This window comes from Lolium perenne, chromosome 4, assembly GCF_019359855.2.
Source record: "Lolium perenne isolate Kyuss_39 chromosome 4, Kyuss_2.0, whole genome shotgun sequence".
Classification (NCBI taxonomy): domain Eukaryota; kingdom Viridiplantae; phylum Streptophyta; class Magnoliopsida; order Poales; family Poaceae; genus Lolium; species Lolium perenne.
In genome coordinates, this window is record NC_067247.2 from 179390971 (window position 1) to 179535149 (window position 144179).

General features: G+C 45.7%; 2 protein-coding genes and 1 pseudogene across 2 annotated transcripts; 1 reads left to right on the forward strand and 2 right to left on the reverse strand.

The window, feature by feature from the left end:
* Positions 1-7809: 7809 nt before the first annotated feature.
* Positions 7810-18448, reverse strand: LOC127294560 (putative disease resistance protein RGA4; annotated as a pseudogene).
* A 5730-nt stretch (positions 18449-24178) lies between these two features.
* On the forward strand, positions 24179-28752 carry LOC127347385 (uncharacterized). Its single transcript, XM_071829264.1, has 4 exons — positions 24179-26340; positions 26539-26725; positions 26851-27633; positions 28141-28752. Exons 1-4 carry the CDS (start codon positions 24179-24181, stop codon positions 28750-28752), a joined length of 3744 nt encoding a protein of 1247 aa, XP_071685365.1.
* Positions 28753-30014: 1262 nt separating this feature from the next.
* LOC139839213 (uncharacterized) lies at positions 30015-108502 on the reverse strand. Its single transcript, XM_071829265.1, has 5 exons — positions 107878-108502; positions 107385-107469; positions 107253-107306; positions 106902-107165; positions 30015-30019 (listed from the first exon to the last, which is right to left on the reverse strand). Exons 1-5 carry the CDS (start codon positions 108331-108333, stop codon positions 30015-30017), a joined length of 864 nt encoding a protein of 287 aa, XP_071685366.1. The 5' UTR covers positions 108334-108502.
* Positions 108503-144179: the final 35677 nt, after the last annotated feature.

The window sequence follows — 144179 nt, forward strand, 5'->3', positions numbered from 1 at the left end:
GAAGAGGCACCCATGAGCGAAGCGTAGCTATGCATCGGTAGATGACCTGCATAAGAGAGGAAAAAATATTATTGAAAATCTTATCATTTCTACATAGCCAGAGCGACCAAATAATGGCAATCGCTCACATTCTAATAAGACGCTTAAACCTAACAGCCACACCATTGAGCCAATTACCAAATATATTGGCAACACTATGCGGTGGGTATAAGGTAGACCCTATTTGGAGAGTTGACCATATAGACCTAGCAAACTTACACTCGAATAACAAGTGTTTAATAGTCTCGTCTTGGTGACAGAAAAAACACTTTTTACATCCATGCCAGTTGCGTTTGGCAAGATTATCTTTAGTGAGGATGATCCCACGACGAAGAAGATAAGGAATGATATTACGCTGCATGTTGCCAATCTCTTTTTTTTTTGAAAGACATACGTGTTAAACTCAGGAAACAAGAGTACAAGCACCGAACACGTACACACTCGCCAGAACGCACGCGAAGGCCAGCTGGTCTGGTACAACAGCAGAAAACACCTCCAGAAAGAAAGAAAATACAACGAGGCCCCTGGATGCCCCTGCACAGCAACCCAACTCACACCACCTGCCTCGTCCGCCGCCGGGGCAGCAGCAGGAGAGCACCACGGAGCAGAGCAGCCTCCTCGCTTGAAGCTTCACGAACCACAGTAGCCGCCCGCCCAAGAAGACGGGACCGAAGACTGTAGAAAGGTTGCTAGGGTTTGGGGGAAGCCTCTCACGGTAATACGTGGGGTTCCAGGTGTTTATATAATGGGCCAAAGGCCAAGAGTTAGAGTACAATACAATTAGGGTACAAAAGTAAATAGAACTACTATACACGCTAATACATACGCTAACACCCCCCCGCAGTCACAGCGGGAGGTTCTCGAACGCAGAGACTGGACCGAAAGTCAAGAAACAGCTGAGTCGGCAACCCCTTGGTCATCACATCAGCAAACTGAAGCGCAGAGGGAACATGTAGAACACGAACTTCCCCAAGGGACACCTTCTCGCGAACGAAGTGAATATCAATCTCAATATGTTTGGTGCGGCGGTGTTGCACCGGATTAGAGGACATGTAGATAGCAGAGACGTTGTCACAGAAGACAACGGTCGCAGAACTGAGAGGTCGATGAAGCTCCTGCAAGAGCTGGCGGAGCCAACAGCACTCAGCAACCACATGTGCCACGGCTCGGTACTCAGCTTCTGCACTAGAGCGAGAAACGGTGGTCTGCCTCTTGGATGACCAAGAGATCAGGCTATCACCATAGTATACGCAGTATCCCGATGTGGAGCGGCGTGTGTCAGGACACCCAGCCCAGTCAGCATCGGAGTAGGCGGTAAGAGCTGTAGAAGAGGACGCGGACAGATGAAGGCCGAGATCCAAGGTTCCACGAACGTAGCGGAGAACACGCTTCACAAGAGCAAGATGTGGCTGTCTGGGAGCATGCATATGAAGACATATCTGCTGTACCGCGTATGAAAGGTCCGGACGCGTCAGAGTAAGGTACTGAAGAGCACCTGCAAGACTCCGGTAATCCGTAGCATCAGTGACGAGTTCACCTCCAATGTCAGAGAGCTTGGCCTGAGTATCGATCGGCGTGGTACAGGGATGACAGTCAGACATGCCAGCCCGTTGAAGGAGATCAACGGCGTACTGGCGCTGAGACAGAAACAGCCCAGTAGAAGAGCGACGAACAGCAATGCCCAGGAAGAAGTGTAGGTCGCCGAGATCAGTCATAGCAAACTCACTGTGTAATCTGTCTAGAAGATGCTGCAGAAACGCAGATGATGAAGCAGTGACTATGATGTCGTCAACATACAGCAGGAGATAGGCTGTGTCAGCAGCAGACCGAAGAACAAACAATGATGTGTCCGTCACGGAAGCAACAAAGCCAATGGTGGAGAGATAAGCAGCAAATCGTTGGTACCAGGCACGAGGAGCTTGCTTCAAACCATAGAGGGACTTGTGCAGACGGCAAACATGATCGGGATGAGCAGGATCAACAAAGCCAGGTGGCTGCTGACAATAGACAACCTCATCCAGATAGCCATTGAGAAAGGCGTTCTTCACATCAAGCTGGCGAATTGGCCATGAACTGGAAACAGCAATCTGAAGGACCAGACGGATCGTGGCTGGTTTAACAACCGGACTGAAAGTCTCATCGTAGTCCAAACCGGGGCGTTGGGAGAACCCACGCAGAACCCAACGAGCCTTATAGCGAGCCAAGGTACCATCGGAGTGAAACTTATGACGAAAAATCCACTTCCCGGAGACCACATTTGCCTGAGGTGGACGCGGAACAAGAGACCAAGTTTTGTTGTCCAGGAGAGCTTGGTGTTCGTCAGCCATGGCTTGACGCCAGAGGGGATCTTGCATTGCTTGTCGGAATGTCGTGGGCACGGGAGGGGCCACGGAGTCCACAGCAGAAAGATCCAGGCGATGAACAGGACGAGGCACACGACCAGAGCGTGTCGGCTTGGGTGCAGAAGGCTCGGGCCGGGCAGCGGCGCGCGAGCGAGGCGAGACAGGCGCGGGAGCACTGTGTCCTGCCGTGGCAGACGAAGAGGTCGGGGCAGGCTGCCGTGGCTGCCGTTGCTGCCGTGAGGCAGCGACCGGCGATCCCGCTGCCGCGGGTGGAGAAGCAGCCGAGCGTGAGGGAGTGCGGGGTGGCACGGGCGGGGCTGGCTTCCGTATGTCGGTGAAGAGGAAGTCCAGCCGCCGTGGCGTGGGCGTGGCAGTAGACACGCCCGAAGTGGTCGCTGCAAGCTGAAACGGAAATACACCTTCGTCGAAAACAACATGTCGAGAGATTATTATTTTCCCGGAGGATGGATCAAAGCAGCGGTAGCCACGGTGTTGAGACGGATAGCCAAGAAACACGCATGGGACCGATCGGGGGCGAAGTTTGTGTGCAGCCGTAGATGCAACATTGGGATAGCAGAGACATCCGAAGACACGCAACGAGTCATATTTGGGAGAACGACCATAGAGTTGTGTGTACGGAATCATTGACCCAATAGCCTTGCAAGGACGGCGATTAAGGAGAAAGGTCGCGGCAGCAAGAGCTTCAGCCCAAAAACTCTCAGGCATGTGAGCATGAAACATGATGGTGCGCATTGTATCGTTGATGGTACGAATGGCACGCCCAGCCTTGCCATTTTGTTGTGAAGTGTAAGGACACGACAGACGGAGAGTGGTGCCGTGTTGTGCAAGAAGATCATCAACGACAGAGTTAAGGAACTCGGTGCCGTTGTCCGTTTGCATGGAACGGATGGTGGTACCAAACTGAGTGCGTACATAGGCGAAAAATTTAGCAAGAGTGCTGGAGACGCTAGATTTTTGGCGTAGCGGAAATGACCAGTAAAAGTGAGAATAATCATCGACAATAACAAGGTAATATCGAAAACCAGAATTACTAATAATTGGTGATGTCCACAAATCACAATGTATCAACTCAAACTTGGTACTAGACGCAGAAGTAGACGAACTAAACGGAAGGCGCACATGTTTGCCTAGCTGACAGGCATGACAGACATGAGGCCGCCGCAATTTATTACACTTGATAAAAGAAAGACTCTGGAGCGCCGACATAGCATCGTGACCAGGATGACCAAGTCTTTGGTGCCAGAGATCGGCGTTGGTGGAGACAAGCATGGCGGTGGTGGGTGGTGCTCGACGAGGGGTGCCAGGAAACGTGTAGAGATCCCCTTCACTATTGCAGCGAAGGATCACACGACGAGTCTTCAGGTCCTTCACAGAAAAACCAAGAGAGTCAAACTCAACAGAACATGAATTGTCACGAGTAAATTTGCGAATAGATAGGAGATTGCGAATTAAACGTGGGACAAGGAGAACATGGTTGAGTTTAAACACATGACCAGAAGGAGAGCGAAAAGAGGTGGAGCCATAGGAAGAGATTGGTACAGAGGTACCGTTCCCAACAGTGACGAAGTGTGGAGAGGATAGAGGGGCGGAGAACTGGATGTTACCCTCGTCGTTCGTCATGTGAGACGTGGCGCCAGAGTCCATGACCCAGCCACCCTGCTGGTACAGCGAGTTGAGGGCAGCGATGAGGCCGGCGTTGTCCCAGGCGGGCGAAGGCGATGTCGAGGTCGAGGGCGCGGACTGGAACATGGGCGCGTTGATTGTGGTGTAGGCCTGAGGACGGGGGCCGAGGATGCCAGCGCCCGTAGGAGGGCGCCACTGTCCAGCGCCAGGGGAGATGCAGAACCAGGGGCCCGTAGGCGCAGGGGTGGGCGCGCGGTTGGGCGCGGCGGCCTGGGCGGTGGCGGTCTTCTTCTTGCCTTTACGAGACCGGCCAGAGTTGGACGACCCGCCTTGACAGGCTGTGCCCGCGCACGGTGGTGTAGGAGGCGCCGGGCGCATGGCCTGGGCGACGAGGGCAGTGGAGGCGGCGTTAGCAGCCGCGTTGGCCTGTTGCATCTCCTCCATGAGGAGCATGCTCCGAACACGGATGAAAGTGGGCAGAGGGTCCGTCATTGAGATCACGGTGGCCGCGGAGGAGAACCGAGGCCCGAGGCCGCGCAGAGTGTTGAGGACGAGCGCGCGGGCCGAGACCGGGGAGTCGTTGTCGGCGAGGGCGTCGGAGAGTTGCTTCTGGCGGCGGCAGTACTCGGTGATGGAGGACGTGCCCTGGACCAGCTGGCGAAAGTCGTTGTCGAGGTAGATCGCCTTGCTGGCCTTGTTGGCGGAGAAGAGCTCGTAGATGGCCAGCCAGAGCTGGCGGGCGGTCTGGTTGCTGGCGAGGACCATGTCGGCAACGTCCTCGTCGATGGCCGCGTGCAGATGGTTGAGCACGGTGTAGTCCTCCGCCATCCATGCGCCGTTGGTAGGAGCAGCCTGAGTGGTGCCGTCGATGTGGCCGATGAGGCCGGCACGGCCGAGCGAGGCGCGGAGGTAGATCGCCCACTTGGTGTAGTTCCCGGCGTCAAAGGAGAGGACGACGGGCGAGACGGAGCGGGCAGCACCGGCGGGAGACAGAGCGCCCGCGGTGGTGGACACGATGGCTCCGGAGGTGGAGTTGAGGGCCATCGTGGGGTGCAGCGGAAGGTGAGGCTGGCGGCTAGATGGACTAGGGCGGCGGCTAGGGTTTTGGATCGGGAGAGATCAATCTGATACCATGTAGAAAGGTTGCTAGGGTTTGGGGGAAGCCTCTCACGGTAATACGTGGGGTTCCAGGTGTTTATATAATGGGCCAAAGGCCAAGAGTTAGAGTACAATACAATTAGGGTACAAAAGTAAATAGAACTACTATACACGCTAATACATACGCTAACAAAGACGTTGTAGAACATTGGCTGGGGACCCGCCCCAGACTCCTCCGCTCCCGAACCTGGCAACTGGCATCGACATCGAAGCCCACGGCCACCAGATCCGCCTGCCGACGACCAGCCTCCCAGCACCAAACACGCCAACCACCACCACACCCTGGCGCAGCCCCTGTACAGAACCTCCAGACCTCGCCAATGGCGTCGGAGCACCACACCATCGCAGCGGGGAACGAGCCAGAGGACAAAAGCCCAAAGCATGGCCAGCACCACCGCCCCGCCAGCCACACCCACGGGCACCAAAAGCCGGACCAGCTCCTCGACACCGCCACCAAAGACGCCGCCGAGGTGGAGCAGAAGCTGCCGGAAACTTATTCGAAACAGCGGCGCTGCCACCACCAAAGCGCCGCCGCCGGAAGACCTACTCCTACTATCTACACACCGGACCCGCAGATCCGCGGTTCCCCCGCTCTCCCGCCGCCGAGGGGATATTGCTGGGCTGTGCTAACTTCCCATGGCATGGCTTGGCCGCAATTGCTCTCGTTTCTCAACACGCAAGTTAATCAGCCAATTACTCGTCACGACGAATCACTTGGGAGATAATATCTTTCACATTGCATGCATTGACGAACTAAACCGTGCCTAAAAAATAAATAAACGGTAACTTTGTTTTCGCCTTCTCTTACTAGATGAAGGGGCAGAGCTCCCTGTGAATTATTTTCAAGACAAAAAAAATTGGTTATTAATTTCAGACTTTTTTTTTGAAGTGTATTAATTTCAGACTTTCAGTGGCTGTTTAAAGTCTGAACTCTAAAATATTTGACTGCAGAATTGCGTTTAGCCATGATGGTTCTCAACTGGAAGAGGGCGGCCCTCACCAACGAAACAACAGCGCAACATCCTCGAACGGCTTGGTTAACTCTTCGGGGGCGTGTTCCCGTAGATGCAATGCAACTGTTGTCAGCTATGTCCTACAGTTCAGGCACTTGCAAATCGTACCGACAAAGTGTTGAAAGCGCGAAAGACCAAATATATGCATCGACAAGAAACTTCTGCTCTCTCGTTGCCGCTGAGTCGCTGCTGCTGCCCTCCCGCTAGTTCGCCGCCCAGCTCGCCTAGGTCACAGCCCGATCTCTCGTCCCTCTCCCTCGGGGGATTCTTTCCAGGGAAGCGGAGGCGGTTTTATTTTTCCCCGTCGAATGGATGAGATTGGCAGGGTTTGCGCTGGGATTTCAGCTCGGCCCCGGCGGGGTTTACCTCCCCGAAACAACAGAATGAGGCCAAAAGGGGCAAAGCTCCTGCAAATTCTTTTCCAGACTTCCTACTTCCAGTACCCTTTTTAATTCTGAACTCTCAAGAACTATGTTCGGTCCTCATAGTTCTCACCTGGAAGAAGACGACGGGGCAACAGACTTAGGCCTTGTTTACTTCTCTTGTATTTTCACCCCCAAAAGTTCGGGGATAAGAGGGGATTTGGTGTTCACCCAATCCCCTACCATCCCCTCAAATACCCCTCCCAAAAATACACTAGTATGAGGTAGAATTTTAAATCTAGGCAAAAATGAGGGGAATTGTGGGGATATGTAGGAATTATCCTCCCCAAACCTGGAGAAGTAAACATGCTACTTGGGAGATTTCGGGATTGGGTATAATCCCCTCCGATCCCCTAAAATACTCTAGAAGTAAACAAGACCTTACTTGATGAGGCGTGGTCATGTCTGGAGGCACTGAGAGTTTGACAAATGAGGAGCTGGACCATGGCCGCAACATCCTTGGCAGCATGTTCCGGTAGATGCAGTTGTTGTCAGCTCACGCATTTGCAAATAGCAGGCACAAGTGTTGAAATGGTAGAAGACCAGATATATATGCATCGAGAAACTTCTGCTCTCAGTTGTCTTTTTTGGATACAGTATGTGTTGGAACCCCAACAAAATGCGTCAGATTAACTCGAGTTACAGATGTAACAAAGTGTGTATTGCATCTCACTCAATAACTCAGAGATGAAAAGCTTAAGAGTTAAGAACGTGCAGATTTTACCGGAAAGTGTTGTTGGCTCCCGAGCTTCAGTGCTCTTGTATTTTAAAAAAATTAAAAAGTATTTTTACATTTCATTGAAAATCTGAAAATATTTTTGGGGATTTTTAGTGATACATCTCACAACCATGCAAAATCTCAACCCGAAATTCTTTTAATTTTGTGCTAGACAAAAATAATAAAATCTGATATGTTTACTTAAAGCTGATTTTTTAGTAGCTTAGAATATAAAGTATTTGAAGTTGATATTTTACACGCTTGTGAAATACAATATTGTTTATATGCGTAAATTTTAAAAAAATGAAACTAAAAATATAATTTTTATTTTCAAAAGAATGGGATCACTGGTACCCCATGTGCTTCAAATCTCTGCCCCGGATCTTACACTCAATAGAGACAAATAATAGGCAAACAATGTGCCAAATTTAAGATCGAGGGCACCAACCAAACCTTGCTTCACTCTCTGTGTCGTCAGCGCACTCTTGTAATCTTTTAAAATGATGCACCACTTTGCGGGGTGCACCGTCACGCTTTGATAGATAGTACCCTCCTCCTTTCTCCGGGGTTGGAACCGGCTACGCAACATAAGTATAACACTTATCATAACATAGGCGGAGTTACCTACCTACCCTAGCTACCAAAGAGGAAAATAATGAAGAGTCTGGATACAAGTCCATACATGTCATTACAAAACATAACAAAGCATTACAAACTAAATAAAATAATTTTTATATTTTCCCCTTTTCTCATTTTTTTGGAAATTTCGTTTTCATTTTTTTGTGATTTTCCTTTCTTTTATCTTTTTTTGTTTTTTTTGTTTTCCACCCAGAAAAGATGCACCCATGGATCAGTGACCAAATTATAGTTTCAAGAGCTCTTGGAATCAAGTACCTACAAAAGAATAAGCACACAAAATAAGCGTAGTCATGTATATCAGGAAATTTAAGCTATGACCAAATCATATGCAAATAGGAAAACCAGGTTAAAGACTACATTAAAAAAAGGCAAAAGGCCAAAAGTACACTCGACAAACAGTGCAAATTAAACATAACTGAGATTTATCCATATGTAAAAAAGATACCATAAAGGATAGAAGTATGCCGCTTTTCAATCTATTATATGGTGGACAGTGTTTCCCTATCAACCCACCTCTCTACTGTGTGCATTCAGAATTTCAAGTAGGCATATAAAAGCTCAAAACAGGGTGCTACGTGTGCAGACATCCACCATGAGCATATCACGAAAGAATTTTAGTTTAGCACTCATCAAGTAGCCTCTGTTTATGGGAGCACCTAGTTGTGAGTACAAGTAGAACAAGTTTAGGTGCAAATGTTAAGAACTCCTGAGAGGATAATTAAGACAAGCTGAACAACAGTGTGGGGTTTGGTTAGTTCAAGGGTGGAACAGAGAGGCAACAAGTTGAGTAACAATCTGAAGCTACTAAAGTTTACTCCTTCAACCGCTGCTATCTAAATGGGCATGTACTCAAGATATTTTGGGATATGTACAGTTTCTGAAACACATCAGTGTGGTATGGATATCTGTTAGCACATCAGTGCACTATGTAATAGCCGGTGTTGCACGGTTCCCTGTGCATTTCTACTTTAAGAGCGAAAGACCAACTGCGTAGAAACGTTGTCGAGTTCTCTATTTAACCTAAATAGTGCCATCAAATCCTAGTGAAGCAATCGGGACGGGCTAGATAAGAAAAATGTTGCGTGTGGTCATCTAGTCGAGCATAGCATTGGATGCACCACCAGACAAGATCAGAGCAGATAACTAAGATAACATAAATAAATAAATAATTACAGGCTAGTGTTCATACCTCGCCTCTCCGTTTGCCATCAAAGTTGGTGTTTTCTCAGCTTCTAGGCCATGTGTAGACATCCACGTCTTCACCGTGAAGTTTTCGGTGCTGCTCTTGAATCCCCGGCACCCACAACTTAGAGATGTCCTGCATATCCTCGTCCAGCCAAAGCTGCTGCAAACTGCCCAACTCCTCAACGCACCTTAAGTCGGGACAACTAGTTACACGGAGCTCCCCCACTTGAGGAAGGTTCGAGACCCTCTCCAGGCTCTCACACCCCACGATTGCAAGCACCCCAGAGAGGAACGGGAGATCCTCCACCACCTTCAAGGAGCTTGCTCCTCTTATATTGAGCTCTTTCAAGCTGGTGGCCTCCTGTCCTAGCTGTCGTGGGAGAGATCCCAGCTTGGGGCAGCCATAAAGTTCCAATCTCTTCAAGCGCGGCAGCAGCTGCATCCCTGGAGACGGGGCTTCCCCCTTTTGTATCTCAGCAGATCCATCCTCTCCCCCTTCCGCTGCCTCTGCATCTCCCTCTTCAACAAAGGACCACTCCTCCCAGTTGGGCATATCCCTGATGACCAACGTTTCGAGCTTGGGGAAAGCAACAACCGCATCCGTGGATCTGCGATTATCCCCCCTGCAGCCCACGAATTCGGGTCCAATCTTGGTAACTGCTGCTGCTCCATCAATATTCAGATATCTCAGGTTAGGCAGCTGCCCGATTGGTGGAAGGTGCACACATGAATTGCAGTCTATGAGATTCAAGTATATAACTGAAGACACATGGGTGGTACCAAGCCATGTGGGATACCTTCGGCCAAAGAATCTACTGATACATAGATCTTCCAGGTTCTGTGGAGGGATTAGCTGCTGAAAGATTTTCTCAATGTTGCTAACATCTTCCTCTGAATATGGTTCATCTGTATGTTCGGTGCAGGTCAGATTCAAAACTTTGAGATGCTTTTTGTCTGTCAGCAATAAATCTGTACCGTAAGGAGTAGCCCTTTCCAATTTAACCATATCAAGCTGTCTAAGCAGTGAGAGATGTGCCAGCTCCTCCAACTTCCATCCATCTTGTATTTTACCATTGTCACCTCCACCACCAAGAGGAAATCCTTCCAAATCGTTAAGGAATTCTAATCTGCCTATACCTTTTGGAACCTGATTTATGGGTGTATGTTTCAGACCAAGGCGCCTTAAATTGCACAATTGAATGATTGCCAAAGGAAGGCTATGCAGATCTACACACCTTTGCAAGTTCAATATCTGAAGATTTATGAGGGAACCGATGGACTCCGGAAGACAAGATATTTCTGTACCATCAAGATCAAGTAGTCGTAGATGGATCAAACTTCCAATGCAATCTGGAATGGTTTGTGTGGATGAACCAGTCAGATCCAAAACTCGAATGCGCGGAATTATCTTGAAAATTGTATTTCCAACGTTTAGTCTCTTAGCAGACTTATTAAATAGTGTCCTTGCTCTAATCATCTCTTTGTCCGTATTGAGCAGTACTATAAGATCCTTGTCAGTGACGATTGAAACACGTCTCAGTTTGGACAAAGTTTTAGCCCCCAATGATTGTGGGTCTCCGCAAAAACTTTCTTCTCCAGATATATGTTGAGCAAGCTGTCTTAGAAGATCATGCATCTTGAACCTACTATGGTCAGCACGTGTAGGGTCTGGTTGCAAGAGATTCCTATATATCAACTCATAGTAGTACTCTTCTGCTATGTCTTCTAGTAGTTGGCCTTGCTGCTCCTCTATAAAACCTTCTGCGACCCAAAGCCTGATAAGATCATCACGATGAATGTCCAGATCTTCTGGATATAAGGCTAAGATATAAGGCTAAATAGAGAAAACATTGCTTCAGATGCCTTGGTAAGTCATCATAGCTCAAATACAAAGCACCTCTGAGCTCAGTAGGAAGATTTCCCACAGACCAAGCGCTTCTATCAATAAATTTTCTCCACTCATTCTCTGTTTTCTCTTTATTTGCAAGAACACTGGCAGTAACCTTGATTGCAAGGGGAAGTCCACCACATTTGCGAACAATATCATAACCGATATCCTGAAGTTTTTCCACATCTTTTTCTTCATTAACATTCATACTCTTCCAAAGCATCTCCCATCCTACATCTGCTGACATCAGATCAACTCGATGCACATCCTCCATCCCAATTGCATGTGCAATTGTATCGTGTCGAGTGGTAACTAGAATTACTCCAGTTGCAGCAGCATCTAATGGAACTCTCAGCAGATTGGTCCACACCTCAGGCTGCCAAACATCATCTAGCACGAGGAAGAAACTTTTATCTGTAACCGTGGCTGCAAGCTTGCTGCTGAGCTCTCCAACAGTTTCGCCTTGCTCTTGATGCACCCCAAAATTCCGAAGAACTTCTTTCAAAATAGCAACTTCAGAGTACTTCTGAGAAACACAAATCCATGCTTGGTCACTAAAGACTCCTTTTATCTTTTGGTCATTGTATATCTTCTGTGCTAGAGTTGTCTTCCCAATCCCTCCTGTTCCAACAATGCCAACCTTGTATGCCTTCTTCTCTTTGTTTGCAAGAACCAGCCCAACCAATCTTTTGCAAGCATGTAAAGTTTCCTTTCCCACAAGATTAGGCTCCACAAGGCTGATACTTTTCTTCACAGTCGAAACTTCTGCTTTAGGCTGCAAATTCTTAAGCTTTAAAAATTCACTCAACTTTGATATCTTCTCAAGTTCAGCATTAAAGTCTCTGATTTGAACAGCAATCTTGTGACGCTTAAAAACATTAGGAATGCAAGTGAAAAACGAAATGCCGCCACATTTAGTTGACTCTCTTGATGATGAAGGACGTTCTGCTAGTAGCTTCCCCCCTTCGGATCTTGCCATGTCGATAATATCATCAGCATAATACATAGCATCTCTCAGCTCACCAAGCCAATTGTTGACTGCTGATTCTTTTGTGCTCCTTTCTTCAGCATCATTAAGAACGCACTGTATCTGGGTCATTTTTCGCTGTAGTTCTTTGAGTTCTTCTTTTACCCCTAGAATCAGAACTGCCTCTTCTGTAATCATTTCTTGCAATTTTTTTGCACATGATCCAACAAGAGAATCTAGTATGGCTGCCATCAGACAAACTTGCCGAGGTTGATCCACAAGAAATACAAAGCGACTCCTCTGGAAGTTGGGCAAACTTGCAGGCTGGTAATGAATGCAGATCATGTGTTAAGATTGGTTAAAAAACTAGACAGTTTTCACTATACCTGTGTGAATGTTAGAGAAATTCTGACTCAAATAATCTGCTGGGGCGAGAAGTTTCAGTTATAGCTTTAGTGTGCTATGTGCGCTTTGGCATTTAGCACAACCAGGTATGCTGGTGGAATTCCATAATAGTGGGACCAACAAATTAATTCCCCTTTATGTACTGGAGACTAAAGTAGGTATGTAGGTTTGTAAATCATGCATAATGCATTTCCAGGTGGATGACATAGCTAATGCGCCAATACTCGCTTTGCTAATCTGGCTTTAATGAGTTTGAGTCCTAGGCCTTCTGTGTTAAATTTTAGCATGGCGGGTATTAAATTATCAACAAATATATGATGAATGCCTAGTGATTACTCCTCGTAGTATGCTCTGTGCATAGTGTCTAGAAAAGCAATGTAACTGAACACAAGACACTAGGGGCCGTGATAACACAAGTCATGATATTAATAATAACGTCATGGAAACCAACATGCAAGATCTTTAGAATAGCATGATTCTTACCTCAGAAACGAATCTTTCAGAACAAAATAAACATTGGATGACAAGAGTCAATAGCAATCATCTCGCAGAAGCAGGTTGCTCCATTGATCAACCCATCACCACTTAGATCCTGATTAACCCATCGCCACTTCAAGATCACGATGGACCTAGCGAGGGGACTGAAAAGTAACTAGCTGGTGCACAGAATAGGTAACAGCCAGTCAACAAAAGAAAGCCTCACTGCAGGAGAGTGTAAATGGAGAAGTTGACGTGAGTGTTTCCCTTCAAACAAAGCTAGTTCAGCGATTGCAAGGAGATTTCCAACTGAACAGAGCTATAAGAACTAGAGAAAATACCTTAATGCAGGTAGGTTGATTAGAGTGTTGCAGGAGAGTGGGCTATATTCATACAAATTTTTACATCCCAGTAGGATCTCTTTGCTAGGAGGCTAACGAGTAGAGAGAATAAGCACACCGACCACAAAAGCTCAGCTGCATTTGTATCATCAACAGGTGAAAATTAGGTATGAACTAATGAAGGTTAAGATAAGAAAGAGGATGAAATATGTACTCTCTATTGATGAAGGGACACACTTGAGCTTACCAGTTATGAAGGAGAACGGATACAGAAGCCGAGTGTTACACAGCGTTGGAAACCAGTGGATGCAGATCCAGAGGAATGGTTGGAAGTCAAAGAGCAGTCCCTACTGAAGCAACATGTTCTTGCATCTCATCAACAGTTCGGGGGCACCTTGCGCAAAATAATAGTATTGTGATATGGCCACCCTGTTCTGATGTGGCCACTAACTTGCAAGGGATGCTTATTGGTACTGAATGCCAACTGCTAAGCTGCTAGGCTGCTTAGTGGCACCGAGTATTCATCAGGACCCTGCTTACAGGTCTAGTATCTTTATTATGCTAATTAGCTGGCGATGTGATCTGGTTACCTACCTCCTCTAGATATTCCATGAGAACACGCCGGACATGCCGTCCATGTTATTAGTTTAGTCTTGGCTTATCACGTATGCAAGTTGTACAGTTTATAAAGTATTCAGGACTTTGTTAATTGATGGATCTGGAATCTTCCCACGAGGGCAGCAGACCAGCAACTCCTCTCTGTAGCGCGCTAGACAAAAAAAAAATGTAGTTGGCCAGCAATATTCAGGCATGACAAGAAAAACGGGCATGGCAAAACAGAATAATATTCAGGCATGTCCAAAGAAGGTTGTCTTATATGATGCCTTGATGATCTGTATTTACCCACTCGTAAGTCACAATAGTGACGATGATAACTGAGAAAACAAAAGAAAATCGAGTCAGATGAGATAATCACACTCAACGATCGTAGATAAATGTAGCCATGACACTTTCCATCCCAACCCCTCCGTAGTATGTAATGGCGCCCATGTGTATGCAAGTTGCCCATTTTTAAAGCAGCCGAGACAACTAATCAACCTAATAACTAATCGATCTTATCTAACCCGGGAAAAAAACCTACTGAAGTCGATGGTACGGTAAAAAGAGGCGACAACGAACCTACTATGAAGACCCCAGTAATTTCCCCCCATCCTGACACCTGCCCTGAGCAGAGCATGGTTTGCTCCCCGGCAAAAGCAGGAACGAGATCCTCTGACGTACTAGGGAAAACTGCAGAGGGAAGTTAATCATTTTCGTTCGTTTGATTCGCATCCAATGGCAGCTGGATGAACGCCCAGGAAACGATAGCCAAAAGCGCAGCCCAACTAACGGGAGACCAGAAACGGAGACGGCGTCGCCGCAGCTCTGCCTCCCCGGCCGCATCCAACGGGTGGTGCGCGTTCGCGCCTCTGCCTCCACGTCCTCCAATGGTTCCGGCGCCGGCAAGCCGGACCTGTCTTGCCGCCGCCCGTTGCCCGTGACAGCCGCGACCTTGAAGAAGATGACGCCGACGGCTGGCATGCGTCCGCGCCTTCGCCTCCGTGTCGTCCAATGGTTCCGGCGCCGGCGAGCCGAACCTGTCTTGCCGCCGCCGTTGCCCATGCTGACCCTGTCCCGTCCCCCAATAGGATAATGTCAAATCCAGCAACTCCATCTTGTACTGAAGCCGGAACTGAGTCGCTCAGCACAAATAGCAATGCCAAAATTTGCAAAGTGCAGGCAAACATTAGTGCACGAACTGTCACCTATTCACGGTTGTTACCTGAATTTGAAACTGAACTAAATGCCAATTGCTGATTTGAACTAAATAGCACACTTTCAGAACTAGTACAGAATAGCTATCTACATGATGTGAATTTATTCCAACACTGAAGCAAGAAAATAAAGAGCACACACCAACAGAATGTTAGAGGTTTCTCAGAAAATATTCAGAAATGGCTAGTGGTCAGCTTCCACAAGGTTTCTGCATAGCAGTTTTTCAAATTACTTGCCATGAAACACAATTACAAACAGTAGTCTTCTGCAGATCAACTACAGAAATATTAGGAGGCAGACAAACAAATCATCTTATTGATGTGTGCAGCCATCAAATACTAATGGATGCTTAAACAGACACACTGTAGCCTTTTCTCCATACTTACAGAAGTAAGCTGATGTAATTGAAAAAAAAAAGATTAGAATTAATAACCATTTCGTATACCCATTGGAGACTTGACAGACTTACAAACATACTCTCCAATAATGGGAATAGTTATCTGTAAAACTTGGACTGGACATGTGACATGGCCTGATGAGTTGCAGATCTAAAGATCTGCTAGAATAATTATGACAATGTTGAGTAAGTCCTTACTACACCTTGACTGAAGTACATCATACCGTATCTTGACTGAAGTTACCAAATGGTCCAGTTGTGAAAAACTAACTTCGGCGTCACTGGAAAATACATCCAGTCAAGATACTGTTCAAATCCATTTTCAAATCACAAGCCATCACCATACAGGCCATTGCATGTTCTCATATATCCACTCAAGGAAGTAGAAAAGTAGCAGATATATTTATTTGGGCCAGAAGTAGTAGATAGCATACAAAAGTATGGTGACCACCAAACTGAATAAAACAGATCGCATGACACTAAATCTGGAGAAGATTTGGGAGAGAAGTATATCAATCTATTTTTATTTTTTTTTACGAAAGGCAGTAGGCACTGCTTTCATTGATAAAGGAAGAAATAGTAACATAGTACAGACTCTGAACATAGAGGCAGAGACATCCAGCTTAAAACTGAACTAAATAGTATACAGCCTGAACAACCCATACTCTGAACATACAGGCAGAGACACCCGGACGCACATACGTATATCTACTGCACTAGACACTATCTTCTGCAATGACGAAAAGTATGAACCGCAGATGATCGAGGGAACAAAACAATCCGAACTCAACTCATAAGGTCAAAATCTAAAGCTAACGCTATGGTATGCAGGAAAACAGACCACACCAAAACCCTGAACAAAAATGTAAAACAGATCCTACTCACAAGTGATGGTTCAACTGCATCATATCTTTCGTTCTGTGTATCCGTAAAGTGCTGGCTGCCTCCAGCCGCAAAAATCTCAGAAGAGGAACCAGCTATCTATCTACTAAAATCACATGACCTGCAGAAAAGCTTGAAGACGATAAAGCAAATCTATAACTATACCATGCACAGAGGAAACAACATCATGTAGCACATCAGCCTGTCATACATGAACATATCACTGCAAAAGCACATAGTTTTTCCCATCCATGCTGAACAACTAAACCTGACTGCTAAGGCTACTGCAGGCAAGATCGATTCACGACAAAGCAGCCATGAGCCACCGCCACAATACCCAAACAAGCAGCCATACATTTCAAAGACATTCTATTTATGCTTGAGTATACAATGTTAATGTTTTGTATACAATGTAGGTAAACTTAGAGCGGGCAAACTCATTAACTCCTAAAGGATGCAAAATTCACATTGCCAGTTCTATGATTTACCAGATAAGGAAAGAATCTATGTTACAATATCTGATAGCGGATCTAGAGAAGCGAGTTACCAATCTACCAAAATAAATGGCCATACATAATAATTTTGCAAATACATATATATTCAAGCAACCAAGGAAGCATCCCAAAATTGTAGAGAAACACATGAAAATACATTAGATCAGGGCCCTCACACCGGGTCGATAAATAAAATGTGCATAGGCAACGCTCGCGTCTGGTCACTCACATCTGTTTCAAAGCTAAGCCGTTATCATAGCTTTAATCACAACTACGGAAGACAGTAATCTTGATTTATGAGAAGTTGATACCATGGAAATAAAATAAGCACCATACTTATGGAAAACAAATCAGAAACCAGAAACACAAGAATTCCCTACACCTAAATGAACAGCTTTTGTCATGATTAGCAAGTAAGAAACATATAACTGTACTCATTCCCATTGACACACATAATCATGTAGCACATCAAAACCGACTATCAATGTGTCCTAGACCAAATTATCACTGCAAAAACATAAAATTATCGCATCCATGTTGCACAATTAAACATTAATGCTAAGGCTGCAGTAGGAAAAATCGATTCACGATAAAGCAGCCATGAGCCACCGTCGCAATACCCAAACAAGCAGCCATATGAAAAGATTGCTTGGTTGGCCAGGAAACAATTTAAGTACTGATCCGAATCCTGTTGGCCAGGAAACAATTTACTAATCCTAATCAAGCCATATGAAAAACCAAGTGTGTCCAGCTATGTGTCCCACGTGAACTGTTAGGATGATTCAAAGATCTGTTGGTCGTGCGATAAGAGTTATAGTCCAAAGAACTGCAATACATATTTCATGTGTTTTCTAGTAATCTTGTGTGTGACTAAATCAGTTATTATTTGTTCTTTAATAACAGAACTACAGAGTGCGTAGTACTATCTTAAAATCATTCTGAAAGCAGAGAAATGCATATAACAATTTCCCTCAGATCAGTACCAGAACCATGGCTGCAGTTTTGTTCGTGTATTGCAGGAGTTCGACAAGTAAACACCATTTTATTTCACAAACAAATAGCAGCAAAATCGAAAGAGGATTAGAAAGGGAACTAATCAGATCCATGGTGGGCGAGGGGTGGTGACTTGCCTCTAGGAAGAAAGCAGAGAGTGGAGCTGATGCATGCCTCCCGCCCTCCCGGGGGAAGCTCGCGATCAAGTGGGTACGACGTCACCCAGCGGGGGCACGGCGGTTGCGAGCAGAGCCTTTCTGGCCATCCGGTCGTCGTTCCACTGCACCCCCACCTGCTACCGCGGCACCACCCACCATGGACGCCAAGATCGAAGCTTCTACTCCTGCTCCTCTGTATAGCCGGGAGCATGTTCAGGGTTTGTGTTTCGAGGAGCGATTTGGTGATTCCATGCCGTGGTATAGGGACTGAGACCCAGTGACATGCTGTGGACATGTCACCGGTGAACAGAGAGGGGGGACAAGGCAATTCCGATTCGTTGGTGAGCGGGGCAGGAGCTCGCTGGAGGTGACCGGAAGTCGAGTGCTGGCGGCGGAAAGGGATCTCGTGTGGGAATGGGATAAGGACAATGGCCCGTCACCGAAGGTTAGAACGGATCCCACAGTCAGCAGAAAAACGCACACGTAAGCAGCGAGAACGGCGACGCAGCTTGACGTAGGGAAATATTTTCTGCAGTGGGGTCAGCGACACCGACCCGCCGATCGCCATGTCTGCTCCGGAACATTGTTTTTCTTCTCCTTTCAGTTCAATCTATTGTCTGCTCCGAAACAATGTCTACAGGCCATCGGTCGATCCAGGAGCAGCCTAGGCGAGAAGAAACACAGGCTGCAAGAACGATGCTCTCAACAAGGTAGCGACGAGCAGGGGTCCCGTCACCGTCCGCCATGACCGAAGTCGGGGCTGGTTTTCAAACTTGCCGCAGACCGGCCGACCTCCTCCGGCGAAGGAGAAGACCTCCGCTGCCATGCCCGGAATCCCGGATCAGATCCTGGGCATCCACAGTGATGAAGAACAACACGAGAGGCAGCAGGTTCGTCACGGCCTGCCCAGGCCCAGATCGAGACCGACATCTGCGCCAAGCCACTGCGGCCGCTGGCCGATACAGACCCGCCCAGTCGCCGCCACCCGGCTCACCGCCGTTTGAAGAGGATGAGCAGTTGCCGCCACATCTCCCCCAGATCGGCGATAGAGGAAAACCGCCGCCGCGTCACATAGGCTTTGCCCGGTGCACCCCAGGCGGTGGCGGGAGGGGGTCGTGCAAGGGGGGTGGTCGAAGGGAGGGATGAGGGTTGGAGGGGTCGGGGTTGGGCGAGGGTTGGAGGCTGCTTCTTTCTACAAGTTTCTTCCGAAGTTCCCCTGGGTCCTGGCTTCTAAATTGGAGGGTGCACACAACAAACGCCAAATTCCAGAAGGAAAAAAAGGGCCGCGCTGAGCGTCGGTCGCCCGATCCGCGGGCCTAAAATCGGTCGTACACGCGACGTTGATTAGCCATCGTGTGGTAGTGAATCGTTACTTTCTTTCTCATGTGGTGTGGTCCATCCCGGCTTTTGCGCTTTGTCAGGCGAGTGCGGTCACGTCACTTTGATTATCCAAGCTGCAGTGCTATCTGGTCTGGTGAGGGCCGCCTGCTGTTGTTGACCATGCAATAATGAGTGTGAAGCCATGTGCTGATACGCCTCTCTCTCCTATGTCCAAACAAGCTGCCTCTAAATGTAGTACACATCGCTCACATGGGTGGACCCATATGGTGATGCATCATGCAGCATAAAGGCTAGCTCCACATGGAGGCATGCATAGTTGAAAGTTGTCACACTACAACATCTTGTGTCAGGTTTTACAATAAAACACTTATGAGTAAGTTACAATTTTAAATCACTTGTACAACATTAGAAAATCCAGATGAGCACACACTTCTAAAAAAGCCAGAAAACCTTGCAACATCTCTCGTGTGCCTTTACAACAAAACTTGTGCGACTAAATTACATAAATACAACATCATTTTCTGTGCAGAAAACACAACTTGTAGGAAACACCTAGAAAATATTACAACATCTCGTGTCTGCATTTACAACAAAACTAGAATGTGTATGTTACAATTTTAATGCACGTATGCAACATCAATAAATCCGTAAGGAAAAGTAAACTTTTAAAGAGCGCCATAAAACATTACAACATCTCCCGTGTGCCTTTACAACAAGACTCGTGTGACTTAGTTATATTTTGAACCGCTTATGCAATATCAATATTTTTGAGAAAACACAACTTGTAGTAAACACCAGGAAAACATTACAATAGCTAAACTACGCTTTCACAACAAAACTCATATGTGTATGTTACAATTTTAATACACGTATGCAACATCAGTAAAACTAGAAGAGAAAAAATTTCACAAAAAAACACATATGAGTTCGTTAATTTTTTTAATGCGGATATGCACTATCAAAAATTTCACGGAAAAATAAATGTAACATCGTTCATGGCGTGCTTGCAGTTAAATAGTGGCCATGGAAAAACAATCTTAAAATTACTCCAAAAGATTTAACTACTTAACAACTAGCTCTATGTGCACATAGCAAATAATCAACATGCAAGTGGTGCATGCATGAGAGCTGATGAGTAGTAGCTATCGATGGCCCAAAGTTGTCATCGTATGCATTGTCCTTTCATGCAATGGTCCAGTCACTGCCCTGCATGCAAGAGCAGCGGAAAGGTATAGGGCTAGCTTGTGCAAATGACTAGCTCCGCGCCGAGAAAAACAGCTAGGCAGGAAAAGCGCGCGCGCACGCCAGAGAGATGCACGGGAACGAGCAAAGCGAGCACGACCGATCTTTTCCACGCGATCGGTCGGCCGAGCATAAGCGTTTCCCGGAAAAAAAGGTGCTTCAGAATATCAGATACAGTAAGTTGGTTACTCTTTAGTTTGGTGGATTTAAATATCCAGGCTGTTATGAAAGTTGTACAATGCAATAGGTTGTTCGACAAGTGAGATGCTAGAAGTGCAATTTCTGTGTAATCAGTTCTCATCCAGGGTAGTAATAACTAGTTCATAGATATAGATTCTTGGAATCTCAAGACAATTAGTAGTACTTGCTGACGCAAATATTGCAGAGCACAGTGTGAGTCCAAGCAGGTGGATCAGATGTAAACATTCAAGATTCCTTGTTAATGGTCACATACCTTGAGTCAGTCTTCAGATGCCATATAATTGAGCCACTCCTAGTCATATGCTAAATTGCCCGGAACCTTTTTACCCCCAACCCTGGCCTGGACTGGAGTTCCCCGTCCTCGTGGCGAGCTCCCTGGATAGAGAGGCTTTAAGACGGAACCAGCAGAATCTGCAGGGGGGGCTTTGCTCCATTGATGCCGGCCAACACTTAAGAGCAGCGGCGTTGTTTTTTCTTCTTGAGCGGTGGGCAGCGGCGGAGAATGGAGATAGAGGGTGCGCCGTGCGTGCAGTGGAAGAGAGAGGCAGAGGCAGGGCACGGCGCAGGGGTGGAGCAACGGAGATTGAGCCGGGATTCGCAGTGCTGGGCCATAGTTTGCCTTACACACATGGGCTGGTTTGTCTCTAAGATAGACATCAGTCGGTTTCTAAAGGCATCTTAAGCGGGTCGATCTAAATCGGTGATCTAAGGGCGTGTTCAGCAACTCTCCAGCTTCTCGAAAATCCACCGTGGAGCAGTGCCAAACATCCCAACTCCACGAAGCTAGATCTGAGAAGCTGGCCCAATTCTTTGTACAAAACACGGAGAACCACTTTCGGCAATCCGCGGATCGGCAAACCGTGGAGCAGCTTCTATTTACAGGCAATTGCCACCGCGAAGTGAAAAACGGTTCGATCCCGTCTTGTGCTACTCCCTCGTTCGTTCCCTGTATCCTCGGGCTGACGTGCTCCCGTCCCAATCGGTCAACACCCGGCTCCGTCAACAGCCGCCTTCCCACATGAGTCCAAGTTAAATAGCGAAACAAACTATCCGGGAATGTACAAAAGTAAATATTGTTCAAACAAGTTAAATAGCAAAACAAACATGTTGGGGAATAGTACAAAAGTAAATATTGTTCAAACAAGAATAGTTCACAATTACACCACATAGTTTTACAAATAAGACAACCAAGTTAAATAGCGAAACAAACTATCAAGGTTGGTTTCCCACATGAGTCCACATGTGCTCAACCAAATCAGCTTGAAGGCGATCATGGGTGGTTCGATCCGGGAATGAATTATGCATATGCAATAAGTATTCCCAAGAAGATACCCCTGCCTGTGGCTCAACCAATAACTCACCCTGAAATTCCCAATCAACGTCATAGATGCTGTCATCCCGCTCACCCTCAACGATCATATTGTGCATGATGACACATGCTGTCATGACCTCCCACATCCTCTCGGCGCTCCATGTTATGGCAGGGTGCCGAACAATTCCCCAACATGATTGTAGCACACGCGGACAACTTTGGCTACGCGTGATGTGATGGGAGCAGTCGACGACGCCGGGGAGGCAGCTGCCGGCCAGACAAGATGCATTGACGACGTAGTCTGCTCGGCAACCGGAGCTATGACGTGCAACCGACATTCACCACGCCCGCTGGGAACTGCTGGCGCCAACGGCAACCGAGGGCGTAGACGACGATGCTGCCTCGGGGTGGTGGCGGAGAAGGCGGGCAAGGGTTTGAGCAGAGGAGAAGTTGAATTCGTCTCACTAGCAGGAGGGACTGAGTAGGCAAAAGGATGACGTGCTCGCTGTCTGGTCCAACTCAACGCATCGCCGGCCTAAATTTGAGCCGAATTCCTCAATCCGTCTGAGTCGATCTATTTGCGTCGTCCGGCTAGAGCGTGTGCGTATACAACACACGGGCCATGGCTCATGGCTCACGGAAAAAGAAAGGGTTGCCAGTGGGCCCACTTATTCTTTGAGGCGTGTCATCTTCACCTTTGACTCATGGCCACCCAATCACCCATAGCCGCGGCTGATCTCGATTTGACATCACGATTTCAGTTTGTGCATCTCACGGCAAGTCCAAAATGTGAAGAAGAATAATCCAGGGCATGACATCGAACATGAGCAACTCTGCAGACTAGCTTGGTGTTTAATTTAGCAAATGGTAAAAAGGAAAAATGCTATACGCGGAAAAAACAGGTCGTTACCTCCATCTTGCAATTTCCAACTGATTTACGGGTATCATCATCCTGAAGATACACACGGATATATATCTTGATTGTTAAGCATCGACAGTTGCAATGAAAACAATCATTGCTCATTGCTGATACAAAATTCGGTCAAGGCGTGTCATCGCCAATCAGGGAGACCCATAACTCATACGCTAGTCGAGTACTCACTCTCAGTCTCATCCATCCCTGCCTGCTGCCTGAATCAGACGCTCACCAACCATATCAGTGTGCCTGCAGTGTTTCAAAATTCGGGCGCACTGTCAGCGAGAACCACATGTGCTGCCGCATGGTCTCCCCGTCAGCACCAGCCCTACATAGCTACACGCATGAGCATGATATAGAGCTGCTGAATTCCATGGACCGAAGCAACCAATCTAACAATCCAAGCGATCCAGTTCAGTACCAGTTGGGTGATGCGATGCAGGCGGATGGCTACGAATGGGAATTATGTTGCAGGATTTCAGCCTGGGGAAGTGGAGACGTAGAAGGAGAAATGATGAATCATCTCCGCGTTTTGGGGCAGCGATGTTGAGGGAAGGAAGGAAACCTATCCACGTTCAGTTTGATTTAGCTTAAAATTGCATAGATTTCCATAAATACTTCTCAGATTGGCAAGTGAAAAGGATCGTTCATCCTTCAAGTGAAAGGATGCAGGTTCTGCGGTTCATCTACGGTGGCTGTCAGGAACTTCCGGGTGTCTGTAACATCTACTACTTCGCTGTAGTGTTACATAAAGTGCAGGTGATGCATTCGGCCCATGGGCTTGTAAGTGTGGGCCTTACTGTGGTGTGTGCGTGTGCGGTGCTATATAAACACCGACTCGCTGATGTATGAGGATCGAAGAATTGGAAATCAAACTCTGGTTATCGCTCTTGTGCTTCTGTTATCTCATCTTCTGCTTTTCCGATTTCCTCTCCCCCTTCTCAATTTCCTTGAGATCCTCTACCCTCTAGTCGAGGTCATCACAAATTGGTATCCAGAGCCAGAAAATTTTGGGGAATTTTTGCTCGCCGGCGCACTCGTGAGCTCTCGGCGTTGATCCGTAATTCCGAGCAAAAGGTGGGAAACATCTCGGTGCGTTCCCCCAAAATCCTGCGCTCGGTCCGATCCGCTTGGAGGAGTCGCGACGGCGCCCGCAAAAGTTTCTGCCGCGCAGACGCAGCAGGCCTTGATGGCGTTGGAGGCGAATGGCGCGGAGACGAAGACCTTGTTGGACCGGATCCTCAAGAGGCTTGATGAGGGCGCGGCGCTGAGCAGCAAGCGCTACGACGAGCAAGCAGCATTCAACGCCACGGTCTCGCAGGATCTGCAGGCGATGCGTCATCAAATTGATTTGACGCAGGCGGATGTCGATGAGGCGCGCCAAGCGGCCGCCACGGTGGTTGCGCCGGCAACAGCACCTACGACGGCGGCTGTGGATGATCGAGCGGCAGCGGCGGCGTTTGTGGCGTCCGGGATGGGCGTACCCGGGTACCCGCGTCTCGCAAATGACGGGGCGCCACTCCTTCCTACCGTTCCTGAGCACCAACTACCTCGCCCGCAAGCTGTTCGGCCGAGTCGCTTGCCAGCGTTCGGCGAGGATCGCGACAATTTTGTCAAGCCACCTAAGCATGATTTTCCGCGGTTCGATGGTGAGTTGCCGAATCTCTGGCTGGATCGTTGCCGATCGTATTTCGAGTTGTACCGCACTCCAGTACAGAGTTGGGTTACTACGGCATCGTTGTACCTCGACGGCCGTGCAGCGTTGTGGTGGCAAGCTGTGCGCCAAGTGCACCGACCATTCACCTGGGATGAGTTTGGGCGTGCCCTACGGGAGGAATTTGGCCCTGACGAGTTTGAAGTGCAGATGCATCAGTTGCTGCAACTCCGTCAGTTGGGCACAGTCGTGGAATATCGTTTGCAATTCGAGAAATTCATGTACCATCTATTGGCATTGGATCCAACCCTCAGCTCCAAATTCTTCGTCACGCAGTTTGTGCTCGGACTGAAACCAGAGCTTCGTGCGTTTGTCCGTGCCCAGACGCCAGCAAGTATTACGCGCGCAACGGTATTAGCGCGCATTCAGGAGGAGGAATTGGACACTAATCGTCCTCGAGCAAGACCTATACCAGCCGGGCGTCCTCCTACGGCGCAGGTACCAGTGCTACCGCGTCATCAGGCAGCACCACGAGTAGGTGCAGATGAGTATGCTCGGGAACGACAGTTGCGCGAGTACAGACGTGCAAATAATTTGTGCTTTAAGTGTGGTGATAAGTACAGTAGAGAGCATCAGTGCAAACAGCCAACACAGCTGTTGATGATTCAGGTCGGCGATTTTGGTGAAATGTTATCAGATGAAGCTATTCGTGCCCTGGAATTGTTGGACACACCTGAGGAACAACCTGCCTGTTGCATGATATCAGCGCATGCTTTGGAAGGGACTGAAGCTCCTACCGCCTTACGACTTCCAGTTACTGTGGGAACTCAAGTGATGCTGATGTTGCTTGATTCAGGAAGTTCCACTAGTTTCATTAACAAGAATTTTGTGGATAGTATTGGGCTCTCGACTGTGGCTATTCCAGCTGTTCCAGTAAAATTGGCGAATGGACAATTGGTGCAGTGTGATCAAATGGTTCCACAATTGCAATGGCAGTGTCAAGGACACAGTTTCACAACAGATTTGCGTGTGCTGGAGCTAGGGGCGTATGATGGAGTGCTGGGGAAAGATTGGCTGGACTCATTCAGTCCAATGACTTGTGACTGGCGAGAAAACTGCATTTCCTTTGACTATGCAGGCACCATCGTCCAGTTGCACGGGTTGGCCCCTAATACTACTCCACCACCCAAACAGATGGATGTGGAGGAGCTCTTACAGATGCAGGCCACAAATGATATTTGGGCCATGGCAGTGTTGGATAATTTGTCACAGTTTGCAACAGAAACTCAAGGGCCATTGCCAGCAGCAGTCCTGGACATTTTAACAGAATTTACTGATGTGTTTGCCGAGCCTAAGGATTTACCACCTCATCGGTTGTATGATCATGCTATTGCCTTGGAAGCAGGGTCAGTTCCACCAAACAGCAAGCCTTATCGATACTCCCCATTGCAAAAGGATGAAATAGAGAAGCAAGTTCAGGAAATGTTGAAAGCAGGTACTATTGTGCACAACATGAGTCCTTTTGCTGCTCCTGTTCTGCTGGTTAAGAAAAAGGATGGCAGTTGGCGATTCTGCATTGATTATCGACGGTTGAACCTCGCCACTATCAAGAATAAATTTCCACTGCCGATTGTGGACGAGTTACTCGATGAATTGGCTGGGGCAGCGTTTTTCTCAAAGCTTGATCTGCGAGCAGGGTATCATCAGATCTGAATGCGTGAGGAGGATGAGGAGAAAACGGCCTTCAAAACTCACCACGGGCATTTTCACTTTCGAGTAATGCCATTTGGATTGACGAATGCCCCTGCCACCTTTCAGTGCTTGATGAATTCCATATTCTCGGAGTACACTCGCAAGTTTGTGATTATCTTCCTGGATGACATCTTGATATACAGTCGCACCCTGTCTGATCATTTGCATCATTTGCGTCTGGTGTTGCAAACACTGCGTACAAATCAGTTGTATGCTAATGCTTCGAAGTGCTCATTTGCGCAGTGTCAGATTGAGTACTTGGGTCACGTCATCTCCGAGAAAGGCGTGGCAACAAATATGGAAAAAACACAAGCAATGAAGCAGTGGCCGGTACCAACGTCTGCGACTGAATTACGTGGGTTCCTTGGCTTAACATGATATTATAGAAAATTTGTGGCACGATATGGTATTATTGCCAAGCCTTTGACTCAATTGCTTACTAAAAAGGGTTTCAGTGGTCGGAAGCAGCTCAAGAAGCGTTCGACTGTCTCAAGGAAGCAATGGTCAATACACCAGTGTTGGCATTGCCGGATTTCGATTGTCCGTTTTCCGTGGAGACTGATGCCTGTGACACCGGAATTGGAGCTGTGTTGGTTCAAGACGGTCACCCGATTGCTTACCTGAGTAAGGCCTTAGGAGTTCGAAATCAGAAATTATCCACTTACGAAAAAGAGTTTCTAGCGGTTATGATTGCAGTGGAGAAGTGGCGAGCATATTTGCAGCGAGGCCCTTTTACCATCCTCACTGACCATAAAAGTCTCTGCAATTTGGAGGATCAGCAGTTGGATACAGAGGTGCAGCGCAAGGCCATGTCCAAACTCGTGGGCCTACAATTCCGTTTCCAATACAAGAAAGGAGCGGAAAATGGAGCAGCAGATGCCCTCTCACGAGTGGGACACCTCTTAACAACCAATGCAATGTATATCTGTCGACCAACTTGGTTGCAGGACGTGGCCAACTCCTATGTGACTGACACCGAGGCACAGTCGTTGTTAACGCAGTTGGCAGTCCAAAGTCCGGATGAAAATGGCTATGAATTGCAGCAGGGTGTCATCAGATGTAAGGGCCGGTTGTTCATTGGTGTTAATACAGCGTTACAGACAAAACTGATAAGTGCACTCCATAACAGTGCAGTGGGCGGTCATTCAGGAACAGCTGCGACTTATCAGCGGCTGAAGAAACTTTTCATTTGGAAAGGCTTGAAGTCCGCAGTGGAGGAATTCGTGCAGCAGTGTGAGGTATGTCAGCATGCCAAGCATGAGAACAACAAACCTGCGGTTACCTGTTCCTGTCGCTCCATGGCAAGATGTCACCATGGATTTTGTTATAGGCTTGCCCAAATCAGAAGGGTTTGAGGTTATTATGGTGGTGATCGACAGGCTCACTAAGGTTGCCCATTTTGTTCCATTGAAACATCCTAATTCAGCTGCTCAGGTTGCTAAAGCATTTTGGGAGAATATTGTCAGGTTGCATGGCATTCCTTTGACAATTGTCTCCGACCGTGATCCCATCTTCACGAGCAATCTCTAGCAAGAGCTGATGAAAGCTGCAGGTACTAAACTACATTTTCCACAGCTTATCATCCTCAAACTGACGGCCAATCGGAGAGGGTGAATCAGTGTATGGAGATGTTTCTCCGTTGTGCAGTAAACGACAGTCCAACCCATTGGAAACGTTGGCTACCAGCGGCAGAATTCTGGTACAATTCTACTCATCATGCCTCTTTGACATGTTCTCCATTCTAGGCACTCTATGGACGAGATGTCAATATTGGTGCCATGCTTCATTGGCAAGACAATTCACAATTGCTCACAGAATTGGACTGGGAGTTACATACTGCTCAATTGCGCGAACACCTGTTACGTGCGCAGGACAGATTCAAAAGGAAGGCTGATAAGAACCGCACAGAACGGGAGTTTCAAGAAGGTGAAGATGTGCTTTTGAAACTGCAACCATATGCACAGTCGTCAGTTGCTAATCGGCCGTGCAAGAAATTGTCCTATAAGTATTTTGGTCCCTTCAAGGTGCTACAGAAGGTGGGTGCGGTGGCTTATAAATTGGATTTACCAGAAGACAGTAGAGTCCACTCGGTGTTTCATGTGTCACAGCTCAAGCCTTTTCGCCCCAATTATACATCGGTTTTCGCTGACTTACCAGGAACACCGGATCTTTCTTCTAAGGAGCTCGTGCCGGTCAAGATTTTGGATCGCCGCATGCGGAAGAAAGGTAATGAAACAGTGGTTCAGATCTTGGTGCAATGGTCGACTCTGTCCCAGGACGCTGCTACTTGGGAGGATTATGACGTTCTTCGCCTTCGTTATCCAGAGGCTGTTATCTGGGCGGGAGATTCATCTTAACTGGGAGGCAATGTAACATCTACTACTTCGCTGTAGTGTTACATAAAGTGCAGGTGATGCATTCGGCCCTTGGGCTTGTAAGTGTGGGCCTTACTGTGGTGTGTGCATGTGCGGTGCTATATAAACACCGACTCACTGCTGTATGAGGATCGAAGAATTGGAATTGGAAATCAAACTCTGGTTATCGCTCTTGTGCTTCTGTTATCTCGTCTCCTGCTTTTCCGATTTCCTCTCCCCCTTCTCAATTTCCTTGAGATCCTCTACCCTCTAGTCGAGGTCATCACAGTGTCAAACTCTATATTTGGCGTACGCTTTTTATTTGTCTCAAACGAATGTCCTGCCGTCCATTCCAAGTTAAAGAAAGTGCGAGGGTCCATATTCCATTTCTTCCATCTCCTACAGTGTCAGTCAGAGGGCAGAGCAGGCCATGGCTCTGAAAGCCACTAGAATTTCACCCTCAAGTGGTGAATACATCATGGAAGATGGAGAAAGAAAGAAAAAAGTCACCATGACAAAGAAGAATCTACTTGTTGTCTCACGATGCATCGGCCAGGTAATATACTCCTTTTATTATCTAATAAAATTGTTCACCAGTATGGTGACATACTTTGCACTATGGAGGACTATAGTTGCAACTTTGTAACATTTAATAGTTGACAAAATATCAGTTGAAGCCGAGAAGCTTGCATTTTTTTCCGAAGTGGGGCATCGCTAGCCTCTACATTAATCAATGCATGCGGCTTTCAATATTCAGTTATTACAACCAACGAAAAAACATTTGGATATTATTACATCTATTGGATCACTCAAAGTAGCTACAAGAACGAGCTATCTAAAAAGCACTAGCGAAACGTCTTTGAATCATCATGTTAGTCTTCGATCAGCACACCAATCGCACTGGTTGTAGAAATCCTGTGTTACCATTTTCAGTCGGTTGCACCCAATATTCATAGCAAGACGATACTCCTCTAGACGCAGATAGGACCACATATAGATCCAGTGGGTAGCCAAGAAAATAACCTGCAAAAATGATAGAAGATTTTTTTTTGTTAAAAATGCAATCATTGCGCACGTTCCGTAGTGCCCAAACCAAAGCACGCACTCCAACTCTAATGTGAGCTTTGCTTGTTTTGTCTACCCATTTAACCATTTGCCAAAAAAATTAGTTATATTCAAAGGGCGGAGGTATATTGAAAGTCATACAAACAATCTTCCAAATCAACTATGTGAAGGGACACAATATAAAAAGATGATGTATTGTCTCATCCTGATCACAAAAAGAACATTTAGTAAAATCAATCCAATTACGTTTAGCCGAATTATCTTTTGTAAGAATCACTTTCTTGTGAAGGAACCACATAAAAATCTTTATTTGTAGGGCGGCTGTCAGTAACTTCGGGGTTTCAAACTCTATATTTGGCGTACTCTTTTCATTTGTCTGAAACGAATGTCCTGCCGTCCATTCCAAGTTAAAGAAAGCGAGAGGGTCCATATCCCATTTCTTCCATCTCGTAGAGTGTCAGTCAGTCAGTGGGCGGAGCAGGCCATGGCTCTGAAAGCCAACAGAATTTCACCTTCAAGTGGTGAATACATCATGGAAGATGGAGAAAGAAAGAAATAAGTCACCAAGACAAAGAAGAATCTACTTGTTATCTCATGATGCATCAGCCAGGTGATATACTCCTTTTATTATCTAACAAAATTGTTCACCAGTATGGTGGCATACTTTGTACTATGGAGGAGTATAGTTGCAACTTGGGAACATTTAACAGTTGACAGAATAACAGTTGAAGCAGAGGAGCTTGGGTGAAGGAAATAAACAGAGCCTCGCAAGATACGTTTGAGATGGTCGGCACACACTATAGATGGATTAGTTAGAGCATCTCCAGTCGCTTCACCAAACCGTCATCCAAACCGCGCTGGATTGAGCGTTTGATGAGGACATCCCTACCACACTACTACCTTCGTCATTGCAAGATGAAGATGAATCTGATATGAAGCTCAAGTCCAATGAAGTTAGGATTGGACCTATTACAAGGACTCGCGCGAAGCTACTTAAACAACAGGTGAACTTGTTCCTAAACGATACTTTGATTGATGAGAACTTTATACTTCCTAAGTCCTGTTACTTATGTATGATCAGGTATGAAGAGGGAGCAAGCATCGCACGAGGAGAAGGGGAGCCACTGGACGTGAAGATGGACATGGAGCTGGACATGAAGACACCTCATGCACGCGCGAGGGAGGAGCGGGCGGCATGCGCGAGAGGAGACGTCACAGTCCAGGCCAGCCCAGCACCCAGTCAGACCGGCCGCCGCGCCCGATCTCTGGCCCGGTCCAACCGGGCGGTACGCTGGATCCACCCCGGCGCCAACCGGACGATACGCTGATGCCAACCGGGAGGTGTACTGCAGGACAATTCCCACACCCGGTCAGCACCCGGCGCCAAGCCCGGTTTGAACCGAACTGGCCCGGTCCCAGGCCCGGTCGACCGGCCCCCAGGCCGGTGATGTCTACGTTCCCCCTCCTTTCCTGTAGACAGTGTTGGGCCTCCAAGAGCAGAGGTTTGTAGAACAGCAGCAAGTTTTCCCTTAAGTGGATCACCCAAGGTTTATCGAACTCAGGGAGGAAAAGGTCAAAGATATCCTTCTCATGCAACCCTGCAACCACAAAGCAAGAAGTCTCTTGTGTCCCCAACACACCTAATAGGTGCACTAGTTCGGCGAAGAGATAGTGAAATACAGGTGGTATGAATATATATGAGCAGTAGCAACGGTGCCAGAAAATAGCTTGCCGGCGTGTAGTTGATGGTGGTAGTATTGCAGCAGTAGTAACACAGTGAAACAGTAAACAAGCAGCGATGACGCAGCAGTAGTAAACAAGTAGCGATAGCAGTATTTAGGAACAAGGCCTAGGGATTAGACTTTCACTAGTGGACACTCTCAACATTGATCATATAACAGAATAGATAAATGCATACTCTACACTTTTGTTGGATGATGAACGCATTGCGTAGGATTACACGAACCCTCAATGCCGGAGTTAACAAGCTCCACAATTTATTCATATTTAAGTAACCTTATAGTGTAAGATAGATCAACAGATTAAACCAAGTACTAACATAGCATGCACACTGTCACCTTCATGCATATGTAGGAGGAATAGATCACATCAATATTATCATAGCAATAGTTAACTTCGCAATCTACAAGAGATCATGATCATAGCATAAACCAAGTACTAACACGGTGCACACACTGTCACCTTTACACACGTGCAGGAGGAATAAAACTACTTTAATAACATTGCTAGAGTAGCACATAGATAAATTGTGATACAAACTCATATGAATCTCAATCATGTAAAGCAGCTCATGAGATTATTGTATTGAGGTACATGGGAGAGAGATGAACCACATAGCTACCGGTACAGCCCCGAGCCTCGATGGAGAACTACTCCCTCCTCATGGGAGCAGCAGCGGTGATGAAGATGGCGGTGAAGATGGCAGCGGTGTCGATGGAGAAGCCTTCCGGGGGCACTTCCCGCTCCGGCAGCGTGCGGAACAGAGATCTGTCCCCGCATCTTGGCTTCGCGATGGCGGCGGCTCTGGAAGGTTTCTGTGGGTTTCGTCGAACGCATCAGGGTTTTCGATCCAGGGGCTTTATATAGGCGAAGAGGCGGCGCAGGAGGGCTTCTGGGGGGCCCACACTATAGGGTGGCGCGGGCCCCCCCCTGGCCGCGCCGGCCTAGGGTTTGGGTGGCCTGTGCCCCCTCCCTGGTGGCTCTCGGGTGTTCTGGATGGTTCCGGGAAAAATAGGAACCTGGGCGTTGATTTCGTCCGATTCCGAGAATATTTCGTTACTAGGATTTCTGAAACCAAAAACAGCAGAAAACAGGAACTGGCACTTCGGCATCTTGTTAATAGGTTAGTTCCAGAAAATGCACGAATATGACATAAAGTGTGCATAAAACATGTAGATAACATCAATAATGTGGCATGGAACATAAGAAATTATCGATACGTCGGAGACGTATCAGCATCCCCAAGCTTAGTTCTGCTCGTCCCGAGCAGGTAAAACGATAACACAGATAATTTCTGAAGTGACATGCCATCATAATCTTGATCATACTATTTGTAAAGCATATGTAGTGAATGCAGCGATCAAAACAATGTATATGACATGAGTAAACAAGTGAATCATAAAGCAAAGACTTTTCATGAATAGCACTTCAAGACAAGCATCAATAAGTCTTGCATAAGAGTTAACTCATAAAGCAATAATTCAAAGTAAAAGCATTGAAGCAACACAAAAGAAGATTAAGTTTCAGCGGTTGCTTTCAACTTGTAACATGTATATCTCATGGATATTGTCAACATAGAGTAATATAATAAGTGCAATAAGCAAATATGTAGGAATCAATGCATAGTTCACACAAGTGTTTGCTTCTTGAGATGGAGAGAAATAGGTGAACTGACTCAACATTGAAAGGTAGAAGAATGGTCCTCATAGAGGAAAAGCATCGATTGCTATATTTGTGCTAGAGCTTTGATTTTGAAAACATGAAACAATTTTGTCAACGGTAGTAATAAAGCATATGCATCATGTAAATTATATCTTATAAGTTGCAAGCCTCATGCATAGTGTACCAATAGTGCCCGCACCTTGTCCTAATTAGCTTGGACTACCGGATCATCACAATGCACTGTTTTTACCAAGTGTCACAAAGGGGTACCTCTATGCCGCCTGTACAAAGGTCTAAGGAGAAAGCTCGCATTGGATTTCTCGCTATTGATTATTCTTCAACTTAGACATCCATACCGGGACAACATAGACAACAGATAATGGACTCCTCTTTTATGCATAAGCATGTGACAACAATTAATAATTTTCTCATTTGAGATTGAGGATATATGTCCAAAACTGAAACTTCCACCATGGATCATGGCTTTAGTTAGCGGCCCAATGTTCTTCTCTAACATATGCATGCTTAACCATAAGGTGGTAGATCGCTCTTACTTCAAACAAGACGGACATGCATAGCAACTCACATGATATTCAACAAAGAATAGTTGATGGCGTCCCCAGAAACATGGTTATCGCACAACAAGCAACTTAATAAGAGATAAAGTGCATAATTACATATTCAATACCACAATAGTTTTTAAGCTATTTGTCCCATGAGCTATATATTGCAAAGGTGAATGATGGAATTTTAAAGGTAGCACTCAAGAAATTTACTTTGGAATGGCGGAAAATACCATGTAGTAGGTAGGTATGGTGGACACAAATGGCATAGTGTTGTTTGGCTCAAGGATTTGGATGCATGAGAAGTATTCCCTCTCGATACAAGGTTTAGGCTAGCAAGGTTGTTTGAAGCAAACACAAGCACGAACTAGTACAGCAAAACTCACATAAAAGACATATTGAAAACATTATAAGAATCTACATCGTCTTCCTTGTTGTTCAAACTCAATACTAGAAATTATCTAGACCTTAGAGAAACCAAATATGCAAACCAGATTTTAGCATGCTCTATGTATTTCTTCATTAATGGGTGCAAAGCATATGATGCAAGAGCTTAATCATGAGCACAACAATTGCCAAGTATCACATTACCCAAGACATTTATAGCAATTACTACATGTATCATTTTCCAATTCCAACCATATAACAATTTAACGAAGAAGAAACTTCGCCATGAATACTATGAGCTAAGAACACATGTGTTCATACGAACCAGCGGAGCGTGTCTCTCTCCCACACAAGCATGATGTAATCCAATTTATTCAAACACAAACAAAAACAAAAACAAACAGACGCTCCAAGTAAGGCACATAAGATGTGATGGAATAAAAATATAGTTTCAGGGGAGGAACCTGATAATGTTGTCGATGAAGAAGGGGATGCCTTGGGCATCCCCAAGCTTAGACGCTTGAGTCTTCTTAATATATGCAGGGGTGAACCACCGGGGCATCCCCAAGCTTAGAGCTTTCACTCTCCTTGATCATGTTGCATCATACTCCTCTCTTGATCCTTGAAAACTTCCTCCACACCAAACTCGAAACAACTCATTAGAGGGTTAGTGCACAATATAAATTAACATATTCAGAGGTGACACAATCATTCTTAACACTTCTGGACATTGCATAATGCTACTGGACATTAGTGGATCAAAGAAATTCATCCAACATAGCAAAAGAGGCAATGCGAAATAAAAGGCAGAATCTGTCAAAACAGAACAGTTCGTATTGACGAATTTTAAAATGGCACCATACTTGCTCAAATGAAAATGCTCAAATTGAATGAAAGTTGCGTACATATCTGAGGATCACTCACGTAAATTGGCATAATTTTCTGATTTACCTACAGAGAGGTGGACCCAGATTCGTGACAGCAAAGAAATCTGGAACTGCGCAGTAATCCAAATCTAGTACTTACTTTTCTATCAACGGCTTAACTTGGCACAACAAAACACAAAACTAAGATAAGGAGAGGTTGCTACAGTAGTAAACAACTTCCAAGACACAAAATAAAAACAAAGTACTGTAGCAAAATAACACATGGGTTATCTCCCAAGAAGTTCTTTTCTTTATAGCCATTAAGATGGGCTCAGCAGTTTTAATGATGCACTCGCAAGAAATAGTAGTTGAAGCAAAAGAGAGCATCAAGAGGCAAATTCAAAACACATTTAAGTCTAACATGCTTCCTATGCATAGGAATCTTGTAAATAAACAAGTTCATGAAAAGCAAAGTAACAAGCATAGGAAGATAAAATAAGTATAGCTTCAAAAATTTCAGCACATAGAGAGGTGTTTTAGTAACATGAAAATTTCTACGACCATATTTTCCTCTCTCATAATAACTTTCAGTAGCATCATGAGCAAATTCAACAATATAACTATCAAATGAAACATTCTTGTCATGAGCTTCATGCATAAAATTATTACTACTCCCAACATAAGCATAGTTATTCTTATTAATTGTAGTAGGAGCAAATTCAACAAAATAGCTATCATTATTATTCTTATCAAGTGTAGGAGGCATAGTATTATCATCATAAAAATTACTCTCCATAGTAGGCGGCACTAAAAGACCAATATCATTATAATCATCATAAATAGGAGGCAAAGTATCATCAAAGAAAATTTTCTCCTCAATGCTTGGGGGACTAAAAAGATCATGCTCATCAAAACCAGCTTCCCCAAGCTTAGAATTTTCCATATCATTAGCAACAATGGTGTTCAAAGCGTTCATATTAATATCATTGCTACTAGCATGCAAATAAGATTCCATAGGTTTTTTAATTTTCGCATTAAACCATTCATGTCTTGACTCAGGAAATAGAATAAAAAGCTCACAGATGTTGTCCATTATGCCTTACTAGTGTAAACAAGAAACAAAAAGTTGCAATTGCAGGATCTAAAGGAAATAGCTTTGAGTACTTACAACGTCGGAAAATAGCTTAGTAGCCGAGATACGGAGTGTGAGTACCTTTTACCTTTCCTCCCCGCCAACGGCGCCAGAAAATTAGCTTGATGTATACGTTCCCCCTCCTTTCCTGTAGACAGTGTTGGGCCTCCAAGAGCAGAGGTTTGTAGAACAGCAGCAAGTTTTCCCTTAAGTGGATCACCCAAGGTTTATCGAACTCAGGGAGGAAGAGGTCAAAGATATCCTTCTCATGCAACCCTGCAACCACAAAGCAAGAAGTCTCTTGTGTCCCCAACACACCTAATAGGTGCACTAGTTCGGCGAAGAGATAGTGAAATACAGGTGGTATGAATATATATGAGCAGTAGCAACGGTGCCAGAAAATAGCTTGCCGGCGTGTAGTTGATGGTGGTAGTATTGCAGCAGTAGTAACACAGTGAAACAGTAAACAAGCAGCGATGACGCAGCAGTAGTAAACAAGTAGCGATAGCAGTATTTAGGAACAAGGCCTAGGGATTAGACTTTCACTAGTGGACACTCTCAACATTGATCACATAACAGAATAGATAAATGCATACTCTACACTTTTGTTGGATGATGAACGCATTGCGTAGGATTACACGAACCCTCAATGCCGGAGTTAACAAGCTCCACAATTTGTTCATATTTAAGTAACCTTATAGTGTAAGATAGATCAACAGATTAAACCAAGTACTAACATAGCATGCACACTGTCACCTTCATGCATATGTAGGAGGAATAGATCACATCAATATTATCATAGCAATAGTTAACTTCGCAATCTACAAGAGATCATGATCATAGCATAAACCAAGTACTAACACGGTGCACACACTGTCACCTTTACACACGTGCAGGAGGAATAAAACTACTTTAATAACATTGCTAGAGTAGCACATAGATAAATTGTGATACAAACTCATATGAATCTCAATCATGTAAAGCAGCTCATGAGATTATTGTATTGAGGTACATGAGAGAGAGATGAACCACATAGCTACCGGTACAGCCCCGAGCCTCGATGGAGAACTACTCCCTCCTCATGGGAGCAGCAGCGGTGATGAAGATGGCGGTGAAGATGGCAGCGGTGTCGATGGAGAAGCCTTCCGGGGGCACTTCCCCGCTCCGGCAGCGTGCCGGAACAGAGATCCTGTCCCCCAGATCTTGGCTTCGCGATGGCGGCGGCTCTGGAAGGTTTCTGTGGGTTTCGTCGAACGCATCAGGGTTTTCGATCCAGGGGCTTTATATAGGCGAAGAGGCGGCGCAGGAGGGCTTCTGGGGGGCCCACACTATAGGGTGGCGCGGGCCCCCCTGGCCGCGCCGGCCTAGGGTTTGGGTGGCCTGTGCCCCCTCCCTGTTGGCTCTCGGGTGTTCTGGATGGTTCCGGGAAAAATAGGAACCTGGGCGTTGATTTCGTCCGATTCCGAGAATATTTCGTTACTAGGATTTCTGAAACCAAAAACAGCAGAAAACAGGAACTGGCACTTCGGCATCTTGTTAATAGGTTAGTTCCAGAAAATGCACGAATATGACATAAAGTGTGCATAAAACATGTAGATAACATCAATAATGTGGCATGGAACATAAGAAATTATCGATACGTCGGAGACGTATCAGCCGGCCGAGTCCGAGTCTGTCTCGACCAGATCCCGATCTGGGTCGGTTATTTGTGTATCTTTTCGACCTCTGGTCGTCCTGAACGCCTATATAAGTGCCCAGGACGCCCCCATAATAGCTTTAGACTACGTTTAAGATAAACCCTGTTTCATAGTTGTTTGCTACGCAAAACCATTAATTCCCAACTCTCCTATTCGTTTCGATCTTGAGTTTTATGCTACTGAAAGTTTGTGTGATCTGTTGTTTCATTGGGGATTAGAAGATTGCAATCTACCGCTTCGTGGTCGGCGGCTACGTGCGCAAGTGTGTGGAGTTGCGAATATCTTGCAGGGTTGAGAGCTGTTGAATTGGCGATAGGAATCAATCGAGAGACTTCGTCGGCGTCATACAATTTATCTACTTCAGATCATCGATTCCATCCGGTGCATTCATCGCGTGTTCATCACCACCCGTCGCTTACTGAGAAGATCGGGCAACCCCTTATCATCTTGGTATCAGAGTTCAGCGTTTCCTCGGTAAGCCATCCACAATCCACCCCATAGTTGAGTTGTGAGTGTTTCCTATCCACAAAAAGCCATAAAAAATTAGGGTTAGGGTTTGCCATAGCCTTAGATTGCACTAATTTCGAGTTTTAGTTGATTTTCGTAGTTGTTTTTGCGTATCTTTTTCTTCCATCTAGTATTGTTAGGGTTTGAGTTTCCGCTATCATCTAATTTCAGTTTTTGTTACTCCGAGTCCACATAGCGTACAGTGTGCTTGTCCCAACCATAGACACAGCCTTTCGATATAAGTGACTGGGAACTTCCCCAGAAGACACTAGTTTTACCGCTCGACAGGCTGCTCATTAGGTTATCGGTGCTTTGCAATTTCTGTTGGCCGTGTTATCAAGAAGTTGAGTCATAAATGAATGGATCGTAGCGAACAAGAGCGGGGGGGGGGGGGGGTGAATGGCGCTACGGCAAGTTTTAAGCTTTTTCAGTTTTAGCGCAACGGAAGGTAAAGGTGTGAACTTTAGCAATAGGGGTGATCCTACAATGAAGCTAGGACATGTGCAACGAGTAAAGGAATCAACAAGATAACGAGAGTAAGGAGCGAGACAACCGGGGGGGGGGGGGCAAGGCGAGTCGAGGTTTTTTTCCCGCAGTTCCTTCCACTAAAGGAAGTACATCTGCGTTGAGGAGGTGCTAGTCTCACACAAGAGACTAGGCGGCCACACCACGAAGGAAGGCCTCACCTTCTTCCTCGAGAGAGCTCCACGAAGGTGCCCTCCCTCTTCCACTAAGGCACCGGTCGAGGCGGTGATTCCTTCACAAGGTTGGGGCGAGCTCCACACACAAGGATGCTCCCAACACCCTATGGATCTAGTACATCACCAAGCTAGACTCCATAGATGCACATCTCCAATGCTCCACCATAGGAACCCATCACCAATGCTCCACCAAAGGAACTCTTCCAATGCTCCACCAAAGGAACTCTTCCAATGCTCCACCAAAGGAACTCTCCAATGCTCCACAAAAGGAACTCTTCTCCAAGATCCACCAAGGAACCCTACCACCAAGATCCACTAAGGAGTAGCTAGTATTGGTGAAATCTCTCTAGGTAGAACTATAGATCGGGGTCTCCTCCACCTATCCTCAAAGTTTGGGCATGATTGGTTGGATGGGGGTGGAGATCCTCAAGGATTAAGCTCAGCAACAATGGAGGAGAGAGAAGGGGAAGAGATAAAATCGTGTTGGGGAAGAAGGGGCCCTTAAATAGGCTCCTCCAAATCCAACCGTTATGTCCAGATTTGGCCTAAGCAGTACTACCGCTTTGGGGTAAGCGGTAGTACCGCTCTGAGTTCAAAATCCACCCAGATCTGGTGAAAGGACGCAGAGCGGTACTACCGCACGAGGTACCGCTTGAGGTACCGCGATAGGGTCCAGACCTTAATGGATCCAAAGTGGTACCAGAGCGGTACCAGGGCGGTACGACCGTATCGCGTTACGGTACCTAAGCGGTACCTGGAGCGGTACTACCGCTCGTGAACGGTACTACCGCCCCAGGTACTGCAGGGGTACAGCAGCGTGTTCTGGGGGACGAAATCAGCTCAGACTCAGAGCGGTACCGAGAGCGGTACCTATAGGGGTAGCGGTACTACCGCTATAGGTACCGGTAGTACCGGCCTCGCTAAATCTGGTTTTCTTCCCTTTTTCTCTCCAACAATGTTACCTCGCTAAACACACACAAAACCGGAAAACCTATCAACTACTCTTCAGTCTTCCGATCTTGACGCGTCCGGCGAGGTCACCGTGTACTTGCAAATCTAACAATGAAACTCAAGGCACACGGTGAGATACTCAAGTGTTGTCATCAAACACACAAAACTTGGGGTATGAATTTTGCTCTTACAATCTCCCCCTTTTTGGTGTTTGATGAGAACACAAGAGTTGACAATAACATATGATATTATGATGAGATCATTAGATTTGCAAAAACTCGACGAAGCTCCCCCTACACATGTGCATATCATGAATATGTATTTGAATACAAATACACATGTTATAGAGACATAACTCCCCCTAGTTTTTACAAACCAAGCACATATGCAACATAGATAGATGACATGTTCAAGTAGCATATGCACAATATGGAGGCAACATAAGATCATGCATGGAGATTTGGGTGAAGTTATCATACCATAGCCTTGAGAATACCCAAACTCACAATAAGATGCCTCCATAGGGTTGTTGATGTAGCCATAAGACAAGATAAGCAACTAGAACCAAACGGCTACAAACAACAAAGGTCCCCATCCACCTAGGAACTTCTCCCCCTTTGGCATCGGAACACCAAAAAGGAGGGTAACGAAACTAGAGAGATGGAGAAAAAGAACATACAACCAAGCTTGCAAAAAACACGAGAAAACAAGCTTGAAGGAGGTTCTCAAAAACAAGAATAAGAAAGCAAAGAAGAAAGACAAAACAAGGTCACGAAGAACCGAAAAACCTCAAAGAGGGGTTGTTGGTGGCCGAAGCCACCGTGTAAGAGTATAGTAGTTGTGAGGTCGCGTAGATGTATCTAGGACTCACGGACTACAACTCAACATGAAGCTCATAAGTCACTTAGTTGACAAATAGCAAATGTTTTGGATTTCTTTATGCATTATGGGGGGAGTGATAGCTCTATGGATTTAAACCGCACTCCCCCTATGTCCATGCGTGCCTTTCATCTAGACATGACGGTAAGATTGGTATGTGCGCACGACGGTCAAGAAAAGTTCGATGGATCAACGATATTTAGCTCATGCCTCAACTCAATAAAGCGCTTCTCATCCAAGGGCTTTGTGACGATGTCCGCCAATTGCTCCTTGGTGCCAATATAGGATAGTACAATATCTCCGCGAGCAATGTGGTCCCGGATGAAGTGGTTCCGTATCTCAATGTGCTTCGTCTTGCCATGAAGAACCGGATTGTAGGAGATCTTGATTGCGCTCTCATTGTCACACAAAAGAGGCACCTTGCTATACTCGAGTCCATAATCCCGCAAGGTTTGCCTCATCCATAAGATTTGAGCACAACTACTCGCCGCGGCAATATATTCGGCTTCCGCGGTGGAGACGGAGACACAATTTTGCTTCTTTGAGGACCAACACACCAAAGATCTTCCAAGAAAGTGACATGCCCCGGAGGTAGACTTCCTATCAATCTTGTCGCCCGCCCAATCGGAGTCGGTGAAACCAACTAAAGCAAAGTCCGTGTCCCTTGGGTACCATAGTCCGAAATGTGGGGTATCAACTAAATATCGAAGGATCCTTTTGACCGCCACAAGGTGGCTTTCCTTCGGACTCGCTTGAAACCGTGCACACATACCAACGCTCAACATTATATCCGGGCGAGAGGCACAAAGGTAAAGAAGCGAACCTATCATCGAACGGTAGAGCTTGGTATCCACCGCCTTGCCGGCCTCATCAAGAGTGAGTTGACACTTGAGTTGCATTGGAGTTCCAATTCCCTTGGCATCCTTCATATCAAAGCGCTTGAGCATGTCTTGGAGATACTTTGCTTGATTTATGAAGGTGCCTTGTCGCATTTGCTTGATCTCGAACCCAAGAAAGTACTTGAGTTCACCCATCATTGACATCTCAAACCTATTTGTCATCATCATAGTAAACTCATCATTGAATTTTGTGTTAGTCGAGCCAAATATGATGTCATCTACATAGAGTTGGCATACGAAAAGCTCCCCATTGACCTTCTTAGTAAAAAGAGTGGGATCGATTTTCCCCACTTCGAAGCCACGGTCTTCAAGCAACTCCTTTAGATGCTCATACCAAGCTCTAGGAGCTTGTTTGAGTCCATATAGGGCCTTTTTGAGCTTGAAGACATGGTCCGGGAAATGGGGGTCCTCGAACCCCGGGGGTTGCTTCACATATACTTCCTCAAGTAGAGGACCATTAAGAAAAGCGCTCTTAACATCCATTTGTTGCAACTTAAAGCCATGATGAGAGGCAAAGGCCAAAAGGATACGGATGGACTCAAGCCTTGCAACGGGTGCAAAAGTTTCACCAAAGTCCACGCCTTCAATTTGAGAATAGCCTTGTGCCACCAATCTTGCTTTGTTGCGGATGACCGTGCCACTTTCATCTTGCTTGTTCTTGAAGATCCACTTGGTGCCGATAACATTGCGGCAATGATCGGGTCGCTTCATGAGAGTCCATACATCATTCCTCTTGAAGTTGTTGAGTTCCTCTTGCATTGCATTCAACCAATCGGGATCATTGAGAGCATCATCAACTTTGTGTGGTTCCACCCTAGAGACAAAGGCATGGTGCGCACAAAAGTTTGCAAGTTGCCTCCGAGTGGTGACATTTCTCTTTAGATCACCAATGATATTTTGCAAGGAATGAGACTTGAGACGCAAATGTCTTGTAGTGGGGTCTTCACGGCGAGTGTCGGCTAAAGGAGATGATTCTTGTGAGTCCTCTTGGCCTTCATCACGGTTTAGGTCCTCGCCTTGACCTCCATTGTCGTTGAAAGAGGCAACTTTGTCATGAGATCCGAACGGCTCGGGGGTATAGGGAATATTATTGTCCATGAGAATTGTCCCCGAACCACTCGGAGAAGAACTTGAAGCTTGACCTTGGTCACTTGATGTTGAGTGTTGTGGTAGACGAGCTTGCGGTGAATGTCGTTCTTGAGCTTGTTGAGGTGAACTTGGACTTGATTGTTGTTATAGATGTCGAGGTTGATCTTGAGGTTGGGGTTGAACTTGAGGTTGTTGTAGAGGTTGACTTGCATTTGTTAGATCAACAGAAGAAGCTTGGCCTTGTGGTGTAGATGGCTCCACTTGGGTGGAACTTGGTCCTTCCCCGGTACTCATAGAAGGTAGCTTTTGAGGTAAGCGAATGCCAACACCCATCCTTCCTATGGTATCCGGGGGAATTGCATCTCCTTTCTCACAAGAAGCACTTCGCTCCTCCAAGAATCTATCATCTTCATCGAACGTCACATCACAAGACTCTACAACCCGTCCACTTGACTTGTTGAATACTCTATAGGCGTGAGAATCCGTAGCATAGCCAACGAAAATTCCTTCTTGAGCTCTTGAATCAAACTTGGATAGGCGTGTGTCCTTGACAAGTATGTAGCATTTGCATCCGAAGACCTTGAAGTATGACACATTAGGCTTGTTGCCGGTGAGGATCTCATATGGTGTCTTCTCAAGACCTTTGCGAAAGTAGAGGCGATTAGTGGCATGGCATGCGGTAGAGATAGCTTCCGCCCAAAAATTGTAGTTGGACTTGTACTCCATCATCATGGTTCGAGCGGCTTCGATCAAGGTTCGATTCTTCCTTTCGGCGACCCCATTTTGTTGGGGAGTATATGGCGTCGAGTATTGGTGTTGGATTCCTTCTTCGCTGAGGAAGTCATCCAATGTGTAGTTCTTGAACTCCATTCCATTGTCGCTCCTTATTGCGAGGATCTTGTTGTCGTACTTGCGTTGAACTTGGTTGGCAAACTCCATCATGGTTCGTTGAGTCTCACTCTTGTACTTGAAGAAGAATACCCAACAATAGCGTGAATAGTCATCAACGATGACGAGGCAATACTTCTTTCCTCCAAGACTTTCATGAGATGGTGGACCAAAGAGATCAACATGTAGGAGCTCCAAGCAGCTTGTGGTAGAGATGATAGTCTTGGCCTTGTGAGGAGCTCCATGCATTTTTCCTTGTACGCAAGCCCTACAAACACGATCCTTGCAAAAAGAGACATCTTCTTTTAGTCCGAGAATGTGGCCACCCTTGTGAAGACTTTGCAAAGTCCTCATGTTGACATGGGCTAGTCGGCGATGCCATAACCAACCCTTGTCACCTTTGGCGAATAGGCAAAGAGCGGAAGACGTTGCCTTTCCGGAGAAATCGACAACATACAAACCGTTCTCTACATATCCAACAAAACTACATTGAGTGTCTTGCTCCACAAGAGGACCACCATATGTTCATCAAAGAAAGTGCATAAACCCATACGAGCAATTTGATGAACGGAGAGTAAGTTGTAACCAAGGGTCTCGACAAGGAGGACATTCACAAGTGAGATGTCGGGTGTTACCACCACCTTGCCAAGACCCAATACCTTGGAGCACGTGTTGTCGCCATATGAAACGGTAGAGAGAGAAGGCACGAGGTCGACAACAATATCCTTGCTTCCGGTCATATGACTTGTGGCTCCACTATCAACCACCCATTTAGCGCCACCGGAAGCATAGTCCTACAAGGAATCAAGTCTTGGATTTAGGTACCCATTTTCAATGGGTCCTAGCATGTTAGTAACAAGGGGTTTGGGAACCCAAATAGTCCAATCAACATTGTCCTTTTGAGGACCAATAAAGCGAGCACGAATATGTCCATAGTAATCAACAAAAAGAACATGAGAAGGGTTGTTAGAGCCGGCGAAACCCGTCGAGGCGGAGTTGGGTACTCCATCTCCTCTTGAGCTAGTATTGCTCCCTTCAAGGTTGGTTTCCATGTTCTCCTTGTCCTTCTTATTCTTGGTCCTCCTCTTCCTCTTTCTATTTGGCTTGGTAGCCACTCCTCCTTCATTGCACGAGCCCTCTTTGGCTCCATCTTTAGCTTCAATGATTCCTTCCAAGTACTTGGCTTTAACTTGGAGTCTATCAACCTTGGCCTTCAAGCGATTGACTTCGTCTTCATGCTCCGGGTGTGGATGGAAAATATCAAACACTTGGACCTCCTTTCCCTTGTTCACCCGGAAGTGTTCCATCAAAGCTTCTTCTTGGAGAGCGTTCAACTTCATGAGCAAGTGCTTGTCATTCTCCATCTTGGCAATGTCGCTTTCATGAGTGCAACATGCACGGTCCTTGCTCAAAGGAAAGTACTCCTTCAAGGTTTCTTCTAGCATGGAGTTGACCTCCATGAGCTTGGCTTCCCTTCTCTTCAAGGTGGCAATTTCCTCCTCATGATCACAACACGTATCCTTCTCCTTGCTCATGCGGAGACACTCCACCAACGACTCTTCTTGCTTGCTACTCAAGGTCAATAGCTTGGCCTTGGTGATCTCAAGAGCGGCAATTTCTTCTTCATGGTTGCAACATGAGGTCTTCTCTTTGAATGACGAGGGATCACCTTGGCAATGCCTACGTATTGTAGACTAGGGTTTCGGGAGAGAGTGACGATGGAGATTCCGGGGTCGAGATTAGGCACACGACGTACCCAGCTTCGGGTCCCCTCAGTGGAGGATCCCTACGTGCTGCTAGCAATCCAGTATATGAGCATATGTATGTTTACAGGATGTCGCCATAGGCAGATCTATGTTGTCTCTATTCTTTCTATCTGTTGTCCTCCTTATTTCAGGTGCCCCGGCTAGCTTTATATATGCAACCAGCCTAGGGTTTTACAAGAGTCCTAGTCGACTACTTCTTCGGGTTGCCTTGTTGGGCCTTCTCTCCATATTGGGTCTTCTCCATATTGGGCCGAGCCAGGTATACTAATAATGGGTACCCGAAGGGTATGCCCATGTCAGTAGCCCCCGAGTTTATTGGGAAGTCGAAGACTTGCGTAGAAACTCCAAGCATAATCATCTCCGAAGTCGAAGAAAATACAAGGCGAGGTCCATGTCGAAGATCATGTGTAGCGTAGATGATGTCGATGATTCTTGAAATTACTTTTTTATCGGGTGCGCGGCAGCGCTCCCGATGGGAGTAGCCCCCGAGTCTATGGGCAAGTTCTTGTACTTGGGCATAGACTCAAGTTGTACTACTCGATGAAGAACTTAACTATATTTCCGGAGAACTTGATGAAATCCATGTGCTCCCGATGGGAGTAGGCTCCACTCGAGTCGTAGAATCGAGTTGAGTCAACAAACCTTAATTGCCGTAGATGCTGTCGAAGTTATTTTCTATCGGGTGCGCGACCAGCGCTCCCGATGGGAGTAGCCCCCGAGGCTACATCCAAGTGTTTGCACTTGGGTGTAGGCTCAACTTGCTTTTATATCGACTCCACAATTTTTCCTCTTTCTTGTATCTTATCGGGAGGGTAAACAATGCTCTCGATAAGAGTAGCCCCCGAGACTATGAGCAGGTGCTTGCACCTAGGCATAGGCTCAAGTTGTACTACTCGATAAACAACTTGGCGCAGCCCCTCTTTTTATCGACCCCAGGCCGTTGCTATTTTTATTTGACATCCATATCTATATTGTACAGGGATAATGGTAGTTGGGGCTAGTTCATCTGACGGATCAGGTACTAGTTAACTGCTCTAGTGGCAATCCGCAAAAACCTACTTCAAGATCACGTCCCTGGACATGATCTCGGGATACTGGTGTTAACTCTACAGGTGCCGCTTAAGGTCTTACCATTCTGTCGAGCCCCAGCATATTTTATCGGGTACCTAACGCGTCCGTTAGGATTTTTCTTCGTATCTGTTGATACGGAAAAAAGTAGCAAACCGACGTCAGAGACGGTGCCACGCCGCTCGGAACGGATCCGGGGTCTTACCTTCGCAGAGTTTTGCGGCATTCAGAGATTATTCGCGACTTTTAGCGCTCTGAGAATATATTGTCGAGTGCCTTATTCGGCTGATGCAATGACCCATTTTGCGGGTTCTTCTATATTTTTCTCGAGAGTGATGAGACAGCCGAATATATTGGGTTTTTCTATATTGTCGTCAAGCACATCGCCGATGCTCTTTCTCGGAACAAATGACGAGTCAATGGACCCGAAGATTTGTCTATCCTCTTCTCTTTTCTTTCCTCCTTTTTTTTTTTGGTTCCTCCTTGATGATTATTTCGCCGAGTTCCTCCTTCTGGAAAATTTCTTCGGGTCCTCCTTGAGGACAATTCTTCGGGTCCTCCTTGAGGATAATTCTTCGGGTCCTCCCTAAGGACAATTCTTCGGGACCTCCCTGAGGAAAATTCTTCGGGTCCTCCCTGAGGAAAATTCTTCGGGACCTCCCTGAGGAAAATTCTTCGGGACCTCCTTGAAGACAATTTCTTCGGGTTCTCATTGAATAAAATTTCGTCAGGTTCTCTCAAGATTTCGTCGGGTTCCTCCCTGAAGAAGATTTCGTCGGGTACTCTTTTGATTTTGTCGGGTTCCTGATTTCATCGGGTACTCTTTTGATTTCGTCGGGTTCCTCCCTGAAGAAGATTTCGTTGGGTACTCTTTTGATTTTGTCGGGTTCCTGATTTCGTCGGGTTCCTCCCTGAAGAAGATTTTGTCGGGTACTCCTTGAGGATAATTTGTCGGGACCTTTTTTAGGATAATTTTTCGGGTCCTGTTCTTTCTTGAAGACAATTTCGTCGAGTTCTCCCTGTAGAAAATTTCTTCGGGTTCTCTCTTATATACTTTGAATTTTGCTTTCTCCTGCACAAATAAACAAACTTTTTCTATCTTTTCCTTGACTCTTTTTTTTCGCATGCGGTGTCAGATGCTCAGATTCGATGATATATAAAGTGAATATACGCCGCGCAGCCCCCGAGTGTCGGGTGCGACGAAAGTAAACGATAATCAACTTTGTACAAAATAAAAGAACACTTAGCTTTTTGGACACGACGAAGTCGATGCATGATGAAGTCTTTGAGTGTAGACAAGAAATCTAGCCAAAGTAGAAACCACCAAATAGCAAAAGTAGATGCCGCCAAATTGTTGATGAAGACATAGCCGAGCCCCCGAGCGCTGCTGGGGTGGCGTTATGATTGTTACTTAGATGCTGTGTCGCAGTTGCGACCCGAGGCGAAGTCATGGTCGAGCCCCCGAGTGTTAGCCATGATGTCGAAAGAAGTTTGACGGAGTCGCGACGTCATATAAGGTGAAGCCATTTAAGATGAAGCAATTGTCAATAATATAATATGAGTCCATGAAGATGAATCCAAGATGAATTATTTGAGATGAGTCCATATTGAAGATTACGCCATATAGAGCATATATTGAAGATGAATCCGTCGATATCATAAAGGATGAATCCATTGACCCGAAGAAAATATTTCCAGTAATAACCATAGAAGATGATTCCGCTGATATCATAGAGGATGAATCCATTGACCAGAAGAAAATATTTCCAGTAATAACCATAGAAGATGATTCCGCTGATATCATAGAGGATGAATCCATTGACCCGAAGAATCCAGTAATAACCATAAAAGATGAATCCGTTAATATCATAGAGGATGAATCCATTGATCCGAAGAAAATAGTTCTAGTAATAACCATAGAAGATTGACCCGAAGAATCCAGTAATAACCATAGAAGATGAATCCGCGGGTAATATTGTATAAGTGAACCAATAATAACCCGGAGAAAACCAATCCAGTAATCCGAAAAAATAAATCCACTGAACCGAAGAATCCAAAGACACTAAGTCGAAGAAAGTAATTCTACTGAGCCGAAGAAAAATCCACTGAGCCGGAGAAGATATATCCATAGCCGTAGAAAAGAAATTCACCAAGTAACCGAGTATATTTGTGGTAGCGAAGCAATGGCGCAGCCCTCAGTGTTGGGTGAATTTGCTGTAATAATGTAATGGCGCAGTTCCCGAGTATTCGGGTGTGGCGAAAGTAAATAAATAATTGAATCTTGAAGGAAGAGGAAAACTTAGCTTTTTATCAGGTACGGCGAAGCCGATGTGGACGCAAATCGTATCTTCGGACGCGGTCTGTAGTCTCGTGGCGCCTGGCCGGAAATAATAGATGTGGCCGATATAGTCGATGAAGAAGATGCAATCGATGCGGCAAATCCATGACGGGCGAGCCCCGAGCGTGGCGAGTGCGCTATGTCGAGTGCGCGACGGCGGACACATGATGGCGAAGACAGGGTCGACACAGCAAAGTAGTCGAAGTTTGTTTCCGATCTGCAGTTATATTACGGCGCAAAAAATTCTACAAGCAAAAAATAATATGTATGAAGTGATATTTTCCCTAATATGTTTTGCGAGTAGTAATTAACTGGAACATAGCACCTAATTATTCTTTGTGTCAGATGTGGTTACGGCGGTGATTGAATCGTAACTAGATAGGACTAGTGAATGGATAATAGGAGAACAAAAAATTCAGTACGTGTAAGGTGCAGTAATACTTAGCTCTGCTTTTGAATGACGGAAAATGACGCGATGTTGGGATTTGTGAACAACAAACGTGACCTCTTTCCAGACAACTCGTGATGCTGATTGATTTGGTCCAGGTGATGCCTTTTTCCGCCTTATCTTTTTTCCTTGCGACTTGTCTTCCGGATTTGATTGATGCTCAACCTCGCGTATTGGCCGTGTTCTCTTGAATCTCGGTAGTGTATTGTGACCCGATTGATTTTACTAGCACCCGAAGGTTGTTTTCTCCTTAGATCTCGACAATAGCGTACAATGATAATACTCCACGCTGCTGGCGGCCTCGACGGCACCGTACGTGAGTAGCTGACCAGCTTTGCTCTCAGCCGCGTAGCTCATTAGATTGAATCCGAATTTTCCGATTTCCCGATCTTGTTGATGATGCTGCTGATGAACACGAAATTCCGAGGACTGTGGATGACGAAGTCGATGGATCCCGCCCGGATAACAAAATCCAATCGTCGCAGATTCCCACAGACGGCGCCAATTGACGAGGGATCACCTCGGCAATGCCTGCGTATTGTAGACTAGGGTTTCGGGAGAGAGCGACGATGGAGATTCCGGGGTCGAGATTAGGCACACGACGTACCCAGCTTCGGGTCCCCTCGGTGGAGGATCCCTACGTGCTGCTAGCAATCCAGTATATGAGCATATGTATGTTTACAGGATGTCGCCATAGGCGGATCTATGTTGTCTCTATTCTGTCTATCTGTTGTCCTTTTTATTTCGGGTGCCCCAGCTAGCTTTATATATGCAACCAGCCTAGGGTTTTACAAGAATCCTAGTCGACTACTTCTTCGGTTCGGGTTGCCTTATTGGGCCTTCTCTCCATATTGGGTCTTCTCCATATTGGGCCGAGCCAGGTATACTAATAATGGGTACCCGAAGGGTATGCCCATGTCATTGAACAAGCGATAATATTCATCCAAGGCTTCTTCTTGAAGAGCATTGACTTCCAAGAGAAGAGCATTGTGCCTTCTCAAGGAAGTGACTTGATCCACAAGCTCATCATGGCAAGAATTGGGGTCTTCATCATCTTTCTCTTTGTTGGCTTCCTCGAGCGAGAGCATCTTCTTCTTGAGGTCACCCACCAACCCAAGAGCATGGTCTCGATCCTTGGTGAGTCATGAAACAATAGCTTCATTCTTGTCTTCAAGAACGATGACACTAGCTTCAAGAGACATGCGAAGATTCCGTTCATCATCAAGCTCCTCCTTGAGATCGGCAAGCTCAAAGGCCGCTTCCCTTTCCAACTTCTCCCTCTTCTCGATAAGATCTTGTGCCGCACCAAGTTGGGCTAAGAGAGCCCCAACATGAATCTTGGTATCCCCCTTCATGTTAGTGAGAAAAGAATCCAAGGAATCCAAACCCATAATCTCATGTTTAACGGTGAGACTAGTGGCATCATCAATATATAAGGCATTAGTAGAAGATGATGGTTTGGAAGGAGATTTTACCTCCGTGGATACCTTTGCCATAAGGCACCGAGCATTGTTGGTGACGAGGTTCTCATTAGGAGAGTCGAAGAGAGAGTGCCACTCCCTCTCCTTCCTTGTTGGAGCGCTTGTCCTCATGCTCCCCATCTTCATCGGAGGTGTACTCTTCACGTATGATGAAAGCTCTAGGCTTCTTGTTGGAGTATACCTTGTCGTCATCGGACCTTGGGGAGAACTTGGAGAATCCTTTGGAGAGTGGCTTGTACCTATCCTTTGGGATAAGCTTTCCACCATAATCTTCTCTTCTCTCAAACATGCAATCCGCGACAAAATGATTCTTGTCACCGCAATTGTAGCATGTTCTTCCCTTTGTCCCTTCTATTGGGCTCTTGGAGAGTCTTCTTGGAGAATCACGTGGTCTTCTTGGTCTTGTGTTTCGGGACATGTTTCCATCCCAAAACTTCTTGGCGGAGAGAGCCATGTGCTCATGGTAGTTGACCTTGAGATCATCCGATCCCCACTCAACGGGATCCTCATCGCTTTCACTAGCTTCATGCACCTTCATCTTCAATGCAAGGTTGGGCTTGCGGGAGTTGTGGGTGCGAGCAACAAGATCCTCCGCATTCTTCTTGGAGATGTCCAAAGCGATGACTTCGCTAAGGACTTCATCGGATGTCATAGCACGGAAGGAGGCGTTTTGGCGGATGGCCGTCAACTTCACTTCCTCATAAGGGAGGAGAGCGTTGTAGAACTTGCGCTTGATCCAATGGTCATCCACGAACGTTGCTCCAAGATCTTGCATTTGCACGGCAAGAGCGATGAGGCGTCTATACATTTCTTCGGGGGTCTCTCCTTCAACCATGACAAAGTTGTCGGCCATGTTGTTCACTTCATCAAAGCGGGAGCTTTGGATGCTTGCATTTCCGAGGAAGAGCTTCTCAAGTTTGTCCCATGCTTCCTTGGCGGTCTTGAGCGAGCGGATATGAGCGCGGTCCTTGGGGGTGATGGCCATATGAATCATGTTGATGGCGGTGGCGTTGAGTTGGTCATCCACCACATCTCTCCTTGTCAATTTCTTGGGATCTCATGGTGAATAGCCCTCCTCAATGATACGCCAAAGCTCGGTAGAAGCGTTGCGCACATGTGAACGCATTAGGAATTGCCAATTCTCAAAGTTGTTTGACTCAAGAGACGGTGGTGAACCATGCGATAAGATATGCGGCATCGGTATCGGAACGTTGATGGTGTAATCATTTGGTGGTGGCACCGCATGATAACTCCCTTGACGTTCCGATACCGGTGTGTCATCATCCTTCCCTTTTGTTGAAGTGCCGATATCCCCAAGCCCTTCCTTTTGTGGATCTTTTGTCGCTTCCGCGACAAAATCAACAAGAGGAAGGGTGTTAGCTTTTGGTGGCGGATCCTCGGCACTTGCTTTTGGTGGAGGGTTTGGTTTTTGTGCAACCAACTCCATCATCATCGCCTTCATTTGGGCAACGATGGATGACTCCAATTTCTTGAGGTCATCCAACGTAGCCGTCATGGAATCGATGGGCGATGATGGAGCGGGTGGCACAAGGGAAGGTGACCCATTCGTATCCGCCTCTTGTTCGGCTATTTCTTAGGCGGTAAAGCCCGAGCAAGAAAACCTTGCTCTGATACCACTTGAATGGATCGTAGCGAACAAGAGGGGGGGTGAATGGCGCTACGGCAAGTTTTAAGCTTTTTCAATTTTAGCGCAACGGAAGGTAAAGGTGTGAACTTTAGCAATAGGGGTGATCCTACAATGAAGCTAGGACATGTGCAACGAGTAAAGGAATCAACAAGATAACGAGAGTAAGGAGCGAGACAACCGGGGGGGGGGGGGGGCGAGGCGGGTCGAGGTTTGTTTCCCGCAGTTCCTTCCACTAAAGGAAGTACGTTTGCGTTGAGGAGGTGCTAGTCTCACACAAGAGACTAGGCGGCCACACCACGAAGGAAGGCCTCACCTTCTTCCTCGAGAGAGCTCCACGAAGGTGCCCTCCCTCTTCCAGTAAGGCACCGGTCGAGGCGGTGATTCCTTCACAAGGTTGGGGCGAGCTCCACACACAAGGATGCTCCCAACACCCTATGGATCTAGTACATCACCAAGCTAGACTCCATAGCTGCACATCTCCAATGCTCCACCATAGGAACCCATCACCAATGCTCCACCAAAGGAACTCTTCCAATGCTCCACCAAAGGAACTCTCCAATGCTCCACAAAAGGAACTCTTCTCCAAGATCCACCAAGGAACCCTACCACCAAGATCCACTAAGGAATAGCTAGTATTGGTGAAATCTCTCTAGGTAGAACTATAGATCGGGGTCTCCTCCACCTATCCTCAAAGTTTGGGCATGATTGGTTGGATGGGGTGGAGATCCTCAAGGATTAAGCTCAGCAACAATGGAGGAGAGAGAAGGGGAAGAGATAAAATCGTGTTGGGGAAGAAGGGGCCCTTAAATAGGCTCCTCCAAATCCAACCGTTATGTCCAGATTTGGCCTAAGCGGTACTACCACTTTGGAGTAAGCGGTACTACCGCTCTGAGTTCGAAATCCACCCAGATCTGGTCAAAGGATGCAGAGCGGTACTACCGCACGAGGTACCGCTTGAGGTACCGCGATAGGGTCCAGACCTTACTGGATCCAAAGCGGTACCAGAGCGGTACCAGGGCGGTACGACCGTATCGCGTTACGGTACCTAAGCGGTACCTAGAGCGGTACTACTGCTCGTGAGCGGTACTACCGCCCCAGGTACTGCAGGGGTACCGCAGCGTGTTCTGGGGGACGAAATCAGCTCAGACTCGGAGCGGTACCGAGAGCGGTACCTATAGGGGTAGCGGTACTACCGCTATAGGTACCGGTAGTACCGACCTGACTAAATCTGGTTTTCTTCCCTTTTTCTCTCCAACAATGTTACCTCGCTAAACACACACAAAACCGGAAAACCTATCAACTACTCTTCAGTCTTCCGATCTTGACGCGTCCGGCGAGGTCACCGTGTACTTGCAAATCTAACAATGAAACTCAAGGCACACGGTGAGATACTCAAGTGTTGTCATCAAACACACAAAACTTGGGGTATGAATTTTGCTCTTACAATAAAATAAATAAAAAACATAGAAAAGAAGCAAAAACAGCTACAAGTGCTGCGTGTGATAAAAACAAAATTCAAAAAGAAAAGTGAAGTGCTAGTAGAATCAAGTGAAGACCTAAGTTTTCTTTAACTGCACCTGTAGTTGAGCAATCTTGTGCCTGTCCCGTTGAGCTTTGCTAGCGTCTCTCGAGTGCATTGCAACCTTTTTCATCCATATAGTTGCATTCCCAAATTTATCTCCTTGTGTGAGTATCTTTGGTTGTCTACGGCCAGAGATAACCCACAAGTATAGGGGATCGCAACAGTCTTCGAGGGAAGTAAAACCCAAATTTATTGATTCGACACAAGGGGAGGTAAAGAATACTTATAAGCCTTAACAACTGAGTTGTCAATTCAGCTGCACCTGGAAAAGCACTAGTAACAGGGGTGATGTGAAAGTAGCAGTAATATGAGAGAAATAGTAACAGTAACACAGCAGCAGTAGCAATAACACAGAGGCAATGGCACCAGAAAATAGTTGATACTACTTCCAATGACATATAGAACGAGTATATGATGATGAGAGATGGACCGGGGTTCCCAGCTATCTTCACTAGTGATAACTCTCCAATAACAAGTGTTGGGTGAACAAATTATAGTTGGGCAATTGATAGGACTGAAATAGCATTAAGACAGAACATCAATTTATTAATCATGTAGGCATGTTTTCCATATATAGTTATACGTGCTCGCAATGAGAAACTTGCATAACATCTTTTGTCCTACCAGCCGGTGGCAGCCGGGCCTCAAGGGAATCTACTGGCAATTAAGGTACTCCTTTTAATAGAGCACCAGATCAAAGCATTAACACTTGGTGAATACATGTGATCCTCATATCACAGCCTTCCCCTCCGGTTGTCCCAATTTCTGTCACTTTGGGGCCTCGGGTTCCGGACAGCAATATGTGCAAACAACTTGTAGATACAATCTAAGCAATACATATAGAGCTTAAATCTAAGATCATGCCACTCGTGCACTAGTGACAAGCATTAAACACAACAAGATTGCAGCAACAATAACTTCACAAACTTTATAGATAGACTAATCATAATGTAACAATTCATAGGATCCCAACAAACACAACACCAATTACATCAGATGAATCTCAATCATGTAAGGCAGCTCATGAGATCATTGTATTGAAGTACATGGGAGAGAGAGTACCAACTAGCTACAGCTAGAACCCGCAGTCCATGGGGGAACTACTCACGGAGCATGATGGAGGCGGTGGCGTCGATGGAGATGGCTTCCGGGGGCACTTCCCCATCCCGGCGGCGTGCCGGAACAGAGATTCTGTCCCCCGAATTGGAGTTTCGCGATGGCGGCGGCGCCCCTGGAGTTTTTCTGGAGTTTCGTCATTTTTTATCGAGGTTTTAGGTCGCGAGGGGTTATATAGGTGAAGAGGCGGCGCAGGAGGGCGCCTGGGGGTCCCACCCCATAGGGCGGCGCGCCCCCCTTCCAGGCCGCGCCGGCCTATGGTCTGGGGGCCCAGGCCTCCCCTCTGACCCCCCTTCGGTGTCCTGGTCCGTCTCGGTGAATTATGATGTTTGGTCTTCGTTTCGTCGAATTCCGAGAATATTGCCCGAACAGCCTTTCTGGAACCAAAAACAGCAGAAAACAGGAACTGGCACTTCGGCATCTTGTTAATAGGTTAGTTCCGGAAAATGCATAAAATCATTATAAAGTGTGAGCAAAACATGTACTACCTCCGATTCAAAGAATAAGGCGCCCTCGTTTTACGTGATTTTCATTTGACTAAGTATTACTTCAAATATATAAAGATTGTTTGTATAAAATTAATATCATTAGAAAGTGTTTTTCAATACGAATCCAACAATACTAATTACATATAATATAACCAAGATTTTATTGCTTAATTTTTATGGTCAAAGTTCATCTTGGAATACGCGTGCGCCTTATTCCTTGGGACGGAGGTAGTACGAATTGTCATAAAACAAGCATGGAACATCAGAAATTATAGATACGTTGGAGACGTATCAGCATCCCCAAGCTTAGTTCGTACTCGCCCTCGAGTAGGTAAATGTTGACGCGTAAAGCACACGCCCGTTGGGAACCCCAAGTGGAAGGTGTGATGCGTACAGCAGCAAGTTTCCCTCGGTAAGAAACCAAGGTTTATCGAACCAGTAGGAGTCAAGAAGCACGTTGAAGGTTGTTGGTGACGGAGTGTAGTGCGGCGCAACACCAGGGATTCCGGCGCCAACGTGGAACCTGCACAACACAATCCAAGTACTTTGCCCCAACTTAACAGTGAGGTTGTCAATCTCACCGGCTTGCTGTAACAAAGGATTAGATGTATAGTGTGGAAGATGATGTTTGCAAAGAACAGTAAAAACAAGTATTGCAGTAGATTGTATTCGATATAAAAGAATTGGACCGGGGTCCACAGTTCACTAGTGGTGTCTCTCCAATAAGAAATAGCATGTTGGGTGAACAAATTACAGTTGGGCAATTGACAAATAAAGAGAGCATGACAATGCACATACATATCATGATGAGTAGTGTGAAATTCAATCGGGCATTACGACAAAGTACATAGACCGCTATCCAGCATGCATCTATGCCTAAAAAGTCCACCTTCGGGTTAGCATCCGCACCCTTTCCAGTATTAAGTTGCAAACAACAGACAATTGCATTAAGTATGGTGCGTAATGTAATCAACACAAATATCCTTAGACAAAGCATTGATGTTTTATCCCTAGTAGCAACAGCACATCCACAACCTTAGAACTTTCTCACATCGTCCTGCATTTAATGGAGGCATGAACCCACTATCGAGCATAAATACTCCCTCTTGGAGTTACAAGTATCAACTTGGCTAGAGCCTCTACTAGCAACGGAGAGCATGCAAGATCATAAACAACACATAGATGATAGATTGATAATCAACATAACATAGTATTCCATATTCATCGGATCCCAACAAACGCAACATGTAGCATTACAAATAGATGATCTTGATCATGTTAGGCAGCTCACAAGATTGAACAATGATAGCACAATGAGGAGAAGACGACCATCTAGCTACTGCTATGGACCCATAGTCCAGGGGTGAACTACTCACACATCAATCCGGAGGCAATCATGGCGATGAAGAGTCCTCCGGGAGATGATTCCCCTCTCCGGCAGGGTGCCGGAGGCGATCTCCTGAATCCCCCGAGATGGGATTGGCGGCGGCGTCTCTGGAATGTTTTCCGTATCGTGGCTCTCGGTACTGGGATATTCGCGACGAAGGCTTTAAGTAGGCGGAAGGGTAGGTTTAGGGGCGACGCGAGGGCCCCACACGCCAGGGCGGCGCGGCCCCAGCCTTGGCCGCGCGGCCCTAGTGTGGCGGCGCCTCGTGGCCCCACTTCGTGACTCCTTCGGTGTTCTGGAAGCTTCGTGCAAAAATAAGACCCTGGGCGTTGATTTCGTCCAATTCCGAGAATATTTCCTTACTAGGATTTCTGAAACCAAAAACAGCAGAAAACAGCAACTGGCTCTTCGGCATCTCGTCAATAGGTTAGTGCCGGAAAATGCATAAATATGACATAAAGTATGTATAAAACATGTGAGTATCATCAATAAAGTAGCATGGAACATGAGAAATTATAGATACGTTTGAGATGTATTAGTAAACGATAAAAAGAATAATTTCTGTAGTGACATGCTACTTACATAACCTTGATCATACTATTGTAAAGCATATGAAATGAATGAAGTGACTCAAGGCAATGATCTATACTTGCTAACAAATAGATAACATATAGCAAAACTTTTCATGAATAGTATTTTCAAGACAAGCATCAAAAGTCTTGCATAAGAGTTAACTCATAAAGTAATAAATTCAAAGTAAAGGCATTGAAACAACACAAAGGAAGATACAAGTTTCAGCAGTTGCTTTCAACTTTCAACATGTATATCTCATGGATAATTGTCAACATAAAGTAATATGATGAATGCAAATAAGCAAATATGTAAGAATCAATGCACAGTTGACACAAGTGTTTGCTTCTAAGATGGAAGGAAGTAGGTAAACTGACTCAACATAAAGTAGAAGAAAGGCCCTTCGCAGAGGGAAGCAGGGATTAAATCATGTGCTAGAGCTTTTCAAGTTTTGAAATCATATAGAGAGCATAAAAGTAAAGTTTTGAGAGGTGTTTGTTGTTGTCAACGAATGGTAGTGGGCACTCTAACCCCCTCGCCAAACTGACTTTCAAAGAGCGGCTCCCATGAAGGACGTTATCTCTACCAGCAAGGTAGATCACCCGTCTTCTCTTTTGTTTACACATGTACTTTAGTTTTTATTTATTTATGGGTGACACTCCTCCCAACCTTTGCTTTCACAAGCCATGGCTAACCGAATCCTCGAGTGCCTTCCAACATTCTCATACCATGGAGGAGTGTCTATTTGCAAAATTAGGTTGCTTACTGATGAATCAGAGCAAAACATGTGAAGAGAATTATTAATGAAGTTTGATTAATCGGGGCTGGGAACCCCGTTGCCAGCTCTTTTTGCAAAATTATTGGATAAGCGGATGTGCCACTAGTCCATTATGAAAGTCTGTCAAGAGTAAATGACAAGGTTGAAAGATAAAACACCACATACTTCCTCATGAGCTATAAAACATCAACACAAATTGAGAAGCATTTTGAAGGTTTAAAGGTAGCACATGAAGTATTTACTTGGAATGGCAGGAAATACCACATAGTAGGTAGGTATGGTGGACACACATGGCATAGTTTTTGGCTCAAGGTTTTGGATGCATGAGAAGTATTCCCTCTCGATACAAGGCTTAGGCTAGCAAGGTTGTTTGAAGCAAACACAAGTATGAACCAGTACAGCAAAACTTACATAAAAACATATTGCAAGCATTATAATACTCTACACTGTCTTCCTTGTTGCTCAAACACTTTTACCAGAAAATATCTAGACCTTAAGAGAGATCAATTATGCAAACCAATTTTAACAAGCTTTACGGTAGTTCTCCACTAATAGGTTTAAACTACATGAAAAAAATTAATCCACTTGAGAGCTCAAAACAATTGCCAAGTGTCAAATTATCCAATACATATGAGGCATTTTCTGTTTCCAACCAAATAACCATAAGTATTGTAGCTTCCAACTTTTATCATTGAACATTAAAAGCAAAACGAAGAACAAGCGCTCATATGAAAAAGCGGAGCGTGTCTCTCTCCCACACAAGGATTGCTAGGATCTGAATTTATTCAAACACAAACAAACAAAAATAAAAGCACACAGACGCTCCAAGTAAAGCACATAAGATGTGACCGAATAAAAATATAGTTTCAATAGAAGAAACCTGATAAGTTGATGAAGAAGGGGATGCCTTGGGCATCCCCAAGCTTAGACGCTTGAGTCTTCTTGAAATATGCAGGGATGAACCACGGGGGCATCCCCAAGCTTAGACTTTTCACTCTTCTTGATCATATATCATCCTCCTCTCTTGACCCTTGAAAACTTCCTTCACACCAAACTTCTCATAAACTTCATTAGAGGGGTTAGTACTCAAAAAATTTGAATCCACCTTGGTCCTGTAGTGACACATTGCAAGAACTCAATAAAACATTAGCTACAGCTCTCTACGTCTAGAAAACCTCGCTTAAAGTCCACAAGAGACAATGCAAAAAACAGAGACAGAATCTGTCAAAACAGAACAGCCAGTAAAGACGAATTTTAAATAAATACTTCCGTTGCTCAAATAAGAAAACTCAAAACTAATGAAAGTTGCGTACATATCTGAGGAACACGCACGTAAATTGGAATATTTTTCTGAGTTACCTACAGAGAAAACAGCCCAGATTCGTGACAGATAGAAATCTGTTTCTGCGCAGAAATCCAAATCTAGTATCAACCTTCGATTAGAGGCTTCACTTGGCACAACAAAACACAAAACTAAGATAAGGAGAGGTTGCTACAGTAGTAAACAACTTCCAAGACACAAATATAAAATAAAGTACTGTAGCAAAATAACACATGGGTTATCTCCCAAGAAGTTCTTTCTTTATAGCCGTTAAGATGGGCTCAGCAGTTTTAATGATGCACTCGCAAGAAATAGTATTTGAAGCAAAAGAGAGCATCAAGAGGCAAATTCAAAACACATTTAAGCCTAACATGCTTCCTATGCAAAGGAATCTTGTACACAAATAAATTCATGAAGAACAAAGTGACAAGCATAAGAAGATAGAACAAGTATAACTTCAACAATTTCAGCATATAGAGAGGTGTATCAGTACCATAAAAATTTCTACTACCATATTTTCCTCCCTCATAATAATTTTCAGTAGCTTCATGAATAAACTCAACAACATATCTATCACATGCAGCATACTTTTCATGATTCCCAAACACATAATTTTTATCAAGTTCAAAAATAGTGGAATCAAAACTTTCAAATCCACTTTTATCAATAATATAACATGATGATTGATCAATCTCAAGAGATATGGGACTCATAGAATAAGTCAAGAACTCTCCAATCCCATTTTCATTAGTAGTACAATTAATATTATCAAGTAACATAGGACCATCATCTAGAGCTTTATCATAAACATTTGCCAAGCAAAATTCTTTAGTACCATGCATTTCGACATCAGGCACAAACAAAACATTATCATAAGATTTATCAAAGTAGCATGGATTATCATATATAACAGTAGCATAATTATTCTCACAAGTTTTACTCATAGGTAATATTTCAAGAGAATCCACAGGAACATAACATTCAACCTCTTTCGGTAAGCATGGAGGACAATCAAATAGTGTAAGAGATAAAGAGTTACTCTCATTAGAAGGTTGGCATGGGTAGCTAATCCATTCTTCCTCCTTTTGTTCATCACTCTCCTCTTCTTTTTCATCCAATGAGCTTTCAGGTTCATCAATTTCCTCCTCTTTTTCATCCAATGAGCTTTCAGGTTCATCAATTTCTTCTTCCACAGGTTCCTGCAAATTGTGAGTGCATTCTTGTGCATTAATGTGTCTCTCTTTATAATCAAGGATATAAGGATTCCTACTGTAGAATTCTATGCAAGAATTAAGGATAGTAGAGACATAATCTTTAAGGTCCTTACAAATAGCACAAGTTTCATAATTCTCAACCATGAAGGATTCTATCTCGGAGGCTCCCATAAATAAGACAAATTGTTCTACCTCTTCGAACCCATAATGAATATAGCAATTCCGATTATAGTTCTTAATTAAAAATTCCTCACTAAAACCACATTGAAATTTAAGATGTTTAGTATCCTGTTGAGAGCAACAGTTTATATCATGGCGTCTAAGCAAGATTCTAGCAATTGTATTCAATTTTTCTATCATAGCACTCATTATTTTACCAGTTCTTGATTCTCTATAATTATTATAACATTCTATGAGCTCCAAATAGGTTGTTGGTTCTCCCATAACAGCAGTTTTTAATTTTTAGATTTTTCAAATTTTTATGGATTTTTGGGTATATGAGGAAAATAAAACAAAACTGAAATAAACTGGACAAAAGTAAACTAAGCAAAGTAATACTAGACAGAAATAAACTAAGCACAAGTAAACTAGGAAAAAGTAAACTAAGCAAAACAAAATAAAATAAAACAGAGAGAGAGGTAGAGTGTACTCCCCAGGTGAACTTATGAGTAGAGCTATGCCTCCCCGGTAACGGCGCCAGAAAACAGTCTTGATAACCCACAAGTATAGGGGATCGCAGCAGTCTTCGAGGGAAGTAAAACCCAAATTTATTGATTCGACACAAGGGGAGGTAAAGAATACTTATAAGCCTTAACAACTGAGTTGTCAATTCAGCTGCACCTGGAAAAGCACTAGTAACAAGGGTGATGTAAAAGTAGCAGTGATATGAGAGAAATAGTAACAGTAACACAGCAGCAGTAATAGTAACACAGTGGCAATGGCACGAGAAGATAGTTGATACTACTTCCAATGACATAGAGAACAAGTATATAATAATGAAAGATGGACCGGGGTTCCCAGCTATCTTCACTAGTGGCAACTCTCCAATAACAAGTGACAAGTGTTGGGTGAACAAATTACAGTTGGGCAATTGATAGGATTGATAAAGCATTAAGAAAGAACATCAATTCATTAATCATGTAGGCATGTTTTCCATATATAGTCGTACGTGCTCGCAATGAGAAACTTGCACAACATCTATTGTCCTACCAGCCGGTGGCAGCCGGGCCTCAAGGGAAACTACTGGATATTAAGGTACTCCTTTTAATAGAGCACCGGAGCAAAGCATTAACACTCCGTGAAAACATGTGTCCCTCACGTCACCGCCATCCCCTCCGGTTGTCCCGATTTCTGTCACTTCGGGGCCTTTGGTTCCGGATAGTGACATGTGCATACAACTTGTAGATACAATCTAAGCAATAAGTATAGAGCTCAAATCTAAGATCATGCCACTCGGGCCCTAGTGACAAGCATTAAGCATAACAAGATTGCAGCAACAATAACTTCACAAACTTTATAGATAGACTAATCATAATGTATCATCCATCGGATCCCAACAAACACAACACCGATTACATCAGATGAATCTCAATCATGTAAGGCAGCTCATGAGATCATTGTATTGAAGTACATGGGGGAGAGAATACCAACTAGCTACAGCTAGAACCCGTAGTCCATGGGGGAACTACTCACGGAGCATGATGGAGGCGGTGGCGTTGATGGAGATGGCTTCCGGGGGCACTTCCCCGTCCCGGCAGGGTGCCGGAACAGAGAGTTCTGTCCCCCGAATTGGAGTTTCGCGATGGCGGCGGCGCCACAGTAACTTTTTTGGAGTTTCGTCAATTGGTACTGCGTTTTTAGGTCGAAAGGGGTTTTATAGGCGAAGAGGCGGCGCAGGAGGGCACCTGGGGGCGCCACACCCTAGGCCGGTGCGGCCAGGGTCTGGCCCGCGCCGCCATGTGGTGTGGTGGCACCCTGGCCCCTCTCCGACTCTTCTTCGGTGTTCTGGAGCCTTCCGGGAAAAATAGGAGGTTTGGCGTTGATTTCGTCCAATTCCGAGAATATTGCCCGAACAGCCTTTCTGGAACCAAAAACAGCAGAAAACAGGAACTGGCACTGTGGCATCTTGTTAATAGGGTAGTTCCGGAAATGCATGAAATCATCATAAAGTGCAAGCAAAACATGTAAGTATTGTCATAAAACAAGCATGGAACATCAGAAATTATGGATACGTCGAAGACGTATCAGTAGGCATGTTTTCCATATATAGTTATACGTGCTCGCAATGAGAAACTTGCATAACATCTTTTGTCCTACCAGCCGGTGGCAGCCGGGCCTCAAGGGAATCTACTGGCAATTAAGGTACTCCTTTTAATAGAGCACCAGAGCAAAGCATTAACACTTGGTGAAAACATGTGATCCTCATATCACAGCCTTCCCCTCTGGTTGTCCCAATTTATGTCACTTTGGGGCCTCGTGTTCCGGACAGCAATATGTGCAAACAACTTGTAGATACAATCTAAGCAATACATATAGAGCTTAAATCTAAGATCATGCCACTCGTGCACTAGTGACAAGCATTAAACACAACAAGATTGCAGCAACAATAACTTCACAAACTTTATAGATAGACTAATCATAATGTAACAATTCATCGGATCCCAAAAAACACAACACCGATTACATCAGATGAATCTCAATCATGTAAGGCAGCTCATGAGATCATTGTATTGAAGTACATGGGAGAGAGAGTACCAACTAGCTACAGCTAGAACCCGTAGTCCATGGGGGAACTACTCACGGAGCATGATGGAGGCGGTGGCGTCGATGGAGATGGCTTCCGGGGGCACTTCCCCGTCCCGGCGGCGTGCCGGAACAGAGATTCTGTCCCCCGAATTGGAGTTTCACGATGGCGGCGACGCCCCTGAAGTTTTTCTGGAGTTTCGTCAATTTTTATCGAGGTTTTAGGTCGCGAGGGGTTATATAGGCGAAGAGGCGGCGCAGGAGGCCGCCTGGGGGTCCCACCCCATAGGGCGGCGCGCCCCCCTTCCAGGCCGCGCCGGCCTATGGTCTGGGGGCCCTAGGCCTCCCCTCTGACTCCCCTTCGGTGTCCTGGTCCGTCTCGGTGAATTATGATGTTTGGTCTTCGTTTCGTCGAATTCCGAGAATATTGCCCGAACAGCCTTTCTGGAACCAAAAACAGCAGAAAACAAGAACTGGCACTTCGGCATCTTGTTAATAGGTTAGTTCCGGAAAATGCATAAAATCATTATAAAGTGTGAGCAAAACATGTAGGAATTTTCATAAAACAAGCATGTAACATCAGATATTATAGATACGTTGGAGACGTATCAGCCAGCGCTAGAGCTTGTTATTGGTGCACATAGGTTCCGGCTGCACATTTGGTTAAATCGGTTAAATCGGTTCGGTTTATACGGGTTTTCGGTAAATACGATTTCAATACTTCGGTAAATACGGTTTTGTACGAGAATACGACTCGGTTTCGGTAATAACCAATAACATCCGGTTCGGTTTCGGTAATAACCAAATTAACCAAAGTTGACGCGAATTTTTGAACAACAGACAACTTTTCGCATCTTTTTCTATGGTGCATTCGGTCAAGTGAAAATTTTGGCATGACCTTTTTGCTTCATGCTAAAATATAACAAGAGAGATATATTCACACATATTGTGCCAAATAAATTCACAGATACATCACAGATTCATAGTCTAGCAAGTAACAAGGAATGAAGCAAACATACAAATACATCACAGATTCTCCAGTACATCATAGATCATAGATCAGTACATACTACATAGCAAATAGCACAGTATAGCAACTTAGCAAGTAACAGGGAATGAAGCAAGAAAACATGAGGAAGACACAGTACATCATAGATCAGTACATACTACATCACAGCCGTGCTTGCCAGGATTGAGATAAGATCCTCCTTGTGATTCAAGGAAAAGAAAGCACAAAAATCAGATGACAGGCAGATGCATGAGATTGCTTGTGTCTGTGCTAGTTCAGGAATGATTCGGCTTTGAGATTCAATTCTCTATATTGCTTTGAACAAACATGCAGATTGTAGCATCCAACCACCACGTCTCCACACATGAGGATCATTCAAGAGGTATTATCTCATCATCATCCACTTGGAGGACTCCAAAATCTCTAAAATCTCTAAAATTTCTCATACATCAAAACATGACATCTACCAGCAATCTCTAAAATCTATAAAGAATAGAAGTGCTAAGAAAGTAAGAAGTAAGGTGGAGGCGTGGAGGCGTGGACCCGTGGTTACCCGAGGCCTGACCGCCTGAGCAGTGAGCGGCTGAGCGCCGATTAGAAGACGACCAGAGGAGATGGTGGAGGCGTGGAGCCGTGGTCGTGGCCGTGGCCCGTGGGGATGCAGCCGGAGGGTCGCCGACTCGCCGTGGCCCGTGGGGATGGTGGAGACGGGAGAGTGCCAGAGTGGAGATGATGGGGACGGTCGGACGGGAGGGGACGGGGGGTCGCCGTGGCCCGTGGGGATCCGGCGGGGGCTTGCAGGTTGCAGCAGTCGACGTGGGCGTCGCCGGTCAGTCCGCTGCCAGCGGGATTAGGGTTCGGCGCTGCCCTTCTGCTCGTCTGTCGTGCTCGCCTGCGGGATGCGAGGCCGAGCCGAGAGAGACAGTTGACGACGGGACGAGGCCACGAGGACGAGCATCGACTTGCTGGGCCTGCCGGCCTAGGCATCTCCGCGACTGGGCCTGGGCTGTGCGGTTAATTTCGGTTAAAACCGCGGTTTTTCGGTTTAAAACCGAAAAAACCGAAGGTTAAATGGTTAGTGATTCTGCTAACTGTAATCTTAACTGTAAACTGATAAAACCGAATTTTTGGGTTCAGTTAGGTTTTTTCGGCTTCGGTTTTCGGTTTCGGTTCGGTTATGCCCGGTCGGAACATAGGTAGCCTACCTACAGCCCCACATATATCCTGCTTTGTCGTGTGATTGTTCTTATACACTTCATATTCGTTTCGCTACATCCGTGCACTAGTCCGTCAATCCAAGTTGGTAAGCAATACTAATTCACTTTAGAGCGGTAAGATTTACCTTCTTATCAGTTTTGCGTGAGTTGTGAGCGTACCACCAGAGATTTTTGTTTAGTGCACTAACCTACTAATCATGTCTTCTTCTGAGGATGTTGATGTGATGCAGAAAAAGGATCCAAATTCAAGAGTTACTTGGAGCGAATATGAGGCACTTCGTGATCATCTACAACGTGAAATCCGTGGTGCTATAGAAGCATTGGACAAGGATTCAGGGTGTCCACTTGAAGGTGGATGAAGCTACTACGGCTGTTACCACCGTTCAAACATCAATGACGACTCTTCAAGCATCTATAAAAAATTTGACTCAAGCCGTCGGTGAGATACGTACAATGGTACAACCACAACAACAACCACTTGATGAAGATGGCAGTGTGCAAGGTGATAATGCGGAAGCTGCTGCTGCTCAAGGACGTGGTGTTGGTCGTGGTCTTGGACGTGGCGTTGGTGATGGTCTACGTGGGCGTGGTTTTGTCGAACTTGGAGCCTGCCGTGTTCCTCCGCAGCCGCAAGACGATGGTTTGGGTAAGCCCAACTTCTCAATTCCCAGATTTGAAGGAGGTACTGATGTTGAAGAATATCTCACATGGGAGCTGAAAATTGAGAGATTATGGCGTTTACATGACTATACTGAAGATAGGAAGATCAAGCTTGCTTCCTCTGAATTTGATGGCTATGCATTGTGTTGGTGGGATGGACTTGTTCGTGCTCGAGAAGACGATGGAGAGCTGCCTATTATCACATGGTGTGCTATGAAGGCGGCAATGAGAGCTTGTTTTGTTCCTACCAATTACTTGTGTTCAATCTTTGACAAGTTGACCTAATTAAAGCAAGGTGTTATGACAGTTGATGCTTACTACATGGAAATGGAGATGCTTATGCAGCGTGCCCGTGTCCGTGAGTCTCTTGAGATGACACTACAGCGGTTTCTCAATTGTCTCAAGTTTAACATCAAAGGCATTGTGTGTCATCACAATTACACTACAATGAATGAGCTACTACATCATGCAAGAGAAGCTGAGTCACAGTTGGCTGAAGAAGCGCAGATGAGGGGTCGTGCTACGCGAGCCGGGCGCAACACGCCTAGGATGCCACCCTCCACGGCGCCATCTACGCGCCGTGCGGATGTTTCTACTTCGTCTAGCAAGCTGGTCTCCAATGTGTCCAACACAAAGAAGCCCGTTCCTGCAACAAGTGGAACTAGTTCTAACATGTTGAAAGAGCAAAGTCTAAACCCCGGGTTTTGTGTGTTTGATGACAACACTCGAATAATCTCACTGTGTACTTTGAGTATCCTTGTTAGATTTGCAAGTGCACGGTGACCTCGCTGGACACGTCAAGATCGGAGGACTGAAGCGTAGCTTATAGGTTTTCTGGTTTTGTGTGTGTATCGCGAGGTGACATGGTTGGAGAGAAAAAGGGGAGAAAACCAGTTTTAGCCAGGCCGGTACTACCGGTACCAGTAGCAGTAGTACCGCTACCCCTACTGGTACCGCCCCACGGTACCGCTCTGAGTTCTGCGTCTGATTTGCCCCACAGTACGAGTCACGGTACCTCTGTGGTACCTGGAGCGGTAGTACCGCTCACGGTACCGCTCAAGTACCGTAACGAGTTACGGCAGTACCGCTTCGGTACCACTGTGGTACCGCCTTGAGTCCAGTAAGGTTTGGACCCCATTGCGGTACCGCGAGCGGTAGTACCGCTCTTTGTCCACGTGGACCAGATCTGTGGGATTTCGAACTCAAAGCGGCAGTACCGCTTGCCCAAAGTGGTAGTACCGCTTAGGCAAAAACTGGACATAACGGTTGGATTTGGAGGAGCCTATTTAAAGGGCCCTTCTTCCCCAACCCGATTTATCTCTCCTCTCTCTCTCTCCTCCATTGTTGCTGAGCTTAATTCTTGAGGATCTCCCCAACCATCCAACCAATCTTGCCCAAATTTTGAGGAGTGGTGGAGGAGACCCCGATCTATAGTTCTACCAAGAGAGATTTCACAAATTTGTTGTAGTCCTTAGTGGATCTTGGTGTTAGGGTTCCTATGGTGGGATCTTGGAGAAAGTGCACCTATGGAGGCTAGCTTGGCGCTGTACTAGCTCCATAGGGTGTTGGGAGCCTCCTTGTGGTGTGGAGCTCGCCCCAACCTTGTGAAGGAATCACCGCCTCGACCGGTGCCATAGTGGAGAAGGGGGAGCCCCTTTGTGGAGCTCTCTCGAGGAAGAAGGTGAGGCCTTCCTTCGTGGTGTGGCCGCCTAGCCTCTTGTGTGAGGCTAGCACCTCCTCAACGCAGACGTACTCCCTTTTGTGGGAGGAACTGCGGGAAACAAACCTCGCCTCGTCTCCGCGCCATCCGGTTGTCCCGCTCCTTACTCTTACTATCTTGTTTGATTCCTTTGCTTGTTGCACTTGTCTTGGTTCATTGTAGGAACACCACCATCGCTAAAGCTATCACCTTTACCTTCCGCACCGCTAAAATTGAAAAAGACTAAAACTTGACATAGCATCCATTCAGTTGGTATCAGAGCAAGGTTTTCTTGCTCGGGCTTTACCGCCTAAGAAATGGCCGAACAAGAGATGGTTGTGAATGGGTCACCTTCCCTTGTGCCACCCGCTCCATCATCACCCGTCGATAACACAACGGCTACGTTGGATGACCTCAAGAAATTGGAGTCATCCATCGTTAACCAAATGAAGGTAATGATGATGGAGTTGGTTGCTCAAAAACCAACCCCTATCGTAGATCCTAAGGCAATTGCCGTGGATCCCCCACCAAAAGTTAACCAATTTCCTCTTGTTGATTTTGTCGAGCAATCCACAAAAGATCCACAAAAGGAAGGACTTGGGGAGACCGGCACTTCAACAAAAGGGAAGGATGAGACACCGGTTGCGAACGTCTAGGGGGTAACCATGCGGTGCCACCACCAAGTGATTACACCATAAACGTTCCAATACCTATGCCACATATCTTGTCTCATGGTTCACCACCGTTGCTTGAATCCAATAGCTTTGAAAATTGGCAATTCTTAATGCGTTCTCATGTGCGCAGCGCATCTACCGAGCTTTGGCGTATCATCGAGGAGGGCTACTCACCATGAGACCCAAAGAGCTTGACAAGAAGAGAAGTCGTGGATGATCAACTCAACGCCACCGCTATCAACATGATTCACATGGCCGTCACGCCCAAGGATCGCGCTCATATCCGCTCGCTCAAGACCGCCAAGGAAGCATGGGATAAACTCGACAAGCTCTTCCTAGGAAAGGAGAGCATCCAAAGCTCTCGTTTTGATGAAGTGAACAGCATGGCCGACAACTTCGTCATGAATGAAGGAGAGACCCCCGAAGAAATGTATCGGCGCCTCATCGCTCTCGCCGTACAAATGCAAGATCTTGGAGCAACATTTGTGGATGACCATTGGATCAAGCGCAAGTTCTACAACGCTCTCCTCCCTTATGAGGAAGTGAAGTTGACGGCCATCCGCCAAAACGCCTCCTTCCGCGCTATGACATCCGATGAAGTTCTTAGCGAAGTCATCGCTTTGGACATCTCCAAGAAGAATGCGGAGGATCTTGTTGCTCGCGCCCACAACACCCGCAAGCCCAACCTTGCATTGAAGATGAAGGTTCATGAGGCTATTGAAAGCAATGAGGATCCCATTGAGTGGGGACCGGATGATCTCAAGATCAACTATCATGAGCACATGGCTCTCGCCGCCAAGAATTTTTGGGATGGAAACAAGTCTCGAAGCACAAGACCAAGAAGATCACGTGATTCTCCAAGAAGTTTCTCCAAGAGCCCAAGGGAGGGGCAAAGGGGGAGAACATGCTACAATTGCGGCGACAAGAATCATTTTTTCGCGGATTGTATGTTTGAGCGAAGAGAAGATAATGGTGGAAGGCTTGTCTGCAAGGAAAAGTTCAAGTCACTCTCCAAAGGATTCTCCAAGTTCTCCTCCAAGCCCGATGACGACAAGGTCTCCTTCACCAAGAAGCCTAGAGCCTTCATCATTCGAGAAGAGTACTCCTCCGATGAGGATGAAGAACATGAGGACAAGAGCTCCAACAAGGAAGGAGAGGGAGTGGCCGCCATCGCCATTACCACTCCCTCTATCTCCCTCTTCGACTCTCCTAATGAGAACCTCGTCACCAACAATGCTCATTGCCTTATGGCAAAGGTATCCACGGAGGTAGAACCCCCTTCCAAACTCTCATCTTCAACTAACCCTTTATATATTGATGATGCCACTAGTCTCACCATCAAGCGTGAGATTATGGGTTTGGATTCTTTTCTCACTAACATGAAAGGGGGTACCAAGACTCATGTTGGGGCTCTCTTGGCCCAACTTGGTGCGGCACAAGACCTTATAGAGGAGAAGGAGAGGTTTGAAAGGGAGGCGGCAAATGAGATTGCCTCTCTCAATGAAGCGCTTGAAGAAGAACAAAATTTGCGCATGTCTCTTGAAGCTAGTGTCATCTTCCTTGAAGACTCCAACAAGGCTATTATCTCCCAACTCACCAAGGACCGGGACCATGCTCTTGGTTTGATGGGTGATCTCAAGAAGAAGATGGTCTCTCTCGAGGAAGCCAACAAGGAGAAAGATGATGAAGACCCAAACTCTTGCCATGACGAGCTAGTTGATCAAGTTGCTTCCTTGAGGAAGCACAATGCTCTTCTCTTGGAAGTAACTGCTCTTCAAGAAGAAGCCTTGGATGAATATTACCGCTTGTGCAAGGAGAAGACCTCATGTTGCAATCATGAAGAAGAAATTGCCACTCTTGAGACCACCAAGGCCAAGCTATTGAGTTTGAGTAGCATGCAAGAAGAGTCTTTGGTGGAATGCCTCCGCATGAGCAAAGAGAAGGTCACTTGTTGTGATCATGAGGAAGAAATAGCCGCCTTGAAGAGGAGCGAAGCCAAACTCATGGAGGTCAATTCCATGCAAGAGGAAGCATTGAAGGAGTATTTCCCTTTGAGCAAGGACCGTGCGTGTTGCACCCATGAAAGTGACATTGCCAAGATGGAGAATGACAAGCGCATACTCATGAAGATGAACACTCTCCAAGAAGAAGATTTAATGGAACACTTCCAGGTGAATAAGGCAAAGGAAGTCCAAGTGTTTTATATTTGTCACCCTCACCCGGAACATGAAGACGAAGTCAATCGTTTGAAGGCCAAAATTGATAGACTCCAAGTTAAAGCCAAGTACTTGGAAGGAGTCATTGAAGCCAAAGATGGAGCCAAAGTGGGCTCTTGCAATGAAGGAGGAGTGGCTACCAAGCCAAAGAGGAAGAGGAATAGGAGGACCAAGAAGAAGAAGACCAAGGAGAACATGGAAATCAATCATGAGGAAAGCGATGCTACCTCAAAAGGGGATGGAGTATCCAACTTCACCTCGAAGGGTTTCGCCGGATCTAACAATCCTTCTCATGTTCTTTTTGTTGATTACTATGGACATATTCATGCTCGCTTTATTGGTCCTCAAGAGGACAATGTTTATTGGACTATTTAGGTTCCCAAACCCCTTGTTACTAACATGATAGGACCCATTGAAAAATGGGTACCTAAATCCAAGACTTGATTCCTTGTAGGACTATGCTTCCAGTGGCGCTAAGTGGGTGGTTGATAGTGGAGCCACAAGTCATATGACCGGAAGCAAGAATATTGTTGTTGACCTCGATCCTTCTCACTCTACCGTATCATATGGCGACAACATGTGCTCTAAGGTATTGGGTCTTGGCAAGGTGGTGGTAACACCCGACATCTCACTTGTGAATGTCCTCCTTGTCGAGACCCTTGGTTACAATTTACTTTCCGTTCATCAAATTGCTCGTATGGGTCTATGTACTTTCTTTGATGAACATATGGTGGTCCTCTTGTGGAGCAAGATACTCCATGTAGCTTTTGTTGGATATGTAGAGAACGGATTGTATGTTGTTGATTTCTCCGGAAAGACAACATCTTCCACTCTTTGCCTATTTGCCAAAGGTGACAAGGGTTGGTTATGGCATCGCCGACTAGCCCATGTCAACATGAGGACTTTGCAAAGTCTCCACAAGGGTGGCCACATTCTCGGACTAAAAGAAGATGTCTCCTTTTGCAAAGATCGTTTTTGTAGGGCTTGCGTACAAGGAAAAATGCATGGAGCTCCTCACAAGCCCAAGACTATCATCACTACCACAAGATGCTTGGAGGTCCTACATGTTGATCTCTTCGGTCCACCGTCTCATGAAAGTCTTGGAGGAAAGAAGTATTGCCTCGTCATTGTTGATGACTATTCACGCTATTGTTGGGTATTCTTCTTCAAGTACAAGAGTGAGACTCAACGGACCATGATGGAGTTTGCCAATCAAGTTCAACGCAAGTACGACACCAAGATCCTCGCAATAAGGAGCGACAATGGAACGGAGTTCAAGAACTACACCTTGGATGACTTCCTCGGTGAAGAAGGAATGCAACACCAATACTCCACGCTATATACTCCCCAACAAAATGGGGTCGCCGAAAGGAAGAATCGAACCTTGATCGAAGCCGCTCGAACCATGATGATGGAGTACAAGTCTAACTACAATTTTTGGGCGGAAGCTATCTCTACCGCATGCCATGCTACTAATCGTCTCTACTTTCGCAAAGGTCTAGAGAAGACACCATATGAGATTCTCACCGGTAACAAGCCCAATGTGTCATATTTTAAGGTCTTCGGATGCAAATGCTATGTGCTTATCAAGGACACACGTCTATCCAAGTTTGATTCAAGAGATCAAGAAGTAATTTTTGTTGGCTATGCTACGGATTCTCACGCCTATAGAATCTTCAACAAGTCAAATGGGCGGGTTGTAGAATCTTGTGATGTGACATTCGATGAAGATGATAGATCTTTGGAGGAGCGAAGTGCTTCTTGTGAGAAAGGAGATGCAATTCCCCCGGATGCTGTAGGAAGGATGGGTGTTGGCATTCGCCGACCTCAAGAGCTACCTTCTATGAGTACCGGGGAAGGACCAAGTTCCACCCAAGTGGAGCCATCTACACCACAAGGCCAAGCTTCTTCCGTTGATCATACAAGTGCAAGACAACCTCTACAACAACCTCAAGTTCAACCTCAACAAGTACAATCAAGTACAAGCTCACCTCAACAAGCTCAAGAACAACATCTACCGCAAGCTCATCTACCACAACAACCAACATCAAGTGACCACGGCCAAGCTTCAAGTTCTTCTCCGAATGGATCGGGGATGATCTTTATGGACAATCCCATTCCTAGTACCCCCGAGTCATCCGGCTCTCATGATGATGATGATGATGATGCACCTTTCAACAACAATGGTGGTCAAGGCGAGGACCTAAACCATGATGAAAGGCAAGAGGACCCACAAGAATCTTCTCCTTTAGCTGACACTCGCCGTGAAGATCCTACTACTAGACACTTGCGCCTCAAGTCCCATTCTTTGCGTAATGTCATTGGTGATCTAAAGAGCAAAGTAACCACCCGGAGGCAACTAGCAAAGTTTTGTGAGCACCACGCCTTTGTCTCTATGGTGGAACCACTCAAGGTTAATGAAGCTTTTGAAGATCCTGATTGGTTGATTGCAATGCAAGAGGAACTCAACAACTTCAAGAGGAATGATGTGTGGACTCTCATGAAGCGACCCGATCATTGCCGCAATGTTATCGGCACCAAATGGGTCTTCAAGAACAAGCAAGATGAGCATGGCATCGTCATCCGCAACAAAGCAAGATTGGTTGCACAAGGCTATTCTAAAGTCGAAGGCGTGGACTTTGGTGAAACCTTTGCACCCGTTGCAAGGCTTGAGTCCATCCGTATCCTTTTGGCCTTCGCCTCTCATAATGGCTTCAAGTTGCAACAAATGGATGTTAAGAGTGCTTTTCTTAATGGTCCTTTACATGAGGAGATATATGTGAAGCAACCCCCGGGGTTCGAGGACCCCCATTTCCCGGACCATGTCTTCAAGCTCAAAAAGGACCTATATGGACTCAAACAAGCTCCTAGAGCTTGGTATGAGCATCTAAAGGAGTTGCTTGAAGATCGTGGGTTCGAAGTGGGGAAAATCGATCCCACTCTTTTTACTAAGAAAGTCAATGGGGAGCTTTCCGTATGCCAACTCTATGTAGATGACATCATATTTGGCTCGACTAACACCAAATTCAATTATGAGTTTGCTAAGTTGATGACTAATAGGTTTGAGATGTCGATGATGGGTGAACTCAAGTACTTCCTTGGGTTCGAGATCAAGAAAATGCGACAAGGCAGCTTCATCAATCAAGCAAAGTATCTTCAAGAAATGCTCAAGAGATTCGACATGAAGGACGCCAAGGGGATTGGAACTCTGATGCATCTCAAGTGTCAACTCTCCCTTGACGAGACCGGCAAGGCGGTGGATCCCAAGCTCTACCGTTCGATGATAGGTTCGCTTCTTTACCTTTGTGCCTCTCGCCCGGATATAATGTTAATTGTTGGTATGTGTGCACGGTTTCAAGCAAGCCCGAAAGAAAGCCACATTGTGGTGGTCAAGAGGATCCTTCGATATCTAGTTGATACCCCTACTTCGGACTATGGTACCCAAGGGACACGGACTTTGCTTTGGATGGCTTCACCGACTCCAATTGGGCGAGCGACAAGGTTGATAGGAAGTCTACATTCGGAGCTTGCCACTTTCTTGGAAGATCCTTGGTGTGTTGGTCCTCGAAGAAGCAAAATTGTGTCTCCGTCTCCACCGCGGAAGCCGAGTATGTTGCCGCGGCAAGTAGTTGTGCTCAAATCTTGTGGATGAGGCAAACCTTGCGGGATTATGGACTCGAGTATAGCAAGGTGCCTCTTTTGTGTGACAATGAGAGCGCAATCAAGATCGCCTATAATCCGGTTATTCATGGAAAGACGAAGCACATTGAGATAAGGAACCACTTCATCCGGGATCATATTGCTCGCGGAGATATTGTTCTATCCTTCATTGGCACTAAGGAGCAATTGGCGGACATCTTCACGAAGCCCTTGGATGAGAAGCGTTTCATTGAGTTGAGGCATGAGCTAAATATCATTGATCCATCGAACTTTGCTTGACCGTCGTGCGCACATACCACTCTCAAACTATATATCTAGATGAAAGGCACGCATGAACATAGGGGGAGTGCGGTTTAAAATTATTGAGCTATCCCTCCCCCCATAATGCATAAAGAAATCCAAAGCATATGCTATTTGTCAATCAAGTGACTAATGAGCTTCCTGTTGAGTTGTAGTCGTGAGTCCTAGATACATCTACGCGACCTCACACTACTATACTCTTACACGGTGGCTTCGGCCACCAACCTCCTCCTTGAGGAGTTTTTCGGTTCTTTGTGTTTCTTTGTGACCTTCTTTTTGTCCTTCTTCTTTGTTATCTTTTTCTCCATGTTTTTTTTGGGGAGAGTCTCATTCAAGCTTTGTTTTCCTTTTGGTTTTTGCAAGCTTGGTTGCATGTTCTCTCTTACCATCCTTAGAATTTCCTTACCCTCCTTTTTGGTGTTCCGATGCCAAAGGGGGAGTAGTTCCAATTCGGATGGGTCTTTTGCATGGGGACTTTCGTTGATTGTAGCCTTTTAGCCCTCGTTGTTTATCGTTTCTTGTGGCTACATCAACTCTATGGAGGCATCTTACGATGAGTTTGGGTTTTATCAAGGCAAAGGTATGATAACTTCACCCTAAACTCCTTGCATGATCTTGTGTTTCCTCCATATTGCGCATATGCTATTTGAACATGTCAAGTATCCTTGTTGCATATGTGCTTGGTTTGTAAGATCTAGGGGGAGTTATGCCTCTAGGACATGTGCATTTGTATTCAAATTCATATTCAAAATATGCACATGTTTAGGGGGATCTCTGTCGAGCTCTTGGAAATCTAAGTATCTCATCATAATATCATATGCCATTGCAAAGTCTTGTGTTGTCATCAAACACCAAAAAGAGGGAGATTGAAAGAGCAAAGTCTAAACCCCGGGTTTTGTGTGTTTGATGACAACACTCAAATAATCTCACCGTGTACTTTGAGTATCCTTGTTAGATTTGCAAGTGCACGGTGACCTCGCTGGACACGTCAAGATCAGAGGACTGAAGCCTAGCTTATAGGTTTTCTGATTTTGTGTGTGTATCGCGAGGTGACATGGTTGAAGAGAAAAAGGGGAGAAAACCAGTTTTAGCCAGGCCAGTACTACCGGTACCAGTAGCGGTAGTACCGCTACCCCTACTGGTACCGCCCCACGGTACCGCTCTGAGTTCTGCGCCTGATTTGCCCCACAGTACGAGTCACGCTACCTCTGCGGTACCTGGAGCGGTAGTACCACATGCGAGTGGTAGTACCGCTCACGGTACCGCTCAAGTACCGTAACGAGTTACGGCAGTACCGCTTCGGTACCACTGTGGTACCGCCTTGAGTCCAGTAAGGTTTGGACCCCATTGCGGTACCTGGGGCGGTACCGCGAGCGGTAGTACCGCTCTGTGTCCACGTGGACCAGATCTGTGGGATTTCGAACTCAGAGCGGCAGTACCGCTTGCCCAAAGCGGTAGTACCGCTTAGGCAAAAACTGGACATAACAGTTGGATTTGGAGGAGCCTATTTAAAGGGCCCTTCTTCCCCAATCCGATTTATCTCTCCTCTCTCTCTCTCCTCCATTGTTGCTAAGCTTAATTCTTGAGGATCTCCCCAACCATCCAACCAATCTTGCCCAAATTTTGAGGAGTGGTGGAGGAGACCCCGATCTATAGTTCTACCAAGAGAGATTTCACAAATTTTTTGTAGTCCTTAGTGGATCTTGGTGTTAGGGTTCCTATGGTGGGATCTTGGAGAAAGTGCACCTATGGAGGCTAGCTTGGTGTTGTACTAGCTCCATAGGGTGTTGGGAGCCTCCTTGTGGTGTGGAGCTCGCCCCAACCTTGTGAAGGAATCACCGCCTCGACCGGTGCCATAGTGGAGAAGGGGGAGCCCCTTTGTGGAGCTCTCTCGAGGAAGAAGGTGAGGCCTTCCTTCATGGTGTGGCCGCCTAGATTCTTGTGTGAGGCTAGCACCTCCTCAATGCAGACGTACTCCCTTTTGTGGGAGGAACTGCGGGAAACAAACCTCGCCTCGTCTCCGCGCCATCCGGTTGTCCCGCTCCTTACTCTTACTATCTTGTTTGATTCCTTTGCTTGTTGCACTTTTCTTGGTTCATTGTAGGAACACCACCATCGCTAAAGCTATCACCTTTACCTTCCGCACCGCTAAAATTGAAAAAGACTAAAACTTGACGTAGCATCCATTCACCCCCCCTCTTGTTCGCTACGATCCATTCACATGTCAACGGCGCGCAACCGCGATATGGCTTGTCATACATGTGGTGGCAAGGGTCACTTCAAAAGAGATTGTCCTAACCGCAAAGTTATGATTATTAATGAGGACAATGAGTATGAAACTGGAGACGACGTTGATCCAAATGCTCCAGAAGATGATGATTATGATAGTGATGGTTTTGATGCTTATCCTTCTGAAGCTCAAACTATTGTTGTGTCACAGCGTGTTCTCAATGTGCAGTCAAGTGCATCTACGCAGCGCTGCAATTTGTTCCAAACAAAGGCACTTGTTGGTCCTGATAAAGCTTGCAAGGTCATTATTGATGGCGGGAGTTGTCGTAATTTAGCAAGAAAAGAGTTATGCGCCAAGCTGAAACTGAAGTATCTACCGCACCCGCATCCACATTATATTCAGTGGTTGAGCAATAATGGTGAGATGAAGGTGAGCCACATGGTGCGTGTTGATTTTGAGATTGGACCGTATAAGGATTCCATTGATTTTGATGTGGTTCCTATGACGGTATGTCACCTGCTGTTGGGCCGGCCAAGGCTCTATGACCGTTCTGTGTAACACAATAGTTGTGCCAATACATATCACTTGGAGTTCAAGGGCAAGAAAATTAACTTACAGCCTATGTCACCACAGCAAATTGTCAATGAATCTCGTCAGAAAGATGAAGTAAACTTGGAGGATGCGCATATAGATAGGCGAGAGAATTGTAATACTGTGAGTGATATAACGAAAAGTGAGAGAGTGAATTCCTTAGTATTATTAGCCACCAAAGAAGAAATGAGAGAATTTTGTGAGGATCCTACAGCCATGCCTCTTGTGCTCATGTACAGGGGTACGGTTTTGGTTTCTAACGACATGACCCCTATTCCTCTTGGTGTTTCTAATGTGTTGCAGGAATTCAGCGACGTGTTTCCGGAGGAGGTACCCGTAGGACTACCACCATTGCGTGGTATTGAGCATCAAATTGACTTGATCCCCGGAGCTTCGTTTCCCAATAGGGCACCATATAGGACGAATCCCGAAGAGACGAAGGAGATACAGAAGCAAGTACAAGCGCTACTCGACAAAGGTTATATCCGCGTAAGCCTTAGTCCTTGTGTTGTTCCTGTTATTCTAGTTCCTAAGAAAGATGGTACTTGGCGCATGTGTGTAGATTGTAGAGAGATAAACAACATTACTATTCGATATCGTCATCCTATTCCCCGTTTAGAGGATATGCTAGATGAATTGAGTGGTGCTGCTGTTTTCTCTAAAATTGATTTGCGTAGTGGTTATAATCAAATTAGGATGAAAGAAGGGGATGAATGGAAAACAGCCTTTAAAAAAAATTTGGTTTATATGAGTGGTTAGTAATGCCTTTTGGTTTGACTAATGCACCTAGCACTTTCATGAGACTGATGAACCATGTTTTGCGTGATTTTATTGGCAAGTTTGTAGTTGTGTACTTTGATGATATATTAATCTACAGCCGCAATGAATCTGATCATACTATACATATTCGACATGTTTTGCAAGTGTTGCGTGATAATCAACTCTATGGTAATCTTGAGAAGTGCACATTTTGCAAAGATAAGGTCATATTTCTGGGTTATGTTGTCTCTAAGCATGGAGTAGGAGTAGATGTGTATAAAATTGAAGCAATTCAAAATTGGCCTACTCCCATGAATGTGAGTCAAGTTAGAAGTTTTCATGGTCTAGCTGGGTTTTATCGATGTTTTGTGTCCAATTTTAGTACTATTGTTGCACCTTTGAATGAATTGACTAAAAAGTGTGTTCCTTTTGAGTGGGGCGTCGCCCAAGAACATGCTTTTGATGAACTAAAAAGATTGTTAACTTCTGCACCGTTGCTTGCACTTCCTGATTTCAATAAGCAATTTGAGATTGAATGTGATGCTAGTGGTATTAGAATTGGTGGTGTGTTGATGCAAGAGGGTCGCCCAATTGCATATTTTTCTGAGAAACTTCTGAGAAACTTTCTGGTGCTAAGTTGAACTATCCTATCTATGATAAAGAATTGTATGCTTTAATTAGAGTTCTTGAGGTTTGGCAACATTATTTGTGGCCAAAAGAATTTATCATACATTCTGATCACGAAGCTTTGAAATATTTGAAAGCCCAATCTACTTTGCATAGGCGCCTTGCTAAGTTAGTTGAGTTCATTGAGTCTTTTCCATACATTATTAAGCATAAGAAGGGAAAGGATAATATTCTTGTTGATGCTTTATCTAGGAAAACTATGCTATTAACTCATCTTGATGTTAAAATTCCTGGATTAGAAGTACTATGTGATTTGTATGCCACCGATCATGATTTTGCTGAACCATATCGCTTGTGTGCTATTAGTAAAGCATAGGAAAAATATCACATACATGATGTTTTCTTGTTTAGAGCTAACAAACTATGTGTTCCAGAATCGTCTGTGTATTTGCTCTTATTGCAGGAATCACATGCTAGAGGTTTGATGGGTCACTTTGGGTGTGAGAAGATGCTACTCATGCTCTCTGATCACTTCTATTGGCCAAAGATGAGGCAGATGTGGATAGGTATGTGAAGAGGTGCATTACTTGCAACAAGTCCAAGTCCAAGCTGAAGCCTCACGGTTTGTATACTCCTTTACCGGCACCTACTACACCATGGGAAGACATTAGTATGGATTTTGAGTTGGGTTTTCCGCGTACTAAGAGAGGCCATGATTCTATATTTGTGGTAGTGGATAGATTCTCTAAAATGTCACACTTTATTGCCTGCCACAAGAGCGACGATGCGTCGCATATTGCTAACCTATTTTTCAGGGAGATTGTACGACTACATGGTGTCCCGAAGACTATTGTTTCTGATCGTGATGTGAAGTTCATGAGCTACTTCTGGAAGACACTTTGTGGAAAACTGGGGACAAAGCTAGTTTTCATTACTACTTGTCATCCCCAAACTGATGGTCAGACTGAGGTGGTGAATCAAACTTTGTCACAACTGTTGAGATCCATGATCAAGAAGAACCTGAAGGAGTGGGAAGAGTGTTTGCCGCATGTGGAGTTTGCTTACAACAGGGCGGTACATTCTACCACGGAGTTGTGTCCCTTTGAGGTGGTGTATGGTTTCAAACCCATTACTCCACTTTACTTGTTGCCTTTGCCCATACATGAGAGAGTTAATATGGAGACATCAAGGAGGGCAGATTTTGTGCGAAAGATTAATGTGAAGACTAAAGAGTTGATAGAAAAGAAAGGCAAGAGCAATGCTGCAAGGATGAACAAGAAGCGCAAGGAGATGTTGTTCAAGCCTGGTGATATGGTCTGGGTACATTTTCGCAAGGATAGGTTCCCGAAGCTGCGGAAGTCCAAGTTGCTTCCTTGTGGTGCTGGTCCTTACAAAGTGCTTGCCAAGATCAATGATAATGCATACTCGATAGATCTTCTACTTGATGAGTTTGGTGTCAGCAATTCTTTCAATGTGGCTGATTTGACACCATATGACGGAGAAGACCTTGGAGCGTCGAGGTCGATGCCTTTTGAAGGGGGAGATGATGAGGACATCCCTACCACACTACTACCTCCGTCATTGCAAGATGAAGATGAAGCTGCTGTGAAGCTCAAGTCCAATGAAGTTAGGATTGGACCTATTACAAGGGCTCGTGCGAAGCTACTTAAACAACATGTGAACTTGTTTCTAAACGATACTTTGATTGATGAGAACTTTATACTGCCTAAGTCCTGTTACTTATGTATGATCAGGTATGAAGAGAGAGAAAGCATCGCACGAGGAGAAGAGGAGCAGCTGTACGTGAAGATGGACGTGAAGCTGGACATGGAGCTGGACATGAAGACACTTCATGGACGCGCGAGGGAGGAGCGGGAGGCATGCACGAGAGGAGTGATAGCGTGTAAACACACGTCCGTTGGGAACCCCAAGAGGAAGGTATGATGTGTACAGCAACAAGTTTTCCCTCAGTAAGAAACCAAGGTTTATCGAACCAGTAGGAGCCAAGAAGCACGTTGAAGGTTGATGGCGGCGAGATGTAGTGCGGCGCAACACCAGGGATTCCGGCGCCAACGTGGAACCTGCACAACACAACCAAAGTACTTTGCCCCAACGAAACAGTGAGGTTGTCAATCTCACCGGCTTGCTGTAACAAAGGATTAGATGTATAGTGTGGATGATGATTGTTTGCAGAGAACAGTAGAACAAGTATTGCAGTAGATTGTATTCGATTAAAAGAATGGACCGGGGTCCACAGTTCACTAGAGGTGTCTCTCCCATAAGATAAATAGCATGTTGGGTGAACAAATTACAGTTGGGCAATTGACAAATAGAGAGGGCATGACAATGCACATACATGATGATACGCGTACAGCACGCGTCCGTTGGGAACCCCAAGAGGAAGGTGTGATGCGTACAGCAGCAAGTTTTCCCTCAGTAAGAAACCAAGGTTTATCGAACCAGTAGGAGCCAAGAAGCACGTTGAAGGTTGATGGCGGCGAGATGTAGTGCGGCGCAACACCAGGGATTCCGGCGCCAACGTGGAACCTGCACAACACAAACCAAGTACTTTGCCCCAACGAAACAGCGAGGTTGTCAATCTCACCGGCTTGCTGTAACAAAGGATTAGATGTATAGTGTGGATGATGATTGTTTGCAGAAAACAGTAGAAACGATGTTACGAGATTGTATTTCAGTAAAAGAATTGGACCGGGGTCCACAGTTCACTAGAGGTGTCTCTCCCATAAGAAATAGCATATTGGGTAAACAAATTACAGTTGGGCAATTGACAAATAGAGAGGGCATGACAATGCACATACATGACATGATGAGTATTGTGAGATTTAATTGGGCATTACGACAAAGTACATAGACCGCTATCCAGCATGCATCTATGCCTAAAAAGTCCACTTTCAGGTTATCATCCGAACCCCTTCCGGTATTAAGTTGCAAGCAACAGACAATTGCATTAAGTATGGTGCGTAATGTAATCAATAACTATATCCTCGAACATAGCATCAATGTTTTATCCCTAGTAGCAACAGCACATCCACAACCTTAGAACTTTCTGTCACTGTCCCAGATTTAATGGAGGCATGAACCCACTATCGAGCATAAATACTCCCTCTTGGAGTTACAAGCAATGACTTGGCCAGAGCCTCTACTAGCAACGGAGAGCATGCAAGATCATAAACAACACATAGATAGATTGATAATCAACATAACATAGTATTCTCTATTTATCGGATCCCAACAAACACACATGTAGCATTACAAATAGATGATCTTGATCATGATAGGCAGCTCACAAGATCAGACAATGAAGCACATGAGGAGAAGACAACCATCTAGCTACTTCTATGGACCCATAGTCCAGGGGTGAACTACTCACTCATCAATCCGGAGGCGACCATGGCGGTGTAGAGTCCTCCGGGAGATGAATCCCCTCTCCGGCAGGGTGCCGGAGGTGATCTCCAGAATCCCCCGAGATGGGATTGGCGGCGGCGGCGTCTCAGTATGTTTTCTCGTATCGTGGCTCTCGGTACTGGGGGTTTCTCGACGAGGGCTATAAGTAGGCGGAGGAGATAGGTCAAGGGGCGTCACGAGGGGCCCACACAACAGGGCCGCGCGGCCAAGGGCCAGGCCGCGCCGCCCTTTGGTGTCGCCACCTCGTGGCCCCACTTCGTCTCTCCCTCGGACTTCTGGAAGCTTCATCCGAAAATAGGAACCTGGGCTTTGATTTCGTCCAATTCCGAGAATATTTCCTTACTAGGATTTCTGAAACCAAAAACAGCAGAAAACAGCAACTGGCTCTTCGGCATCTCGTTAATAGGTTAGTGCCGGAAAATGCATAAATATGACATATAATGTGTATAAAACATGTGAGTATCATCATAAAAGTAGCATGGAACATAAGAAATTATAGATACGTTTGAGACGTATCAAGCATCCCCAAGCTTAGTTCCTACTCGTCCCGAGTAGGTAAACGATAACAAAGATAATTTCTTAGTGACAATGCTACCAACATAATCTTGATCAATACTATTGTAAGCACATGTAATGAATGCAGCGATCAAAACAATGGTAAATGACATGAGTAAACAACTGAATCATAAAGCAAAGAATTTTCATGAATAGTACTTAAAGACAAGCATCAATAAGTCTTGCATAAGAGTTAACTCATAAAGCAATAATTTGAAGTAAAGGTATTGAAGCAACACAAAGGAAGATTAAGTTTCAGCAATTGCTTTCAACTTGTAACATGTATATCTCATGGATATTGTCAATGTAAAGTAATATGACAAGTGCAATATGCAAGTATGTAGGAATCAATGCACAGTTCACACAAGTATTTGCTTCTTGAGATGGAGAGAAATAGGTGAACTGACTCAACAATAAAAGTAGAAGAAAGGTCCTTCAAAGAGGAAAGCATCGATTGCTATATTTGTGCTAGAGCTTTTATTTTGAAGACAAGAAACAATTTTGTCAACGGTAGTAATAAAGCATATGAGTTATGTAAATTATATCTTACAAGTTGCAAGCCTCATGCATAGTATACTAATAGTGCCCGCACCTTGTCCTAATTAGCTTGGATTACCGGGATTATCATTGCAATACACATGTTTTAACCAAGTGTCACAAAGGGGTACCTCTATGCCGCCTGTACAAAGGTCTAAGGAGAAAGCTCGCATTGGATTTCTCGCTTTTGATTATTCTCAACTTAGACATCCATACCGGGACAACATAGACAACAGATAATGGACTCCTCTTTTATGCATAAGCATGTAACAACAATTAATGTTCTCATATGAGATTGAGGATATATGTCCAAAACTGAAACTTCCACCATGGATCATGGCTTTAGTTAGCGGCCCAATGTTCTTCTCTAACAATATGCATGCTCTAACCATTAAATGAGTGGTAAATCGCCCTTACTTCAGACAAGATGAACATGCATAGCAACTCACATGATATTCAACAAAGAAATAGTTGATGGCGTCCCCAGAAACATGGTTATCGCACAACAAGCAACTTAATAAGAGATAAGGTGCATAAGTACATATTCAATACCACGATAGTTTTTAAGCTATTTGTCCCATGAGCTATATATTGTAAAGGTGAAGAATGGAAATTTTAAAGGTAGCACTCAAGCAATATACTTTGGAATGGCGGAGAAATACCATGTGGTAGGTAGGTATGGTGGACACAAATGGCATAGTGGTTGGCTCAAGGATTTTGGATGCATGAGAAGTATTCCCTCTCGATACAAGGTTTAGGCTAGCAAGGTTATTTGAAACAAACACAAGGATGAACCGGTACAGCAAAACTCACATAAAAGACATATTGTAAACATTATAAGACTCTATACCGTCTTCCTTGTTGTTCAAACTCAATACTAGAAATTATCTAGACCTTAGAGAAACCAAACATGCAAATCAGATTTTAGCATGCTCTATGTATTTCTTCATTAATAGGTGCAAAGTATATGATGCAAGAGCTTAAACATGAGCACAACAATTTCCAAGTATCACATTATTCAAGATGTTATACCAATTACCACATATATCATTTTCCAATTCCAACCATATAACAATTTAACGAAGAAGAAACTTTCGCCATGAATACTATGAGTAAAGCTAAGGACATATTTGTCCATATGCAACAGCGGAGCGTGTCTCTCTCCCATACAATGAATGCTAGGATCCATTTTTATTCAAACAAAACAAAAACAAAAACAAACAGACGTTCCAAGTAAAGTACATAAGATGTGACGGAATAAAAATATAGTTTCAGGGGAGGAACCTGATAATGTTGTCGATGAAGAAGGGGATGCCTTGGGCATCCCCAAGCTTAGACGCTTGAGTCTTCTTGATGTATGCTGGGGTGAACCACCGGGGCATCCCCAAGCTTAGAGCTTTCACTCTCCTTGATCATAGTGTATATCATCCTCCTCTCTTGATCCTTGAAAACTTCCTCCACACCAAACTCAAAGCAACTCATTAGAGGGTTAGTGCACAATTAAAATTCACATATTCAGAGGTGACATAATCATTCTTTATACTTCTGGACATTGCACAAAGCTACTGAAAGTCAATGGAATCGAAAAATCCATCTAGCATGGCAAAACAGGCAATGCGAAATAAAAGGCAGAATCTGTCAAAACAGAACAGTTCGTAAAGACGAATTTTTAACATGCACCATACTTGCTCAGATGAGAAAACTTAAAACTAATGAAAGTTGCGTACATATCTGAGGATCACTCACGTAAATTGGCATAATTTTCTGAGTTACCTACAGAGAATTAGACCCAGATTCGTGACAGCAAAGAAAACTGTTTCTGCGCAGTAATCCAAATCTAGTATCATACTTTTATTAGAGACTTTACTTGGCACAACAATGCAATAAAACTAAGATAAGGAGAGGTTGCTACAGTAGTAAACAACTTCCAAGACTCAAATATAAAACAAAATTACTGTAGTAAAAACATGGGTTGTCTCCCATAAGCGCTTTTCTTTAACGCCTTTCAGCTAGGCGCAGAAAGTGTGTATCAAGTGGTATCGGGAGATGGTGTATCAACCTTACCTTGGGCTTTACCCTTACCTTTCTTGTTCTTTTTCTTTCTCTTTGATTTAGGAAATATATGATTTCCCCCCGGTGTAGCGGTAAATTCCAAGGTGCCTTCTCCCACGTCTATGACTGCTCCCAATAGTTTCAGCAGGGATCTTCCGAGTGTGATTTGTCTTGTTCCTACACATTCAATAACAAGGTAATCAATGGATATTGTTCTTCCAAGAATGGTTGTATGCACACCTGCGGCTATTCCCTTAGGAATTATAACAGAGTTATCAATGAGAGTTATTTCTTCTCCTCCTTCATCAAATCCCCAAGGTTTCAAAGATTTATAAGTGCTCTCAGGCATAAGGCAAAATTTAGACATAAGATCACAATTGGCATGAAGAGTTTGATCACCGATAACAATTTTAACAGTAGGATCCCATAATGAAGGTTCAGAGTTCACCAAAACTTGTTCAAGACGATTACGAACATGGTGATAATTGTCATCCAAGTGAGATGTACTTATCTCAAGATTGTTTAATCTATTATAAATGCTAATTAGGGCTGAATCAAAGTTATTAGCTGAATCATGTGATGCAACCAACTTTTTTATGGCATTAAAAGCTTGATCCCCATTGCAATGAAGGAAATCTCCTCCCACTAAAGCATCCAAAGCATATCTATAGCGAATCATAAGCCCAAAATAAAAGTTACTAAGGAGTAAACTTAGAGTCATTTGTGGTTCAGTTTTGCGATAAGAAGTAAAAATTCTGGACCAAGCATCTTTAAAACTCTCCTCATCCCCTTGTTTAAAAGTAAAGACTAATTCTTCAGGTGAAGAAGTAACAAGTGCAGAACTAGACATGGTAACAGAAATAAAATGCAAGTAACTATTTTTTTTGTGTTTTTGATATAGCAAACAAGAAAGTAAATAAACTAAAACTAGCAACTAATTTTTTTTGTGTTTTGTTTTAGTGCAGCAAACAAAGTAGTAAATAAAATAAAGCAAGACAAAAACAAAGTAAAGAGATTGCGATGTGAAGACTCCCCTTGCAGCGTGTCTTGATCTCCCCGGCAACGGCGCCAGAAAAAGAGCTTGATACGCGTACAGCACGCGTCCGTTGGGAACCCCAAGAGGAAGGTGTGATGCGTACAGCAGCAAGTTTTCCCTCAGTAAGAAACCAAGGTTTATCGAACCAGTAGGAGCCAAGAAGCACGTTGAAGGTTGATGGCGGCGAGATGTAGTGCGGCGCAACACCAGGGATTCCGGCGCCAACGTGGAACCTGCACAACACAAACCAAGTACTTTGCCCCAACGAAACAGCGAGGTTGTCAATCTCACCGGCTTGCTGTAACTAAGGATTAGATGTATAGTGTGGATGATGATTGTTTGCAGAAAACAGTAGAACAATATTGCAGTAGATTGTATTTCAGTAAAGAGAATTGGACCGGGGTCCACAGTTCACTAGAGGTGTCTCTCCCATAAGAAATAGCATATTGGGTAAACAAATTACAGTTGGGCAATTGACAAATAGAGAGGGCATGACAATGAACATACATGAAATGATGAGTATTGTGAGATTTAATTGGGCATTACGACAAAGTACATAGACCGCTATCCAGCATGCATCTATGCCTAAAAAGTCCACTTTCAGGTTATCATCCGAACCCCTTCCGGTATTAAGTTGCAAGCAACAGACAATTGCATTAAGTATGGTGCGTAATGTAATCAATAACTATATCCTCGAACATAGCATCAATGTTTTATCCCTAGTAGCAACAACACATCCACAACCTTAGAACTTTCTGTCACTGTCCCAGATTTAATGGAGGCATGAACCCACTATCGAGCATAAATACTCCCTCTTGGAGTTACAAGCAATGACTTGGCCAGAGCCTCTACTAGCAACGGAGAGCATGCAAGATCATAAACAACACATATATAGATTGATAATCAACATAACATAGTATTCTCTATTCATCGGATCCCAACAAACACACATGTAGCATTACAAATAGATGATCTTGATCATGATAGGCAGCTCACAAGATCAGACAATGAAGCACATGAGGAGAAGACAACCATCTAGCTACTGCTATGGACCCATAATCCAGGGGTGAACTACTCACTCATCAATCCGGAGGCGACCATGGCGGTGTAGAGTCCTCCGGGAGATGAATCCCCTCTCCGGCAGGGTGCCGGAGGTGATCTCCAGAATCCCCCGAGATGGGATTGGCGGCGGCGGCGTCTCAGTATGTTTTCTCGTATCGTGGCTCTCGGTACTGGGGGTTTCTCGACGAGGGCTATAAGTAGGCGGAGGAGATAGGTCAAGGGGCGTCACGAAGGGCCCACACAACAGGGCCGCGCGGCCAAGGGCCAGGCCGTGCCGCCCTGTGGTGTCGCCACCTCGTGGCCCCACTTCGTCTCTCCCTCGGACTTCTGGAAGCTTTGTCTGAAAATAGGAACCTGGGCTTTGATTTCGTCCAATTCCGAGAATATTTCCTTACTAGGATTTCTGAAACCAAAAACAGCAGAAAACAGCAACTGGCTCTTCGACATCTCGTTAATAGGTTAGTGCCGGAAAATGCATAAATATGACATATAATGTGTATAAAACATGTGAGTATCATCATAAAAGTAGCATGGAACATAAGAAATTATAGATACGTTTGAGACGTATCACATGACATGATGAGTATTGTGAGATTTAATTGGGCATTACGACAAAGTACATAGGCCGCTATCCAGCATGCATCTATGCCTAAAAAGTCCACTTTCAGGTTATCATCCGAACCCCTTCCAGTATTAAGTTGCAAACAACAGACAATTGCATTAAGTATGGTGCGTAATGTAATCAATAACTACATCCTCGGACATAGCATCAATGTTTTATCCCTAGTGGCAACAACACATCCACAACCTTAGAACTTTCATCACTTGTCCCAGATTTAATGGAGGCATGAACCCACTATCGAGCATAAATACTCCCTCTTGGAGTTAAGAGTAAAAACTTGGCCAGAGCCTCTACTAATAACGGAGAGCATGCAAGATCATAAACAACACATAGGTAATAGATTGATAATCAACATAACATAGTATTCTCTATCCATCGGATCCCAACAAACACAACATATAGCATTACAGATAGATGATCTTGATCATGTTAGGCAGCTCACAAGATCCGACAATGAAGCACATAAGGAGAAGACAACCATCTAACTACTGCTATGGACCCATAGCCCAGGGGTGAACTACTCACACATCACTCCGGAGGCGACCATGGCGGTGTAGAGTCCTCCGGGAGATGATTCCCCTCTTCGGCAGGGTGCCGGAGGCGATCTCCTGAATCCCCCGAGATGGGATTGGCGGCGGCGGCGTCTCAGTAAGGTTTTCCGTATCGTGGCTCTCGGTACTGGGGGTTTCGCGACGAAGGCTTTAAGTAGGCAGAAGGGCAGAGTCGGGGGGCTCATGGGGGCCCCACACGCTAGGGCCGCGCGGGCCCCCCCTGGGCCGCGCCGCCCTAGTGTGGCGGCGCCCCGTGGCCCCACTTCATCCCCCCCTAGGTCTTCTGGAAGCTTCGTGGAAAAATAGGCCCCTGGACGTTGATTTCGTCCAATTCCGAGAATATTTCCTTATTAGGATTTCTGAAACCAAAAACAGCAGAAAACAGCAACTGGCTCTTCGGCATCTCGTTAATAGGTTAGTGCCGGAAAATGCATAAATATGACATAAAGTATGCATAAAACATGTAGATATCATCAATAATGTGGCATGGAACATAAGAAATTATCGATACGTCGGAGACGTATCAGCATCCCCAAGCATAGTTCCTGCTCGTCCCGAGCAGGTAAACGATAACAAAGATAATTTCTGGAGTGACATGCCATCATAACCTTGATCATACTATTGTAAGCATATGTAATGAATGCAGCGATCAAAACAATGTAAATGACATGAGTAAACAATTTAATCATAAAGCAAAGACTTTTCATGAATAGTACTTCAAGACAAGCATCAATAAGTCTTGCATAAGAGTTAACTCATAAAGCAATAATTTCATAGTAAAGGTATTGAAGCAACACAAAGGAAGATTAAGTTTCAGCGGTTGCTTTCAACTTATAACATGTATATCTCATGGATATTGTCAACATAAAGTAATATAACAAGTGCAATATGCAAGTATGTAGGAATCAATGCACAGTTCACACAAGTGTTTGCTTCTTGAGGTGGAGAGAGATAGGTGAACTGACTCAACATAAAAGTAAAAGAAAGGTCCTTCAAAGAGGAAAGCATCGATTGCTATATTTGTGCTAGAGCTTTGGTTTTGAAAATAAGAAACAATTTTGTCAACGGTAGTAATAAAGCATATGAGTTATGTAAATTATATCTTACAAGTTGCAAGCCTCATGCATAGTATACCAATAGTGCCCGCACCTTGTCCTAATTAGCTTGGATTTACATGGATTATCATAGCATAGCACATGTTTCAACCAAGTGTCGCAAAGGGGTACCTCTATGCCGCCTGTACAAAGGTCTAAGGAGATAGGTCGCATTGGATTTCTCGCTTTTGATTATTCTCAACTTAGACATCCATACCGGGACAACATAGACAACAGATAATGGACTCCTCTTTAATGCATAAGCATTCAACAACAGATAATATTCTCATAAGAGATTGAGGTTTGTTGTCCAAACTGAAACTTCCACCATGGATCATGGCTTTAGTTAGCGGCCCAATGTTCTTCTCTAACAATATGCATACTCAAACCATTTGATCATGATAAATCACTCTTACTTCAGACAAGACGAACATGCATAGCAACTCACATGATATTCAACAAAGAAATAGTTGATGGCATCCCCAGGAACATGGTTATCGCTCAACAAGCAACTTAATAAGAGATAAAGTGCATAAGTACATATTCAATACCACAATAGTGTTTTAAGCTATTTGTCCCATGAGCTTTATATTGTAAAGGTGAAGAATGGAAATTTTAAAGGTAGCACTCAAGCAATTTACTTTGGAATGGCGGAGAAATACCATGTAGTAGGTAGGTATGGTGGACACAAATGGCATAGTGGTTGGCTCAAGGATTTTGGATGCATGAGAAGTATTCCCTCTCGATACAAGGTTTAGGCTAGCAAGGTTTATTTGAAACAAACACAAGGATGAAGCGGTGCAGCAAAACTCACATAAAAGACATATTGTAAACATTATAAGACTCTACACCGTCTTCCTTGTTGTTCAAACTCAATACTAGAAATTATCTAGACCTTAGAGAGATCAATTATGCAAACCAAATTTTAGCATGCTCTATGTATTTCTTCATTAATAGGTGCAAAGTATGTGATGCAAGAGCTTAAACATGAGCACAACAATTGCCAAGTATCACATTATCCAAGACATTTTAGCAATTACTACATGTATCATTTTCCAATTCCAACCATATAACAATTTAACGAAGAAGAAACTTTCGCCATGAATACTATGAGTAAAGGCTAAGGACATATTTGTCCATATGAAACAGCGGAGCGTGTCTCTCTCCCACACAATGAATGCTAGGATCCATTTTATTCAAACAAAACAAAAACAAAAACAAACCGACGCTCCAAGCAAAGTACATAAGATGTGACGGAATAAAAATATAGTTTCAGGGGAGGAACCTGATAATGTTATCGATGAAGAAGGGGATGCCTTGGGAATCCCCAAGCTTAGACGCTTGAGTATTCTTGATATATGCAGGGGTGAACCACCGGGGCATCCCCAAGCTTAGAGCTTTCACTCTCCTAGATCATATTGTATCATCCTCCTCTCTTGACCCTTGAAAACTTCCTCCACACCAAACTCGAAACAACTCATTAGAGGGTTAGTGCACAATCAAAATTTACATATTCAGAGGTGACACAATCATTCTTTACACTTCTGGACATTGCACAAAGCTACTGAAAGTCAATGTAACAAAGAAATCCATCTAACATAGCAAAACAGGCAATGCGAAATAAAAGGCAGAATCTGTCAAAACAGAACAGTCCGTAAAGACGAATTTTTAAGAGGCACCAGACTTGCTCATATGAGAAAACTTAAAACTAATGAAATTTGCGTACATATCTGAGGATCACTCACGTAAATTGGCATAATTTTCTGAGTTACCTACAGAGAATTTTACCCAGATTCGTGACAGCAAGAAAATCTGTTTCTGCGCAGTAATCCAAATCTAGTATCATCCTTCTATTAGAGACTTTACTTGGCACAACAATGCAATAAAACTAAGATAAGGAGAGTTTTTTACAGTAGTAACAACTTCCAAGGATCAAATATAAAATAAAAGTACTATAGTAAAAACATGGGTTGTCTCCCATAAGCGCTTTTCTTTAACGCCTTTCAGCTAGGCGCAGAAAGTGTGTATCAAGTATTATCAAGAGATGAAACATCAATGCATTGTATCTTAGATGCTCTATTATCTATAGTGGTATTAAGAGCTTTGTCAATTTTAGGCCTATAATAGTTTTTTGGTTTAGGCACCTTAGAGACATACATGAACTTTTGCTCCTTACCCACATAAGCTTTCTCTTTATACTTAAGAGAAGAAAAAGTTCAACCCAAAATTCCCATAGCTTCTTCAAGTTTACTAATCCTATGGGTTTGATTATCATGAGTGGCACAAGTTTCTAAGGTGGAAACTCTCTCATTAATTCCTCCTAGAGATTTATCAAGTTCATCAGTGCTATTAAGTAATATTCCCAATTTAGTCTCAATGCTTGGAAGATTTTGCTCTATGGTCTCCATCTTTTTCATGACATCTTCAAGAGAGATTTCAATTTTAACTTCATTAACGGGTGGTTTTCCAAATAGACTCTCAATAATACAACTAGCTTCTAAAGCAGGAGTGCCTAGGAAATTACCTCCCGCGAGACAATCAAGAACATACCTATTCCAGCTAGAGATACCAACATAAAAATTCCTGAGTAGGATAGTGGTGGAGTGTTTCTTAGTGCACCTATTATTAGCATCACTAATTCTATACCAAGCATCTTTTAAACATTCTCCCCCTTGTTGTTTAAACGAATGAACTTCAACTTCAGGATTACTCATTTTAGTAATAGTAAATAAAGCAAACTAGATAAAATAAATACAAGTAACTAATTTTTTTTTGTGTTTTTGATATAGCAAACAAGCTAGTAAATAAAGTAAAACTAGCAACTAATTTTTTTGTGTTTTGATTTAGTGCAGCAAACAAAGTAGTAAATAAAATAAAGCAAGACAAAAACAAAGTAAAGAGATTGGATTGTGGAGACTCCCCTTGCAGCGTGTCTTGATCTCCCCGGCAACGGCGCTAGAAAATATGCTTGATAGCGTGTAAACACACGTCCGTTGGGAACCCCAAGAGGAAGGTATGATGTGTACAGCAGCAAGTTTTCCCTCAGTAAGAAACCAAGGTTTATCGAACCAGTAGGAGCCAAGAAGCACGTTGAAGGTTGATGGCGGCGAGATGTCGTGCGGCGCAACACCAGGGATTCCGGCGCCAACGTGGAACCTGCACAACACAACCAAAGTACTTTGCCCCAACGAAACAGTGAGGTTGTCAATCTCACCGGCTTGCTGTAACAAAGGATTAGATGTATAGTGTGGATGATGATTGTTTGCAGAGAACAGTAGAACAAGTATTGCAGTAGATTGTATTCGATTAAAAGAATGGACCGGGGTCCACAGTTCACTAGAGGTGTCTCTCCCATAAGATAAATAGCATGTTGGGTGAACAAATTACAGTTGGGCAATTGACAAATAGAGAGGGCATGACAATGCACATACATGACATGATGAGTATTGTGAGATTTAATTGGGCATTACGACAAAGTACATAGACCGCTATCCAGCATGCATCTATGCCTAAAAAGTCCACTTTCAGGTTATCATACGAACCCCTTCCAGTATTAAGTTGCAAACAACAGACAATTGCATTAAGTATGGTGCGTAATGTAATCAATAACTACATCATCGGACATAGCATCAATGTTTTATCCCTAGTGGCAACAGCACATCCACAACCTTAGAACTTTCTGTCACTGTCCCAGATTTAATGGAGGCATGAACCCACTATCGAGCATAAATACTCCCTCTTGGAGTTAAGAGTAAAAACTTGGCCAGAGCCTCTACTAATAACGGAGAGCATGCAAGATCATAAACAACACATAGGTAATAGATTGATAATCAACATAACATAGTATTCTCTATCCATCGGATCCCAACAAACACAACATATAGCATTACAGATAGATGATCTTGATCATGTTAGGCAGCTCACAAGATCCGACAATGAAGCACATAAGGAGAAGACAACCATCTAGCTACTGCTATGGACCCATAGTCCAGGGGTGAACTACTCACACATCACTCCGGAGGCGACCATGGCGGTGTAGAGTCCTCCGGGAGATGATTCCCCTCTCCGGCAGGGTGCCGGAGGAGATCTCCTGAATCCCCCGAGATGGGATTGGTGGCGGCGGCTTCTCAGTAAGGTTTTCCGTATCGTGGCTCTCGGTACTGGGGGTTTCGCGACGAAGGCTTTAAGTAGGCGGAAGGGCAGAGTCGGGGGGCTCACGGGGGCCCCACACGCTAGGGCCGTGCGAGCCCCCCCTGGGCCGCGCCGCCCTAGTGTGGCGGCGCCCCGTGGCCCCACTTCATCTCCCCCTAGGTCTTGTGGAAGCTTCGTGGAAAAATAGGCCCCTGGACGTTGATTTCGTCCAATTCCGAGAATATTTCCTTACTAGGATTTCTGAAACCAAAAACAGCAGAAAACAACAACTGGCTCTTCGGCATCTCGTTAATAGGTTAGTGCCGGAAAATGCATAAATATGACATAAAGTATGCATAAAACATGTAGATATCATCAATAATGTGGCATGGAACATAAGAAATTATCGATACGTCGCAGACGTATCAAGGAGACGTCACAGTCCAGGCCGGTCCAGCACCCGGTCAGACCGGCCGCCGTGCCCGGTCTCTGGCTCGGTCCAACCGGGCGGTACGTCGGATCCACCCCGGCGCCAACCGGATGTTACGCTGATGCCAACCGAGAGGTGTACTGCAGGAAAATTCCCGCACCCGGTCAGCACCCAGCGCCAGGCCCGGTTTGAACCGGACTGGCCCGGTCCCAGGCCCGGTCGATCGGCCCCTAGGCCGGCTGACTCCGAGTCTGTCTCGACCAGATCCCGATCTGGGTCGGTTATTTGTGTATCTTTTCGATCCCTCGTCGTCCTGAACGCCTATATAAGTGCCCAGGACGCCCCCATAATAGCTTTAGACCACGTTTAAGATAAACCCTAGTTCATAGTTGTTTGCTACGCAAAAATATTGATTCCCAACTCTCCAATTCGTTTCGATCTGGAGTTTTATGCTACTGAAAGTTTGTGTGATCTGTTGTTCCATTGGGGATTAGAAGATTGCAATCTACCGCTTCGTGGTCGGAGGCTACGTGCGCAAGTGTGTGGAGTTGCGAATATCTTGTAGGGTTGAGAGCTATTGCATTGGTGACAGGAATCAATCGAGACACTTCGTCGGTGTCATACAATTTATCTACTTCATATCATCGATTCCATCCGCTGCATTCATCGCGTGTTCATGACCACCCGTCGCTTACTGAGAAGATCGGGCAACCCCTTATCAACGTTTGGGGGACATGTTTTGTTCGTCCGCGTTTGGGGGACGTCGCTCCCCAGTCGCGTTCCCCAAACAAAATTTCGGAAATTTTAAACTTAAGCGAGATTTGATTAGATTCGTCCAAACTTGGCATATATTACATAGATTCGAACGAAATTTGACTAAATTTAAACTAAATCTAATCTAGAAGTACTTGCGGTGGCCGTTGGTGTCGTAGTACTGGTGGACGTTGTACATGTCATCGGTAACGACCTCCTGCTTGACGCGCTCGTCGACGGGCTCGTCCTTCACCAAGCCGCTTGGTCCCGCCTCGCCGTCGTCGGTGAAGTCCACGAGCGGATGGACATGGTGATTGCCATGTCGAGGTCGCCCCGCCAGGCGTCCTTGTCATTCATCGATGCCAAGCACGCCGCTCGCAGCCCTGGGCAGTCCACGGGGTCGTCGCTGCTGGCGATGAGCCGCTGCTGCCGCTCATACTCTGCCAGCAGGGCCGCCTGCGACGCTTCCTCCGGATCCTCCTTCACCTCCGGCTTCGGGATGAGGAGGGTGCCGCCACGCCTCTCTTGCTACCGCCGGCTGCCGCTGCCGCCACGCATCGTGCTGACGGTCGTCGCCGGCTCCTCCTTCACCACGCGTTTGGGGACGCTGTAGGGCGCCGAGCAGTACGACGATGACGGCGTCGATCGGGATCGTCCTGAGGAAGAAGAGTTTGAGGAGGACGAGTACGTCGTCCTCCTTGGCTGCCATTGCGGTGGTCCTCCTCGAGGAGACGGTGGCGGTGACGGCGGCGTCTCCAACCTTGGAGCGCCATGCGGATGATGCTTTCGAGGGTGCGCCCCAGAACGCCCCAGAACAGGGGCGCGGCCGTCCTTGTTCCAGCTGTTGGGCCCGCCGACGAGCCCGTGGGTGATGTACATCTCGACATCGTACTTGGCCTTGAAGTACGTCGCCCACTAGTCGTCATTGTTGTTGGCCGCCCATGTCAGATCCGTCCGCTCCTCGGCGGTGAGTTGAGCCTGCCAGGCCTTGATGCCGTCCCTCCATTGGTCTGTGCCCGGCTTCGGCGGCGGCGGGACGCCAATGCCGTTCACGGCCATCTTCCAGCCGCCGCCGCTTGGCAGCCGCATGTCCGGCGGGACTGGATATCGGGCGTGGTACAGCGCCCACGCCTCCGCCACGGTTAGGCTGCCGCGGCCGAAGCCGTTCGCCGCGGCGATCTTGCGGGAGGACGAGGTCGACATTGTTTGGATCGGCGAGGAGAAGATCTGGGAGGGGGGGGGGAGGCGGCGGCGACGAGAAGGTTTGGGAGCGGTGAGAGATTGGGACGAACCGCACGGCGTCTTAATGTACATCGGCGGCAGCGGGTGGTTGCACGCAATAACGTCGGCACGGACGGCAATGCGGCCATGCACGACGAGACGCGTCCCTGCGTCGCCTGGGAAAACAGGGACGCCATTAACGTCGATTGACCAAAGGTAGGCGGCGGGGTTTTAGCCTTCCGAGCCGCTGACGCATCGACCCCGCGTCGGTTCGCCTCGCTTTTCGTTGTGTCCGGCGTCCCAGGTGCGTCCCCTGTGGGGCGGGGACGGGCTCAGGGCGCCGGACACCGTATCGGGACGCGCCGGACAAAATTCGGCTTTAGGGGACGCGGCTGGAACCATTTTTTAATCGGGCACGTCCAAATTGCTTTGGGGAACGCTTTGGGGGACGCGACTGGAGATGCTCTTAACCCTGTCTATTTCATTACGATGTTCCCATTGGAGTCCCTGTGATCGCTTTCATCTCCCTGCTTTTGGTTTAACCTTTGCATTGCAGCTGGTCTATCTACTCATCTAATCCAGCTATTTCTGCTTTTGGTCTTTTTCTCTTCGTACTTCCGTTCTCATCTCATCCATGGGTGTCAAGAAAGTCGCCAACGGTAGATCCGTAGAAGGTAACCATTTTCGCCAAGTTGTTGCCAGCGTTTTATCATATCCTTATCTTCTACGTTGGGCCAAACGGCAACTAATTCTTCTACTAGCATTCTACTCCGTAGCACGTTAGTTGAGTCTCCCAAAACTAACTCATTATAAAGATGACATTTGAATATGGGTGTATTCTTATTTTCCATACTTTGACTACATACATGTTCAGTTATTAGGTAGCTGAGAAGCAAATGTGCAAATTTCTCTCGAAATTAAGTAGTTTCGTGATAATATACCTGTTTGATCTTTTTAAAATATCTAAAACATAACTTTAATTACCCGGGAATTTATAGCATTATATCGTGTGACATCATGGCCCAAGGCTCAATAGAATTGATATGATACTTGTTGGGGGGATGACCCCCGGTATGCCAAAGGCATGCCAAACCGGATGGTTTGAGCCATCAAGATACCGGTTTAATGTTCTTGCCGGAAGCCTAGTAGGAATCCGGGAGAGCAAGGCTAAGCCGGTATCCCCAAAGGGGTATGCCGGAACCCGGTATAGAAGATACCGGAAAGGAGAGCCTGTCGGCAGGTCTGGTCAAAGATTCTCTTCAGAGCAAGAAGACAAGGATGAGCCAAGCAAAGTAACTTTATTCAGAGCCCTGGCGCCAAAGAGAGAGGTGACGTCCAAAGAAGCCGGAGGACATCAGCAGCCCTGATAAAAGAAGGCCCCGGTGTCATCTATGATTAAAGTAGCTTTGTACAGTAGCTCTGTAAAGTAGTTTGTCCAGTCAAAGATGCCGTTAGGGTTTCTTGCAGTGTAAGCCACCCTCTCCCCTATATAAGGAGAGGGGGCAGCCCTTCTTCAGGGAGGGGCAAGCATGTATGTACGCGCGTGTGTAGGAAGGCAGAGCCTGTAACTTGTGCATCAATGAAAATGGTGATCTAGAGGGAGTTCTTCCTTGTGTCTTTCTTCTTCAACCTCTGGCCTTGGCCAAGTTCTTGAGGAAACCATCCGGAATCTCTTCCCACCTGATCGCAAACCCTCCCCCGAATCCTCTTGCGTCCATTCGGCCCCAATCTAAGCCATCCTATGGCATCTGCTCGTTCACCACGACGACAGTTGGCGCCCACCGTGGGGCATGAAGTGGCGCTTGATGGAGTTCACATTCGGGCGGGCGTCCTCGAGGTCTCCGGCGAGCGAACGGTGTCCGCGTTGGTGCAGAGCATCTACGCCATGGACTTCATCAACGACAACGCGGGCTGCTTCGCCAACGGCGGCGTCTTCCCCAAGAACGGCCGCATCATCGAGTTCGGCAGCCACCGCGTCTACCTCGGCACCGTCCCCGTGCGCCAGCGCCTCTCGTCGGTGCTGGTGGCACCGGACCCGCCAAGATGGCTTTGTGCTGGCCGCGCCGCCGGTAGCGTTGAGGTAATGATGACCGGTGTGGCTGGTGCAGGAAAGGAGGTTGCGGCTGAAGGTGCCGGTCGCGCGGTTTCGACCCGTGCGGCTAAGCCACCGCTGGAGCGTGGCGCAGGCGCAGCGGGAGCATCATCCGCGCCACCGGAGACACCGCTCCAGGCGGCGATGAACGTCCTCGCCACCCCCATCGCGCAGAACATCGACCCGGCAGCGGCTCAAGCGGAGCTGGAGGCGCAGCGCCAGAAGATGCTGGAGAGCGGCAAGGACATCGTCAGGGCGCAGCGCGAGCTGAACCTAACCGTACGTGAGTACAACGCTGCCCATGGCTTTGCTTCTGTTAGCGCGCATGCTGCTAGGGTGCCGGAAAACCGGCTAAAAGCTCGCAACCTAGATCAAGATTTGCGCAAGGAGATTTTTGCCGGCAAGAGCGCCTACGCATCTGTTAGCATCGTGGAAAAGCCTAAGTATAGCAGCCCGGATAAAACTATAAAAGCTGCTAAGGCTGCGGTAGAGAGCTATGTGAGTCGCTTTCCGGAGAGGCTTTGGTAAAACAGCAAGAGCGCGTCAGAGAGCTGCTGGAAACCATAGAGCAGCAAAATGCTGAGCAGCTGGCTAAGCTGAACAAGGCAGCGGCCTCAAAATCCGCGCGTTCAACAAAGAATGCCGGTAGCAAATCCCATGGGCAGGCTTCGTCCCCCCATCCGGATAGAAGGAGAGAAAAAGAAGTGAATGCGCAGCAGATGACCGTGTACGATCCGGTTCTTGCCGGAAAGCAACAAGCCGGGCAACACGATGCCGGTAGAAAAAGCCAAGGGGCAGAGCGAGGCTACGCCAGGCTATGCCGGAAACAATCATGCCGGTAGATATGAGACCGGGCAAAACTATCGAGCTGCAAGGGCAGCGTACGACGAGGAGGAAATGGATCCCCCAAGGTACCGGCAGGCAAGGGCCGCGGTACCGGAATGTTACGATGAAGCCGATTCCACCAGACCGGCAGCATACCGGAACCCGTTGGGAGAACGCTTGGGAGAGAGATACTTACCGGAACGGGATGCGAGGCACCGTCTGGATAGAGTGTACTTGTCAGAAATGATCGAGGAGGAAGGTCCTCCAGGTCCAAAGTGTTTTGGCCCAAGGATCATGAAAGAAAAACCACCAGTTCGCAACTTTATGTTGCCCCGTGACACAAAATCGTATGACGGCACCACAAAGCCGGAAGATTGGCTCGCGGATTACGTGACCGCGGTATACGTCGCAGCGGTGGAGGAACCGTAGCAGGAGGAGGAAACCGGCGTTGGGCCGTGAGAATCATACCATCGTTTTTGGTTGGACCGGCAAGAATCTGGTTAAACAACTTGCCGGCAGGAAGCATAAATGGCTGGCTGGATTTTGAGGAGGCCTTTGTGAGCAATTTCAGCAGCACCTATCAGAGGCCAAACAGGCCGCAACAACTTGCTCTGTGTGTGCAGCGTCCGAACGAAACAGACCGGGATTATCTGGCCCGGTGGAACACCACAAGGAACTCCTGTGAAGGGGTAATCGAGGCACAAGCCATTGCTTGGTTTAGCAGTGGATGCAGAAGAGGTTCACCGTTGTGGCAAAAGTTGCAGCGCAACATGCCGACAACGTTGGCAGAAATGATACGTGTGGCGGATAGCTATGCGTTGGGAGACCCAACGCAGCCGGCAGTGCAACCGGAGCCGGAACAGCTGCGCCACGAACAGCATCGGGACAACCGGAATAACAAAAGAAGAGAAGAGTTTCCGGATCGAAGGTACGGTCCGCAGCAAGTTGCTGCTGTGCAGGAAAACTTTGAGGCCAGCGACAGCCAGAGGCAAAAAACCGGATCGCAGCCATGGGCGGGTCCTAAGAAACAATGGGTGGAAAAGAAACCTTGGGTCCAGAAGAAGAACTGGCAAGAACCCGCAAAATACACCATGGAAGCTGCCATGGATCAGCCTTGCCGGTGGCACACGCCGAATCCGGCACATCCGTCAAACCATCTGACAAAGGATTGTACCTGGACCAAGTACTTGATGCAAAAAGGAACAGTAAAAGATGCGCGGCCACCGCAAGACATGCCGCAGCAGCAACAACAGCTACCGCCACCACCACCACTTACCGGGGCAAACGCCTTACCGGTGCAGCCAAACCGGCAGCAATACCAGCAAGTTAACCGGGTGGAGCAAAATGATAACCAGCCACCTCCACCGGCACCTTTAGGCCGGAATGTTTACGAAGATCCGCATCTGTGCTGTGTTGTCTTTGTCACTGAGCCAACAGACCGGCAAAGTGTACACCGGCGCTCCATGGAGGTCAATGCTGTGATGCCGGCAGTTCCCAAGTACATGATGTGGTCCAATCAGGAAATTACCTGGTCATCCAAGGATCACCCAAAGATCATGCCTAATCCGGGTGGATATGCTCTTGTTGTGGACCCGATCATGAAAGGGCCGCAAACTCGAGTGAAGTTCAGCAAGGTGCTGATAGACAATGGCAGTAGCATCAACATCATGTACAAGCACACCATGCAAACGCTGGGCATAACAGAAAATATGCTTCAGCCAACGCGCACAACGTTCCATGGAATCGTTCCTGGCTTGTCCTGTGCCCCGATAGGAAAAGTTCGGGTGGACGTGGCATTTGGAGGACGTGACAATTGCCGGGTGGAAAATCTGGAGTTTGAGGTGGTGGATCTAGACAGCCCCTACCATGCATTGCTGGGGAGACCGGCATTGGCAGCCTTCATGGCCACCACTCATACGGCTTACCTCAAGATGAAGATGCCGGCACCTCGTGGGCCATTGACTGTGGTGGGAAACTATAAGATCTCACTGGAAACAGCATCTGCCGGATCAAACTTAGCAGAATCGCTGGTGATCGCGGAGGAAAAGAAAAGAATGCAGACAGCTGTTGCGCTGGCTCAATCCTCGCAAATGAGCTTAGCAGCAATAAGTGAAAACATGGGCACACCGGCATTCAAGCCAACCAATGAAACAAAGAACATTGTGCTGGATCCGGTTTACCCAGAGCGCACCGTTCGTATCGGTGCCGGCCTTGACCAAGCATAGGAAGGCGCGCTCGTCAGCTTCCTCCGTGAGAATCGGAATATCTTTGCCTGGTCAACTGATGATTTGGTAGGTGTTCCGAGGGAGCTGGCTGAGCACTCTCTAAACGTCCGGAAAGATGCCAAGCCGGTGCGGCAACCACTGCGCCGGTTCGCTGAAGACAGAAGAAAGATCATAGGAGAAGAGGTAACCAAGCTGCTAGTTGCCGGGTTCATTGTGGAGGTCACGCACACAGAGTGGCTGGCCAATCCGGTAATGGTTGAAAAGAAGAAAGATGAGAACCTGGAGGCAAGAGCTCCGAAGGTGTGGCGCATGTGCATCGACTACACCAACCTGAACAAGGCTTGCCCAAGAGATCCTTTTCCTTTGCCACGAATCGATCAAGTGATTGATTCAACTGCTGGGTGTGAGTTGTTGTCCTTCCTGGATGCCTATTCCGGCTTCCACCAAATTCCTTTGAAAAAGGAAGATCAAATAAAAACTGCGTTCATTACCCCGCACGGGGCTTATTGCTATGTCACTATGCCTTTTGGGTTGCGCAACGCTGGTGCAACGTACCAGCGCTGTATGCAAAAATGCTTGTTTGACCAAATTGGAAAAAATGTACAAGTCTATGTGGATGACATCGTGATAAAAACTAAGGTAAAGAACACTTTAATCGATGACATCCGGCAAACATTCGATAACCTAAGACGGTTCCGGATGAAACTCAATCCGGCGAAATGCACCTTTGGTGTCCCCGCCGGCAAGCTGCTCGGTTTCTTAGTATCAAGCCGGGGCATAGAGGTTAATCCGGTAAAGATCCGAGCAATAGAAAGAATGGCTATCCCTCGAGAGTTAAAAGATGTGAAAAAGTTTACCTAAGCTTGGCATCGCTAAGCCGGTTTGTAAGCAGGTTGGGAGAAAAAGCTCTGCCACTCTATGCTCTCATGAAAAAATCCGACACGTTCGTCTGGACCCCTCAGGCAGACGCAGCGTTTAAAGAGCTGAAAACAATGCTAGCCACAGCACCCATACTGGCTTCACCTTTAGAAAGAGAGCCTATGCTGTTATACATAGCAGCAACAAACCGGGTTGTGAGTGTAGTGGTTGTAGTTGAAAGAGAAGAGGAAGAAAAAACCGTCCAGAGGCCGGTATACTACTTGAGCGAGGTGCTCTCCCTCTCAAAACAAAACTACCCTCACTTCCATAAACTGACTTATGGAGTGTACATGGCCGCCACCAAGCTCAAGCACTCCTTTGAGGAGCACCCCATGAAAGTGGTGAGCGAAGCACCAATTTCAGACATCATGTGCAACAAAGATGCCAGCGGCCGGATTGCGAAATGGGCAATCCAGATATCACCGTACGTACCGGTGTATGAAAGAAGAGATGCCATAAAATCACAGGCTTTGGCTGATTTCCTTGTTGATTGGGCGGAGATGCAGTACAAGCCGCCAGATCAGAGGATAGAATACTGGAAGATGCACTTTGACGGATCCAAGCTCAAGGAAGGTCTAGGTGCCGGTGTGGTGCTCACTTCCCCAAAAGGAGATCACCTCCGGTATGTTTTACAAGTGCATTTCAGGGCATCAAACAATGTCGCTGAATATGAAGCTTTGATCCATGGGCTTAAGGTCGCAAAAGAAATCGGTGCACACCGGGTCATTTGCTACGGAGATTCAGACCTTGTGGTACAGCAGTGTTCCGGAGATTGGGATGCAAAAGATGCCAACATGGCCTCGTACCGGTTTCACGTGCAAAAGATTGCCGGATTCTTCGAAGGGTGTGAGTTTCACCATGTGCCGCGAGCAGAAAATGAGGCCGCGGATGCTTTGTCCAAGCTGGGCTCATCTAGGCAAGAAATTCCTCCCGGAATAGCTTTGGCTCACCTAAGAGTGCCATCGATCAAACCGAGCCCGGAGTCAGAATCAATTTTTGTACCAGAGTCACACATAGTACCCATGGATATCGATGAAGGGAACCCGGGGACTGCTCCGGCAAGCTCGGGGACTGCTCCGGTAGGCTCGGGGACTGCTGTACCCATACCGGAAGAAATGATGCCGGTGGATAGCATGGAGATAGACGCACCGGTGTTTTTGGTTCGAGAGATACCATCATGGGTTAAACCTATTAAGGAATTCCTGATCAGCGGCACCTTGCCGGCTGACGAAAATGAATCAAGGAAGATACAAAGAAGGTCCAAAGCTTACACATTCATCAATGGTGAGGTGTACAAGAGAAGCGTTACCGGTGTCCTTCAAAGATGTGTGGAACCGGAGGAAGGGAAGGAAATGCTTGAGGAAATTCACCAAGGAGAATGTGGGCATCATGCTTCGTCAAGGGCGCTAGTAGCAAAAGTTTTCCGGCATGGGTTCTATTGGCCCACTGCTTTGGAGAACGCTGAGGATTTGGTAAGAAAATGCAACGGCTGCCAGAGGTACGCCAAGCAAAACCATACCCCAGCATCCGGTTTAAAGACAATACCGCTAACATGGCCATTCGCTGTTTGGTGCCTTGACATGGTTGGACCATTCAAAACTGCAAGAAGCAGCATGACTCACATCTTGGTCATGGTGGATAAGTTCACCAAGTGGCTGGAAGTAAAACCTATCGCAAAGTGTGATGGGCATACAGCTGTGAAATTCTTGAAAGATGTCATTTTGCGGTATGGATACCCGCACAGCATCATCACTGACAATGGAACCAACTTTGCTCAAGGTGAGTTCAAAAGGTTCTGTGAAGAAAAGAACATCCGGCTGGATTTGTGCTCAGTGGCACATCCACAAGGCAATGGCCAAGTGGAAAGAATGAATGCTTTGGTGCTTTCTGGTATCAAGCCCAGACTCATTGATGCGGTGGAAAAGTCACCGGGATGTTGGCTCGATGAGCTACCATCAGTACTGTGGAGTATAAGAACAACTCCAAACCGGTCTACCGGATACACTCCCTTCTTCATGGTTTATGGAGCAGAAGCGGTGATACCAACCGATATCATTCATGATTCACCAAGGGTACAGCTCTATACCGAGCAGGAGGTCAAAGAGGCCAGAGAAAACGATGTGGACTTGCTAGAAGAAGCAAGAGAGCTGGCTTTGGCAAGAACAGCCATTTACCAAAGAAACCTAAGACGCTATCATAACCGGAAGGTTAACCCGAGAGTTTTCCGGGAAGGAGATCTTGTACTTCGCCTGGTGCAGCGCACTGAAGGCCGGCATAAGCTCTTGCCACCATGGGAAGGTCCCTTCATTGTAAGCAAGGTGCTTCACAATGATGCATACTACTTGATCGATGCACAGGAGTGGAAGAAAGGAAAGGCGGACAGGTCCGGAGAGGAGAGCAAACGTCCATGGAACGTAGCTCTGTTGCGCCCTTTCTACTCTTGAAGTGGTGGTGTAAGAAGTTCCTTTTTGTACCTTATATGCTATGAATAAAAGATGCCGGAACCTTGAATGAATCTCGGGGACTACCCCAACTTAAGTTGCATGTAACTTGTTTATTTTTTCAGTTTACCGGTTGCTTATTGAATGTTTTTCTTTCCGGTTTAGTAGTGTGCTAAATCCTACCGGAGTCTTCGACTCTGCTGCTGTCCGCAAACCGGCTTCATGGCAAGCAAGATAAACCGGTAGGAGATAAGCACATGAACTGCGAAAAGGGAGAGCAGGAAAGAACAATCCGGAAAGTTTAACTAACCCCGGTTAAACCGGTTTTTTGCAAAATTTCAAAGTTATTTCTAAGTTCAAGAAGATGCTTGTTTGGTGAAAGAACCTTGTGCTCATACGCCAAAGAACGCCCAGAGAAGGCAGGCAGAGCCAAGGCAAAAGAACCAAGTATGCATCAAATTGGATGCGGGAGCAATTGAGAAATCTTTGCAGTGCAGGACAAAATCAAAACCAAAAGCAAATTATGCTAAGGCAAACTCATAGATACTTAGCTACCGGTATAACCTACCGGCAGGAAATGTTGTAGCACAACCACAGGCAAACTTAAGTCTTACATCATAAGCCCCGGCATTCCGGGGCAGAATTTAACAGATATTGTCTTAAGGCAGCAGGGCCAACGAACAGATAGCAGGCAAACACTTCAAAGAGCATAATCACGCAGCAGGGGCTTCCGGAGGAGCAGCGCCGGCATCAGCATCGCCCAGGACCTCTTCTTCGGCTTCATCCTCCTCCTCGTCGAGATAGTCCGTGACGCCAGGAGGGGGAGGGATGAAGGTGCGCATGTCGGCATACTCAGCGATGCGGTACGCGCGATCCTGCCGCTTGGCGGAGAGGATCGGGTCCAGATCCGTTTCTGCACCTTCGCGCACACCGGTAAGGGCGTCCAGATTGAGCTCCGGGTACCAGGAGCAGGCGACGCGGAGGGCGGAGTCCGCTCCAGCGCGGGCAGCAGAGCACTGCCACTCCCGGATCCTCCTGCCGGCACCTTTCAGACGGTCGCTGATAAGGGAGAAGGTGTCCGGCACCCCCTCGCCAGGCCATAAAGTCCTGTATAGCTGCGTAGCTACATCAGGGATGTCCGAAAGATTGCGGTCTATGCAGCGCATATGGGACACCCGCGCGTTAAGCGCGACCAGATGGTCCTTCGGCGTCCATGGCACAGTAAGATCCGCTTGGCCTTTGTCCTTGCGTTGCGCATCGACCTTCTTGACGGCATACCTCTGCGAGTCCGGAAAGAGGCCTGTGCAAAGAAAGAAAAAGCTTAAGGAAAAGAGACCGGAAGAAAAAGAGACCGGAAGAAAAAGAGACCGGAAGAAAAAGAGACCGGAAGAAAAAGAGACCGGAGAGAAAAGAATCCGGAAGAAGAGAGACCGGACGGAAAGATAGCGGAAACAAAAATGGGGTCGAAGGAAAAAAGGCTCGTATGCAGTAGTCAAAGTGTAAAAGAAAACAACTTACGGAGGGCGAGTGTGTCGGTCTGCAGGATCAGCTGGTCGCACTCCTTACGCTCCTCCTCCAGCCGCGCGGCCTTCTCCTCGGCGCCCTTCCGGGCCTTGACCATCTCCTCCAGCTCTGCCCGCAACACCACAGTGGCATTGGAAGCATCCTCCAGAGCCTCGTCCAACTTGGCCGCTGCGGCCACTTCAGCGGTTTTGAGGGCCTTGGCGTGGTCAAGCCCCAGCTGAATCAGCTGAGACTTGAGCTCCTGGTAGCTGGTCTTGAGGGCGTTCAGCTCCTCCTGGTGCTGCCGGCTGAGCTCATCCTTCTCCCCTGTAACCGGAAAAATGAGTGTTAGCAAGGTTACACTAGTAAAACTGAAAAGAAACCAAGTTCAAAGGAGAAAGGAAAAAATAGTACGTTGGGCCGTGGCGAGCTGCTCCTTGAGAGCATCGATGGAAGCTTCCGGGATCACTGTTGAACAGAAATTGTAAGTGTCACAAGGAAAAAAGGTTTCCGGTAGCAAAGATGCCGGTAGAATAAAAAACTCACCTTGGCACTTGTCGTGTGCCTCAGCGAGCTCCCGGTGCTCCCATAAAAGCTCCTCGAAGAGGGCCTTCCGAGTGTCAGCGGTGACCTGTTCAAGAAAAAGAAGAAATGAGATAAAGTTTTGCGCTAAGAACAAAGTTCTTAACTCGAAACTCGGGGACTGGCAGTGCCGGTTTTGCGCGTTTTTAAGATAAAGTTTTGCGCTAAGAACAAAGTTCTTAACCCGAAACTCGGGGACTGGCAGTGCCGGTTTTGCGCGTTTCTAAAGTAAATTATGTGTTAAGGAGAAGATGTTTAACCCGAAACTCGGGGACTGGCAGTGCCGGTTTCACGACTAAGAACTTAAGTTAAGTTTTGCGCTAAGAGCTGCGCTCTCACCACAAAACTCGGGGACTGGGAAGATAGACAAGAGAGAAACCGGCATGAAACTAAGGAAAAGATAAAGCAGAACCGGAAACAAAGAAACCGGCAAAGGTTGAAAGTTAATAGAACATACCGTCAGATTGTTCGTGGAATCGTACCACGCGCTGTCAAGCTCTTTTACGGCAGCCCGGAGCCGCATGAAGTGCTCCTCAGAACACCGATCCCCGACAGGATCAGGTGCCGGCAGCCGATCTTTGCCCATGCCGCGGGTCGCCGGAGTGATGTCCGCGGCGTTCCACTTTTGGGCATACGGCAGGAGGTGCCCCAGGTCCCGGCCTTGGCGCTGGAACTCCGTAATGCGGCCGAGGAGGCCGGTGGCCTTCATGCTGGCGCTTTTGGCAGCCTTGGAGACGTGCAGCACCAAGGGCTGCTGGCCGCCCGAAGGGGCGCTGGAGGCCGTCGCCTTCCCCTTGATGAGCTTGGAGGGCTTGGGCGGCGGCGCGGTAGAAGAGGCCCCGGAAGTCTTAGCCGGCGGCGCGCCAGGAGCGGCCTTGGAGGGCTGGGCGCGAGGAGCCTCAGGCGGAGGCATGAGGATGGTGCGTGGAGAAGGGGGAGCGCTAGGAGCGTCACCCGTCTTGGAGCCTTCCGGCGCGGAAGATTCCGGCGCGGAAGTTGTCTTTTCGAGGACGGGAGGAGCAAAAGGCTCCGCCCGCCCGGCAGCTTCTTCTTCTCCGGCGCCGGTGTTGCTGGCGCCGGTGTCTTGGTGTTCCGGGAGGAAGGAAAGATCCTCCTCCGTGCGGTGATCGACGGTGAAGGGGCCGCACGCCCCGACTTGTTCTGCCCCCGAAAGGGAGGCAGAGGTGAGCCGGCACCCGATGGTGCCGGGCTTGAACGAGGAGGAGGGGTTGAGGTCCTTGCGGATCCCTCAGAGCCCGATGGCCTTGGGCCAAGCTTGAGAGCGGGGCTGAGAAAAAGAAAAAAGACAAGTGGTTGAGAAGAAGCAACCGGAAAAAGAACTTAGCAAAAAAGGAGGCAAGCCGGAAAATGAAATTACCCGGAAGCGGTTGGCATCGCTTTGCGCCCGTAGCGGCGCACGCCCACTTCCTTCTCCCCCACGGGCTCCGTCCGGAAGCGCTTTGAGGGAGGAGCATGACTGGAGCCGGCAGTAGATGCCGGCTGCTTATTCTTCTGGCCCGGGGCCGTAAGTTTGTCCATAAATTCGGTGCCGGCCTCAGCGCGCAGCGGCGGCACACGCTCGTGGATCTGAAAGTTAGATGTGGCTAAGAAGCAATTCGCAAGAAAGCAATGATGGCAAAGTGTAGGAAGCCGGAAAAGAAAGTACCTCGAGCACAACCAGGTCCTCGGGGTTTCCGGTGGGCTCCGGCGGGTCCCGGCCAAGGCGCGCAGCCGGAGTCTTCCCCATCTTCAGATCCTTCCAAAAAATGTAGGGATCCGGGTCGAAGGAGTCAAAGGCACGCTTCCGGAGAGGTCCTCGCGGCTCTGCCTGGATAGAGGGGAAGCGGTCCCTGGCCTGAAACAAGGTAAAAAAGAAGGTTAGCAAAAGCAGAAACTTACCGGCAAAGACAACCCCAAGTTGCACAATCTCTTACTTCTTGGGTCGGACGGTTAGAGGAACTGAGGGGAAGGAGGCCCCATTCCCAAGTAAAAGGCATAGCAGTTTGACAAATCTGCTTAGCCTTGAGAACAACGTCTTTCTTGCTGAGAGCACGGCCTGTGATCTTGGTAGGATCGCCTGGGCCATACATCTCGCTCATCCTATGTGCGCGGCGCTTCAGAGGAAGCACCCGGCGCGATATGAAAGTCCGGATGAGGTCGTCAGAACAGATGTTGGTCTCCTTCTTTAGAGAGGCCAAGAAGCGCACTACCCGGTTGGTTTCGGCGTGTTCCGTCCTTGGGTTGTAGCTCCAGTTGGTTCTACTGGGAGGCCCCGCTCGATATGGAGGAAGATTGATGCGATCAGCGCGGCCGGTGTTCTTCACATAAAAGAAAGTTCCTTGCCAAATGCGGCAAGACTCGAGGCCGACAAGCTTAAGAAAAGGGCTCCCTTGGCGAGAGCCGACGATGCAGGAGCCGCACTGCACGGGCGGTTTGGGCTTGGGGATTTCCTTGCCCTGGACGGAGTTGATCCGCAGGTTGAAGAAACGGGCGAACGTCTCACAAGTGGGACGAATGCCGATGTAGGCCTCCATGAAGGTGGCATAACAAGAAAGATAGAAAAGGGCGTTGCCAGGAAGGTGGTGAGGTTGGAGATCATAGAAATCTAGGAACTCCCGGAAAAAAGTAGAGGCAGGAAGGCCGAAGCCACGCTCGAAGTGAGCAAGAAAAACAACAAACTCGTCGTCTTCCGGATCCGGTTCGATCTCGTCATCCGGAATCCGACAGGAAACTCCTTCCGGAATCCTTCGAGACCGGTACAACCAATCAATCTCGAACTCAGTAACGTTGGAGCCCATCCAAGCTCCGCGAGTGGGTGGGGAAGGCTCCTCGCCGGAAGATTGGCTGGAGCTGCTAGAGGATTGGTCGGAGCTGCTGGCCTCTTGGCTACCGGAAGCTTGGCTAAAGCTACCGGATTCTAGGTTGCCGCCGGACTCTTGGGGGTTACCGGATTCCTGCTGGTTGCCGGAATCGGTTTCCATTGGATCTGACGCCGTAGATTCACCGGGAGAAGGCCTACGGCGCTTCAGAGAAAGGGAAGAAGATGATGCGGAGGAAGATTCCTCGTCGGACATCGCGAGGGTAGGTGGAGAAACAGAAATCCCAGACTCGAACCCCGCGTGAAGATCTACGAGTAAGAGGAAAACCAAAGAAAAAGGAGCAAATAAGAACACCAAAGGCTCAAGATCTGGAAAGCAAGCGAACGGCGAGTAAAGAGAAATTAATACCAACCTTGAGCGGCGCGGTCGCTGCGGAGAGAGTTTGCTAGCGGAGAAGTGGGTCTACAGCCGCCGGCGAGCACCGTCGACGGCGAGGCGGAGAAGCTCGCGAAGAAGCACAAATGCGGCAGACGTGAAGAAGTTGCTGCCGAAGATCTCCGCACAGTGAAGTCCGGCGGCGGCACGGCGTGAGTTCGCCGGGCACCGAAGCTCGAACGGGCGACGGCGGACGGAGAGCGGCGGAGGCGCAAAGGCGTGGAGCTCTGTGCGCGAAGGAGAAGAATGCGAAGAAGATGAAGAGGAACGGGCAGTTGCGTTTATAAAGAGAGAGAAAGTGGGCGTGGAACCGCTGGGCCGCGGCGGTTCGCCTCACGGCCCGCGACGGTTCGCGCCTTGGGCCACCACGTGGCGGAGGAATACACGCGCGAAAACGGAGGCCACACGGAGGCGCACGCGGGATCCCGAAAAGGTAGTGGGATCCGCTGCGGTGCATTAAATGCGTGCGCGGGAGTCGAAACGATGTGACAGCGGACACTGGCGCGTCAGTTACAGTGCGCATGTCACTGACAGGCGCAGGACCCGATATATTCTCGACTTCGCCGAGGAAGGAGTAAAGACACCAGGTGCCGGAGAAAAGAGGTGCCGGAACAAGCCTTGCGAAGAGAAGAAAAGGAACAAGGGTAAAGGTGCCGGAACCAAGCTCAAAAGATGAGTGACTAAACCGGTATCTTAAAAAGATGAAAACCTGGCATGGTCCGTAGGATAGAATCCTCCAGACTATACCAGCTTCGGGGACTAATGTTGGGGGGATGACCCCCGGTATGCCAAAGGCATGCCAAACCGGATGGTTTGAGCCATCAAGATACCGGTTTAATGTTCTTGCCGGAAGCCTAGTAGGAATCCGGGAGAGCAAGGCTAAGCCGGTATCCCCAAAGGGGTATGCCGGAACCCGGTATAGAAGATACCGGAAAGGAGAGCCTGTCGGCAGGTCTGGTCAAAGATTCTCTTCAGAGCAAGAAGACAAGGATGAGCCAAGCAAAGTAACTTTATTCAGAGCCCTGGCGCCAAAGAGAGAGGTGACGTCCAAAGAAGCCGGAGGACATCAGCAGCCCTGATAAAAGAAGGCCCCGGTGTCATCTATGATTAAAGTAGCTTTGTACAGTAGCTCTGTAAAGTAGTTTGTCCAGTCAAAGATGCCGTTAGGGTTTCTTGCAGTGTAAGCCACCCTCTCCCCTATATAAGGAGAGGGGGCAGCCCTTCTTCAGGGAGGGGCAAGCATGTATGTACGCGCGTGTGTAGGAAGGCAGAGCCTGTAACTTGTGCATCAATGAAAATGGTGATCTAGAGGGAGTTCTTCCTTGTGTCTTTCTTCTTCAACCTCTGGCCTTGGCCAAGTTCTTGAGGAAACCATCCGGAATCTCTTCCCACCTGATCGCAAACCCTCCCCCGAATCCTCTTGCGTCCATTCGGCCCCAATCTAAGCCATCCTATGGCATCTGCTCGTTCACCACGACGACAATACTCATATCAACAAGTTGCAACTTCTTTTCCGGAAGCTCATTCGCAAATAACTTCGAGGTTAAGCACTCTTGAGCCAAATCAATTTGAGGATGGGTGACCGACCGAAAAGTTGTTTCCGAGTGCGCACGAGTGAGTATAAAATGCGCAGCAAAGACATGTGTTGGTTTGTGGGGCTAATCTAGAGATCCTAGTGAGCTATCAGGGGTAACAGGCCTGGCCGGGCCAGGGTGTTACATTTGGTATCAAAACCGACCCTCGCGGTTACACGAGCGTGTGCGGGTCAAGGATTTAAGCATGTGGCGCATGTCTGATGTGTCCCGTCGTGACACATAGAATGACACATGTGCCGACATTGAATGCACATGTGTGTGCCAAGAGGGAAAGTTCCTGGCTTGGGGTTTATCGACGAGGGCGTCGATCTTCTAAAGGAGTTTGAGTGTGACATCCTGACCCAGGGCTCAATAGGATTGATAGGATACCCATATTGATAAGTTGCAACTTCTTTTCCTAAAGCTCATTCACAAAGAAGTCCGACGTTAAATGTGCTTGGCCCGGAGCGATTTGAGGATGGATGACCGATCGGGAAGTTTTTCGCGGGTACTCACGAGTGAGCACAAAGTGCGTAGAAAAGACATGTGTTGATATGTGAGGCTAGTCTAGAGATCCTAGTGAGCTGCCAGGGGTATTAGGCCTGGCTGGGTGTAACATATGGTCTATTTATTTACTCATGAGTGAGCATAAAATGCGCAGAAAAAATATGTGTTGGTCCGTGAGGCTAGCCTAGAGATATTGGTGAGCTGCCAGGGGTAATAGGCCTGGTTGGGGTGTAACATATGATCTATTTATTTATTTACTCACGAGTGAGCACAAAGTGCGCAGAAAATACATGTCTTGGTATGTGAGGCTAGTCTGGTCGGGATGTTACATATGATCTATTTATTTAGTATTGTAAACAATAATACATTCTTGTATATACTTAGTCAAACATGGTAAGCTTTGGCATTTTACTAAATTTATACGGATTTTTGTGGGAATGGAGCTAGTACATTCTTGTTCACAACATTGATTCCTTTGTGCTCAACCTATTTCCTACATTATTTTATCATTTTATCATGCTTGACTTGATGATCTATTTCAGTTCCATGAACTTATGTGAAACTTCAATCACTTTGACACCTTTTAATCAAATGCTCGGCTTTTTTCCAAATTTTCTATACATAAATGTAATGCACACATATGTGTTTTGCTATTTCTAGTCTCTTAATCATGGGATGTTACAAGAACAATACCGACTTAAGCCTTTCTCATGTAGGAAATAGGTTGAGCATAAAGGAATCAACGAACAAGAATGTACTAGCTCCAAATGTGACCTTTCTTAAAAACTCGTGTTTTGGGTTGATATTTTATGAGAGTTAGATGAGATTAACATGGAGTAAGATACAAATGTTAACACATCCTTTTAGTAGTCAATATCGATTCCTACCATGATTATCATGGTACTCCTTAAACAAGATTCTTGAACTCATGTGAAGGAAATCTCATCTAACTTATTACCAGATCTTGAGCCATTCTATGCTTTCCTATCTCAGTATGTTTACAAAAACTCACAAGGGAATTTTTTATTCCTATTCAATGGATATCCTCATCTCTTGAGTTAGAGCTCTATGATATAACTGTCAACACCCGAATTTTTAAGTCCAGATGCCTATTATGCCATACATCGCAATCCCAGGAAGATGGTTGTTGCGAGACATAACAGTTGATATCATAAGTCATCATTCATTACAAACCATAGTCGTCTTACAAATGTAGATCACATGATCCAATATTACACAAATAGTTGATCTAAATGATCAACGAACACATTACATAGCGGAAGCGTAGTAGTAGTGGACTATCTAATCCACAGGCCAATGATACGTCTCAAACGTATCTATAATTTCTTATGTTCCATGCTAGTTTTATGACAATACCTACATGTTTTGCTCACACTTTATAATGTTTTTATGCATTTTCCGGAACTAACCTATTAACAAGCTGCCGAAGTGCCAGTTCCTGTTTTCTGCTGTTTTTGGTTCCAGAAAGGCTGTACGGGCAACATTCTCGGAATTTGACGAAACAAAGGCCCACGATCTTATATTTCACAGAAGGTTCCAAAAGTCCGAAGGGGAGACGAGGAAGGGCAGCAGGGGACCCACACCATATGGCGGCGCAGGTGACCCCCTGGCCGCGCCAGCCTATGGGGAGGGAGCCCCCTGGCCCCTCCGACTCTGTCTCTTCGCCTATATAATCCCTCGTGAACTAAAAACCCGACACCAATCGACGAAACTCCAGAAAGACTCCAGGGGCGCCGCCGTCATTGCGAAACCTAGTTTCGGGGGACAGAAGTCTCTGTTCCGGCACCCTGCCGGGACGGGGAATTTCCCCCAGAGTCATCTCCATCGACACCACCGCCATCTTCATCACCGTTGCTGACTCCCATGATGAGGAGGGGGTAGTTCTCCCCCGAGGCTGAGGGCTCTACCAGTAGCTATGTGGTTCATCTCTCTCTCCCATGGTGTGATCTTTATGTGATCATGAGCTTTGTATCACTATTAATGTATGTGCTACTCTAGTGATTTTATTAAAGTAGTCTATTCTTCCTCCATGATGTAAAGTTGACAGTGTGTGTATCGTGTAGTACTTGGCGTAGGTTATGATTGTAATCTCTTGTAGATTATGGAGTTAACTATTACTATGATAGTATTGATGTGATCTATTCCCCCTTTCATAGCTATTGTTGACAGTGTGTATGCTATGTTAGTACTCGGTCTAAATTGCAACGGTCTATTATGCACTCTAGAGGTTACTTTAATATGAACTCCGGATGTTGTGGAGCTTGTTTACTCCGGCTTGAGGTGTGCTTTTATAGCCCTACACAATGAATGGTGTTTGTTATCCAACAAGAGAGTGTGAGAAAGTAGCACAAGTGAAGAGAAGTTATTTATTTATGTGATCATTGTTGAGAGTGTCCACTAGTGAAAGTATGATCCCTAGGCCTTGTTTCTAAGCATTGAAACACCGTTTCCAACAAGTTCTGCTACATGTTTGCTTGCTGCCATTTTTATTTCAGATTGAAATTACTACTTATAATCATCCATATTACTTGTATTTCACTATCTCTTCGCCGAACTAGTGCACCTATACATCTGAAAAGTGTATTAGCTGTATTGGGGATACAAGAGACTTCTTGTATCTTAATTGTAGGGTTGCTTGAGAGGGATATCTTTGACCTCTACCTCCCTGAGTTCGATAAACCTTGGGTGATTCACTTAAGGGAAACTTGCTGTTGTTCTACAAACATCTGCTCTTGCAGGCCCAACACTTACGTCATAAGATACTCCTAGTTGTCGTAGACGTCCTGCTGGCCGTCGTCTTGATACTGCGGCTCCTCTTCATAGTCTGGCCATTTGAATAGCCAGGGACACAGCCGTGAGCACTTTAAAGTACTCGCAAACTAATACTAGTGTAAGTACTATCAATTTTATTAAGAGGGTGCTAAGCTCTAGGTTTATTTGCATAAAGCCAATTTTAGTTCATAAGCATTTAGTAAAAGACTCTTCATTTGTTAACTAACTCAAGTGGGGACATTAGTGTCATTCCCAAACTCAGTTGTGATTCAAGTCAAGTCACCTTTCAAATCATCATCCTTTCAAGAAAACATCTCACAATGGAACAGTATGGCCTTTCCAATCGTCCGTAACCGTGGACACAGCTATTCGAATAGGTTTACACTCTGCAGAGGTTGCACACTTGTGCCACAACATTTGATTACATCAGTCAGGAATAACCCTGAATACTCGTAACTCAGTACGCGGATCATCAACCATAACCTTTCACTTACATACCCTAGTATAGGTACCTCTCCCCATGAGCTTGGCCTCCCAGTGAAGACAAACCGTCAACCTGGGAACTGCACAGGGCTTGGGCCGGACATTCACCTCATTTCACATCATTTCACTTTTAACGGAGGCAGCCTCGGCATAACCCCTATGATGCTTGTTTAGAGGGAACCCATACTAAGATGCATAAACTTCCAGTTAAGCCCTACCCATAATCAGGTATTGTGGGGGTACTCTATAATTGGAAAGGTATCGCATCCAAACCCAACCATCAGTTTTTATCAAATTCACCATGTCATCCAGGTCATATTCACCTTTAAAACTTTCAATAGAAAGACTCATCCTTCCAAGGTTTTCAAAGTCATTTTAAATCACAAGTTCCCATCTAGAGTAGTCAATTTTATTTGTTAGCACAAGCAACTAGTCATGAGGGGTGCTAACTATCTTGTAGCTCTCTAGGCTAAATTGGATACTCTTGTAACACTCTATACTTAGACCAAAGTTAACTATAAAAGTAAGATTTAATAATCAAGGTAAAAGCTTGGAAGAATAAAACTTGGGATTGGTCATGAAGCATAAAGTAATAGGTAAGTATGCCTTGCTATGGTAGAGCTTTGCACTTTTGCAAGAATATTAGCTTGCCTTGGTTGGTGTACTGATCAAAGTGGTCCCCTTCTTCCTGGAAGTAGACCTCCTCCTCCTGGCACTCTTCTGTACTAGCGTCTAAAAATGGATACGAGGTAACAATCACCAAACAAGCTTAAGAGCTAGACTAAGCAAACACAAGGTTCACACAAGCTAATTCTATCATCACAACACTAGTAACATGTTGGTTGACTTTGTTTCCTATTTAAGAAAAATAATTTCCTCTCATTACAAATATTGATTTAAGGTTTGTATTTAGGTCTTTGAAGAAATAATTTCCTCTAATTGAATCTTGTTAAGATTTAAGTTCCTCAAATAATCAATGCATGAATCCATGTTGACCAAGGTCAACAATCATCATTATCATTTTGGGGAAAATGATTTAAATGAGGTAAAGTACCTCATGCAATTTAACACTACCTTAATCATAATTTAACATCATCAACTAATTCAACATGAGAGTTTGTAGAAAAGGGTCATTACCCCATGTTGAGTTACTTTAGACAAGGTTTAAATGAGGGAAAACTTCTAATAATATTTAATAAATAGTTTTGGATAATTTAAATAGACTAGAAATAGCCATAGAGCCATTTCCTATTCTAGCCCATGATCATACAAAGTAACCATGTGATATTTTTACATAAACATGTAGATTATGTGAAATGTGATTTATGAGAGTTGAAATCAACTCAAAATCATTTTGGTTGATTTTTAAATAAAGTTTGAAGTTTGAAAAAGGCCTGCCTTGTTATTTTTGTCACATTAATTCTACAAAGAATCTAGTGTTGAGACCAGTGAGGTTGGGTAGATCTTTTCACAAGCTTTCCAACCAAATGAAATTCATCAAATTTGGTTTAAGCAATTTGATTCTATTAGGTTTTTGATTTAATCTGAAAAATCTAAATTTGAATTAATGGGCCAGCGCGGGAAACGAATTGGGCCGAAACGGTTTAAATACGAGGAAGCCAGCCCACCACGCGTCTCGCACGCGTGGGCTGCCTAACAGGGTGGGATCCACCTGTCAGCGTCTATTCAAACGCGAAGCGGTACGTTTTAAACTGTGCCGCACGTTTAGGTTGGGATCGGACGGCGCACGGCCATCGTCATCTCCGGCGAGAAAGGGGTACTGGCGCGGCGAGAGCAGGGGGTCGGAGTGCTCACCGGAGCTCCCGCGAGGGTCGACGAGGTGCGCAGGGTCGTTGTCGACAACGGCGAACCTCCTGGTATCGGCGTTGCTTCCTGGGGCGGCTCCAATCGACGGCGACCTTCTCAGCACCGCCGCGGACTCCGGCTATCGATTGGCGAACTCCGGTGGAAATTGGAGAGGGGGAAGAGGTCGAGGAGGTTGAGTGAGAAGAGGGAAGTGAGCCGGTGTGAAGAAATCGAGCGGGGGAGCTCCCTTTTTATAGCGGCGGATCGAGGCCGTGTACTGCGGCGAAGTCGACCGCGGCAACGTGGTTATGGCGTGCTAGCGAGCTAGGCGAGGGCATGGCGCCGTTCAGCGGTTCCGGGCGGCAATGGCGCGGCTGGGCGGTGCCTAACGCGGTCGGGCGCTTGCAGTGTTCTGCGCGGCAGTGGCGGAACTTGGTTCCTTCTCCGGCGACGGCGGGCCACGGTCGGGGAAGCGAGGGTGTCCGTTAGGTTCCTGGTACAGTGGTGAGGCTCAGGGCATAAGCGGGGGTCCAGGCGAGGTGCGAGTCGACGGGGCGACGCGTGCTCTGGCGTGCCCGTGGGCGGCGCCCATGCCAACCCTGGCATACCCTGGGCGTCGTGGGCACTGCGTGTGCTGGTTGCTGTGGGGCTTCTCTCCGACAAGGGCTAGTCCAGGCTTGCTCAGTAGATCAAGGTGAAGCAGGGGGACAAGGTTGGCCAGGCTAGAAGTGAGAGGAGTGAGAGGGGGCATGTTGCATGTGAGGCATGGCCGGCATGGGCATGACATTGCCATGTCTGGCCATGTCTAGGGGTGCAATGCAGTAGCATTGGGTTGGAGGGGACCAGGGGACAAGGTTTGATCAAGTGGAGATCCAAATTTGGCCAGAGCACTATTTCAAATAGTGATTTTGATTTAGTTTGATTCTTGCCCACCAAGTGTTTGACACAATGGCCGCAAGAAAGATATTTTCAAAATTTTGAGTGAAATTTGGTGGAGTTGATTCATATAATCAAAGGCACACAATGGTGGTGGTGGTGCGCAAAATTGAATTGGTTTGTGAAATTTCAAAATGGGTATGATCTTGAATCTATTAAATTTCCAACTTTTCTTGAGCATAACTTTGAATCTAGCAAGAATTTGAAGGGGTGTGCTTTACCAAAGTTGTTCACCTTGATGAGGTCTTCGATGAGGTGCAAATAGTTGGAATTGTTTGGTTTGAAAATCTCTTAATACAGAGGCTCAAAGTAGGCATCAGGTTAAAAATTGCAGTTTTGACCATTACAACATGTGAGCACAATTTGATTTCAAATTTGATTTCATTTGAGTTTCTTTGATTCCAAAAGTGTTTATAAGTGTTTTCTAACATTTTACAACTAATGGCACAAGCCAAATTGGCCTAGATTAAAGATTTTCAAAAATGGCCAAAACCATATATGAGGGTTTTTGTGATTTTTCTAATTTTCTTTCTTTCTTCTTCCTTGTTCTTCTTTGTGATCTTCCAAGGATCCAAGATAGGGTTTGAGGTTGTAGCACATGTTACAAGGTTGCAAACATTCATCATGGCAATCATACAAAGAAATAAGTATGAGCACTATGCATGGCACATATGTAAATAAAAGTTTTTGTTGGTTCTAAATTTTGAATATTGGAAACTCTTTGTCTTTGTTTATTTGAAATTTGGGATGTTACAAACCCTTCCCCCTTACAAAAGATCTCGTCCCGAGATCCTAAAGAAAACTAGGTACTAAAGAGATCTGGGAATTCCTTCTTCATATAGTCTTCTCGCTCCCAAGTGGCTTCTTCTTCGGTATGGTTGCTCCATTGAATCTTCAGGAACTTGATACTTCTGGTGCGAGTGGTTTTGAAAGCTTCTTCCAAGATGCGAATAGGCACTTCGCGATACGTCAAGTCCTTGTTGATATCTATCGATCTGTGATCAATATTCTTGAAAACTTCGGTCTTCTCGGGCACTTCTAAGCACTTCCGGAGTAATCAGATGTGAAACACGTCATGCACAGCCGACATTTCTTCCAGTAGTTCCAGTTGATAAGATACTTCTCCGTGGCGACTCAGAACTTTGAAGGGTCCAACATATCGGGGTGCAAGCTTTCCTCTAAGCTGGAATCTCTGCATTCCTTTAAGGGGGATACTTTGAGATAGACAAAATCTCCGATCTCGAAGGTCATCTCTCGGCGTCTCTTGTCGGCGTAACTCTCCTGTCTTGACTGCGCAGTTTTAAGGTATTCGCGGATCTTGTGCACCTTTTCTTCAGCTTCTCAAAGAACATCTGGTCCAAAGATTTGGCTCTCTCCGACTTCCGACCAATTCAGAGGGGTGCGACACTTCCTTCCGTACAGGGATTCAAAGGGGGCCATTTGTAAACTGGCTTGGTAACTGTTGTTGTACGAGAATTCTGCATAAGGCAGGCAGTCTTCCCACTTAGATCCATATTCCAGTACACAGGCTCTCAACATGTCTTCGAGTATCTGGTTGACTCTTTCAGTCTGTCCATCAGTCTGCGGGTGGTATGCGGTGCTGAAATTCAGCCGGGTTCCTAGTCCTTCATGTACTTTCTGCCAGAATCTTGAGGTGAATTGGGATCCTCTATCTGACACAATTGACTTCGGGGTTCCGTGCAGGGCGACTATTCTGGAGATGTATAACTCAGCTAGCTTTTGGCCTTGGTATGTGGTCTTGACAGGGATGAAATGGGCTACCTTAGTTAATCTATCGACCACTACCCAAATAGAATCATTTCATCTGCTTGATTTGGGCAATCCAGTAATGAAGTCCATTCCTACAGAATCCCACTTCCACTCCGGAATTTGCAGTGGCTGCAGCAATCCTGCGGGTCGCTGATGTTCCGCCTTGACTCTCTGACAGATATCACACTTGGCGATGTAGCTTCCAATTTCTCTCTTCATTCCATGCCACCAGAATTGTTCCTTCAAATCTTGATACATCTTGGTTCCTCCGGGATGAATGGAGTAAAGGGTGTCATGGGCTTCCTTCAGGATGACTTGCTTCAACTTTGAATCTGCTGGCACACATAGGCGTCCGTTGTACCAAAGAACTCATGCTTCATCTTCGGTGAATCCAGGTGCTTTCCCTGCAGCTATTTGGCTCTTGATTCCATCGATGCTAGCATTTCCTTTCTGGGCTTCTTTGATCTGGCTAAACAGGGTAGGCTGAAGCTCTATGTTGGCTAGGAATCCTTCACTAACTAGATCCAGTCTAAACTGCTCAAATTCTTGATACAGGCTAGGTTGCTCTTCTGCGATCATGGAGTTCAACTGACATGGCAGTCTACTCAGGGCATCCGCTACCACATTGGCCTTGCCGGGGTGGTAGTGAGTTTCCATATCATAATCCTTGATTAATTCTATCCATCTCCTCTGCCTCATATTCAACTCCTTCTGGGTAAAAATGTACTTCAGGCTCTTGTGATCCGAATAGATCTCGCATCGATTACCCATGAGGTAATGACGCCAAACTTTCAGGGCTAGGACTACGGCTGCAAGCTCTAAGTTACGGGTTGGATAATTCTGCTCATGTTGCTTCAGTTGTCTTGACAGATATGATATCACTTTGCCTTCTTGCATCAGCACACATCCAAGACCAATCTTGGAAGCATCACAATAGACGTCAAATGGCTTGGTGATGTCCGGCATGATCAATATTGGGGCTGAGGTCAATCTGCTCTTGAGCTGCTGGAGACTCTCTTCACATTTATCTGTCCATTCAAACTTCTTGTCTTTCTTCAACAGTTGCGCCATTGGCCTTGTTATGCTTGAAAACCCTTCAACAAATCTGCGGTAATATCCCGCTAATCCAAGAAATGTGCGGACCTCGGTCTGAGTGGTTGGGACTTTCCATTCTGTAACGGTCTTGATCTTGGCGGGATCTACGGCGATTCCTCCTGCAGACAAGATATGTCCCAGGAATCCTACTTCCTTCAACCAAAACTCACATTTGCTGAACTTGGCATACAACTTGTGTTGTCTAAGGGTTTCTAGGATAATCTCCAAATGTTGCTCATGTTCTTCTTCGGATTTGGAGTAGATTAGGATGTCGTCGATGAAGACAATGGCAAACTTATCTAAAAAGTTCATGAAGATCTTATTCATGAGGTTCATGAAATAAGCTGGGGCATTGGTTAATCCAAACGACATGACGTTGTACTCGTACAACCCATATCTGGTGGTGAAGGCAGTCTTTGGGATATCCGTTGCACGAATCTTCAGTTGATGATAACCAGTCCTAAGATCAATCTTAGAGAACACTTTGGCACCGGTCAACTGGTCAAACAGGTCTTCTATCTTGGGTAAGGGATACTTGTTCTTGATGGTGACATCGTTAAGCTTACGGTAATCCGTACATAAACGAGTGGCACCATCCTTCTTATCCACAAACAAAACTGTGATCTCCAGGGGGATGCACTTGGTCGAATCAGACCCTTATGCAGCATATCATCCAGTTGCTTCTTCAGCTCCACTAGTTCTGTCGGGTTCATACTATAGGCTCTCTGGGCTATAGGTCATGTTCCAGGGATTAACTCGATGATAAACTCGATATCCCGATCTGGGGGCATACCGGGTAGATCATCAGGAAACACATCAGGGTTCGACAAACGACCCTGATCTAATCCAAAGTTGGCTTGGCTACACTCTGGTTGCAGGTACACTTTCTGGGTAGCCTTTCAGACACGTGTTCTACTAACACACCGGTGTTACTAGTCATGGTGATGGCCTTCTTGGCACAGTCGATCAATCCATGGTGTTTTGACATCCAATCCATATCCAGTACTACTTCCAAACCTTTTGTTCCCAGAACAATCAAATTTGCATAAAAATCTACTTCATGAATTCTGATAGGCACATCCTTGCAAATTTTTCTAGCTTTTGTTGTTGAACCAGGTATTTGAACTATCATGACATGCTTCAAACTGATTGGTTGAATTTTACTAGTGCATGCAAAATCTTCAGTGACAAACGAATGCGATGCTCCAGAATCAAACAACACTCTTGCAGGTACTGAGTTAATAGAAAACATACCCAGTACAACATCTGGTGCTTCTTGGGCTTCTTCAGCATTCATGTGGAAGAGACGGCCGTTGCGGTTGTTGGGGTTGTTGGGGGTGAAGTTTTTGCCGGTGGATACACGGCGTTGCTGCTGAGCAGGTGCAGCGGTGTTGGGGGCAGTCTTGGCTAACCTTTTGGGGCAATCATTGGAGTAGTGACCCACAATTCCACATTCATAACAAGTGATGGTGGACTTGTCCTTGGGGGCGACGAGGACAGCGTTGCTCCCAGTCCTTGGAGCAGTGTTGGTGTTGTTGTTGTTGGGGGCTCTCATCGGGGCGCGGTTGAAGTTGTTGTTGTTGTGGTTGTTTTTGTTGTTGTGGTGGCCTCCTGGCCTAGGGTGTCCTCCACTCCGGTTCTGAAAACCCGGACGTGATGTCTGCATCTGTGGCTTGTTGTTTCTTGGTGCAAAACCTCCGCTTGAGCTGGGGCGATACCTTGGGGTATTGCTGGGCCCACTCTGGTGCATTATGCGGCGTTTGCGGTGCTCATTGGCTTGGTGGAGTTTTCCCTCCATCTGGATGGCGGAGTCCACCAGGGCTTCAAGGTTGGCGAAGGGAATGTTGACCAGCACAGTCTGCATCTCGTCGTGCAGTCTGTTTAGAAATCTCTCCTTCCTCTTTTCTGTGGTGTCGGTCTCATCGGGGGCATACCTTGACAGTGTGAGGAACCTGTCGCGGTATTCTACCACCGACATCCTACCCTGTTTGAGTTCCCGGAACTCATCCCTCATCTTCTTGATTAGACCCGGGGGCACATGATATTTGTTGAACTTGAGCTTGAAATCTGCCCAAGTCATGATCTGTCCCGCATTCATGGCACGGGTGCTGGTCCACCAGGCTCTGGCTGGTCCTGCCAAGTAATGGGTGGCGAACATGACTTTCTCTGCGGCTTCGACTCCCGCAACCTCTAAGTTGTTCTCTATTGTCTGGAGCAAGTCATCAGCATCGAGTGGCTCTTCGGTCGTGCTAAACATAGGAGGGTTGGTGTTCTGGAAATTCTTCAGCTTCGACCCAGGGTGATCATGGTTTCCATGTCCATGGTTGTTGTGAGCGATCTGTTGCAGTGCCGCTATGTTGGCTTGTCTTTCAGCTCTTTCATTTTCTCGATCTGCCATCAAGGTCTGCAGCAGTTGCATCATGGCATCTTGGCTGCTGTTGCGAGTTGGAGGGGCCATCTGAACATTGAGATAGATCATGAGATAAGAGGGAATTTTCTATGGCTTATTTTGGGTAAGTTCGAAAATTTCAAACTTGAATTCTTTTGATGTTGAACACAACACACATTCATTCATTCAAACATCACATATTACAAGCTAACACATCCATGGTTTTAAGAACCATTTACTCGCGCTACGATACAAGTGACGGGATACAAACTCACACCTACACAAGTGATCAAGTGCAACTACTCTTCATCATCCACATCGATCTGGATGAAGTCATCTGCTCTGGCCTCTAGAAACTCGTAGTCCTCAACATCAGTGTTCTTGTCTTCCTCGAAGTCTTCATCATCACTCAGGAAGGCTTCTCCTCCCTGAATGTCTTCACCATCTTCTCCCATCTCCCTCAGCTGGTCCTCTTGGGCCTTGACAGTTGCCTCCAAGGATACTATCTTTGCGCGAAGGCGCGCGATGGTAGCGTCCTTCTTGGCATGATGCTGGCGGATTGACTTGCGGTCCTTTGCAAGCATCTTGATAGCATCGGCATGCTGAGCCAGGTGGAGGTGAGTCTGGTTGGCGTAAACACGAGTGTTGTCCAGCTCCTTCTGAGTCTCGTGCAGCATAAAGTCCAGATGCTCCACGTGGTGCCTCAGCTCGGGGTGGGACTGTAGTTCCATGGGTCCTCCAATGGAGGCACGGCTTGCGAGGTGAGCAAAGCGAGCCCCTTGGATTGCAACCACATTCTACTCGCACAGACGGGCAAGTGCTTCCTGAAGAGCACGAGCGAGTCCATCCAGACAGTTGCTTTTCCTGAAGGAAAAGAGGATCCTCTCAGAAGTAGGAGGCTCCATCTTGCCCCTCAGATCAGCGGTGATAACCCACTGAAGTTCCCCTCCGGGCTGGTCGTTGACTTCGACTCCGCGGAATTCTGGGTGCGAGCGTCCAAGGAACTCTGATAGGGCATCTAAGTCCCTCTCGAAGATCAGGCTCCCACCATTCCCCAGCTGGTAAAACTTGGTGTTGGTTGGCTCCATCTGAAAGGGAATTGGATGAGTAAGTTAGAGAAGTGAACAAGTGTGTCAAAACTTTATGTAGATTCATAAGGAAGAGCATGACTTTATCATTTGAAAAGGTCTCAAGGAAAAGAGTGTGAATAAATTTTCATAAATATTCACTTCATTTGGTTTTGAAACTAAGTTTTCCGACGTCCATTCTAACTAGGGTCTCCTAAGGTCAAACAATGGCTCTGATACCAACTTGTCAACACCCGGATTTTTAAGTCCAGATGCCTATTATGCCATACATCGCAATCCCAGGAAGATGGTTGTTGCGAGACATAACAGTTGATATCATAAGTCATCATTCATTACAAACCATAGTCGTCTTACAAATGTAGATCACATGATCCAATATTACACAAATAGTTGATCTAAATGATCAACAAACACATTACATAGCGGAAGCGTAGTAGTAGTGGACTATCTAATCCACATGCCAACGCTTGACGTCAGAAGATACTCCTAGTTGTCGTAGACGTCCTACTGGCCGTCGTCTTGATACTGCGGCTCCTCTTCATAGTCTGGCCATTTGAATAGCCAGGGACACAGCCGTGAGTACTTTAAAGTACTCGCAAACTAATACTAGTGTAAGTACTATCAAATTTATTAAGAGGGTGCTAAGCTCTAGGTTTATTTACATAAAGCCAATTTTAGTTCATAAGCATTTAGTAAAAGACTCTTCATTTGTTAACTAACTCAAGTGGGAACATTAGTGTCATTCAGACAACTCAGTTGTGATTCAAGTCAAGTGTAAGAGCAAAATTCATACCCCAAGTTTTGTGTGTTTGATGACAACACTTGAGTAATCCCACTGTGTGCCTTGAGTATCATTGTTAGATTTGCAAGTACACGGTAACCTCGCCGGACGCGTCAAGATCGGAAGACTGAAGCGTAGTTGATAGGTTTTCTGGTTTTGTGTGTGTTTAGCGAGGTAACATGGTTGGAGAGAAAAAGGGAAGAAAACCAGATTTAGCCAGGCCGGTACTACCGGTACCTGTAGCGGTAGTACCGCTACCCCTATAGGTACCGCCCTCGGTACCGCTCTGAGTCTGCGCTGTTTTTGTCCCCTAGAAACACGTTGCGGTACCCCTGCAATACCTGGGGCGGTAGTACCGCTCACGGTACCGCTTAGGTACCGTAATGAGTTACGGTCGTACCGCCCTGGTACCGCTCTGGTACCGCTTTGGATCCAGTAAGGTCTGGACCCTATTGCGGTACCTCAAGCGGTACCTCGTGTGGTAGTACCGCTCTACGTCCTTTGACCAGATCTGGGAGGTATTCGAACTCAGAGCGGTAGTACCGCTTCCCAAAAGCGGTAGTGCCGCTTAGGCCAAATCTGGACATAACGGTTGGATTTGGAGGAGCCTATTTAAGGGCCCCTTCTTCCCCAACACGATTTTATCTCTTCCCCTTCTCTCTCCTCCATTGTTGCTGAGCTTAATCCTTGAGGATCTTGATGTCTACGCCCCCTCCTTTTCCTGTAGACAGTGTTGGGCCTCCAAGAGCAGAGGTTTGTATAACAGCAGCAAGTTTTCCCTTAAGTGGATCACCCAAGGTTTATCGAACTCAGGGAGGAAGAGGTCAAAGATATCCCTCTCATGCAACCCTGCAACCACAAAGCAAGAAGTCTCTTGTGTCCCCAACACACCTAATAGGTGCACTAGTTCGGCGAAGAGATAGTGAAATAAAGGTGGTATGAATAAATAGTAGCAGTAGCAACGACACCAGAAAAGTGCTTTGCCCAGGACAGTAAACAAGCAGTAGTAACGCAGTAAAACAGTAAACAAGCAGCGATAGCAGTGATGTCTACGGGAGCTTCTATTCTTGTAGACAGTGTTGGGCCTCCAAGAGCAGAGGTTTGTAGAACAGCAGCAAGTTTCCCTTAAGTGGATCACCCAAGGTTTATCGATCTCAGGGAGGAAGAGGTCAAAGATATCCCTCTCAAGCAACCCTGCAACCACAAAGCAAGAAGTGTCTTGTGTCCCCAACACACCTAATACAATAGGTGCACTAGTTCGGCGAAGAGATGGTGAAATACAAGTAATATGGATGTATATGAGTAGTAATAGCAATCTGAATAAAATATGGCTGCGAGTAAACATGCAACAAAACAGTAAACAAACGGAGATTCGATGCTTGGAAGCAAGGCCTAGGGATCCTACTTTCACTAGTGGACACTCTCAATATTGATCACATAATAAAACCACTCTACACTCTTTTGTTGGATGATGAACACCGCTATATGTGTAGGGCTACAAGAGCACCTCAATGCCGGAGTTAACAAGCTCCACAACATTCGATATTCATATTTAAATAACCTTAGAGTGCATGATAGATCGACACAATTATACCGAGTACTAACATAGCATGCACACCGTCACCGACAGACTATGATAGGGGGAATAGATCACATCAATACCATCATAGTAATAGTTAACTTCATAATCTACAAGAGATCATAATCATAGCATATACCAAGTACTTCATGATGCACACACTGTCAACATTACATCATGGAGGAGGAATAGACTACTTTAATAACATCACTAGAGTAGCACATAGATGATATTCAACTAGATCACAAAGAGAGAGAGATGAACCACATAGCTACAGCGGAGCCCTCAGCCCCGGGGGTGAATTACTCCCTCCTCATCATGGAGACAGCGATGGCGGTGAAGATGGCGGTGGAGACGGCGGTGGAGATGACTCCGGGGGCAATTCCCCGTCCCGGCAGGGTGCCGGAACAGAGACTTCTGTCCCCCGAATTGGAGTTTCGCGATGGCGGCGGCTCAGGATGGTTTTCTCTGGTTTCGTCGAACTGGTCGATGTTTTTAGGTCAGGGACGATTATATAGGCGGAGAGTCGGAGTCGGAGGGGCCACGGGGTGCCCAGATGATAGGGGGCGCCCCCCCCCCCCTTGGGCCGCGCCGCCCTGTGGGGTGGGCCCCCCTGGCACCCCTCTGGCCTTTCTCCGGTGCTCTGGAAGCTTCCGGGAATTCTAAGACCTTCGGTGTTGATTTCGTCCGATTCCGAAAATATTTCCTTACTAGGATTTCTGAAACCAAAAACAGCAAAAAACAGCAACTGGCCTTTCGGCATCTCGTCAATAGGTTAGTTCCGGAAAACGCATAAATATGACATAAAGTGTGCATAAAACATGTAGATATCATCAATAATGTGGCATGGAACATAAGAAATTATCGATACGTCGGAGACGTATCAGCATCCCCAAGCTTAGTTTCTGCTCGTCCCGAGCAAGTAAACGATAAACAAAGATAATTTCTTAAGTGACATGCTATCATAATCTTGATCAATACTATTGTAAAGCATATGAGATGAATGCAGCGATTCGAAGCAATGATGAAGATAATGAGTAAACTAATGAATCATATAGCAAAGACTTTTCATGAATAATACTTTCAAGACAAGCATCAATAAGACTTGCATAAGAGTTACTCATAAAGCAATAAATTCGAAGTAAAGGTATTGAAGCAACACAAAGGAAGATAAAGTTTCAGCAATTGCTTTCAACTTGTAACATGTATATCTCGTGGATAGTTGTCAACATAAAGCAATATAACAAGTGCAATAAGTAAACATGTAAGAATCGATGCACACAGTTGATACAAGTGTTTGCTTCTAAGATAGAAAGAATAGGTAAACTGACTCAACAATAAAGTAGAAGATAGGCCCTTCACCGAGGGAAGCATTGATTACTATATTTGTGCTAGAGCTTTTTATTTTGAAAACAGGAAACAATTTTGTCAACGGTAGTAATAAAGCATATGTGTTATGTATAAGACATCTTATAAGTTGCAAGTCTCATGCATAGTATACTAATAGTGCTCGCACCTTGTCCTAATTAGCTTGGGTTAACACGGATTATCATTGCATAGCATATGTTTCAACCAAGTGTCACAAAGGGGTACCTCTATGCCGCCTGTACAAAGGTCTAAGGAGAAAGCTCGCACTGGATTTCTCGCTTTTGATTATTCTCAACTTAGACATCCATACCAGGACAACATAGACAACAGATAATGGACTCCTCTTTAATGCATAAGCATTCAACAACAGTTATTATTCTCATAAGAGATTGAGGATTAGCTGTCCACACTGATACTTCCACCATGAATCATGGCTTTAGTTAGCGGCCCAATGTTCTTCTCTAACAGTATGCATACTCAAACCATTTGATTGTGAAAACCGCCCTTACTTCAGACAACACGAACATGCATAGCAACTCACATGATATTCAACAAAGGTAAAAGAGTTGATGGTGTCCCCAGAAAACATGGTTACCGCTCAACAAGCAACTTACTAAGAAATAAGACACATAAGTACATATTCTTCACCACGATATTTTTTAAGCTATTTTATCCCATAAGCTATATATTGCAAAGGTAAAGAATATTAATTTTAAAGGTAGCACTCAAGTAATGTACTTTGGAATGGCGGAGAAATACCATGTAGTAGTAGGTATGGTGGACACAAATGGCATGGTTATTGGCTCAAGGATTTGGATGCACGAGAAGAATTCCTCTCAATACAAGGCTAGGCTAGCAAGGTTGTTTGAAGCAAACTCAAGTATGAAACGGTGCAGCAAGACCCACATATGAACATATTGCAAACATTATAAGACTTTACATCGTCTCCTTGTTGTTCAAACAACTTAACCAGAAAATATCTCGACTCTAGAGAAACTAATCATGCAAACCAAATTTTAACAAGCTCTATGTAGTTCTTCACTAATGGGTACAAGGTACATGATGCAAGAGCTTAAACATGATCTATATGAGCACAACAATTGCCAAGTATCAAATTATTCAAGACATTATACCAATTACCACATGTAGCATTTCCCGTTTCCAACCATATAACAATTAACGAAGCAGTTTCAACCTTCGCCATGAACATTAAAAGCTAAGAACACATGTGTTCATACGAACCAGCGGAGCGTGTCTCTCTCCCACACAAGTATTTATTCAAACAAAAACAAAAACAAGAAACATACAGACGCTCCAAGTAAAGTACATAAGATGTGACCGAATAAAAATATAGTTTCAAGAGAAGGAACCTGATAATTTGTCGATGAAGAAGGGGATGCCTTGGGCATCCCCAAGCTTAGACGCTTGAGTCTTCTTGAAATATGCAGGGATGAACCACCGGGGCATCCCCAAGCTTAGGCTTTTCACTCTTCTTGATCATAGTATATCATCCTCCTCTCTTGACCCTTGAAAACTTCCTTCACACCAAACTTCTCATAAACTTCATTAGAAGGGTTAGTACATAATCAAAAAATCACATGTTCAGAGGTGAAACAATCATTCTTAACACTTCTGGACATTGCTCAAAGCTACTGGAAGGTAATGGAACAAAGAAATCCACCCAACACAGCGAAAGAAGCAATGCGAAATAAAAGGCAGAATCTGTCAAAACAGAACAGTCCGTAAAGATGAATTTTTAATAAATACTTCCGTTGCTCAAATCAGAAAACTCAAAACTAATGAAAGTTGCGTACATATCTGAGGAACAGGCAAGTAAATTGGCATATTTTTCTGAGTTAACTACGGAGAAAACAGCCCAGATTTGTGACAGATAGAAATCTGTTTCTGCGCAGAAATCCAAATCTAGTATCAACCTTCGATTAGAGGCTTCACTTGGCACAACAAATCACAAAACTAAGATAAGGAGAGGTTGCTACAGTAGTAAACAACTTCCAAGACACAAATATAAAACAAAGTACTGTAGCAAAATTACACATGTGTTATCTCCCAAGAAGTTCTTTCTTTATAGCCATTAAGATGGGCTCAGCAGTTTTAATGATCCACTCGCAAGAAATAGTATTTGAAGCAAAAGAGAGCTTCAAGAGGCAAATTCAAAACACATTTAAGTCTAACATGCTTCCTATGAAGAGGAATCTTGTACACAAATGAATTCATGAAGAACAAAGTGACAAGCATAAGAGGATAAAACACGAGTAACTTCAAGATTCTCAACATAGAGAGGGGAAACTTAATATTATTGAAATGCGTATAACCATATTTCTCTCTCATAATAACTTTCAGTAGCATCATTGATGAAATCCACAATATACCCATCACTTAAAACATTCTTATCATGGTTCATATGCATAGAAGTATCATTAATTTTGGCATAAGAAGAGTTCTTCTCATTAACAGTAATTGGAGCAAGATTATTATCAAGAATTTGAACATGGTAAACAAGTTGCATATTAAGGGAATTGTTTTTGGTAATCCAATCATGACTATGACAAGTTTCATAAGGATAGTTATAACCTATATCATAGCATTCTTTATAATAATCATCAAAGGTCGAAGGCACATTGTCATCATAAGAAATAGAATAGTTATCTTTCACAGTCGGTTTATCTGTGACCATACCATCATTGTTATTAGAAGGAGATGTATCAAACACATAATGATCAGTAGCAAAAGGATTTTCAAACACCTCTTCCCCAAGCTTAGAGCTTTCTATATCATTATGGGAGGAAGCATGAATAGCACTGATACTATGGCAATTATTATCATCATCATTTTCAGAATTAGTTTCCCAGAGATTTGCAATATCAAAAGTAGGGTGCTCATTCAAATCATGATCACTAATGTATGTAGAGAGCATAGGAAGATCATCGTATTCAGATTCATTATCATAATAATCATTAGGAGCAACATACTTACGGTTACCTAGCGTTATCTCATTCACGCGGGGATATGCCGTTACCTCTTTCTTTTTATTCTTCTTCTTCTTCTTCTTCTTCTTCTTCTTCTCTTCCTTCTCCTCGTTCCCTTCTTTAGGAGGAAGAGGCTTGAAGGGTGGCTTATCCGCATAACCTGATTTACTTTTAGAAACAATAGAAGAAACTTGGGAGGATCCCTCCTTTTCATTAATTAGTTGAAAACACACAGCGGTCCTATCATATTTTGGCAAGGTGTCATCTTCTAAAATATTTTGTATGTAAGTATTTGTATGGCTATTATCAATGCAATAAGAAAAACACCCATGCAGGACATCATCAATATCAAGATCACTCATATGTAACAAAGAGATTTTTCTCGATAGTTCTTCACACCCCAAAAATAAAGTAAGTTCATCATGATGATTAGGAGTAATTTCATCATCACAATACAAATTTACAGCACTCATTGGGTTCAAATTATCATTGGAGGAGCATTGAAAATTAAAATGACCCACTTCATGGCAAACTTCACAAATAAAAGGATAGAGGGCACAAACTTTTTTACCAAGATCATCTAGAGCCCTAAACCACTTTCTAGATTTTTCATTAGCATGATGGATACAATATTCATCTTTGATTTGATTAATTCCACAAGGTCTATGTATTCCACAAAAATTAACATGCTTATAGGAAATAGCATTCTTAGGAGTTTGAGCATGCTTATTGCAATAATTAACAATTTCATTCTTCATGCAAGCCTCTTTAAAAGGTTCATGATACTTATCAAAATTCTTTTTAGGCAATTCATAATGAGAAGCAAAGGCTTTATAAAGATTTGCAACAACTTGAGAGTCAAGACCATAAGTAGCACTCATATTTCAAAATTTACCGGTATCCATAAAAGCTTCAATGCATTCATAATCATAATTTATACCTGACTCTTCACCTTTGTTGTTCTCCCATCCTTCAGCGTTGTCCTCAATCCGATCAAGAAGATCCCACCTAGCTTCAACCTCCTTGCTTGTGAAAGATCCCTCCGAACAGGCATCCAGATAGTCCTTGTGTTGTCCTGAAAGCCTCGCATAAAAATTATTAACAATAACATTACGGGGGAGCTCATGAATGGGACATTTGAGCATTAGTGACTTTAATATCCCCCATGCTTGAGAAATACTCTCTCCATCACGAGGATAAAAGTTATAAATGTAATTCCTATCAATATGCACTTCACGAGGAGGATAAAATTTAGAATAAAAGAGAGGTACAATTTCCTCCCAACCAAGAGAATGACTATTCTTCAACAATTTATACCAATGCGCCGCTTTACCAGACAGCGAAAAAGAGAATAGCTTCTTCCTCACTTCATCCATAGAGATACCTGGACACTTGAATAACCCGCATAATTCATGAAAAAACAGTAAATGATCTCCAGGATGGACAGTTCCATCCCCTTTATAGCGGTTATCAATAACACGTTCAATAATTTTCATTGGTATCTTGAAAGCAGTACTTGCAGTAGGTGGATTTAAAATATCACAAGCATCATTAGAGTTATCGCATATGGGAGATAAAGCATTATCAGAACAAAATTTCTCCCCAAAAGATGGGAAGCTAAAAAGATCACAAAAACTAGCTTCCCCAAGCTTAGACTTATCCATAGTATTAGCAGTGATTGCGTTCATACTAATAACATTGCTACTAGCATGCAATTGAGGCTCCATAGGTTCTTTAATTTTCGCATCACACAATTCATGTTTTAACTTAGGAAATAAAATAAGAAGCTCATTGTTGTCCATTATGCCTAACTAGTGTAAACAAGAAACAAAAAGATGCAATTGCAGGATCTAAAGGAAATAGCTTCGAGTACTTACAACGGCCGAAAATAGCTTGGTAGCCGAGATCCGGAGTGTGAGTACCTTTTACCTTTCCTCCCCGGCAACGGCGCCAGAAAAGTGCTTGATGTCTACGGGAGCTTCTATTCTTGTAGACAGTGTTGGGCCTCCAAGAGCAGAGGTTTGTAGAACAGCAGCAAGTTTCCCTTAAGTGGATCACCCAAGGTTTATCGATCTCAGGGAGGAAGAGGTCAAAGATATCCCTCTCAAGCAACCCTGCAACCACAAAGCAAGAAGTGTCTTGTGTCCCCAACACACCTAATACAATAGGTGCACTAGTTCGGCGAAGAGATGGTGAAATACAAGTAATATGGATGTATATGAGTAGTAATAGCAATCTGAATAAAATATGGCTGCGAGTAAACATGCAACAAAACAGTAAACAAACGGAGATTCGATGCTTGGAAGCAAGGCCTAGGGATCCTACTTTCACTAGTGGACACTCTCAATATTGATCACATAATAAAACCACTCTACACTCTTTTGTTGGATGATGAACACCGCTATATGTGTAGGGCTACAAGAGCACCTCAATGCCGGAGTTAACAAGCTCCACAACATTCGATATTCATATTTAAATAACCTTAGAGTGCATGATAGATCGACACAATTATACCGAGTACTAACATAGCATGCACACCGTCACCGACAGACTATGATAGGGGGAATAGATCACATCAATACCATCATAGTAATAGTTAACTTCATAATCTACAAGAGATCATAATCATAGCATATACCAAGTACTTCATGATGCACACACTGTCAACATTACATCATGGAGGAGGAATAGACTACTTTAATAACATCACTAGAGTAGCACATAGATGATATTCAACTAGATCACAAAGAGAGAGAGAGAGATGAACCACATAGCAACAGCGGAGCCCTCAGTCCCGGGGGTGAATTACTCCCTCCTCATCATGGAGACAGCGATGGCGGTGAAGATGGCGGTGGAGACAGCGGTGGAGATGACTCTGGGGGCAATCCCCGTCCCGGCAGGGTGCCGGAACAGAGACTTCTGTCCCCCGAATTGGAGTTTCGCGATGGCGGCGGCTCAGGATGGTTTTCTCTGGTTTCGTCGAACTGGTCGATGTTTTTAGGTCAGGGACGATTATATAGGCGGAGAGTCGGAGTCGGAGGGGCCACGGGGTGCCCAGATGATAGGGGGCGCGCCCCCCCCTTGGGCCGCGCCTCCCTGTGGGGTGGGCCCCCCTGGCACCCCTCTGGCCTTTCTCCGGTGCTCTGGAAGCTTCCGGGAATTCTAAGACCTTCGGTGTTGATTTCGTCCGATTCCGAAAATATTTCCTTACTAGGATTTCTGAAACCAAAAACAGCAGAAAACAGCAACTGGCCTTTCGGCATCTCATCAATAGGTTAGTTCCGGAAAACGCATAAATATGACATAAAGTGTGCATAAAACATGTAGATATCATCAATAATGTGGCATGGAACATAAGAAATTATCGATACGTCGGAGACGTATCAAGCAGTATTTAGGAACAAGGCCTAGGGATCATACTTTCACTAGTGGACACTCTCAACATTGATCACATAACAGAATAAATAGATAGATGCTAGACTCTACACCCTCTTGTTGGATGATGAACACCACTAACTGTGTAGGATTACACGAACCCTCAATGCCGGAGTTAACAAGCTCCACAATATTCGATGTTCATATTTAAATAACCTTAGAGTGCATGACAGATCAACATAACCAAACCAAGTACTAACATAGCATGCACACTGTCACCATCACACTACGAAAGGAGGAATAGATCACATCAATACTATCATAGCAATAGTTAACTTCATAATCTACAAGAGATCACAATCATAGCCTACGCCAAGTACTACACGATGCACACACTGTCACCATTACACCGTGCAGGAGGAATAAACTACTTTAATAACATCACTAGAGTAGCACATAGATAAATTGTGATACAAAACACATTGCAATCATAAAGAGATATAAATAAGCACTTCACTATGCTCTTCATAACAGTGAATAAGTATTCTGTGAAATATAGCCTAAGAGACCCACACGGTGCACACACTGTCACCTTTACACACGTGGGTCAAGGAGTCTCCGGAGATCACATAAGTAAAATCCACTTGACTAGCACAATGACATCTAGATTACAAGCATCATCATATGAATCTCAATCATGTAAGGCAGCTCATGAGATTATTGTATTGAAGTACATAGGAGAGAGATTAACCACATAGCTACCGGTACAGCCCCGAGCCTCGATGGAGAACTACTCCCTCCTCATGGGAGACAGCAGTGTTGATGAAGATGGCGGTGGTGTCGATGGAGAAGCCTTCCGGGGACACTTCCCCGTCCCGGCAGCGTGCCGGAACAGAGACTCATGTCCCCCAGATCTTGGCTTCGCGATGGCGGCGGCTCTGGAAGGTTTTTGCAGGTTTCGTCGATCGTGATAGGGTTTTCGCGACGGAGGCTTTAAGTAGGCGGAAGGGCGGCGTCAGAGGGGGCCTGGGGCCACCACACCATAGGGCGGCGCGGCCAGGGCCTGGGCCGCGCCAGCCCCATGTGTGGGCCCCCCTGTGGGTCCTCTCTGGCGGCTCTCGCGTGTTCTGGAAGCTCCCGGGGATTCTAAGATGCTGGGCGTTGATTTCGTCCAATTCCAAGAATATTTCCTTACTAGGATTTCTGAAACCAAAAACAGCAGAAAACAGGAACTGGCACTTCGGCATCTCGTCAATAGGTTAGTTCCGGAAAACGCATAAATATGACATAAAGTATGCATAAAACATGTAGATATCATCAATAATGTGGCATGGAACATAAGAAATTATCGATACTTCGGAGACGTATCAGATCTCCTCCCCCATCCAACCAATCATGCCCAAACTTTGAGGATAGGTGGAGGAGACCCCGATCTATAGTTCTACCAAGAGAGATTTCACCAATACTAGCTATTCCTTAGTGGATCTTGGTGGTAGGGTTCCTTTGGTGGATCTTGGAGAAGAGTTCCTTTTGTGGAGCATTGGAGAGTTCCTTTGGTGGAGCATTGGAAGAGTTCCTTTGGTGGAGCATTGGAAGAGTTCCTTTGGTGGAGCATTGGAAGAGTTCCTTTGGTGGAGCATTGGTGATGGGTTCCTATGGTGGAGCATTGGAGATGTGCAACTATGGAGTCTAGCTTGGTGATGTACTAGATCCATAGGGTGTTGGGAGCATCCTTTTGTGTGGAGCTCGCCCCAACCTTGTGAAGGAATCACCGCCTCGACCGGTGCCTTAGTGGAAGAGGGAGAGCACCTCCGTGGAGCTCTCTCGGGGAAGAAGGTGAGGCCTTCCTTCGTGGTGTGGCCGCCTAGTCTCTTGTGTGAGACTAGCACCTCCTCAACGCAGACGTACTTCCTTTAGTGGAAGGAACTGCGGGAAACAAACCTCGACTCGCCTCGCGCCCCCCGGTTGTCTCGCTCCTTACTCTCGTTATCTTGTTGATTCCTTTACCTGTTGCACTCGCCCAATATTCATTGTAGGATCACCCCTATTGCTAAAGTTCACACCTTTACCTTCCGTTGCATAAAAATTGGAAAAGACTAAAACTTGCCATAGCGCCATTCACCCCCCCCCCCTCTTGTTCGCTACGATCCATTCAAGTGGTATCAGAGCAAGCTTTTCTTGCTCGGGCTTTACCGCCTAAGAAATGGCCGAACAAGAGGCGGATAAGAATGGGTCACCTTCCCTTGTGCCACCCGCTCCATCATCGCCCATCGATTCCACGACGGCTACGTTGGATGACCTCAAGAAATTGGAGTCATCCATCGTTGCCCAAATGAAGGCGATGATGATGGAGTTGGTTGTACAAAAACCAAACCCTCCACCAAAAGCAAGTGCCGAGGATCCGCCACCAAAAGCTAACACCCTTCCTCTTGTTGATTTTGTCCGGAAGCGACAAAAGATCCACAAAAGAAAGGGCTTGGGGATACCGGCACTTCAAAAAAAGGGAAGGATGATGACACACCGGTTGAGGAACGTCGAGGGAGTTATCATGCGGTGCCACCACCAAATGATTACACCATCAACGTTCCGATACCGATGCCGCATATCTTGTCGCATGGTTCACCACCGTCTCTTGAGTCAAAAAACTTTGAGAATTGGCAATTCTTAATGCGTTCACATGTGCGCAGCGCTTCTACCGAGCTTTGGCGTATCATTGAGGAGGGCTATTCACCACGAGATCCCAAGAAATTGACAAGGAGAGATGTGGTGGATGACCAACTCAACGCCACCGCCATCAACATGATTCATATGGCCATCACCCCCAAGGACCGCGCTCATATCCGCTCGCTCAAGACCGCCAAGGAAGCATGGGACAAACTTGAGAAGCTCTTCCTCGGCAATGGAAGCATCCAAAGCTCCCGCTTTGATGAAGTGAACAACATGGCCGACAACTTTGTCATGGTTGAAGGAGAGACCCCCGAAGAAATGTATAGACGCCTCATCGCTCTTGCCGTGCAAATGCAAGATCTTGGAGCAACGTTCGTGGATGACCATTGGATCAAGCGCAAGTTCTACAACGCTCTCCTCCCTTATGAGGAAGTGAAGTTGACGGACATCCGCCAAAACGCCTCCTTCCGTGCTATGACATCCGATGAAGTCCTTAGCGAAGTCATCGCTTTGGACATCTCCAAGAAGAATGCGGAGGATCTTGTTGCTCGCGCCCACAACTCCCGCAAGCCCAACCTTGCATTGAAGATGAAGGTGCATGAAGCTAGTGAAAGCGGTGAGTATCCCGTTGAGTGGGGATCGGATGATCTCAAGGTCAACTACCATGAGCACATGGCTCTCACCGCCAAGAAGTTTTGGGATGGTAACATGTCCCGAAACACAAGACCAAGAAGATCACGTGATTCTCCAAGAAGACTCTCCAAGAGCCCAAGAGAAGGGACAAAGGGAAGAACATGCTACAATTGCGGTGACAAGAATCATTTTGTCGCGGATTGTATGTTTGAGAGAAGAGAAGATCATGGTGGAAAGCTTATCCCAAAGGATAGGTACAAGCCACTCTCCAAAGGATTCTCCAAGTTCTCCCCAAGGTCCGATGACAACAAGGTCTCCTCCAACAAGAAGCCTAGAGCCTTCATCATTCGTGAAGAGTACACCTCCGATGAAGATGGGGAGCATGAGGACAAGCGCTCCAACAAGGAAGGAGAGGGAGTGGCCGCCATCGCCATTTCCACGCCCTCCAACTCTCTCTTCGACTCTCCTAATGAGAACCTCGTCACCAACAATGCTCGGTGCCTTATGGAAAAGGTATCCACGGAGGTAAAATCTCCTTCCAAACCATCATCTTCTACTAATGCCTTATATATTGATGATGCCACTAGTCTCACCGTTAAACGTGAGATTATGGGTTTGGATTCCTTGGATTCTTTTCTCACTAACATGAAGGGGGATACCAAGTGATGACCCACAAGTATAGGGGGTGTATCGTAGTATCTTTGATAAGTAAGAATGTCGATCCCAACGAGGAGCAGAAGGTGTTGACAAGCAGTTTCGATGAAGGATTCACTGTAAATGCTCACAGACAAGTATTCAGGGGGTTTTTATGTAACAGATGAATAAAGTACGAGTAAGTAAAGTGCGAGAGTAACAATTGCAGCGAGTGGCCCAATCCTTTTTAGCGCAAAGGACAAGCCGGTTTGTTTACTTATAATGACCAAACGTTCCTGAGGACATACGGGATTTTAGTCTAGTGCTTTCGCTACATATGGCTAATTAATCTTCATTGTTTTGATAAGTTTGTGTGGGTGAACCTATGCTAATGTACCGCCCTTCCTAGGACTAATACATACTTGTGATTATACCCCTTGCAAGCATCTGCAACTACAAGAAAGTAATTAAGATAAATCTAACCACAGCCTTAAACTCTGAGATCCTGCTATCCCTCCTGCATCGATATACTAACGGGGGTTTAGGTTTCTGTCACTCCGGCAACCCCGCAATTAGCAAACGAATACAAGATGCATTCCCCTAGGCCCATGAAGGTGAAGTGTCATGTAGTCGACGTTCACATGACACCACTAGGAGAATAACACCACAACTTAAATATCATAACATTGAATATTACTCAACCATAGTTCACTACTAACATTTAGACTTCACCCATGTCCTCAAGAACTAAATGAACTACTCACGAGACATCATATGGAACATGATCAGAGGTGATATGATGATGAATAACAATCTGAACATAAACCTTGGTTCAACGGTTTCACTCAATAGCATCAACAACAAGTAGAAATCAATACCGGGAGAGTTTCCCCTATCAAACAATCAAGATCAAACCAAAATTGCTACGGCGGTGACGATGTTCAGCGGTGGAGACGGCGGTGATGATGGTGGAGATGATGGTGATGGTGATGGAGATGATGTCCAGCTCGATGACGGTGACGATGGCGTCGATTTCCCCCTCCGGGAGGGAATTTCCCCGGCGGATCTCAGCCGCCGGAGAGCTCTTTTCTCTCTGGTGTTCTCCGCCCCGCAGAGGCGGCTGTAACTCTTCGTGAGGTACCCTCTGTGGCTTAGGTCTTCGGGACGAAGGATTTCGCGAAGAAAAGGAGGCGAAAGAGGCAGTGGGGCCCCCTCACCACCAGGTGGCGCGGCCAGGCCATGGGCCGCGCCGCCCTGTGGTGTGGGCCCACCTTGGGTCCACCTGGCTCCCCCTTCCGGCTTCCTTCGTCATCTGGGAAAATAGGATTTTTGGTATAATTTCCTTCCACAGTTGATCTTCCGAAATATTGCATTCTGACGGTGCTTTTTCCAGCAGAATCCTGGCTCCGGTGCTTGATCCTCCAATAATGATGAAACATGCAAAATAGATGAAATAACATAAGTATTGTGTCCCAATATGAAATATATCAATGAATAACAGCAAATTATGATATAAAATAGTGATGCAAATTGGACGTATCAACTCCCCCCAAGCTTAGACTTCGCTTGTCCCCAAGCGAAACTGAACTCGGTAAACAGGACCACATGTTTATGGAGTGAAGAGTTGATAAATAAAATACGGACAAGAAGCATCATATTCATTCACACAAATCATTCTAGTAAACAACTTCCTCATATAACTCAACTTGAAACAAGTATAAGGTAATCACAAATAAAGGTGCATAAGAAATCATAGTTGGTGATGGCAAACTTCGTTCTTGGTCAGAGAACAATTAACAGGTTATACTTATCTATCGAGCAATGCTCTCATATTAAAGCTTATGGTAAACTTGCATACTCAATCATAATGATCATTGATAACTTGCAAAGCTATATTCATTCAGATAAAACTTGTACTAAACAAAGAAGAGTAAACATGATGAAGCAAATCACAATATAATGGTTTGATCACAACAACTCAAATGCTTACTTGGGATGGAGGGAAATTAGGTTTACTAACTCAACATAAAGTAAAAGACAGGCCCTTCACAGAGGGAAGCAGGGATTAAATCATGTGCTAGAGCTTTTTCAGTTTTGAAATCATATAAAGAGAATAAAAGTAACATTTTGAGAGGTGTTTGTTGTTGTCAACGACTGGTAGCGGGTACTCTAACCCCCTTGCCAAACAGACCTCCAAAGAGCGGCTCCCATGAAGGACGTCATCTCTACCAGCAAGGTAGATCATCCCTCTTCTCTTTTGTTTACACATGTACTTTAGTTTATTTAAGGATGACACTCCCCCCAACCTTTGCTTACACAAGCCATGGCTAACCGAATCCTCGGGTGCCTTCCAACAATCTCATACCATGGAGGAGTGTCTATTGCAAAATTAAGTTGCTTACTGATGAATCAGAGCAAAACATGTGAAGAGAATTATTAATGAAAGTTGATTAATTGGGGATGGGAACCCCGTTGCCAGCTCTTTTTGCAAAATTATAGGATAAGTGGATGAAGCCACTAGTCCATTAGTGGAAGCTGCCTAACAAGACTGAAAGATAAAACACCACATACTTCCTCATGAGCTATAAAACATTGACACAAATAAGAAGTAATAAATTTTGAATTGTTTAAAGGTAGCACATGAAGTATTTACTTGGAATGGCAGAAAATACCATGCAGTAGGTAGATATGGTGGACACAAATGGCATAGGTTTGGGTTCAGGTTTGGATGCACGAGAAGCATTCCCTCTCAGTACAGGTCTTTGGCTAGCAAGGTTAATTAGCAAGCATAAGAGTTGATGGAAACAAACAAATATACATGTGATAGACATAATCATGCATCTTCCTTGTAAGCACAAACAATTTTAACTTCAGAATAATAAGCTATGAGCTAACAAGAAAGAAAGACAATGAAGCAACTACATGTATTTCTCTTTTCTACTTAAACCTCAAAGTGTTGTTGCTATTGACCAATGCTAAGTTTGCCAAAACCAAATAGATTTATTCGATGCTCCCAAAGTGATACCAATACTAAGAACAAGGTAAATCATAAAATAGAATTGCAACCTAAAATAAGATGTGCAATATGTAAATGATAAGACTTCTCATTAATATTTCATAACGATAACTCACACCAAGGGATACATAGACAACCAACTAAAGGAGAGATACTTCCATACTGCAACCCATCTTATATGATAACTTCCCTACTCATGATATGACACTACTTGATAGTAAAAAGTAAAAGATAGTGATGATGTGATACCGCGGCACTCCCCCAAGCTTGGAACAAACCAAGGGGATGCCAATACCGATGATGAATTACTCCTTTGGCGATGGTGGTGATGAACTCCCGTCATCAAACTTCCAGGGAAGAGGCTCTCCATCAAGAAACGACATCTTGGTCTCGGGGATCCTGAAACTAGCAGCACGGCTTATGTACTTAAACCTGTTTTCATACTCACAGTTCCGATTCTGAACATCATAGAGTTGTGCTTGGAGTTTGTTGGTGGTGTCGTGAAGTGAGAGGATGTCGCCCCAAAGCTTTGCAGTTTCCTTCTCGTGTTCAGCAATGAGTTCAGACACAATCTTGTGGAAGATATCCACCTCACGCTCAGCCATCTTCATGTATTTGAAGACCTCTTGTTCTAGCTTCTCCATCCTGTCTTCCAAGCTTCCTTTCCCTTTAGGACCCTGGACATCCTTGATCTGCAGTTCTCCCTCAACGAGCAGCAACTCCTTGGGGTGCATCCTCAACTCCTCCATGTACAGGTTGCCGACATCCTTGCAGGAGCTGCCCTTCGGAGTTTCCGACGAAGACATGATGGATCTAGATCCAGAGCAGAACCTGGCAGAAACAGCTCAAAACAAAACACGTCGAGAAAACGATATACGGACCTCCAGGGGTCCGGGAGATTATATAGCAAAAAATTTCACAACAAACGGAAAGTACCAGGTCGAACCAGAGTCGGAAAGAGGCGACGAGGCGGCCTCCTCATAAGGCGGCGCGGCCAGGGTAGGCGCCCGCGCCGGCCTATGGGGGCGCCCCCTCGTGCGTCTTCTCCACTCCGTTTCGATCTCGTAATTTTTCGTATTTTCTAAAAACAGCAAAAACATTGTTCGGAAAGTAAATTGCGAACTTTTCATGAGCAGTACTGTTACCTATTCAAAGTCGAGTTCTGGCGGACTGTCAATTTGTCCCTTGATGAAAGCCTCCGGTGCTTCCACTCGAATAACATCAACATCTACATTGTAAGAATCACCTGAGATATAATGCTTGAGTCTTTGTCCATTCACCACTTGTGTGGCATTGCCTTGGAGAGAGCTAATTTTTATTGCTCCTGAACGATACACCTCCTCAACAACATATGGTCCTTCCCATTTCGAGAGTAATTTCCCTGCAAAGAATCTGAGACGAGACCGATACAAAAGGACTTTATCCCCAATATTAAATTCTCTTTTGATAATCCTTCTATCATGCCATTTTTTAACTTTCTCTTTAAAGAGTTTAGCATTTTCATAAGCTTCACTTCTCCATTCATCTAGAGAACTCAATTGCAGCAACCTCTTATTACCAGCTAGTTTAGGATCTTTATTTAATTCTCTAACAGCCCAATAAGCTTTGTGCTCTAGTTCTAAAGGTAAATGACAAGCTTTTCCATAAACCATTTTATAAGGTGACATTCCCATGGGGTTTTTATAAGCAGTTCTATAAGCCCATAATGCTTCCTTCAATTTACTAGCCCAATTCTTTCTAGTTTTATTAACAGTCTTTTGCAAGATAGATTTAATTTCTCTATTTGATAGTTCTACTTGCCCACTAGTTTGAGGATGATAAGCAGAAGCAATTCTATGATTAATGCCATATTTGGCAAGAGTTTTTCTAAAACCACCATGAATAAAATGAGAACCTCCATCAGTCATAATATATCTAGGAACTCCAAATCGAGGAAAAATAATATCTAAAAGCATTCTTAAAGAGGTTTCACCATCAGCACTTCTTGTAGGTATGGCTTCCACCCATTTAGTAACATAATCAACA

Coding starts and splice junctions, on each gene's coding strand:
- LOC139839213 (XM_071829265.1), bottom strand. CDS start 108,333: ATGCCTCCGCCTGAGGCTCCTCGCGCCCAGCCCTCCAAGGCCGCTCCT. Junction 107,307..107,384: donor GGCACACGACAAGTGCCAAG/GTGAGTTTTTTA, acceptor TCTGTTCAACAG/TGATCCCGGAAGCTTCCATC. Junction 107,166..107,252: donor GCAGCTCGCCACGGCCCAAC/GTACTATTTTTT, acceptor TTCCGGTTACAG/GGGAGAAGGATGAGCTCAGC.
- LOC127347385 (XM_071829264.1), top strand. CDS start 24,179: ATGGCGTTGGAGGCGAATGGCGCGGAGACGAAGACCTTGTTGGACCGG. Junction 26,341..26,538: donor AAGCTTGATCTGCGAGCAGG/GTATCATCAGAT, acceptor CTTGATATACAG/TCGCACCCTGTCTGATCATT. Junction 26,726..26,850: donor AAGCAATGAAGCAGTGGCCG/GTACCAACGTCT, acceptor AAAGGGTTTCAG/TGGTCGGAAGCAGCTCAAGA.